At 45.6% G+C, this 144,179-nt stretch overlaps 1 protein-coding gene across 1 annotated transcript in view; it reads right to left on the bottom strand.

Annotated features, from left to right (window-relative positions):
- The window catches only part of LOC146198799 (multiple C2 and transmembrane domain-containing protein 1-like), a 30,649-nt gene extending 21,383 nt beyond the window's left edge, over positions 1-9,266 (bottom strand). The window contains exons 1-6 of the mRNA XM_084591982.1: positions 8,694-9,266; positions 7,447-7,577; positions 5,329-5,521; positions 2,858-2,912; positions 1,620-1,761; positions 997-1,093 (exon numbers count right to left, since the gene is read on the bottom strand). Coding sequence (XP_084448108.1) covers positions 997-1,093; positions 1,620-1,761; positions 2,858-2,912; positions 5,329-5,521; positions 7,447-7,577; positions 8,694-9,266 — 1,191 coding nt within the window. The remainder of the gene's footprint in view (positions 1-996; positions 1,094-1,619; positions 1,762-2,857; positions 2,913-5,328; positions 5,522-7,446; positions 7,578-8,693) is intronic.
- Positions 9,267-144,179: the final 134,913 nt, after the last annotated feature.

Genomic DNA, 144,179 nt, shown 5'->3' with positions numbered 1-144,179 from the left:
ATAAAATATTAACTTAACTCTGAACAATAATCATGTGACCATGCTTTTAAGTATGGCCACAATAATTAGTCGGTCAATAGAGGTCGCATCCAACACGCAGGTTTTGAATGCAACATTGGCCTGGCGTCAAGTTCTAAAGAAATGCGAACGGAGCAACTGAAATACAAACAGAAGAATGATGCTATGCTAGAGTACAATATGGTTAGGCATTGCAATTATGGTATGAAGTCGTAGGTTTAGCGTCCCTCAAGTGTACATGGATTATGAGACACCATACTAGAGAGTTCTGAATTGACTTAGAGCACTTCATTTTTTTAGCCTGCACGGATATCCAACAGTGCTCGGACATTTTTTTACTGCAAGATTGTGTTGAAGGACAATTCTTGTATTGCAACATGGTGCCTTGTAGCATAAAATAGTGTTTGCAAATGAAGTTATAGACAAGATTCCAGAAGAAAATCTGGGAAGAAGCAGTGATTAAGGCTTGATATTCAGTCCAAATCTGGAGGTCGAGCTGGGGGGGACACGCATCGGAGCAGGCGTTTCTGCCGGACGGCATGTAGAGAGGGGCGCATCCACAGCAGATGTGCAGTTTAATACAGCGTGGTTGTAGGCCAGTTGGTGGGACATTGTAAGGAAGAAAACCACAGAAATTAAAGGACAGAGGCCCTGTGTTGTCGTCTTGCCTTTATGAAGCATCGCTTCCTTCCCAGCTGAAGCTGAATAAGGTCTCCGTATATATCACTTATGCCGAAGTTCAAATTTTCGCTATAAAACAAGTAAACAGTGGTAAGCATCATTCGTGAGTGCCAACCGCTCCTGCATACCGTCTTCTTTTTAGACAAGCCTTTGACTCGTTCGCATTCCATTTTAACCTTACAGTATGTGCGCATCCAGTAGAAGCACTACGAGTGACAGCGCCAGTTCTTTTCGAGACAGCAAGTGGCCCTTGGAGCCCTACTGCCAATGATGAGCAGACGCGGAGTTTCGACTCACCGATATAAGCGGAAAGGCCACAGTACCGAGGAATTCCTGCTTTGTGATGTCCGTGAGCACGGTCACTTGAAGCACGGCGTGGATGTCCACGACCTTCCTGCAGAGGCGAGAGAATAGGTCAAGAGCCCATAGGTGTTTACTGCTAGCGGAGGCCTGTATAGGTGATATTTGATGGTACCAGACTGAAAATACCAGATAAGGCGCTACGGGAGCGCAAGCGAATTTTTTTTTTTCCCTGACAGGAGATGCTAACGTCAAGGCTAACACATAACGTCTTGCCAGCATCAGAAAATGTAGCGACTCTATCTTCTCAATGCGTATTTACCCAGGGGCTCTGACCTGCACATCCGTACGTATGACGCCGAATAAACGAGCTTTTGTAATTACAGGGCTACATGATGATGTCACTATTTCAATTTTCGGAAGTGAAGAGCTGTGCTGAAGACTAGCCACAACATGCCTTACTTGAGGCCTACATCTAGGGGTTTGATGCTGACTGCCTCTTCGTTGAGCAGCACCGGTAAGCAGCCAACCCGCAGAAGCTAGCTTTCATTACAAAATGCCTTGCGTGATGATCACACTCCAACAGTTTCAAACTGCACTGGGTGGCGCCGTGAGCTTACATGCGATACATAGTGTTCCAGGTGGGGTTGACGGTCTTCGGGTCACCCCGGTTCCATAGCATCTTGGGCGCAAGCTCGACCACGCAGATGGCGTTCAGCTTTTCCTCGGTGTAGGGCGGTGCGATTGTGCTCGCTCCGTGAACTGGCATAGAAGAATAATGAGGAGAACGAAGTTCGGCGTTGCCACGTAACCGCAGTTCGTCCAGGCTCGCTTAAAGTTTCAGTAGCTATAAGGTTTCTTGTCATCCGCAGGACCTCATGGTCGTCAAAAGCGTAACATGACATCGTGCCATACATGGTAACCCAATGAGACTGCTTGGTATCCGGCTTATGTGTGGTGGATCCATCTTTTATCACCCGAAGCAGTTAGAGCACAGATGTTTTTGAAATTCGTCCAAATAGATTTGATTAATTTGCATGAATTGTTCGTTCGCTGCAAACTGAAAACTGTAGTTGGTGGCGCAGTGGTTACGACGCTCGACTACTGTTCCCAAGGACGCGAGATCGATTCCCAGCCTCGGCGGGAGCTTTTCAATCGAGGCGAAAAGCAAGGCGCCCGTGTGCTGTGCGATGTCAGTGCACGTTAAATAACTCCAGGTGGTCGAAACTTCCGGAGTCCTCCAATACGGCGTCTCTCATAGCCTGAGTCGCTTTGGGACGTTAAACCCCACAAACCAAACCGAACCAGATTCATGCATGATCTCCTCATACAACAGTCTTCATTTCATGATGTTTCTAGGCTCTATTTTGTTTCTTTTGTGAGAAACCTGTTCAGGAAAAGAAACTTAAGATTTTTATTTACAAACCCCCACAGTGGTGCGCTTCCAACCCTGTCACTTCTCCTGATTTCACTTAACTCCCATATCTGAATGTACAAGTTCAGCTCTTTACCTGTGACCGAATATGCTGTGGTAGATAGCTTGCTGTACAAATGCAAGTTCCATACTTTTCTCCTCTGACGAGGCGGTGGCTTCTTGCATTTCCATTACAAATAGCTCGAATAAATGCACATATTATTATATGTTTAATTGCTTGTGTTCAGGATGTTCTCTGTATTTTTTTAGAAGCTACGATGTGTTGCTGCGTAGATACAAAAACGTGCTTGCGGAAATCGTGCCACGTGTAAGAGGAGGAAAGCAAGCGGCAGGCGTGCTTTCAGAGCTGCGCTATCTGCGAGCGAGCGATCGATGTCACCCATCACTTGCTTGATAGGTGTTCACCCAACGCTTAATACGTACCTAGAACCAGAACTTCACCTATGTCTGGTAGCGCGCCTTTGAAGCTCCAGTGTTCCTGCAAATGTATGAGGAGAAAAAACGAGCACAAGGTAACTGTTTTACAAAAGCTGTCACATAGCAATGAGTGTTTTTTGCTTTTCATTCGACGTTCTCTTTCCTCTTTTACATGTGATACGCAGTTTCGATTAGTGCTTCAAGACAGCATACATCGCGCTGAACCGCTAAGAGACATTTTCGACACTGTTGGAATTTCCGGTTTACTGTAGGTATCTATCGCAGTTGTGAGATAATTATGGGTAAAAGGTATACCACTATATCAAATACATATCGAACCCGGATATATCGAATTATTGCTTTATTGTACTCCCAGAGCATCCTCTTGAAAATCCCGTAACTGCGCGCCGTACTCCTGCAAGGAGCGCTTCTCCTAATCCGCCCCCCATGATTACTTTTGGCGCTCGGAGCCGGGTTAGACTTGGGCACCTGTTGGCGGCGTAAATGCTGCAAAACCCATGTGATACTTGTTGGCACTGCCATCGGGAGAGGAAACCAGCCTTGTTGAACTAAAGCTCTTGCGTCGCCTACTTCGCTGCCCAAGGATACGAAGAAATCAGCTTTACCCTATTTTAACTGAATTGTAGTGTTGATAGTGTACCAGAACAGGACTAGACCCCTTACGATCAATGGTGGCTTTTCTCAAAACACCGTCGCAGCAGCTTTGATGTGAACCGCAACCTCTTGTGCCATGAGGCGCGAGCTCCGACAGTCCGATCAATCCGAATCAAATATTTGGAGTGCGCCCTCTCGCCTGCAGAGCGGCACGTGGAGGTGCTCCAAGTGCCTGCTACCCCCCCTCCACTTCTATTCGACGCCTGGCGCGAGGTGAGCCTCAGCGCGCGCGTGCTCCTCGCGGGTCGCCGCACTCACGGTTGCGACCGGTCGGCGCACATCGCCGCAGGAAGCGCGCCGCTAGTGTCGGCGCACCGTATTTCTGCTTCTGGGTTGCGTTGAAGCTCATCTGCTGGCATATTTTATGTATCGAATTATCAATATATTCAGCTATTTCGCTATGCCCTTCGAGTTTGATATATCTGAGATCGACTGTATTTCCGCGTCTAGTGCAGTCACAAAAGTGTTCAAGGAAGAGGGCGGTTTACGTCGTACAATCACGTAAATTTTCTGAACAGTTCACTGATACGCCGGTAGCGTCGTTAAATCAGAAGTTCCGTAATATTATCGGAACAAAAGAAGCTGCTTTCTTTCTCACCCACATATGACTGTGTGGCTCCACAATGAATTGAAACTGTAGAACAGGGAGTGAAATATACGGGTGCTTTCAAGTTTTTTAGAACCTAAATAAACCAACAAATTCCGACGAAATGTCGCGCAAGACAAGCGATGGGGTCGCCATGTTTTTTAAACGGAGATTAATGAGGATCATTCCTCGATGATGAGAGTCCTCCCAGTTAAGTAGAATCTAACACACGTCCTACTTACGCGCATTTTCTATGCACGAGATTACATGCTCTGCCGAAGCCACGCTTAACGTGTGTGCGTGCGTGCGTGCGTGTGTGTGTGTGTGTGCGTGTGCGCGTGCGCGTGCGTGCGTGACATATATGCTGGTGGACAGCTAGGCCAACTGCAGCGAACTAGAACTTGTACGGAGCTAAAAACCTCCGTACAAAGAGAATTTTCTATTAGTACGTCAGGAGGGAGCCCTATAAGTAAAATATGACATCTGTAATTGGAGCGAGTGTTTTGAAGAATCGCTCGCAAAAGCTATCGCGTTTCGAGCCGAAATTCGACAAAAGGCGACTGTTACTACGAGCCGGAAGAGACATAGAAAGAGGCACAATCGAACCCTCGGGTGCAGTAGTAGCATTTGGCGGCTTTCTGCTGCTTGTAAAAAGCGTTGTACTAGATATTTTGATAGACGACTCAGAACGATCGCCAATCGCTGACACGGGCTACAATTTTTTTTGGCCCCATGTTTTCTGTGCTTCAGAAGAGCATGCGACGCGTGCAATCCAGCAACCCGCGAGCGTTCGTGGTCCGGCGGCTGCGCACCGTTCAGCATGGTAATCTCGACGGAAATTATAAGAAACCTTCATTACTGTAACAAACCAAGGACCTCCAAGCCACATTTCAGTCTCCAATTCCTTCGTCTTATAAGAAACCTTCATTATTGTAACAAAACAAGGACCTCCAAGCCACATTTCGGTCTCCAATTCCTTCGTCTGCTAAAGATTTCAAAATTCTCGTAACCACATAACTGCTTCAAAAATCATCAAACCTCGTTACGATTAGTTTTATAAGAAACTGATAATAGCAGGTATTGTAGCCAAAGCAAAATTTCGTTGCATTTGGCCTTGAGAGTGATCGCAGAGATCCTAACGGCAGTCTGGGACAAATTTCGAGGGAACGACGGCTAAGTCGAAAAGCCGCTAGGCCGGTTCAGGTGGCCAACTCACATAGATGTCGGCTATGCGTTTCCGCAGGAGGGCCAGCGTCTGGCGGGAGGGGATTTCGGACACTTCGGCGTACTCCTGTCCTCCCACCCTCTCCAGGACCATGCGGAACTTGATGCTGCCGGCGTTGTCATCCAGATCTTGCTGAACCTCGTACGTGGAGTGGTACTGGTACTCGGCCAGGTTCATGTTGAACCTGCCAACCCGGTGCACTTGCGAATACATAAACATTCTCGAGACTAGCGTCCGGATTATTACTATTTGATATGTCAGATAATGCATCAGGAAAGCTGCAAGAATAGACAGGGCTAGAATAGTTTCTTTTCTTTAAGCACATGTATATTCTAAGAGTTGGACATTATTGGAAATAACGCGCAAAGTTCCGCGGTTATGCTACTATTTCTCCCTTTAATCGTTTCTTGCCCCTTTCCAACCTCAGTGTTTTAAGTCTCTACCACTAGATCTGAAAGTGCTCAAAAACAATATGCACCCCACGCAATCACTACCCCACCTCAACTTCATGGGAGACAATCGTTCTAGCCACATGAGTCGGCGAACAGCTTCAACTAAAAAGTAATTAAAAGAAAACTTCCTAAGTTTTAAAATCAATTTCTGAGAATTGGACGATATTCAAAGATTCAAACATATATTATATGACGGCCCCGCCGCTGCGGTGCAGTGGTAAGGGCAGTCGACTGCTGTGCTAAACCGGCCGCGGCGGCGACATTTTGGTGGAGGAGAAAAGCAAGGCGCCTGTGTGCTGTGCGATGTCAGTGCACGTTAAAGGACACCAGATGGTCGAAATTTCCTGAGCCCTCCACTAAGGCGTCTCGCATAGCCTGAGTCACTTTGGGAAGTTAAACCCTGTAAACCTAGTCATCAAACATATAACCTCTACATGCAAAACACGCGGAGTATATTTTGTCCTAAGATTTAAAATGCTAACACTTAGGATAAGGCCAATGTTTCCAAAATTGCAGACTTTTGCTACCTGTGCACATACGCTGCCGTGCGTCATATCAGGCCGCTAAATAACGCTTCGTGGGTTCCGCCTTCATAGGCGTGCACGGTTTTCTGACTTCAACCGTTTCCTCACTAGTAACGTAGAATTGCCGCTTGTGAGGTCACCCCTACTGCCTTTGGTCCGCTTTGTGCACTGCAGAGGTGCCGGGACGTGGACGCGGCTCTATTCGACAATCACGTAACTATTTTAAAGCTAACAAAAGACGGCATGTACTACCTGCAGTTTGCACACGTTGGACCCGTTTAAGGTTGTCCATTTCTTAAACATCTTGAGCTTTAAGATTTAATAGCTGATTTGACCACACAGGACACCTCTTAAGGCGCAATGTTCTCTCTAGAGCTTTTTCACCTTAGTCCGGTCCAGTCTTTCAAACCATTATTAGAAATCCAAGATCTCCGCCACTCTTTCTGCGCCGAAAACACGTTATGATACAGAGCGGGATTCTCTGACCAGGGCGAACGACGTTTAACCTGGCCATCATCACATCGCATCGCAGACGCCGCGGATATCCTTTTCACATTCGAAACTGCCCAAATGACACCGATTTTCACTCCCAGCCATAAACGTGGGGCGCTTGGCTAACCTCGCTGGAGTTGGATAAAAGGAATGCACTAGCCGAAAAGGCGACTGAGCGTCTTAATCTGAGTCTTAATTTACTACAAAGTAAACTTTTTTTGAGTGTCTTGCGGACCGTGATAAGCTCTAGGGGAAATACAGAAGACAGTCAAACTACGACGTCACGCCGGAAAGATTTAACCTTTGCCTTTAAAATAAAGCTGATCCTTTCTCTCTTTTCTGGTCGGACGTGTAAACAGGACGATATTGACTTGCGTATGATGTCTTTACCTGTACGGTGGATTGAATGGTTCTAACCATTCATTGAATGGAGAACCATAGCTGGAATGAATGGAGAACCATTCATTCCAGCTACAGAAAAGTTATGAGCAAGCAGCAATATAACGACGGTGTTTGTTCACTAGTGATATGAGGGAGGGCTGGTTTCAAACAGTGGGCTGGTGAAGCATCGATGCATTCACGTCATTTATAGCGCTGAATGCATGCACCACGAAATTCAGCATGTTATCGTCAAGTCCGACCTGCCAATGAAATCAGAGGTGGCCAGCGGGTGCTTGTCCATGACGAAGATCTGCAGGAAGAGGCTTTTGCCTGCCGGAACGAATATGTCGAAGGGCTCGTTCCAAACTGGGTCATTAGTGTCTTCGATGACCTGCGGAGATGTGAACGGGAGCAGGGCTATACACACATTCCAAGGTGTCGGTTGTGAAAAATTGCCGCGGACTACAATACGCGCGCAGGAACATGAGACTTTCTGAACTTTCTACAAGGTTTCTAAATGGTAGAGTGCGGCTAATAACTGTCATCGCTCGTCACACCTCAAATTAGAGTGCTTAGCATAGTTATTCTTGGTAGCAAACATTTGCAGCACCAGCAGGCCTTCCGCCTTGTGTTCTGTTAGAGTTTTGACGACGCAGTCCGATCGCAAAGCGCAGTTGATGTAAATCATTGTTACTGGCTGATACAATAAAGTATATTCGGGTGAATGCACTTAGAACAACCGAGCCTACATTGAAAATTCACCATGACTCGCTCCAGAGAAGCTGCGAACGTAACATGCTGCTTCAAGAATTGCATGTAGCTATATACCAAGCGGCTCTTTCGTGCAAACCCTCCAACGAACCAAAAGAAAACATGGAGTATTAATCTTAAAACACAAAATGCCTCCTGGCAGAAAGAAAATAATCGGGGTCCGGCGGCGTCGTCTGTCACAAAATTTGCTGTTTGGTCGATGGGGTGTGTTACCCCATGGGACCACGCGACATGCCTGAATCGGTAAGCGGGCTGGTAATTGGCAGGCGTGCTGGCCACAGTGCATGACCGAGCGCGGTGGCAGACACGTTTTTGGTTGGCAGCTGCGCTTTGTGGTGTGCAGATGCGTCTGCATAGCTCCACGAACAAGGGTGAAATGGAGCCGGTATCTACGCCGCGTGCATCAACCGTACTGCAAAATCGTTGCTAGTGGAGATAGCGACAACGGAATTATGTCGCTGAAGCTGGAATACCAGCAGTTACAGAGGCTCAGAGTATGCTGCGAGCAACAATGGCGAGGTGAAAAGGCAGTCCGAGAGGATTTCAGACTTCAATGTTGTCACGTTCGCAACGCGTTATGAAATGAAGTGTCCCCTAAATATTTAGGTGCGTGCAAGCGGATGAAAAAAAACCGCCGGGTTGGAGGCATTCTGTTGCTAGACTCGCGTCCTTACTTGCCTACGTTTGCACCAGCTCATTCAATTGGGAACCTCCATGATCTCGAGCAGCTGCTCACCTTGCTGGTGTACTTCTCTTTTCCTAGCTTGAAGGTCACATAAGGGTAGCACGTGTCCCTATCGTCTATGGGGTCCAGGTCGCGCGCTCTGAGCAGGAGGAACCTGACCACGGTGTCTTCGCGACAGGCGAACTGCTGCAATGGCGCGTCGCTCGCTTGCTGCGCTCCCGTGGGGCCGACAGACGGTTTTCTCGTTTTCTTTAGCACGGATCGCAGCGGCCATTTTGATTGAGACTTCGGAGGCGGAGGCGACATTGGCTTCAGCGGCGTTTGAGCAGCAGCAGCAGCAGCAGCAGCAGCAGTAGTTGGAATTGGCGGACTCCAGGCCTCGCCTTGCGTGGCTGGTATCTGCATGGTCTTCTGCGGCGGCTTGCTATTTTCCGGCAAGGGCGAAAGCAACGGCGACTGGTCGCCGTCCTCCACTTCAGGCTGGAAAGGTCGGAACGGTCTCAACAATGGCGGAACTCTGGGAACTGGGGGCACGGGAGGCACAGGGGGGATTGGAGGCTCGGGCATCTCGGGCCTCTGCAGGCTCTGAAGCCAGGCCTGAATGTTATTCTTCTTGGCCGACATTGGCGAGTCTACCGTTTCCTGCTGTCCTCAGGATGGTAGTCGTTAAGGATAGAAAACCTTCGCGGGCGTATTCTGCGCGAGCCCAGCGTGATACCCGTGTTCACGAGCTGGATCACCGTGGCGTTTCTTTTTCTTCATCTGCTTAGTCTTGAACTGTAATTTCATTCACTCTTGTTCAACAATTACTGGCGCTTCATGCGGCTCCCACAACTTTCTTGCAAATGGCCTGATGAGTGCTTGGATTATATAAACAAGTGCAAAGTTACTGAATTCCAGCTGGGACTCCAAAACAAGGCGCCTGTTTCAGGACACATTTTATGTAAGTCTTGGTGACAACACGCAGCTGCAAAATAAGACTGCCAAAGGTAAGCGCTCAGCGCACTTTGAACTGCTGAGAATAGAGTGAATAAAGCGGCTTTAATTGATTGATTGGAAGTGCAAAGCCCCTGCGTTGTTGAAATTCTTGTTTTTTGCCTGTTTTGTATGTGTGTGTGTGTGTGTGAAAAACTTTATTAAGTATATTTAAGGGAGTATATTTAAGCATGCATGAACCATCACCACCACCACAATCATAATCATCATCATCATCGTCATTGGCTAGGACCTTTCTGGTCCACCTGGTGAGAAGCCTCAGTACCAATCCAATCCAATCGAGTTCAGGATGTCCTAGAAAGACGAAGTGATTTGCGGACCAGCGCAGCTCACTTGACGATCGGCTAAGTATTGGGTTGCTGGTCCCGGTTTTGTCTTTCCCCTGTGCTTCTTTTGTTCTCTGTTGACTAACGCACGCGGTGACATTGTTAGTTTATGGTAATGTCGACGCAGTCCCCCGGCGAAGGGCGCTCCCCTTGGTCGGCTTCCCTCCTGACCGATGATCTGCCCTTGGAAGCTTTTCAGAGCTCCGGTGTCCGCAACATCCCTGTGGCACTCGTACCTAAGGATGGGGGCACCATTGAAATGAACATCCCAGGAGCTGTTCGAGCTGCCCTTCAGGAAATCACTTCCTTCTACGAAGGAATAGCCGAGGTGCGCCAATTTGGTCGCGGCGGGATTCTTTGCCGTTCACCAGACCTGTCGTGTATAAAGGACCTGCTAAAATGCTCTACTTTTGCCTCTCATCAGGTAAGCAGTTTTATCCCTTCACACCTGGCCTGCACAAAAGGTCTAGTCCGAGGTGTAGATTCCTTATTAAGCCCACAAGAAACCCTTGACCTTCTTTCCGCGGCAGGCGTTTTTGCGGTCTATCGCTGTAGCCGGGAGGTCAATAATGTTCGTGTGCCGACAGAATCGGTTATTGCTACATTTGCAGGCACAGTCTGTCCATCGGAGATTAAAGCGTGGCCTTTAATATTCAGAGTAGATCCCCTACCATCAAAGCCTCTGCAGTGCAACAGCTGCTGGCGTTATGGCCATACTGCAGGCGGTTGCAAATCCACTTTGCGGTGTTGCAAATGCGGAGATGCCCATAAAGCACACTTATGCCCTGATCAAATTGTCAAATGTTGTTTTTGCGGCGGACTTCACTCAGCAAATTCTTTGGAATGTCCTTCTAGAGCATGAAATGAAAATTCTGGAGATTATTGACCGCAAGCGTTGCTCGAGGCGTGAGGCAATTCAAGGAATTAAAGACAGAGCTCATCGGTATGCAGGTGTGTCAGCCCGTTCAGGAGCATCATTAGATTCCACGATGTCTAAAACCATAATAACTGCTGTGGAAGCAACCATCACCAAAATGGTGGATAGGATTGTGACAACAGTCACAGAATGCATATCCAATGCTCTGGCAGCTCACATTTCTCAGACTGTGCAAATTGCTATGGTTTCTCCTACGGCACCTGGGAATTCACTATCAGTGCAGCACTCATTAGCTGCAATGTCTTGTTCGCAAAATGAGTCTCTTTCCGCATCACCTATGCAAAATTCCCACAAGTCAGACGAGGCTCATGATGCAGATATGGGAGAGACAGATACGCGAATTATAAAACGCAGTGGATCCCCGTTGTCAAACCCGTCATCACCTCGCCCACAAGCAAAATCAAAAAAGCAACAGCTAGGCTCTAAACCAAAGGAAAACATTTTGGGGCAGGCTGTAGCTGCTGCCCGGATTACATAATCATAGGAAAGTTAAAAGTTCTTCAGTGGAACTGTAGATCTCTTCTTTCAGCTACTACAGATTTAGTTTATCTTTCTTTAAAACATAATCCAGTAATAATCGTTTTGCAAGAAACTTGGCTTACAACTGAAAAACATTTTCACTTACAAAATTATCGATCATTCCGACAAGATCGGCAGTCAAGAGGTGGTGGGTTACTAATTCTAGTTTCTTCAAAATTTTGTCATAGGGCTAAGATTTCTTTTCAATATTCTACTTTAGATTTTGAAATTCCAGGGTTCAGTCCGTTTACAATAGCGAATGTTTATTTCCCTCACGGTGTTCAGGACACCAGATCTCTAGACCACATACTAGTTAATTGTCAAAATTCGCTTATTTTGGCTGGAGATTTTAATTCGCACCATGTTTCGTGGGGTTACAAGACGGATCCCTGCGGCAAGCGTCCGTGTGATTGGCTTTCAGACAATAACCTTAACTGCATGAATTCTGGCTTACCAACTTTTGTACGTGCTCACAGTCAATCTGTAATAGATTTAACTTTTTCCAGCACTAGTGTTTGTATACTAAATTGGTCGACAATTGATGGTGGCACCTCTAGCGACCATATACCTATTGTTTTTGAGGTTAACTGCCGCTTAACTCCGCCGACATCTCAGTTGAGATCATACGTAAATTATAACCAGTTTCACTCATTTTTGAGTTCGTCTCTTGAGTCAGTGGTTGAGGCTACGGAAGAGTTCAAATCGCAAACATTATGCCAGGCTATTGCATCCTGTCGTAAGAAGTGTGAATTCTTAGTACGTGCATCTAAAGGCAATACATCAACAAAATGGTGGAATGCAGATTGTTCGCGCGAATATAGAAGAAGGCTGCATGGAAGAAGCTCCTTCACAACCAGTGCCCCAAAAATTAGCATGATTATAAATTTTTTGCAGCTACGTTTAAACACACAGTCGCACAAGCGAAATATAATTATGATACTATTTCAATTACCTTTCACAATCTAATAACCGACGTGCACTTTTCATGTTTTTAAAATCACGGAAAAAGATTCCTGTCTCAGAAAATTTACCTTCATGTGTTTCGACTCCTAAAGAAGCTCTTAAAACAGTAGAAAACATCGCTAAAGGTTTAGAAAAGCGTTTTTTGTCAACACTTCCCAAATCCCCTATGTTTGTAGGCCCAGTACATACGGTTAAGGATGTCCCTAAAATTACATTTTCTCAGCTTTCTTCGATTGTAATGACATTGCCAACTGCTGCGCCTGGCCCTGATGGAGTAACGTCAAAAATGTTAAAGATCCTCTTTGAGGTGTCTCCAAATTCCTTGTTAGAATTTGTAAATTATTCAATTATTCATTCTTGGATACCTGGTGACTGGAAACTAGCCAAAGTGATTCCTTTACGGAAACATAATGGTGGTGGCTACGCTTTGGACAATATCAGACCAATATCTTTAACATCAAACTTGGTAAAATTAATTGAAAGGGTCGTACTCAAACGGGTTACCGAGTTTGTCGAACAAAAACATATTCTTAGTCCCTGTCAAATTGGATTTCGAGCAAAATTTTCAATATGGAATGCACATACCGACCTTGAGAGTCGAATTCTTCTTGCGCGGCGCAAAAAAAATGCATGCTGCATTGGTGACTCTCGATATAGAGAAGGCTTATGATAGTGTAGAGCCCCGAATTTTATTGCACAGATTAGAATCTCTACGTTTTCCACAATACTTAATTGATTGGATATCTACATTTCTACAAAACAGACAATTTTACTGTTCATTGAATGGAGTGCATTCTGGCAAATATCAACAAACCAGAGGTGTCCCTCAAGGGGCAGTTCTCTCGCCCGTGCTCTTTAACATTTTAATGAGTTCAATTCCCACTCATCAGGAGGTTCGCACGTATGTCTATGCGGATGACATCGCATTCTTTACGGCTGCACCTGACATTCAATCCCTCAACAGGCGCCTGCAATCGTACCTAAGCTCCCTTCAAAATTGGTTATGTGACTTAAGATTTACATTAAACGTTAAAAAGTGCGCGTTCCTTGTTTTCCAAATTCAGGATCCGGTAAATCTTTCTCTAACATTTAAGCAGGAAATGATTCCTCAAGTTAAGTCTGAAATATCTAGGGGCGATTTACGATAACCATCTGGCATGGAGGGATCACATTGAACATGTTGCAGCGAAGGGGGCACGTGCTGTGGGTATGCTGCGCAGGTTAAGCAATCCAAGGTCTGGGATGCGGCGAGACGCACTTTTAATGATTTATGTTATGTATGTCCGCCCAATTATAGAATTTGGATCTGTGTTATTTTCTGGTTCACCTGCTTACAAAATTCGTCCGCTTGTCCTTTTAGAGCGGCAAGCGCTTAGATTATGCCTTGGGCTCCCCAAATTTGTGGCTAACATTGTATTATACCTTGAAGCCCGAATACCACCGTTGTTAACTAGATTACAATTCTTGACTGTCCAGACGTATCTAAAGATATATGAATCACAATTCCACCGCTCCATATCAATTTTTTGTTGCGAGCCAGACTCCTTTTTTGGAGTCGGATGGCCTCGGTTTCATACCCCGCAGGTAATTCTGGTGCAAAATCTGTTACAACCTTTGCACGTAGTCCTTTCTAGCATCCTTCCAACAAAAGTAAGTGCATCGTCGGTTCAAATTGTCTATGATGACATTTTCCCAAATAATGCAAAACACTTATCACCTCACATTTTAAATGGATATTAGAAGATCATTTACAAAGTCTTCCCGTTAGCATAACGATAGCAACGGATGCTTCTCAATTTAATGAAAAAGCCGGCGTTGGAATATACTGTCCGCTTTTAGATTGAGTTTTTTCAGTCCGTCTTCCGGATTTTACTCCAATTTTCCAGGCGGAGTTGCTGGCGGTGGTGCTTGCTCTGCGCAAACTAGACCCAACATACTCAACAGTGGCTGTAATTACAGATTCTCATTCCTTGTGCATGTCGCTTTCTTCGAATATGGATTCACCAATTTTAAACAGCTTTCTTTCATTGGTCCCCTCACAATTGAGCCTCATACATATAGTGTGGGTACCAGGACACAACAATGTGACAGCCAATGAGGTTGCTGACAGACTAGCTAAAAATTCTCTGAACGGCCCTGTATTGCCCATCCTCCTGGCAACAGCGTACATAACAGCATCACGATTTCAGCGGCGTGCCTTATTAAGCTTTATCATCGGATGACTACCTGCATCTCAAGTATTCCTGGAATAGGAAATCATGTCAATCAAGGCAGACTGAGGTCTCTCTAACCAGGCTACGCTGTCGTATTCCGCCCCTAAATTTCTATATGCACAGGTCTGGTTTGGCACTTTGTCCTGTCTGCGCATTCTGCGGGGAACCGGAAACAATAGATCATTTCTTGATATTTTGCCGCCGTTTTACCATGATGAGAAAACGGTATTTACAGAAGCCGTTACAACAGCTGAGTCTTAATTTGAGCAGCCAAATTTTATTATCGTTCGGTGCCACCACGCCTGGGTACAGCCACAGGCGTGTTTTTAACGCCTTTCAAAACTTCTTAATAGAAACAAAACGTCTACCTTGCTAATATGCTTTGAAGTTTTATTCTGTACATATAAATCTTACTATTCTCCTACTGCGTGCGTTAGTATTTACTCTTTTATATTTTGGTTTATCATATTTACATTTGCTTCTCTATTCCCTAGCATTTTTTTTAGTTTTGCGATGTAGTTGTACATCTCAAAATCTAATATCTCTGCACCCCAATTCTTGGCCGATCCCCCTGTGTGGGTATGTGCCATCACATTAGAGGAGAACAACAACAACAACAACAACCACAACAACAACAACAACAACAACAACAACAACAACAACAACAACAACAACAACAACAACAACAACAACAACAACAACAACAACAACAACAACAACAACAACAACAACAACAACAACAACAACAAAAGGCACCACTGAATGTTCCAGATTATTAATTCTTTTTTGGCATGCCCGGCAAAGCTAGTCCCTGGAGGTTTCCTAAGCTTTCACTTCACCAGGCTCACTGTGGCCCTTGATTGTCTCTGAAACGCAGAAAACGAACAATAAAATTAAACAGACGCAGAATAAACCAAGGCGTTGGGCTTTTCTGCAGGCTGGGTGACAGCTGTAGACCCAAGGATCATCTCTCCTTTTAGGTGACTGCAGCGCACACCTCAACATGGACCACATTGTTACGGGGCGGCAAGCCGATGAACATAAAGAACAGAGATGACGGCCGATGACTGTAAAATGAATTTATTATTTAATGAATCGCGGCTGGCCTAGCGCGAGCGCTCTTGCTCGCACCACTGCCCACTTCTTTCTCGTCCGTAACAATGCCCGGGGCCACAGAGCGATCTTCCAGATTCTGGTTTTTGGATTGGATTGGATTGGTACTGAGGCTTCCCGTTTTTACCAGGTGGAAGAGGAATTTTGTCGATGTCGATGAGATCTATGGCATGACGATGGGCGTGACTGGATGGTTGAATAAGAGAAGGAAGAAGGCAATGGCTTGCCGCGACGATGATACTCGGATGAAGCCTGGCCCAGGTCGCTTTTGGGTGCTAGTTCGCCAACATCCGAGGGCTGAGGTCCAGGCACGCACAGCATGGCATGGGCTGGGGAATGACCTCATATGTGGTTCGTCTTGGTTCGGTGGGGTCGTCTGCGGTCATCAGGTCAGTCGGGTCAGCCAGGTCTCTCGTAGTGGCCTGTGGTCGTGTGGGTGGCGGCTTAGGTCGATGGTGTCATTTGGTCTCCTTCGTCGTGCCTTATGGTCTGGGCGGGGGACGGGCTGGAGGAACGTCAAGATCTGCTCATGTTCGGCAGGCTGGGGAACAGTCAGGCGATGCGCTTCATGGAACCCGCTGCCGACGGCGCAAACAGACACAGGGTGCCGAGGTTTCGGGCCAGAATGACGAATGATGATGACGTATCCAGCGCCTCCAACCAAATGTTACGGGACGGCAAGCCGATGCACACAAAGAACAGAGAGAGGACATCCGATGACTGCGAGATGAATTTATTGAATCGCGGCGGGCCTAGCGCGAGCGCTCTTCTTCTTATTCTCCTTCATTATATTGTCACGTACACGGTGACTAAGGATACCGATGATAGCAGGGGGTAGTCCAGACAAAACAACACAGCAGCACAGACGCAAACGTGCAAGCGACACTTTGTCGTCCTCTTCAACTTCGTCCTCCTTTCACACCTCAGTCATGCGCCACCTGGCAACGCTAGGTGGCATTACTCCCTCCTTCCAAAAAAAAAATGAGAAGGGCTGGTAAAAATGGTGTGAAAAGCAAGAGAGTGGTCACAGCGGGTGGCCATACGCTATCGGTGGTAGTACTGCTTCAGTCGCACAATGTGCACAATGTCCGAGCTGTGCTTTGGACGTTTTGGTTGTGTGGCACCGTCTGGGATAACTTCATAACTGAGGTCACTCACACGGCGCAACACTTTGTACGGCCCGAAGTAGCGGGAAAGGAGTTTCTCTGACAAGCCTGGACGGCGAACTGGTGTCCATACCCAGACTTGGTCTCCAGGCTTGTAGTCAACCTGGCGGTGCCGGAGGTTGTAACGGTGCGCGTCAGTGGTCTGTTGCTGCCCAATGTGCACACGGGCGAGCTGGCGGGCTTCCTCAGCGCGGATGGCATATTGCTGGGCATCTGAGGATAGCAGGTGATCATCTGGGCACGGGAGCATGGAATCGAGCATGCTCTGAACTTCGCGTCCGTAAACAAGTCGAAATGGTGTGAAGCGCGTTGTCTCTTGTAAGGCTGTATTATACGCAAATGTGACGTACGGCAGCACCTCGTCCCAGGTCTTGTGCTGCACATCGACGTACATTGCCAACATGTCCGCAATTGTCTTATTCAATCTTTCTGTAAGGCCATTGCTTTGTGGATGGTACGCTGTGGTCTTGCGATGGGTCGTGCAACTCAGCTCAAATATGCGGTCGATCAGCTGTGAAGTGAAAGCTGTCCCTCTGTCGATAATGACGTAGGAAGGGGCGCCATGCCGCAAGACTATGTTGTGCATGAAAAACTCTGCTACTTCGGATGCTGGGGCATGAGGGATTGCCTTTGTCTCAGCGTATCGAGTCAGGTAGTCAGTAGCGACTACTATCCATTTGTTTCCGGCCTGCGACAAAGGGAAAGGGCCAAGGAGATCCATTCCAATTTGGTCGAACGGAATGCGGGGTACTTTAACAGGCTTGGGAAATTCGGCAGGCTTCTGGGGCGGTGTTTTAGGGCGCTGGCATTCGCGACAGCTTCGTACATAGCGTTTCACAGCTGCGGAAAGTCCTGGCCAGTAATACATGTTGCGCACTCGAGCAAGAGTCCGTGAGCAACCCAAATGACCAGACGTTGGTTCATCATGGCAAGCAAGTAGAATATCCTCACGGAGCTCGCATGGCACTACCAGAAGGTAAGTTCTGTCTTGGTCCTGGGAGTTTCTTTTATACAAGACGCCTTGCCGTATGCAGAAGGAACCAAGGTGCCGATATAGGTGTCGAGGCAGGGTCGTATCACGCCCTTCCAGATAATCGATGAGTGGAAGGATGTCTGGATCAGCTCTTTGTCGATCCCTGAGCTCAGATGCGCTGAGGGCTCCTAGAAAACCGCTATCGTCATCGGCTGTAGTATCGCCAGTGTCAACGGGTGCTCGTGACAGCGTGTCGGCGTCTTCGTGTTTGCGGCCGGACTTGTAAACGATGGTTATGTCAAACTCCTGAAGCCGTAAACTCCAGCGTGCAAGTCGTCCAGATGGGTCTCGCAGATTTGCCAGCCAGCAGAAACAATGATGGTCGGTGACGACTTTAAATGGCCGGCAGTAAAGATAGGGGCGAAACTTCATAGTAGCCCATACGACCGCCAGGCATTCCTTTTCTGAGGTGCAATAGTTCATTTCAGCACGAGAGAGAGTGCGGCTAGCATAGGCTATTACTCGCTCAAACCCGTCTTGATGCTGAACAAGGACCGCGCCAAGACCGATACTACTGGCGTCAGTGTGCACCTCAGTGTCAGCCGCTTCATCGAAGTGCGCCAGAACAGGGGATGTTTGAAGGCGCTCACGAAGCAAAGAGAAGGCCATCTGCTGCTCAGAGCTCCACACAAAGGAGGTGTCCTTCCTTGTAAGGCGCGTCAGAGGTTCTGCGATCTGAGAAAAGTCCGCAATGAAACGCCGATAATATGCGCACAGGCCGAGGAAGCGCTGAACAGCCTTCTTATTAGCTGGAACGGGAAATCGTGCGTCGGCAGCAGTCTTATCGGGATCCGGGCGCACCCCATCAGCGCTTACAACATGGCCGAGAAACTTGAGTTCTGTATACCCGAAGTGGCATTTCTGGGGCTTCAGCGTGAGATGAGCAGAACGGAGGGCTTCCAGGACAGCTCGAAGGCGTTCGAGGTGTTGATCAAATGTTTCGGAAAAAACAACTACGTCGTCCAAGTACACAAGACAGATCTGCCACTTGAGGCCAGTGAGGACGGTGTCCATCATCCTTTGGAATGTAGCTGGGGCAGAGCACAATCCAAATGGGAGTACTTTGAATTCATATAGGCCATCTGGAGTGACAAATGCGGTTTTTTTCTCGGTCTTTTTCGTCTACTTCGATTTGCCAATAGCCGCTTTTTAAATCAATAGATGAAAAATACTTCGCACGTCGCAATCTGTCCAGTGAGTCATCGATGCGCGGCAACGGGTATACATCTTTCTTTGTCACATTATTCAATTTCCGATAGTCGACGCAAAATCGAAGAGTGCCGTCTTTCTTTTTGACCAGGACTACTGGTGAAGACCACGGACTTTGTGAAGGCTGCACAACACCATCATCCAGCATCTCCTGAACCTGCGTCTGGATCACTTCTCGTTCTTTGGCAGACACACGATAAGGCTGCTGTCGTATTGGGCGAGCGTCGTCATAAGTAATGATGCGATGCTGTGTGATGGGCGTTTGACGAACCTTCGAGGAAGAAGAATATATTGCACATACCCACAGTGGGCCTACCCACGCCACTGCCCACTTCTTCCTCGTCCGTAACAATATATGAATACATATGAATATATGTATATGAATTCATAGGTCATTTACATGTGTAGGGGGAGTGGAAACAATCTTTGTTGTGTCAATACCGAAATCAGGTCAAACGTCAGTTCCTCTAATGGCCCTCCACTCTTTTTCTCTTACGCGTACTATCTGCAAGCTTTACGAACACATTCTAGCAGCTCGCTTGTCATGGAGGTTGGAATCATTGCTTGTTATCCAAAATCTCAAATCGGATTCTGTCTTCAAACTGGAACGGAAGTCGGCCTTGTAGTTTTCGCTGCTCACGTACTTAACCATTTTCCCCAGAGTCATTTGGTTCGTACTGTGATCGTTACAGACATCGCAAAGGCATATTACGTCTTTCACTCTGCAATTCTTGGCACCCTTCAGAATCTCGGTCTCCCGAATCGCTTCCTTCTCTCAATTCACTCCTTTTTAACAAACAAAACATTTAGTATTCGTGTGCATGGGAAGCCTTTTTGTCACTTTACCTTCAACCGTGAGGGGCCGAATGGCTCCGTCCTCGCCCTCACATTATTTAACGCGACTTTTATTCCTTTGTCCGAGCCCTAGAACACATGCCTTCTATAAGCGTTCTTACGTATGCCGACGACGTGACCTTGTGGTCCTGTCATCTAGATTGGTCTGTACAACAGTCGGCGCTCCGGCACGCGCTGTATGTTTTGACATCTCGACTCTCCGCTTTGGGTCTGTCCCTATCGTGGAATAAATTATGTTTCATTCGCATCGGAAAAAAATCTGGATTACGAATAGCAGCCCCTTTTATTCTTACGATAGTTAATTCTAACTCATCAAGTGGCAAGTGTTCGTGTTCTAGGTCTTCTTGTTCATACATCTGGGACTGGAACCCCTTGGCTAAACGCCACTCGTAAATCGGCTCACGCTACTCTTGGTCTGATTTGTCGTATAGCTATGCGCTCAGGAGGAGCGCGTTCGGATACTGCTCGTTAGCTCGTGCGCTCCATCCTTCAGCCGCGGATAGTTTACCAGGTACAGTATCAGCGCCTCCCCCGTCGACAATACCACTCTCTTGAAGCTATCAATCGTGAGGCTATGCGTGCTGTAACCTATCTCTCTCGTCATACACCCATACCCGTTCTTAAGAGTACGCTCTGCAAAAATACCCCTGTCATGTGCTCAAACATTGGATTCGAGGCCATGCTCACGATTTACATAATATCCCTGTGGATACAATGACACACCTTGCCACATCAGACATCCCACCACCTTCCCCTCTACCCTAGATACTCTCCTTCCTATGTTTCCGAGAAACACTTTGCGACAGCGAACACGCGCCCAAATTACTCCGTGTTTGTACCATCTCCCCCGTAATCTCACACGAGAGGAGTAGGTATCTGTGAGCCGGATTCGGGCAGGAGCGGCTCTTACCCCTTCTGTGCGTCATCGGTGGCGTGACGAACGCTTTCAAGTGACCAACAAGTGCCTGCATTGTGGTGCTTCACCGGCGATGTGAAGCATCTGTTGTGGACCTGCCCAGCTACGGCATCCGTGAGACAATGCTACCTGCAGTGGAACCTTGACTGTGCCTACAGGAAGTGGACGCTAGACAATAAGTTTATCGGTAACTTATGGTATTACTTAAGACAGACCTGTTTACGCTTTTTCTTCTAACTTTCTCCTACTACCCGCTCCCTTTTCACTATGCCTGGTGGCAAACTTCTAAAAAAAAAAAAAAAGCTCTCTTCCCGGTGTGCCTGCATACAGCGATATCTTGATCACTCATCATCGGGAAATTCGCATATCCGGTTTATTCGAACTGACGATCTCTCACTGGCCAGCAGGTGAACGTACTGAGGCCTTCTATTACGCTCTACTCTGCCAGAGACAGGACGTCAACGTCGTTTACTTCAATGAAAACCCCCTGCGATTCTTGTCGCAGGAAATAAAAACTGAATGGCGTTGCTGGATGCCTTTGTTTAACGGTTTCGTTGTGCTAATATTTATCTAGACTTGCACATTTTGAAGAAGCTTTTTGAACCTGACGTAAAGTTATAGATCCAACGCGGCCCTGCAGCGCCCGCCCTCACAAATACTTCATCTCTAGAAATACCATAGAGCGGGTCTACGCTTATTTAAATACTTGCAAGGGGAATATTTCCTTCTAGAAGCTTGCACTTGCGGCGATGTCTTCCATGTAGAGTCATTGAGAATCAGTGTCTTCGCGTATAGTGGGGTGTAGCTTTCACTTCTTCAAGATAGCGAAGTCTGGAATACTGTTTTGTTTTTCCACATAAAGTTTTTACATCTCCCTTAATATACTCCTGCCTGTTCAGTGGCGATCAAAATAAATGTGAGCAACACGGTGCCTACGCACTCCACTGTGAATTTATTTTTTATCGTGCTCGCTAAGAGCGGCCAGGATGCCTAGGCTGCGATGTGAATTCTGGAGAGCACGCAATGCTATTACAATTGTGGTTAGGTGTTTAAAATTGCTCTCAAATGTAAACAAAACTCACTCGACGTTGTTTATTTGTATTTGTCACAACGTGCATATATCCATGCATTGGAAAGGTTCTGTGAACAACAAACCTAACTCTATTCGCTTTGCTGCGGTGGCTTAGTGGTTAGGATGCTCGACAACTGAGGCGCGGGATCGGAACTCAATCATGGTTGTGGCAGCCTCATTTGGACGGATGTGAAACACACGGCGCCCTGCGATGTCAGTGAACGCTAAAGAACACTGGGTGGTCAACATTACCTGAGCCCGAAACAAAGGCGTCCCCCCCCTGCAACTATTCGCTTTGGTACGGTAACCTCCATAGGCCAAAGCAAACCAATTCCATCGCCGCCTCTTTTATTCTCTTTATGATGATGATCATGTTGATCACGGCTATATGCGCACTGTATCCCCCTTCCCACTTGCAACCCTAAATGGCACCATAATCTTCGTCAGCCTAACTGTGTCCACTGTAGTACAAGCGCCTCAGCCGTATCACCCCCTGCGTGCTACGCTTGCCTTCTGGAATTCAAATTGTTGGAGAGAACACGGTGAATGGAAACCGCTGAGGGCACAGGGAAGGGACATTGGGCACCGCTTCCCTTCCAAGTACCTTGGAGTAGGGCCGAAACAATCGCACTACGGCTAAATGCGCTTCTCTAGTAGCCCTAGTGCAGTCGGGGCGGGGGAATATAACTTGGGGGACGGGAAACCCCAAAGTGGCCCAGAAGCCTGCCTCTGGTAGCGGAGGCCCGGTGAACGTGATGTGGTTTGAGAATGCGCTTGAAGGCTGAAGGCCGTACATTTCGGCTAAGGCGAGTGCTCGCCCTCTGCGGAGGCCCAGAAGGGAGCTCGATTCGATCAGGATCATTCGAGAAAGCCCACGCTGCCCCGATCTATTCAACTCCCATAACTCCTACCCTACATCCCACTCCCCTTTCCCAAGTCCCATCCCGCCCTTCTACTTCCCAGGGGGAAATTACGGGGAATATTCCCGGGCCCGCTTTCCGGCTGTGGGCCGCTATGCAGAATTCCCCACGTTTTTTTTGGAGCCTTCGGGTTCTTTCGCCTACTGGTGCAAAACACAGACCAAGCCTGTCCTTCGAGACCAAATCCTTTATGTTCGATTAGATTGAGTCTGTTATACCTAGTGGCACGGGCAGAGGCATATTATTCCACTTTACTTTGGTCGCCTCACCATATTTGATGATGAAGTTTTCCTTAGGGACCATCGGTTATCTTGTCTTCTTAATACATCAGCTAGCCATTTCTCTGTCTTGATTTCTACCCAGCCACTGATTTAGTGGAGCCAACCGCTGTTCAGCAAGCCTGCGAGATCTACGAGGGAGCGGAGCTTGTCTACACGACGTCCACATCGTGACTGTCGATGCGTCATACTGCAACAGTGCCCGGTGAACAATTTGCTGTTTGTTTGACTCTCTCTGTATTGTTAAGCGCTGTAAAGCCTCTGTGTTTATTAAAAGCCTCTTTAGGCATGCTTCGCGTTGCCATTCTGTGAACCTCTTGCCCGTGCATTCTTATTAGTGTGAATTTCTCTATCGTCTCTTGCTGCGCATAAAGTTTTTTCGTTTGTTAATTCTGACTTCGACTCTTACTTTGGCTTGAACCGGCTTTTTCCTTAGCCGCAAAGTTGCCATCACATGGCTACTGGCAAGATACAACTGCTATGTAATTTTGTTTTTAGGGATACCGGTAATCTACTTATAACGATCTCGTATTATCTATCAGGTGCAGTCTACCCTACTTTATTTTATTGGATCCAGGGTCACCAGCTACTCTCCTGACCAACGTAGACACGTAATCCAACAACTTCGAATGCTTCGCTGGCAGTTGCAAATAGTTCTGGCTTTTCGAGACTGCTGAACGCTATTTTATATTTCTGTATTTTAATATTCAGAGCAACCGTTCTGCTAAGTTCTTTATCATGCTTTGCAGTTCGTTATCTGAATTACTTATTGATCCGGTGAGATTTGCAAATAGAAGATTTCTGAAGTGTTCATTAGCTTTTAACCTCAACTTTCTTATCTCGTCCTTCGAAAGTTCTGTAAACAAGTGATGAAATAAACTAGAGAGTGGCATATACCTGGCTGATTCCTCTGCCTTTTTCCTTTTGTATCTGCGAAAAAAACGTGTGAAAGTAGTGCTTTGCAAGTCCTGGCAACCAGACCATCCAATTGTAAATTGAAAAAAGAAAATCTGAACATTGTTTTCTATTGTACGTGCGATCAGCTACAGTAAAAAACTCGATTCGCGATGTGTAATAAAGCTTATAAGCCTCTGAGGAAAATTTACCTAGCTCATTGAAGAGATGGGTGGAAATTTTGCCGCACAGTTCATTGGCGATTTTGTGAGAGTTATATATGTTAACGCATGTTGGGTATGATGTAATCATTTTCCAAGATCTAATTCTATTTTTATGCCCTTCGTCGCAATTAATTCGTTTTATCCGTTTCTTGCGTTTCGAATACTCCACTAGGGATGGAGCTGTTTAAATGTTGCTGAACTGAGTGTATCTGAGAAATGCCAGAAAAGCACATTGGGGAATAGCTTCTGGATCCAGACAGCGGCATTATCACAACCTAAGAAGCAGGCTCATTTTTCATTTCCGTTTTACCGGATTCGAAAAAGAGCAAGTCGGTGTACTCTCAAGGCTACTCTACTCCTAGTGGCGACCAAAATTCGCTGAAGATGCACGCGACCGCCTCGGCCTATACAGCGCACGTGCTCTGTACAGTCATGCAAATACGTATGCGCTTCGGCCTGGAGCTGACGCAGCAAAATATTCCGGAGGGCTCCTATCCGTCCCATGCGTAGCGATGTTTTAGAGGAAACAAGTTTCCGGGGCACTGACGCGCAACCAGTCCCGACACGACACGCTCGCGATCAGTATACTTCTAGCGTGGTATGGTGATGCGATCTGTGTGGCACTGGATACATACAGCACAAGTTCATATTTACTCTACCATCTCCAATACCTTCAGTACGACTGCAACTTGTCATCCGTACAGATGCCTCCTCTGCGTTTTGATTTATTCGATGTACATTTGTTTTTGTATCCGAAAATGCCGCTTCAGGGAAATGCGACGAAAAATGGAGAGAGACGTTTGAGCACGGTAACGCTATTTCGGCGCGGACAAGAAGTAGGGAGGGGAAAGAAAAGACGATAAACGATGGTATCACTGGCCGTGTCGTGAAGCTCACTTTGGTTGCTCGAGATGGGCCGACATCCTTGCAAACTGCGCTGCAGGATAGCTCGCACCGGCTGCAACGATGTCGTATCGTTACGAATCACGTCACATTTTCGCGCCAGTTCGTACATGGTGCAGGCGCGATTCTGAGGGTTCTGAGTAGGTACTTACATGCGCCCACGGTAGGCTGAATATACTGGAGGGATGACAGGAAATGAGCGGCAACCAATTAGTCTGCTCTCTCGTGATTCGTGTCTGTACAGCTTGCAGCCTCAGAAGTTAGCTTTCGCTGCAGTGAGCGTTTATCCTCCATAGGTCCCCCCCCCCCCCCCCCCCTTTTTTTTTTTTTTTCAATTTTGATCAGAGTTTGGTTAACAGGGTGCTAAGGAGCCTTTACTCGTCTAGCACTTAATGCTGCATAGTGGTCACGGTAGAACTGATGGGAGCGAGTGCGATGGTGGTAAATTGATGTCATTTGCAAGCTTATTTTTATTTCAAGTAGCTCGGGAACAAGCGGGTATATGACACCAAGCCTATATAGGAGAGTGAAACTCAAATGAGGGCTTCTGGAGTGCCCGAAAAAAAAAAAAAAACAGGAAAAGAAGATACGATCTTTGCGGCTTGGAGGGTTGGTCCTAAATTGCCTTGTATGGCAGTGCTACGAAGAGCTAATTTCGAGGTCAGATTAGGTAGAACTGCGCATATGTTAAAACTTCGTGACGAACTCGTTCTTGGTCAACGACGATGGCAACGTCGTGTGCTCCAAGCAGCTTATTTCCTCGAGAGTGTTAATGAGCAACGAGCGACAAGTAAGAAATTGATGTGTGGCCTCTGCTAGCGCCGTCTTGCAAGCTGGGATGCAGGCGTTCGTCGCACTCTATGGAGATGATTAGAAATCAGTGACATCGACGAAGAAAGCGCTTGTACAACAAGTAAAGCACATGACCTGAAGTTAAGCAAAACCCAAGGATAGTCAATTTGTCATGCTGCACCGAGTAAACGAAGCTGGAAACGTTTGCCCGTATACTGGTTTTACAATATCAAGAATCTCACGTATAAACTGGCATCCTTCCTAACCTGCGATCTTAATAACAAAAAAAAAAAAAACACGAAGTTTTCATTATAAAAACGACTGATGCGCCTAAAGGATGCGTGATTGAATCCCGGAAGCGGGGGCCACTTTTCGATGAAGGTTTGGTTTTGTTGGGTTTTAACGTACCGAAGCGACTCAGGCTATGAGAGACGCCGTAGTGGAGGACTCCGGAAATTTCGACCACCTGGGGCGCTTTAACGCGCACTGACATCGCACAGCACACGGGCGCCTTGCTTTTCGCCTCCATCGAAAAACGGCCGCCGAGGCCGGGTATCCGTCTCGGCTGCGGGAGGTGGTTCGTTCGAAATCCGCCGCCGGACACCCACCGGTAAAAATGGGTACAAGCGTCCCCCGGCCTGGCGCCCGGCTCTCACAGGGGTGTGCGCTTCGAAGAGGCTACGCAAACCCCGCTCCTTCAGGGGCAAAATAGTTTCGAACACTTCAGCCTGCAAGGGTGGTTCGAATTACCGTGTTTCACGGGGTTCAAAACTGAAAACGAGGCATGTCCTGCACACGCGGAAACTCAGAAAAGCCTTGAAATTTCAAGTGCGAAACGCTCTAAACCAGCATGTCGAAAGACGTAAAGGTTCACTGTCACTGATGAAGTTCACTTCTCAGAGAATAACTGCAGTCCTGGGCAAGTCCGGATTTCCGGCTATCTGACTGCGAGGAATGTAATGGTAATGCGGTAATGGTGCGAACACTCCCAGGCACCCTTAGAGTGAATGGGGTAGCCGTCCTGGTCTCAAAGGAGATGCCTTCGACTTGCATGGGGCAAGCTCAGCCGGAGGTCAACTGCCTGTAGTGACAGAAGGGGGTGGTCGTTTGGGGCCCAGAGGCGAAAAAAAAAAAAGAAAAAAGAACCCGCGTGCTTTCCGATGTCAGTGCGCGTTAAAGCCCTCCACTATGGAGTCTCTCATAGCCCGAGTCGCTTTGGGACGTTATACCTCACAAACCAACCCAAACTAGACCAAACCCCACCAAACCACACCAAACCACACCAAACCAAACCAAAGCAAACTAAAGCAAAGAAAACCAAACCAAACCAAACCAAACCAAACCAAACCAAAATCTTTAATACTGTAAAATATACACTACCCTCATTTGGTATGGGGTAAAAACTAACACGAACATTATCAAGCTTTTCACAATGCAGAAAAAGGCAGTTCGAATATTCATGAATGTTTCATATTAAAGCCACACAAACCACATCTTTAAATAACTTAAAGAAATTTACAAAACAGCTACATTAAGTATTACAAGGCAGGTATTAAAAGAAATAACAATATTCTTGGCGGAAACGCAAATTTATCGCCTAAGATATGCACGCGCGACACTCGCCATCTTCAACAAAGGGAAATTCCGAGCCTGCGCACTAATTATGGTCAATAATGCTGATGTATTCTCTCCCGTTTTCCTGGAATGAACTAGCTTTTTGTAATTTATCAGGTGTATGAAACATCTATTACGCATTACTCTCATATGGGTACGTGTGCTTATTGTATCTTGCCATGTACACGGGACCACAAACTTCGTCAAGCCCATCTTGAAGTTTTTTTGTCTGCAGTCCCTCAACGCCATTGGTGTTAAAAATAAAATGATTGATTGATTGTTAATGCCGTCCGATTCTTAGCCGATAAAACTACGCTTTTTAGTGTTCCTTGTGGTGATAAGTTTTACTGACCACGCCCTTCTTTAAATATGGGCATAAATTTGTAATAGTCGGCCTGCACGTGGAGGAATCGAGAACAAAGGAATCGCCGTTCTTCTCCGCGCACAATTTCCTCGGGGTAATGACTGGTGCCTCGAACCTATTTGTAAGCAGCGGTGGGGAAGAATGTATTTAGACTACTTTCATTTGTGAAGCAACTGTGTGGTATTGTAAAATAATCTTGTGCACATTTTGACGTTGATTGCATAATCTTCAGATGCGCAGCATAACCTTGCTTTTAAAGTTTGCCACGAGCTCATACCAAGTAGCTGAATGTCATAGAAAACAAATGGTGTATGGTTTTGATAATGATTCTGGAGAAACTATGGAATGCTGTTAAATATATGGTTATGCAGTCTTACTTTGAAGGTTTCCTTGCGCTCGTACTCAGTAGTTAGAATTTTCATAGGAAAGCAAAGTGCTGTTTTTGATAATACATTAAAAAAAAAAACACAAGCGTCCCGACGAAAGATCTACGGGCGTAAAGGAAAAGAGCCAGATCTCTAGCTAGCAGCGTACAAAGCAAGCAAATGCCGCACCGTGTCTGTCGCTTCCAAATAACAATTGGTGAGATGCCTCAGCTGGCTTTCTCCACCGTCATTTAAAACTTGCGTCCCATTCTGTAAAACTTAATACATGTTTGAATAATGCACCCACACTATGGGACCAAAATAAGTCATCCATTTCTAACAACCCTTGATCCAAACATAACCGAGTGCCGGGTTTAATTAATCCAGCTATACTTGTTATACAAGGGTATGTAACCTGACATCTGAGTCTGCTTTAATTCTTGGACGCAAATTTCAATACTTTGTCTACTGCACTGTCTTAGCAACGTGAGCTCCATTTCTTAGAGTTTAAGGGGATCCCCTGGAACAGCAAGTCAGGCAAGATGAAATGATGTCATGAAGACATCGTCCACGGGTCCCTGTAGCCACTCCAGAGTGAGAGTTGGAGCGCGCCAGCAGGCAAGGTACACGCTTCCCTTTATGATTCCTTGCGCGAAGGAACAGTTTGAAAAATTAGGGCGCTTAAGTTTCACCTTACAAAGCGTAGACGCGATAGTCAGCGCACTCACTGCCTCACTTGCACTGCCTCACTCGTACCCCTCGGTATCCCGCCTTCGCTTCAGCCGGCAAGCTGCCACATATCATTTTCCGCGTTCTCGGCGTTCGTCTTACTAAGTAACCTTGGCAGTCAAGCACCACCATAACGTGGAGACCCATCCTCAAACGAAGCCCCCACACTATTACACGCATAGGGTAAAATGCAGGACGACGTTGTCACACTAGTACGAGCCACATGTTTCATTACAAACATTCAAACACAGCAAAAAGGCACTTAAGGCTCTTTATCAGCTCCCGTTGATGTATGCTCCAAGACATTAATTAGGATTAGAACAACCAATTTTCTGATGAGAGAACATTTTTTTTTACTCATGGGTGGCGTGGAGCCTGTAATCAAAAGTGTCTACACGAACTGTGAATCACCAGTTGCATGGCTAATTAATATAACCGCTGATTAAAGGGCAGCTGAAGTGGTTTTAGAATTCAAACGAATTGAACGGGTCGAATCTGTGAATGCTGCTGGTAAATCATGCCAAGTTGTTTTGAGCTAAAATTTAAATTGACGCCGTAATCGTTGCATAAAATGTTTTCAGCGTTCAGGGTTCTCCGCTACACATGATACGGACAAGGCACACAAGTGATGACGTCATCCGCGGAGGTGATGCATTTACAATGCATAAAAACTTACACATAGGAAGAAAACCAATGCAAACTAAGGTAAAGGTTGTGAGGCGTTGTTTGGTGGCATCGGGCGACTCACAAATAGAATTGGACGAAAGCAGTTGAAGTTTGAAACTTCCCCCAAAATGACGTCGTGGTCAAATTTGTCCTCTCGCTTTGCTGCTGTGAGGAGAAGCCTAAAAATAGTCGTGATTTTAATAGTCGTTAAATGATATCTTTAAATGGAAGCGCAAAACCACTTCGGAAGCTTAACTACAAGTCTCATATTTGTACTAATGCGTGCATCTCGTGAACTTCTCAGGAAAATGTTTCGGTTTCTCTTTTAGGACATATGTAAATAACAGCAATAATTATTTAGTCGGTAAAACGTTTCAATTATTGCTTAATTAATTGAAGTAGCTGTGGACAAAGCGTGTCCTTAGAAAATTCTACGAGAACGTGTCCGTAACAAGAACCAGGTAGTTTGACCAAATGTGGTATCTAATCTAATTCGAGTATGACCAACTCGGTGATGACCTCCAAATTTTGATGGGGCACCCCCAAATTTGAACTTCTGAATCACGAAACTTTAGCCTCGTCAGAATTTAACCAAAATTGATGTCGAATTTAATTCGAATATGGCCAGTGCAGTAGTAACCTTCAAATAAGGATGGATCGCCCCTAAATTTGGCCTTTCTAGACCTCCGAAATTTGACCAATAGAATCGCTAACTAAGAAACGGTACTAAGCAACGAAACGCAGAACTCATAACTAGGCACGGAACTCGCAATGCTCTCGCACTTCCGCACGTAAGCATACGTAGTGCATCCCTGCATTTTTTTATCATTCATAAATATTCAGCTCTGTCATCCTTCCATTACACTGGACGTTGTTACTAGCCATCGTACCGATTGTCCTGTAGACCTCTTAGCAATCCAGTGTGATGGAAGGATGACAGAGCTGAATAGTTATGGACGTTGTTACTTACTAGCCATGGTGCCGATTTTCCTGTAGATCTCTTAGTAATAATTTGTCTGTGCCGTACGCTGGAGCATCTAGATGGACGCCCATTGCTTGAAATTAAGATTCTAGGACCCTGGCCACGACGATCGTCTGCGATGAAGGCCTCCCAGGCACTGCTCTGCTTTATGAAAAGCACAGGCCCAATCAAAAGACTATGAGTTCGCTGTTATGTTAAGTGATATGACTCTGACGTGATGTGATGTGGCATATCTGTGACGTGACTGTACTAACTTCACCCATCCCTATCTAACAACTTTTATATCCACTCACCCCCTTCCCCCAGTGCAGGGTAGCAAACCGGTTGCTTTTACGGGTTAACCTCCCTGCCTTTCCTCCTCATCTTCTTCCTCCTCCTCCTAGCAATCATACAGAGTAGGCTAGACTGGTATTTTCTTGCCACTGAGTCATGCTACCCTCCAGGCCTCGGTGACTTCATGAAACGTCACAGGCATGCAATTCTGTCATGTTCGGTGCTATCTAGCGTATCCTTAAGTAGCTGTCGAGTCATTGTACCACTATGAGTGAGTAGTGCACCACCTACTGAGCCCCGTAAAAGCTGTAAGTACGCAATAAAGCTTCTAAATCCGAGGCATCTGAGATGTACTCTAAGATAAAAAAAGAATGAATAAAACAATTATGCGCAGTTGCCAGCATTATTTGTTTTTTAGCTAAGAAAAGTTATCGCAGAATAGTTTAATATGTCAGTAAATCGATCTATAAAATTGCAATAGATAAGCTTATCTAAGTTCCAGAAGCAAGAATGCACTGTGCAGTTAGCCGCTCGCTGAGCATTGATAAGCCTAACCGGTTTCGCATCGAAGCCGCAGCAGTCGGTGCTCTCCATCTAACCCCTCTTACAAAACAGCTAATCCGGTTACCTGCATTGTGTATATAAAATAATCGCGTAAAACTAATGTACAGATGGTGTCCGCGAGGCCTTCGGCAGCGAAGCGAGCAATGTAGGTCAGTGATCGCTGCCAGTGAGCAGCAAATTAGGTTTTCTACACCGCATGACAGTGGTGTGGCATTGAGGAGACCGATGGCTGCCCCCGAGCAGACCGTACGTTCACCTCGTCACGCGATCGCAGCCAGCAGGTGTCCAAGGACACGCAGCCGTTCCTCCTGCGCAAGAAAAGTGATCGAAGAGTGCTTTAAGGAGATGCAGTTCTTGGAGTGGCGCGAAATCTAGGTCGATCCAACGAATGACCGGCGAATTCGGTGTCCCGTATAAAATAGGCATTTCATATACTTTTACATATGATCTTCAAAGGGATAACGTGTGTGTTAGATGGAGCCAATAATTCGAAACACGCGAGTATGATGCATGCAATATCAACTCTATGGATTTAAAGTGCTTAAAAAATCCTCGGAGTTGCCCTTTAACAAAAGAACTTGTGACCACGACAAAGATGGAAAGGTTCGCGCTCGTACACTCTTAATCTGGTTCCAAATAATCGTTAAAAAGTTCCAGTTATAAGTGGAACTTCCACTTATTTAAGTGGAAGCTCCACCTTTAACTGGAATTTTTTTGGCACGCATGTAGAACCAGACTAACAGTGTACACGTCTGGTCCTTTCACTTTAAGTGCCTTGCCTTGGACTTTTTTTTTCTCCTCTGTGCGGCTTGTGTCGACAAGCGGCTATGCCAAAGCGAGGAAGGTCGCCCTAACAGCTATAGCTCTGATAGACAGAGAGTGAAGTGGGTAATCCTGACAGACACACTTGGGCAACGAACTTGTATCTAGGTTCGGCCCACGAATACAGCTTGTGTACCCGCGAAATTTCAATACCAAAGAACATTGCACTGTCCACGCCTGCCTCTCAGCCAAGCCTCGTATTAGTCGTAGCGTGTGATCTACACCGCCTACCGTCGAGTCTAGGTTAAAATGAGCGCCGTTGAAGAACGCGTTTCATTGTAATTCCGCAAATAAAGCGGCGCGGTATGACGCGCACATACGCACTTCGAAGTCTACGCGCTCAGAATTTCAAAGCAAGGTCAGACGGACCGGCATCTGCTTTGCAAATGCAATTCACACGATGCGATACGCCTCCAAGCTCCAGGTTGTGATGGGTTTACCGATCGACCGACCAGGTGGTTCATAGACTCGGCGGCCTGCTCCAACTCTGCCCAAGCAGGCTCCGCCCTGTTCTCGGCCACCGTACAGCGATGCACAATGCGTACGCAAGTTGGTGTTGTTGTTGGACAGAAAGAAGAGAAAGCCAAAAGAAAGGGAAACGAAAACAGGTGCCGCTCAAGCACGTTGCGATGTATACTGTTTCCATTCGAAAGTTCGCGCCAGTCTGATCGATGGAGCCCAGGTCTCGTGTGGGGGATCGAAAGAGGCACTATACGCTAGTCTATGAATGCAAGGAATCGTTTCTACAGCCTGGTCCTTGCTTCGTGTGCCATCAATAACCTCCCCCGATGGCATCGAAAGCGTTTCTTGCGCTTCATTCGTAGCAGGGCTTCGTAGAAGCAGAAGGGAACGCGAAATGACCTCGGCAGAACTATCCCATGCCGTTGCTCGCGCGACAACAAAATCACAACTATACGTGATCCGTGCCGCTGTTTACTGTTTGGTATACATAACCCTAACTAATCTGGGCTCGCTTTTCCCGTTGATTTACTTTCTGCCGTGGAAAGGCTGCCCTGCAATACCGTTATCTTCCCCAAACAGGCTGCCCGGCACTGAGACAATGGAAACATCGTGGTAGGCGTAGTAGAACTAGGCAGATCGACCGGGATGGGATATTTTTGTCGACTAGCGCTCGGTGATGACACTGGTAAGAAGAGCTTTGTTGATCGACGCGCTTTGTCGCAAACCTTTGGAGAAGAAAATGATTTTGCCCCCTTTCTTTAAGGAAAACACGGCGAAAGGGAAAGGAGAGATGTTTAACTACCAGCCATTTTCTTTTCTGACCAATCAGCAAGGAACAGAAAAGAGAAAAAGCGATGAGAAATTGCTCCAGTGTATGATTTTAGGACAAGGTTTATATTACTGGGATCAGTTCAGTTCAGTCGTTCAGTCGTGTCCGACTCTTCGTGACCCTATGGACCATGTCACGCCACGCTTTCCGGTCTCTCACTATCTTCCTAACATCACATGACTTCATCTGCAGTGCTTCGAGGATGTCATCTAACTATCGCGTTCGCTGCCTACCTCTTCTCCGGCGACCCTCAACCTTTCCCAACATCAAATCTTTCTCCAGCGACTCCTCTGTTCTCATCAGATGCCAAAGTATCTGAGCTTTAACGTTAGAATTTGACCCTCCAATGAGCAGTCAGGGTTTATGGTCGACAATATCGACTGATTTGATCTTCTGGTTATTAAACTTAAACGAGCCATCAAGGAAGGAATGGAATGAAATATTTTCCTAACACTCAGCTTTGCGATATGTGGTCTTAACATACTTCCTTAGCTCACGCGAAATTTGATTTTCAAAATCCGCAAGTGGGTGAAAGAGTGCATTTAGTGAAGTTGAGTAACAAATGACAGGATGTTTGATTTCTTTCTTTCTTTCTTTCTTTCTTTCTTTCTTTCTTTCTTTCTTTCTTTCTTTCTTTCTTTCTTTCTTTCTTTCTTTCTTTCTTTCTTTCTTTCTTTCTTTCTTTCTTTCTTTCTTTCTTTCTTTCTTTCTTTCTTTCTTTCTTTCTTTCTTTCTTTCTTTCTTTCTTTCTTTCTTTCTTTCTTTCTTTCTTTCTTTCTTTCTTTCTTTCTTTCTTTCTTTCTTTCTTTCTTTCTTTCTTTCAAATGTCACTGCCTGTCTGCTCTTAGTTGCTACGTGGCCGCAAATGGAAGCAGTAATCATGCTCGGCCTCTCGTGTGCGGGGCCTAATTCTCTGCGCAAAAGCCGATGCGCTAGTTCTCTTGCCACGGAACTAATGGGCACAAGCAGCTTTGGAATCTCATCATTGTGGCAAGCACGGTGCGGAGGCGGAAAGTCATTTGCAAACGTATGACCCGCCCACAGTGGTCTCTGTAGGCGTTTGGAGCATTACTTAACAACCTCATGCTTCGATGGCGCGGATGAGGAGATCTGCTACCCCGGGAGCAGTTCATTGTTGCTATGGGGTCTTCGACGAGTAAACGAACCAGACCGGGCGTTTTTTCCCACGCCTGCGTTTTCACGAAAGGCCAGTCGTCACGCTACCGCGACATCGCACTCAAGGCGCGAGGTAATATGCAACACAACATAGGGAACAACGTTGTCTACAACTGGCTTCTGCACCTAGTATCTGTGCTCTAACTGTGTATTTAACTATTGTAGGTGGAGAGACTTACGTTACGTACTGAGTCGTTAGCAGCCGTGTGTCATATGTGGGCAGTATTGCGAACCCTCAGCGCTTTGTTTTCTGTTATTTATATATATTGTGAAGAGGGAGAAGTACGTGCGGAAAATTTCAGTCAGTGGCATTGTTATCGCTGCTCGTGTTGGACCTGACTGTGTTCGCTGTCGCTGTGCTGATCTTCCCAGTCCGAGTGCCATCAAATAAACCCCCATCTTACAATATAGTTGTATATGAAGGTGTGAAGTAAAGTATAGCGCTAGGTGCTGCGCAGAGGAAGTGAAGTACCATTCTAAGAGACACGGTGGTTTTTGGTGACAATACTTGCGCTCTGCCATAAAATCTTGAGAACCGCACTGCACTCAAGAATGTTAAGACTCTTAATATGTCGACCTCTCACTGCATCTTCTAACTAATCTACTTAAAGTCTTATTTAATTCATTCGCGTTTTTTTTTTTAGTTTTATTGGCATTGTTATTGACTGCGCTTGAAGAAGAGATTTTTCGAAATAATCACTGATCAGCTGACAATTGGCCTTTGGCTTGATGATTTTCTTCACCCTCTCACGCCACTTGCTGCCTTTCACTGACGACCGCCTTGAAAAAACGAAGTGCCTTCTTGTGACTATACTTGATGTCAAGGGTTGGAGGAAGTTCCGGTTTAACGACAATGCGCATACATACGATTAAAAAACAACTAAATTTCTGTAACTGGCTTGAGTTTTTTTTTTTTTTTTTGCCTAGCGCTGAAAGGCGGTCATAACGTTGGAAGAGCGATATGCAGCCAGAGAAATTCCTGACGTGAGCCCCCCCTCATCGTCTTTTTTCTCCTATTCCGCCCCTTCCCGCCAGTCCTCCATTGTCATTTTGCCGAACAAGGGAAAATAAAGCTGTTCAAAAGCTGCCGGGCGCCCTGGTGAACTATTCCTTTGGGCAAAGACGGCCATCAGGTGGATGGAGCCCAGACATGACTCTGAGGCGGCGTCTTCGCTCTAGCGTTACGACGGAGGAAAATAGAAAAAGATGCATCAAACAGCAAAATAGTAACGAAAGATGCATGAAATTTTCTGCAGCTGTCAGTGCCTTTCTTTGTTGTTTTCCTTGTGCTGTCGTTATGGATGAAGCAGCCATCGTCACGGGAATGACGACAGGCGTCGGTTATGTGCCGACGTTCAGCAGAGGCGTGTGTAGCGAGGGGCTGCTCAACGATCCCTGCAGGCTTAACTCGAACGGTGATCTCTTGTAGCTGCTCAGACGCTTTCTCGTAACGCTGCGCCTGCTCCTAAAGTCGAGAAAGGGGACCACAGTGCACGGCTGAAAAAGCCGCTAAGCCGCGTGGTCGGTGAAAGATGCTGCTTTGATGGAGAGACCTGAGTGGTAAAAAAAGAAAAAAAAACTACAGATTGGCTACCTTTTACGGCGTTTTCAAGCTTTTGTTCTTGAAAGAAAAATCAGCACAGAAGTAGGAAATAGTCGGCTTCTGAAGTATAGCATCTCAAGGCTTAAAGGGTCGAATAACAGTTTCTCCGCTCCCATAAAACCAAGAAAATTTTCGAAGCTTCTGTATTGCTTCAAAAATATATTTCCGTTGTAATTGTAGCAGTAGGTTCGCCGTTATGGAAAATATACAACGTTTCGAAAACATGGCTGTTGAGAGCATATGTGTGTACAGAGCTCATATAAATTTATCCTGCCATCAGTGGGTTTCGAATCCAGGCAGAGGTAGAGAGAGTAGCTTTGATAGCTACTGCGCCGTCCTTGTAGCCGGTTTCCCCACGTGATAATTAAGCTGCCAGTCTTTCACGCTGAACTTCGGATGTCGTCGTAATCATCTCCGCTGGCAGAGTTGCACCAAGGGCCTTAATTAGGCTTTCTTTATCCCTACAAAAGCCTAAAAGACTCGTTAAATACAAAGCGAATCATTGCAACACACACACACACACACACACACACACACACACACACACACACACACACACACACACACACACACACACACACACACACACACACACACACACACACACACACACACACACACACACACACACACACACACACACACACACACACACACACACACACACACACACACACACACACACACACACACACACACACACACACACACACACACACACACACACACACACACACACACACACACACACACACACACACACACACACACACACACACACACACACACACACACACACACACACACACACACACACACACACACACACACACACACACACACACAATCTCTCACTTTTTTAGTCGACAACAGACCCCATGACTAAGAAACAAGCCAAACATCTTACACTTCCCTTTCTGTTTGATTTTTGATTATATGCCATCCCTGTGTCACCTCTAGTGCATCAAGTTCACAGCCCGGCGCAGACGCAATTTCAGGTAGGACTGCGAGTGCAGTGACCGCGCACATGGGTACCAACGCAGCAGTTACCTGCGAGGCCCCCTGGGTGGAGCGATCTACGTCACTGGCGCTGTGTTATTGGGCGAGGCGGCCTGCATGGTGACATTTGTGGGCGTTGTAACGGACCGACGCTATTTGGAGGGAGAGCTCCCATTCTGCAACTACAACATTCCCCCTAAAATGAAAAATAAGAAGTTAATTAGTGTATTAGTTTAGTAAACTAATTAAAGCAGTTTGGCCCTTACCTGGTGTCCGCCGTTGCCCCCAATATAGCCACATAGCTAAAATTAACAGAAAGCCAGTTACCTTCGCCTTAAAATTTTGGACCTAAAGAAAAAAAAAAAGCCCGACATGCAGCCTTTTAAACCGAGAGCACAAAGCGGCTTTCACTCTCTTTAATTTTTTTTTTCTGCAAGTTCCATTTGTTCCCAGAACCGGTCCTATGTCAAGAAAGATGTGAAGTTTAAACAGAATAAAATCCGCGAAATGACTAGGGATGTGAGGCCAGCTGACTGCAATATCAGGGGGGAAAGGGGGGGGGGGGGGGGGATAAAGGTTGTATCAATGCTGAGCGAGCACCCAGGATCTCAGGAGTATTCGATGTCGATATGACTCTTCATATCGATATCGAATACTCTTGAGATTCACTAAAGCTTTTCGCTCACTAATTCGCATCGGGGAGGATTCAGGACGTTCTGTCTCTTGCGCAATACGTATAACATACACTGTAAATGACTTGATTCAAGCCATGGTCTAATTTCCAACTTCTATAGTGATGACAGATTTCGCGTGAAATTGACTAAAGTAGCGGTAACGGGTGCATCACTTTAACTTCACGAAATATTCCTAATTTACGATTCACTCTATTTCGCAAAATATTGAGCTTAAGAAAAGTAACGCGGTTACAGTAAAGCAAAAATCACGAGTGTTTGAAGCGTCTGCTTCCAGCCGCTCGCTGTTATGAGAATGCATTCATGGCTCACATACGCATGCTTGCAGCATGCAAATACATGTAAGCGTGACGTGGAAGCAGAATCGCTTCTGAGACACAAAGAAGGGATGATATTGCATACGCATTGCAGCGTTGCAGAACGCCTTCCTTGTGCCGCGGAGGCGTCGCAAAGCCCACGGGCCTGGTCTACATTAAGCGCACGTCTCGGAAGTATTGGCTAATGCTTGCCTCGGGAGGAAACTCGATGAACATATACTGCTATTGCCCAATCAGTTTGTACGTTAGCTCTCTGAACAGTGCGCAGACGTCGGCAGCTAGCTGTTCTCTCTCCTCCTCCCAAGACACCGTGTATAGCGGGGGAACGTATAAACGTATAAGGATCGTATTAGCTCGGAATGCATTATTTTCTCGCACTCTGCCATACAGTTGCGTTGCTTTTTACGTTTTTGCTGACACAGCTCCTTCGACAGCTCCGGTGCGTGGGCGTTTCGATCGTATCCCTCATATTCCGATGAAAGCTTTGCGGGGGAGCATCTATCTGTTCACCGCATAAGACTGGCTGGATTATCTTGCCTTCCGCCGCCTAGACGATGTTGAGAATAGGTCCTTTTGCATGGCGAAATGCAAACGGGTCAGAAGAGAAGCAATACTCTACGCAATGAACGAGAACCTCTACCACAAATTTCTGATGCGTGGGCTTGATTGGCGAATGACGACCGGGCTTTTATCTTGGAGAAATACTTTATTCGCGTTACTCTGAGCTCGAGGGACAAACAGAACTAGCCTAGATGTTATCACTTATTTAAACATGTGCTAGCGATAAGCTCCGCGGAATGATATTTAACGCAATAGCATAAGGGTCCCAGGTTGCAGAACAGGTGGCGTCGTCGTTGTTGGCTGTGCGCGAAAAATTCTGTTTGGTCGACTGATTAATGACGTTACAGCCACGTGACCTCGCACGGAAATTTACAAATCCCCACAGCACTCGCGTTAAACGTGACGTCAAGCGTTGCAATAAAGTTATTAAAGCAAGTATGGCATGCCATGTGAATAATAAGTCGCCGCTTTTATCAAATGTTTTAACTGCATAAATAAATTAATTTCGTTCGAAGAAATAATTTCAGGGTCTCGGCGGGAGTCCAACGTATTGCTCTTGGTCTGGGAGCCAGACGCGTAACCGATTAGGCCGCGCAAGGAACGCCTCTACGGCTTGGGAGCAAGCGGAGATTTATATGTATGTCGGGTGGTCTATCATATAAATATGTATCTTAAAACTGTATGCCAGTGACTGTGCGTGACATTTGAGAGGACCACAGGCCGCAATTGCGTAATAATTTTAAGGCGTAGCTTCAGTATTCCCCTAATTGATTTTTTAAATTATAGGCGGCGTTTCTCGGGACTAACTCTAACCGCCTTCTAACGATTACAGGTGTGCTGGCTGCGCAACAGCAGATCAAATGGTGAAAATACGATTTAGATGGGCGTGCACATACTGGTAGATGGGCGTGTACATACTGGACATATTTAGAACCCTGGAGATTGCCGCTAAAAAGCTTATAGAGCCTCTTTTATAAATTGAAACGCGTAGTTCTCAAGCTTCGCTACCTACGGCGGGCACAAAGTTCAATCACGAAGGGGCGGTAACAGAAAGGTGAGGAAGCGGGAGAAGAACCAAGAAGAAAAAAAGGAAATACTACTTCCTCTACTTTGCTTGGTAAGAAGCGTTTAAGCGAGAAAAATAGAAACAAGCTACGCACACGTTTTTTTTTCTTTCATAAACACATAAATGGCGCTACGGTGGAGCAATTGCCTGCAGAATAAGCAAGAATAATCCCACCTGTAGCACACAACAACTCAACTCAGCTCAACTCAATTTCGGAGGATGTATACTGACAATATATCCGGTCGCTGAACAAACTTTCCTTGATTTATCTGCATGCCATGGCTGTCTTGCCCCCTGCTGGGCCTAGAGGTGTTCGATCTGCATGAGGAGTGCTCCTTCCCTTCCTCGCTTCCTTGTCACTGGCGGGAAGAGTCTTGCCATCGCTTCGCTAAAGATGATCGACGACTCGCAATATGCGAAATGAATATTCATTACCGCTCCCCGAACTTCTTACTTAGCGGGCACCGCGGCATCTTATACACACCACTGCCACTGCGGGTGCGGGGATATACTCCTGTCGTTCACTCACAGGGGAGTCGCCGGGGAATTGAAGGACAAAGAGGGGGAGGGTGGAGGGGCAATACTTGCGCGGTTTGGAGTCGAGTGTGCACTATTTTTGGCTGCATATTGACGACTACAGCTCCCCCAGTGCCGTGACGGACAACAGCGCTAAACTCTCCGTGAAAACACTCGAAGCCAAGCACTTTCGATCTGGTTCGCTAACACGCGCACCCGTAAAGGCATTAATCCCGTCGCATTAATGGGCTGCAGCCTCACGAAATGTCGAGCCTAAACTGGGGCGAATAACGTGTCGCCGGCGGGCATTGGAAAGGAAAAACAGTGGTCCGGGTGGCGGCTAAACAATCCCCACGAAAATTAGGAAGGAACACGACTGGTTCGCCAGATTTACTCAATAAAATTTGGGCTCTTTATATTTGTGCCTGACTTTAAACGTAATAATGCGAGAATATTCAGAATTTCGGAATTCGAATTGAACATGTGTGTCATTCAGTTCATTAACGGAATCAAGAAACTGATACTCAAGAATTATCGAATTTATTTGCATCGATCGAACATTGGGTAAATTATCCGAAGATCTGGTTCAAAGTGTCAGCAAGAAAGTAAAAAAAAAAAAAAAAAAAAAGCACCCTTCTGGCTTTGCTGTCTCTCACGTGGACCAATTACATTCAAACGCTGCAAAGCTCTGATCTGATGTGAAATTCTGTAAGGGACCTCTCCTTCATATCAGCCGTGACAAGAACAAGGTGGTCGACCACCTGCTTCGAGCAATCACAACTCGAAAGCGCGCGATTCTGTGATGATCCTTCGATAATATGCTGCTAGATACCGATACATTGAATTAATACATTGAAACCAAGCGTGATTCAAGGGTAAGAACGGTTCCTATGAGAAGCTTTTCAGCGCTGTAAAGCTATTCGCGACTGCATATCGTAACTTCAACTGAAGTTTGTGGGGATATTTTGCTGGCGAACCCTCCAGAAATATTAACAAGGAAAGTCGAAGTGAAATCCGCCTTATTTGATGTTTTATAGCGCAGTTCATAGCTTCGCTTAGTGGCCTTATGCATTACTGCAACTCTACCAATTGTCAGGAACTAACGTATTCGCGTCACCCGAGAAATGGTTTGGTACCGCTTGTGAGCTCAGGATAACAGTGAATAGAAAGAGCAGGGACGGTTGTAGAACAGCACGTCTTCTGATTTCTGGCTTCTGTCTGATGGCTCGACGATTGGTGCAACAAACTCGCGTGCATCATTGCCAGCAAAGACAGCAGAATTGTCACAGCAGCAAGGCCTAAACACTAACGAAGAAAGCGTGCTAGCTGAGATGCGATGGAAGATGCTGCCTTCCTTTTTTATTTTTTTCTTGAACTTAACACTGTCAAATATTAGCCCAGCCTAACTTAACTTCTGTCGTATGAGAGTCTTCCAATTGGTGTCGTTTCAGTGACTCGGCAGGAGAACTTGGGAACTTGACAGGTCCGTTTAATGAAACCAAGAATATAAACCCCGCAAACGTTTAGATCAGAAGTGTAAAATTGAACGAAAGAAGAAAGAAAATATTTTCGGTCGCGAGTGGTACCACAATTTCTTTGCGCGCGAAAACAACCAGAACAGGCCGCTTGTCAAGCCTGTTCTGAAATTCTCATTTCCACACACTGAGAAGCTAGCTATTTCGTCGCTTCTTCCACAGACTCCAATAAAGGAGGCGCCGCCATGACTAAACTTTGAAGTTGGAAGTATGCGTTCGCTAGCAAGGTCGAAATATTTCTTAGGTCCCGCGAAATCGGAGACAGCAGCTCTCTGGGGCTGTGATTGAATGCCGACTCGAGGGAGAGAGAAGGGAGAAAGGAAGGCTTCGAAAGCGCTTCGAATGACGCTGAGCGGAAAACGCCGACGTATGATTGTGCTTGTCGAGACGGCGATCCGGGCTTCCTGCAGCTTGCGTTAACAAATTTTCCAGACCGGAAATTGGGAGTTGCGGAGCTTCAACGCGACCAGGCCCATCGTCAGCGCCTAATCTGAAGGACCCCTGTCAGCAGCTCGGGTGAACGGAGAAGCGCCGCAGCTGTTGCCATGGAAGGACCTTCCTCAGCGGAGCTCGTCCCCACCTGCCATAATTGCGAGGATACCCGTAAAGACACCAAGAAAAACAAAAACAAAACAGTCTTAGTCTTCTACAAGAAAGAAGATCCGCGTTTGATTTCTTTAGCGCAAACGTTTTTTGTTCGTTCGTTTTCAGGTGTAAGGTAGTCCCAGTATAAAAGGGAACACATAATCCCTATTCAATCAACGCTCACTCTCGAGGAACGAGATGAAAGCGCATTCTTTCCTTCCCTTTTGAACAGTTCTCCTCTGACCGGTAATTCATAAAAAAAATTTTCAATTTCAGCGCAGAAGTAACAACAGAATTCCTTCTAGCGCACAAATTGTTTCTTGTTATATAGGAGCTACCTGCATCTGCGCTGCTTTTTCTTTCGTTCATTTAATTCACTTCGTCACTTTCGTCGCGGTACGTTACAGTAGTTCACATAAAGCGTACGCTTTCCTCCTCTTTCCTTCGTAACCTCCTCCTCCCTTTCGGCCCATGATCAAACTGTACAACACATTATTTACGGCATTTCTTCGGTGTAGTCTCCCTGTACTGGGGAACTGCAGGAAAGTAACCATGCAACATCTACTAAGTGTTTCAGGTCAGGCTTTCCGGACGTGCCTATAATTGCCAAAATCCACGTTTTCCTCCTCTTTCCTTCGTAACCACCTCCTCTCTTTCGGCCCATGATCGAACTGTACAACACATTATTTACGGCATTTCTTCGGTGTAGTCTCCCTGTCCTAGGGAACTGCAGGAAAGTAAACATGCAACATCTACCACGTATTTCAGGTCAGGCTTTCCGGACGTGCCTATGATTGCCAAAATCCACCTCTACATCCGCAATAATTTAGTCGCACCGGAGCATATAATAATATTCTTTATAACAGATAACAGTTGACGCCTTGAAAGCGCATATATTCTGTCCGCTCTTCGATTTCCTCTCACAGCCTTGTCTGTCTTCCGACTTCCAGGCCGTGCATACATCATTCGCTAAGACCATTGATGACCATCGTCATTTTCTGTCACCCTAGATTACAATGGCCTCTTGGCCGTTCTCTCCATAATGGAATCGTCGTCACCACCTTCTTGTGATCATTTTCATACCAAGCATCAAGAAGAAGGCGCTTGAATTAGAACAGATCCCTTTGGAATATTTGAACCAAATGCACGGGCACCTGTTGAACGTCTAAAACGATTGCTCGGTAAATCCCAACAGTTCTTCAGGCTCTGTGGTAATCCCCGCGCGGACCACAGTACAAAGAGTAAGGACATCTCACAAGACGTCATCGACGGGTGCAGAAATTACCGCTATTCACGCCGCCATTTATTACATACAATTCATGAAAGTCCTCAGGAAGAATCTATTTTCACCGGCGCAAAAGGAGCTTTTCACAGTTTGGAAACGTCGTGGCTCCACGAGCAACTGGTTGCGGAAATGCACCATTAATTAAGGGAACTAGATTATCTGCCAATACCTAATTGGTTACGACGGCATCAGAGAGAACCACCGAGAGTACCAGGCTGCATGAACTGCCCACCGCGAGGCCGTTTGTGTGTCCATCCTCATTTCGAGAGCAGATGAAGCGTATATACTTCTCACACTGACGAGGGAGTTCACGGTTGCCTCGTGGAATTGCTGCCAGTTTTTTTTTTCTTTTTTTTTTTTTTAACCGACGCCTACAATCAATCGACTCTGACCTGATGCTTCGACATCCACCCGGCCCTACCACGACGTGAAGAAACTTTGTTTTGTAACTTGTTGCTAGGTGTTACGTTCACAAAACTACAAGTCCTTTGTTTTCGGCATGTCTGATTAACCTGCGTGGGATATCACCGGCAGTGGGGAAGCTTAGTGAATGTTCCGAATGCAGTGCGGTAAGACGTCTTGCTCGGCACTCCCCCGTTTCCTGAAAGTGTCGGACCTGCACGACAGACTGCTACTTTCAAGTCCGCTTTTCGCCAAATCACTCCCTTTTTGCCTTCACCTTTACATCCCTTCATCCCTTTTCCTCCATTGCAGGGTTAGAAATCGGGTGGTTTCGTAGAAACGAAAAATGCCGTTTGCGGCGGACACCCCCATTGCGCCCTGAGGGAAAGGATGAGGTAAAGGGCGAAAGGAGGAAGTGAGGAGGAGGAGGCATCGTAGCGGAGCGTTGCGATCTAATTTAGACCGTCAAACCATGCGTTATCGTTCTGACCGAGGCAACGAGGGTGCTCGCCGCAGTGGCTGAGTGCTTAGCGCTTTCGGCATCTGTGCCTGGCCGGGGCAGGCATGTTTCAAAGGAGGCGAAGCAAAAAGACGTCAGTGAGCCTCAGACGATTGAACTTTTATTCAGCAGCCCTCCAATAAGGTGCCCATTTTATTTTTCTCACTGCCTCTTTCATCCTTTTCCTCACGACGCAGTTGAGAAGTCAGTCGAGAAGGGAGACATTTAGCGTGCTCTTGTTTTCACTAAAAGCCAACTTTCGCTTTCACTTTTCAGCGGTGTTGCCTAAACGGATTATTCGTGAAAAGCCACGTTTCAAGAAAGTGATGCTTGCATCTTATCTAAGGTTTCAGCCTGGATACTAAGCAGTTTGAGGGCATTGTAAGCCCTGCGATATCTAGTAGTCGCGCATACTCAAAAGACGGGATGTAGAGAAGGAATTCGAGGCTGTTATCATACCATGTACTGTATTATCTTTGCCCTTACCAGAGTACCAGGAGCCCTACTCCACATGCTTCGCCGTGCAACCTGAAAAAGCGCCAGAAAAAACATTTATCATATCGAAATCCCGCACTGTAGTTTTAGGTTCTAGCAGCCATACGGGAGCCATTGCTTAGCGGACGTTGACAAATAGACCCCGTTTGCGTTAACGCTGTGAGTATTCACCATGATTAGAGTACCTTAAGGTAATTAGTGAAAAACTAAATAATTTGGGCAACCATTGTAAAGTAATCAGCACCGCGCGTAAAAAATGGAAAGGCAGCATAGGTCACACGAAGTTCATCGAGCATAAACATTGCTTTGCTTTCCTTTGCAAGACTAAGCAATAGGGTGCAATAGGGTAGTTATAATGTGCTCATGAGTAACTAACGCACGATATACGGTACTGTGTAAAATATATGAATGTTAGTGAATTGCACTAATTATTATAGCTGATGACTAATTGAACTATCAGACTCTATTCGCTCGACAGTGTATAGCTATCCAATGATATGCTGCACTATATACATTGGAATACCCAGTTGCGATAAAATTGTTACTAATTACTAACTATCAGATTATATCTGCTCTCCTTAATATACCTAGCTAATGATGTACACACAATACACTAATTGTATTTTACATACTTAATTATAGTTAACTATGTTATGTACTTGCGCTCAACACTATCAATGGTATATACTTCATATACAACACACTTGGTTTAGCCGACCGTTACAGAGACTAAGTCCGATTTGAACTCTATCGGGATTAAAGGTCAAAGCAGGACAGGCAGTCGATTTCCGAGTTTGTGCCCCTCCAATAGTAATGCTTATGCTCTGAAATATTACGCTAACGCTGACATCGAACCATAGATCTTTGAGCGTAAAAATACCTCAAACCTGCAAGGTACGAGGGGTGATCAGTAATGTTCAAAAAGCTGCTGTCTTTTTAGGTCTTTTAGGCCAAGCACAAATTTAATACCAAGTCTTCAGCTGGCATCTTTGGTCCGCGTCAGTGAATTTATAAGAGGGTTTTTCTTAACAATTTCCAGCTTGAGTACCGGAGCTTGATGAAGTTTTTGCCGAAAAGAGGAGGTTCTGCCTAAGAAATTCGCATTGAATGCTGAATCTGTATGGAAGTGAATGTTCTTGATATGCTAAAGTAACTCGTTGGTTCAAAGTTCAAAGTCTGCGGCCTTGCGGGCCTGCAAGACGGCTCATGGTCAAAACAGCCGAACATACCGTGAGTAGTGCAACAGCAGCCTTCTTAACAGAATCTCATGACATATCTAATAATCACCGAAAGAACCTGTAACAAAATAACCAACCGAGAAAGAGCATAAAAAACAGACATTGAAGAAACCCAAAGAAAGAAGAGCACGCGCGTGAAAGACGGTACATAACTTACAGATAGCTGACCTGGAAGGCGAGCTCGGAATACATATTTATTGATGCATCGCTAACACAATGATTCGCTTTTTTTGTGGATGTGAAAAGCCTCCAGCAAAACTCAGGCTTTTGTGCACGATCGTCTGCCCAAAATCTTTGCTTCCTTAAAGCGAGGCTCGCACTTGTACGCCAGAACATGCGAAACCAAATTCGCGAACTTATGTTTTTGCTCTGTGTTTAGGGCATGCTGCCGTTACCCTGCTGTCATGTGCGCATGCAATAAGTAGCCCTATACATTGTTAACTGCTGCTGGAAATAAAATCAGTTGTTAGTAGCGTTCAGCGTTCATGCGTGTGGTCTCTTTCCTCTGTCCTCGTCTTTTTTTGTGCTACCTTTTTATTCTAAGAATGTGCCATTAACTAGCCCAGCAACAAGTTTTATTGAAGCATCTATACATAAGTAGCACCTCACCAGTTTTCTGGCATCAGTCAAATCAGCTTGGTTCGCTTTATTTACGCATTCGGGTTAAGGTTCCGAATCGACTCAGGCTATCAGGGAGGCCGCAGTGGAGGGCTCTGAAAATTTTATCTTCCTGGTGTTCCTTAATGTGCACTAGCATCGTTCAGTACACAAGCGCCTTGCTTTCTGCCCCCATCGAAAATCAGCCGTAACGACCTGGCTCAAGAAAAGCTATTTAAATGGCAGAAAAGTGAACCTTCTGCATCAAAAGAATTTTTTTTTTAAATATTTGCAGCGGGTTTCCCTGAAGCACCCTGCATACTGCAGTTTGTGACGTGTATTAGGATGCCCCGCTGTCTTCTTGTCGCCGACAACGCAATAAAACTTGAAAAGGGACGCCAAACCGTGCATCTCTCCAGAGTTTGCAATATGACCCGTAAATTCTCAAACTCTCGCGCTTGCAATAACATCGGGAAGAGGAACCTCCCAGGCAGTGTCCCCGTTTCGATGCGCGGCCTGTTTTCTACAGGACTGCGGATAAAGAGCGGGTGCATTATGGTTGCCGGTGAACCACATTCCTTCGGTTCGGATGCTGCCGTTCCCTGCGTGTGCGGAAGGAGGAGGTAAACGGAGATGAATGGGGCGATTTCGCGAGTTGCGCGTGAACGCTAGACCGCTGTGGAGACATTGCTGCTTTTATTTCATTCTATATTATTTTTTTTTTCCGAAGAAAGCGCGACGCTTGCTTTTTGCGGAGTTCTCCACCATGCACTGCCGGTGATTTTGCGCCTTGAGGGTAGTATATTACGTTCTGGTAACGTGCATGCAATGCGCGGTCGTGCGTAAAGCGACGGCGTGAAATGTCGATACCGTGGAGAAGAGCCCGTTTTCAGGGGAGCTTGGTATCATCTTAGTTTTATTTTCTCTGATGAACATTACAAAGGCGTGATTTCCACAGTGGCGTCGAAGCGTTATAACGCGAAGCGGCGTGCTGCAACATACGCATTTCAACTTTTCTTTTTTTTTTTTTTTTTTTTTTTTTTTTTGTTGTTGTGCGTATCGCCTAGTGACGATGTCAAAAGTGGAGTGTGGATGGTTTCTTGATCTCGCGACTTCCTGTAACGGACACTTTGTTGAAACCTTTTTAGATGCCCCGGACCTCGAAGACCCCGGTGTCAACGAACGTGAAGAAGGGAAGGGTGACGCTGATACCGTCGGAAAGTTCAGTTATAAAATCTCACTTGAAAGCTCGGCGAGGACCGCGTGCCATTTGATCGTCGTTTCTGAAGCCCCCAGAAGGGGAAGTAATGTACAGTCCGTGGTTACGATCCATTTTTTTCCATGTTGTCCTGATGTTGTTAGATTTAAGATTTATAGCTGTGATGATAAACATTCCTGCCGACTCCGTGGGCTTTGCGCAAGGAGAACTCTCGCGCAGTTCCTCTCTCGGCGCCCTTAATGAAGTGCAGAATGTCTGCTTTCCTGGCGCCGCGGTGATGATGGATGCGTACATGGAAAGGCTCCAGTGCCTGGCGCCATAGCTGTAATAGTCAGCAGGAATATGAGCGCTCTCTTTGCTCAGGACTGCCTAAAAATAAGTCCAGATTATTAGGCGCTAGCGCAATCTAGATTGTTTCTATTTAAACCTGCTTTTTACAAGTGGAGTTCCGGAAACCGGGTACCTGCAAGTCACCGAGTAAATGGAAGAGCAGAAACAGGGTGAAGGTTTAGTGAACAGAGACATGACTGCCACTCGTGATAGAGTAAGAACAAGTTAAGTAAGCCCGTTATACTGCATAGAGTACGTCGGCAAGGATCCGTATAAATTGGTTCCTTCTAAAAGTATACATGAAGGTCACTTGATGGAACACTCATGGCTGCATGCTGGTTGGAGCTAAAAAACATTTTTTTTTTTGCTGTTCCTAACTTGGCTGGCGTTAGCTCTCCTTTCTTTTTTGTGACCAATTATTGGGTGTCGAGTACCATTCAAGCCTTGTATGTCACTGAAATTTATTCATACATTTGCTTTGTTACTTAGCATAAAGAAATGAGCAAAATGAGAGAGGTTATATAAGCGGCAAGCTTTTAGTTGTACCGATCGTATTATGCAATTTCTCTACTGGGCCACCTGTAGATATCACACGCGGAAACAGCATGTGAGTTTTGCAAAGAGGTAGCCATCAATTGTTTTTTAAATGGTGGAAAGAATGTAGTCTTTTAGAATGAAAATAGAGAGGGGGAGGCGGTTAGGGTTGGCTTTGCAAGCAGACAAGGTAAATTAAGACACACAGGTATTGTTCAAACATTGTTGCGCTTATGAAAATCTTGGACACAGAACAGAAAACGACATGAAACACTGGAGCCCATAGTGTCAAATGAAATTTTATTGCAGTTCAGTTCAGTTCAGTCGTTCAGTCGTGTCCGACTCTTCGTGACCCTATGGACCATGTCACGCCACGCTTTCCGTTCTCTCACTATCTTCCTAACATCACATAACTTCATCTGCAGTGCCTCGAGGATGCCATCTAACCATCGCGTTCGCTGCCTACCCCTTCTCCGGCGACCCGCAACCCTTCCCAACATCAATTCCTTCTCCAGCGACTCCTCTCTTCTCATCAGATGGCCAAAGTAGCTGAGCTTTAACTTTAAAATTTTTGCAGTATACACACATATATGTAAACTTCGGATGTCGAAACTTACCAAAAAATGATCAAAATCAGTAATGATGTTGTAGAATCTCTGGTCGCACATGTAACATTTGACACAAAATATCGTTTTCATTTTTTTACTTTTTCAACAATTCTTGCTCTTTCTTGGATAGCATCACTGTAGGGTCGCTTACAAATAACCCTTTTTTCCAGATTTGATGCAGTAAGGCTCCCATAGCTCCCTGTTTAGCCTGTCCCTGGATTTCAGCAGAACTACAGTCTCATGGAAATAGGGTGTGCGATCTTTGCATCTTGCGCAGTGTGGCGCCTGATTTACAGTTGCATTAGTTTGGCCACAGTTGCGCCTATGTGCTCTGAGTCTTTTGTTGAGAAATCGGCCCGTTTGCTTCACATATGCTCGACTACATGAGTGCGGAATTTTACAGCCGACTGTTTGCAGCACTCGACTAACCTTGTTTTGTGCCCGAAGTCACAAGACGTCTCTGCTACAGGCTTGCGATCCTCATTTACTTTCGCACACATTCCGTTTAATTTTCTTCGAGCGGTTCGGTCCCCTTGTCATTAGGGGCACCCCGCAGGGATCAGTTCTTTCCCCTTTTTTAATTAACATAACACTTATCCCAATGGCTCAAAAACTGTGGCAGATCACAAACCTCTCACAGTCTATATATGCAGATAATATCGTCCTGTGGACCACCACAGGGAATATCGGAAGCATGGAAGAAATTCTTCAGGAGGGGGCGCACATGGTGTCGAGACGCGCAGCCTCAATAGGTCTTATATGTTCCTCCACTAAATCCGAGCTCCTGATACTCTACCCAAGCCCGCGGAGGTACCACCACCCCCTATGCTCATCACCATAGATGGCCAGCCAGTACCACAGGTTCACAAACTTCGAATACTAGGTTTGTTTATGCAAGACAACGGCCTCAACACGAATGCACTATCCAGACTAACTAGCACAACACATCAGATCACCCGCCTTATCAAACGTATAGCTAACAAGTACCGTGGAATGCGCAAACATGACGTTCGACGCCTATTACAAGCATTTATCATAAAACCGCGTTCTCTACTGGCTGCCGTACTTATATCTAAAAAAAAAAAAAAAACAGACAAGGTGGATGTTCTAATCAGACAGGCGTATAATGCAGCCCTCGGATTACCGAAACGCACCCAAAACTCTCGACTCTTATGCATGGGAGTTCACAACACCCTCAGTGAACTGGTGGAAGCCCACCGCATCGCCCAACTAGGACGGCTCTTAACTATCACAACTGGTCGTCACATTCTCTCCTCTCTTCAACTTAGGCCGTTAGGTGCCCATCCAGTAAAACTTATGCTATTTCAAGGACAGTCCGCGATCACCTCACGGTTCACCCAGTTTCTAAAAGCATGCAGCGCCTTCATAACCATGCCAGATGGGAGGCGAGAGCACGTGCCCTACACAGAGCACGTGCGAACGAACTCGACACGGTTTACGTGGATGCCGCAGAATATCCATACCGCTCAACCTGTGATATGCACGGTATCCAACCACTTCGAACACATCACATCAGGCTCTTTCATTGCCCGAACATCCGTAGAAGCGGAATAATGCGCTATAGCCATCACTATAGTCTATTCTACTGCCACCCTTATCCTCAGTTGTTTTAAAACTGCCATACAAAATTTCTCCCGAGGCCAGATACATACTGCCTCTCACAATATCCTAACTGCCAACTTTCAACCACCGCGACCCATAGAACTTGCCTGAGTACCAGCCCATTCGGGCAACCCCGGTAACGAAGCGGCCCATTCTGCTGCTCGAGCATACGTCGACCGAGGGTCTATCATTGCCCGGACATCCGTAGAAGCAGAAAAATGCGTTATAGCCATCTCGATAGTCTATTCCACTGCCACCCTTATCCTCAGTGATTTTAAAACTGCCATACAAAATTTCTCCCGAGGCCAGATACATTCTGCCTTTCACAAAAACCTAACTGCCAACTTTCAACCACCGCGACCCATAGAACTTGTCTGGGTACCAGCCAATTCGGGCAACCCCGGTAACGAAGCGGCCCATTCTGCTGCTCGAGCATACTTCGACCGAGCAACAGTTACCGAGGACCTAGGCAGCGCCAGAGATCGGCTGAAGGCTTAACCGAAGCTAAAGCACAGCCAATTTTTATATTGTTCATTAATAATCTGCCTGTTGTACTAAATTATGCGAAGTGTGTACTATACGCGAATGATACAACCATTTATGATTCTCTCAGATTCACTGCCGCACTTCAGCATATGCTTAATATACAAAAATAACGAGGTACAAAAAATTCAAGAGCACTGCAGAATCTGCATTGAAGTAACGCGAAAGCACGGATGCTGCTGTTGGTTGCTTCTGGTTGCTTCTAGTTGCTTAATACACTTCTTGTTTTCCCATTTTAGTGTTTGTGTTTGGTACTTTCAAATTGCGCGCCAATCCCTTCCTATGCCCTTTTCCGGCTCTACTTCTGGTTGCGTGACGTCACATCATCTACCTCACATTAATTTACTTCTTGTTTATCCATTTCAGTCTTTGGTACTTTTAAATTGGGCGCCAATCCCTTCGAAGCTATGCCCTTTTTTTCGGCTCTACTTCCGGTTTCGCGACGTCACATCCTTGACGTCATATCCACTATGGCATCCTTTTCTCTCTTTCTGCTTTTACTCCTACCTTCCTCCCTTCGCTTACGTGCGGTTCAAGTGCCCACAGAACAAGTGTGGCAGATACAGCACCTATCCTTTCCTGTGAACCAGTTATTCTAATTGATTACCTAACTGGCTTATTAGCCTAATATTTTTTTCAGCAACAACATTACGATACGATTGAAACCACTCATTAACCTCTTCCCCTTCTCAATTACTCACAACTGCTGCGGACACGATTTTGCGGACACGTTCTACGGATACGGTCTGCGGACAGAAATCTGTGAACATAGCGAAATAATGCTTTCGCATTAATAAATCCCCCCAAATACTTTCATGCTATTTCACTTTTCTTACACTTTCATAAATGTTTTGCCATCACGGACTATTGATAGATATGGACTGCCTATTTCAGAATGTTTAATGTTTTTGAGCGCAATTCTCGACGTGCATTTAAAGTTTCATCGAGGTGCTCAATCGGTCATGCATAAAGTTTTGTTCGGCATTTACATCATAATCAAAACCCGTGAATATTTTCAATCTCACACAATACGTTCGTTATATTATGCCTACATCCATAGGTATCTGTATTGCGGGGAAAATACATATTACACACATATTCAAAGACTTCGCCTTCAGAAACAAGCAATCAGGCTCATTGCATTTAGTTCAGTCCAATTTTCTGTCACTGTATAACAGCTTGAACATTCTTCCACTTCAATATTTAAACAGCCTAAAGTTGTCCACGATTATGCATAAACTAATCAATCATAACGCTCATATTGATAGAATTACCAACGGGCTTGTAGATATTAATCCTGCCAGGTTTCAACAGTCTAACAATTTCCTTCAATCGTAATAATCTCCAGTGTAATAATTACGCAATTTTCAATACCTCCTTTGCCGGGATATCCTACTTGAATTCTTTGCGTTCAGAATATAAAGCATCGTATACTGTTCACTCATTCCATTTCCGCATGAAAGTATATTTAATAGACATGTTACATACTCAATATACTTGAACGGTTATAGTCCATTTTTGAAAGTGCTATTTTGTTTGTTCTATGCACTCAAGTTGATTTTCAGCATACTTTTTTTTTCATTAATGTATTTTTCCTAGCGCTGTTTGTTCTGTAGGTTGTACTCTTATTCTAATTAGATCCTACACTGCATCGCGTTTCTTGCGTTTTTCCTCCACTTGCTCTATTCTAGGAGGTACTCTCGACAGTCTTGTACTACGGGACCTCCTGTAGAAATTTCGCTGTATATAATTATATGTATGTATGTATGAAATAAACTTGAAACTTGAAGCAAAAACGGCCGTGACCGATCCTGAGAAAAACGAGAAAAGGCGCAATCGAATGCGACTTGACACGAATTCCCATAAGAAACACTGCTGGCACGAGGCTGTCAGTGCGACAAGACCCGTGGGGAGAGGAGACAGTGGATCGGTGTTGTGCCAGGGTGTGTACGAAGTCAAACGACGCTGTCCACTCAAATTAGCAACGCTGCACGCAACGACCCCGCTGTCCGCAGCCAGGCTCGTGTAAACGAGAGGAAACGTGCGCGCGTGCCTGACTTGACGTGAGTGCCGGACGCCAGTTGGGAGAAGGCCTACCCGAGTAATTGTTTCGCACAGGTGAAATAAATGAGGGGCGTCTGCATCTCAAGGCAAGACGAGGAGGCACACGTCTGAAGTAAGGGGGTCCTTCTCCCATTTAGCATTGCGATAGGGTTCGACGCGATACGACGTGTTCGTCGCTATTATCATCATCACTAAAACAATTATCATCATCATTACTTTTCTAATTACGTTCACTGCAGGACAAACTCTCCTCGAGTCGGTCCCCAATTAGACTATTGGTATAATAAATGTGGGAGTTGATGACCAATGATCGAAATTATCCGGAGCCGTACACTACGTTGTCCATCATAGCCGGAGTCAGATTGGGACGTTCAGCCTCATAAACCAAACCAAACCAAACCAAACAAAATCATTTTTCATTCTGATGATGATTATTCAGTAGGTCTTAACAAAGTTCACTGAACTGACGGCTTTTTTAGCTGCAGCAGCAGCACGCCATTATACGGGAGAGTGCTCGTGGATGAATTTATAGCTCTCTGAAGCCCCGATCACACGGGAACTTAATGCAGTTGCGCTGAGTAACGACGCCGTCGTCTTTTAGCTACTTGAAGTGCTTTCCTCACACCAGCCGCGATGGCTCAGGGGCTAGGACACTCGGCTACTGAACCAGAAATTTAGGTTTCGAACCCGGTCGCCGGGCAAAATGCTTTCGTGTGCTCAGCGACATTAATGCACTCCTAGGTCAAAGCTGATCTAAATTAAAGACAATCGCGGATATATTGAATTATTGCTTATATCGAATTCTCAGAATATTTCTCTGAAAACTATATGCAAAAGTATGGCAGTTGTGTTCGCATTTATCGAATTATCATTCAGGGCAGCATTCGATTAATCGAACAGTGCGCCATTCCCCTGCATAGGGAGCTTTTCATTACAGCGTCTCCACGATCAAATTTTGCATGCGGGGCAGGGTCCGCAGCACATTTTTGGGCATCTGCCTGCAGTGCTAACGCTGTAAAATGCTTGTAGAGGGGAACGCGGAGTCAGAATTAAAGTGGTCTTTTATCTGGCGTGTCCTGTATTTAACGCGATGCTTCTCGTGCGGTAAGGACGGATTTCGGTGCACTGGTTGTCGGGCGGAGAAGCCAACCTAGCTGGCCGAAGGCTTGTGGCGGCGCTTGCATGGCCTGCTCCAGTGCTACAGAAACGAAGAAATCAACTTTACCGCATTCGAACGAGTCATTATGGCTTTTAAAGCGTGTGAGTAGCAGAGCTAGACCTCTTATGATCAGCGGTGGCTTTGCGCAAAGCACTGCACGCAGCAGCTTTGATGTGAACCCCAGCCCCATTGACGCTCGTGCGACGCGACGCGGCGCGAAATGCGAATTTTCTTTCATTTCCATCTTCCTTCCATAATGGTGCGGTTGACGTGTCCGAGAAATGACGCAGTTACTGTGCCTCTGCCTTCCTCAGAATCAATAGATAACCTGAGTTTTCCCGCTGCGCATGACACCACCAGCAGCCTCATGCTCCGTCCGCTAGCTCTAGTTGGCTGAAGCTGGTTATAGATGGCGGAGTAGGCATCTCTACGTAGCGAGCGCCACTGTGACAGCTTCTCATTGGGTACCCTCACTTGCGAAATGAAAAAAAAAAAAAAAAACTTCCTGGAGATGATTCTTGTCGAGTTGTAAACCGGCATTTCCGTGGGATAAAAGTTGTTTGGTGCGGAAAGCGGCGAACGGAAAATGCTTTGCGCTGGATCAGAACTTCTCGCTCGGAAAATTTGGTGACTATTTATTTTTACTTCACGGGACGAAACACACAAAAAGCATAGACATAAAAACGACTGGGATGGGTGCTTACCACGAACTCATTTATTGAAGCGTACGGACGGTGACTTTGTAAGCGACCATCACCACGTGGCAACAAAGCAGTCGCGAAATGGCAAACGGCTAAAAAGTTTTTTCCCTTTTTTTGAACGAACTGAATTATAGCAACCAATGATGTACAGTGTACGTGATCCAGTGCGTGCAGAAGTAGTAGACGACCACGCCTGACAATAAACGACAGGGCGGAGGTAGAAGAAATACGGGGTCAAAAAGAACTGATGGGTTTAGTGACAAGCTTTACACGGGAAAGCGATCTTCAAACCAGAATTGCAGAACGGGTTTTTTTTTTTTTTTTTTTTGTACTCGGCTGATATCCTGACCTCAGATGTTTTTTTATAAAGTTTGCTTAGTGTCAAACAAGAGACCCTAAGCTGCCGCGTTCATTTTTATTCAGGGTGTCTACAGGAACCCCTGTCTCCATTTCAGAGTGGTAGCGGTACTAAACGCAAAATTAAAACACCATTCCATGCCTGTGTTTGACCTTCATTTAACCTCGGTCAGCGCAATGAGTACACTCGTCGTTTGACGCGGTGTGATCTCGATAATCCTAGCAGATACAGTTGAGCGAACGTTGGATCAAGATATGGGTTTGATGAAACATGCGCGGAAGACGATCTAATATCGACAGCGACGTAACACAGCTGTTTGCTATGACTAGGCAATTGATTGATTGATTGATAGATTGATTGATTGGTTCACAGGCAAACCGACTTTCTTCCTTATGCTTTCAGCCTTTAAAATGCACTGCTCGAATTTGCTGCCATTGCTGAAACGTTTTAAATTGTGTCCCGCTGACGTTGGCGTGAACGGAGAAGATATGGGTAGACAAAAGCTAAATTCAGGGCACACTTTGACGAAAGTGCGCAGAGGCGAAAGCCCATTGCGTAACTGTGACGTCATTGCACGTGCGCAGTTGTGGTGGCCACTATGTGTCGGTTGAGGTTTGCGCAAGAAGACATTGTGCATGCGCAGTGCGTGCGTTTAAGATGCCTCAAAGCTACTAATTAACTAATTGTAATTGATTGATAAACTAACCACATTTAACAAATAACTAATTACTACTAATTGTCAAATTAACCTTGATCTATTAACTAATTATTATTTACTAATTATTGAATTATCGAAACTAATGTACATAACCTAATACAACATCATTGGTTGATTAACTATCAGTACTGAAACCATTCTAATCGTTTTGAAAATGATGTTTCTTGAAGAAGAAATATGTGTGAAAATAAAAATAGTTATCTGTAATTGTACATACATGTCTTGCTCGAATTCTTTGCCTCAATCTATCGAAAAGGTGAAGAAGCTGATGAGCTGCGCCCGAATTTCGCATTAGGACGTAACGCAATCACTGGCAATTTTTTTTTTTTTAGTTATGGTGCGTCAATACGACGCAGCAACCAAAATACGCCACAAAGGGAACAAGCGGAAGGCTGGGCACAATTCCATGCGCGTTCAAGCAGCAAAGGCCTGCCCGCTAACATTCAGAGCTAAATTTCCAAGCGACGCACTGAGACGCCGTTCGAGCAGCGCACGCCACCGCTTGCCGCGAAGGAACGTCCCCGGGAGAAGCGCTGACGTAGGACTGCCCGACCATCCGAGAAGTCTCTCGAACTTCGTAGTCTAAGTGAGGGGCTTTAGCGAAGATACCGCTTAACCCCCGCCTTCCATACGCGAACCCATCGTAGTCTGTAAGGTTCCACCGAGTTTACAAGAGCAAAAGAGGGACTCCTTTAAAGAAAACAAAAAAGAACGATCTCTTTGATTTAAGTACAAAATTGTTATTTTGTTCTCGCTTTTTACTCAGTAGTTTCAATATTTATAACCAACTTGGCAGATGGCCTTCCAAGAGAATCGTTTTGGATGATGTCGCTGGCAATACACTCCCGAGTAAAGCGACCATGTGATGGGCCTTCGTACGCCTCAGGGCATTAACGTCCTCTGCTTAAACAAGTGAAAAAAAAAAAAAATTTAGCTGCCTTCAGCGCGACATCTTAGTAGCGACAAGCAGTCACACCTGCTTACTGGGGACCTGCTGCCTCCGCAACGAATTCGGTGTCACTTTGCAGTTGGCGGATCGAGTGTCGTGCCGTAGACTCGTTATTTAATCAACGCTGCATACCTAAGCAATGATGAGAACCTGCATGCTATAACTTCAGGCATAGTAACCAGCATAATGAACGGGCTCTCCTGGCTTCTCTATTAAAGCCTGTTTTCCGCGCTATTCATGACAGGCTTAACTTCCACTATCATCACAGTGCAGAGGAAAGCTGGGCCGTTGATATTAAACCATGCATAACAGAAGCACAATTACGGTTTCAACGGTCAGTGTCACCGAGAAAGCGTAGTAGATTGTGCGCAGTTAATCCCATATAGTATGCATTGACAGCGAGGAAACCGGATGGCGCCCAGCTATCTGCTTATGGCAATTGACTTTGGCGTCATGGCGCTCTGCGACGCCGCCGGAGCAGCGCCCGAATATGAGTGAAGGCCACGGGGTAATCTGCCAACTAAAGTGGAAGCGTGCCAAATGCAATTCACATTGTACGCGCGCATTAGAATGCCGCCAACGCAACAAACACAGAAAGCCCTTACTGAAACAGTGGGGCTTAAAGCAAACTCTGCCTTCTTTGACAAAACTAACTAGGCTGCATGCATGGTTTGTTTGTGAATTCTGCAGCGGGAAACTTATGACGTCGCTGAAGCCTTACTTTATAAGGCAAGGCAAGAAGAACCTTTGACACCACCTTCCAAAAGTTTGTATAAGCATTTACAGACTCCCCAATGCTTCCACTATATAAATGAAAAGTGAATTATAGTATTCCATGGTTACATCAGATAATGACGGCATGTTATACATTAAGTATGCCTACGACGTGAATTGCCACGCCTCCAAAAGGTATAATGATAATCAAGGCGATGACGGCTGGTAAAGAGCAGACACAGTGTTGTCCAATGTTGTTGAATTCCTTTCGCACTAACAAGTCAGAGCTGCAGTATTATTTTACATTCCGTGTAACCTCATAGTTACCAAAAGTGTTTTTCTTCGTTTTGGTAAAGTTCCGTTTGCGAATGTATTTTCTGTCGTGTATTCGTTTTGTAATGATTCTTCGGGTCCGCGATTTTTCTGAATAAAGGGGAGAAACAAACTGAACTCTAAAGGCTTGGCCATTGAGGCACTGCATTGAATTTCATCACAACGTGGCACTATAGACGTGGTCGAATAGCAGTCTCATTAGCTGACCCACAGTAATGCTATATGCGTGTGTACGTATGGGGTGGAATGAAAAGAAAATTACGGGCCGGAATGTGGATAAATCCATGCCGGAACATTTATTAATGCTGCTTTCTTAATTAAATCATCCAGAATAGGGAAACGAAACAAGAGGGAAGAATTTGCTCGCAGAAAACGAGATAATGCGAATGCCTGTTTTTCTGTAGGTCGCCCGCTGTAGGCAGGCTATTTATTAGATAGGTATGTTCTATGTACCACATCGCTCGGGACGCCGGTGCCACAATTTTCGTTGCGCGATGTCATACCAGACACACTCTCCAACCCAGTGCCAACGAGAAGTAGGCTTTGTCTCTCTTGCTCCGCGCGATATTTCACTGACAGCCGCAATTTGCCCCGGCTTCATATAACAGGCTATAGTAGCCGGCTCGGGGACCCTTGAAAGAAACCTGACTACAGGTTTGAGTAAACGCGAACAGCAGCAGCAGCAGCAGCAGTTCCAGAACAAAGGGGCAGCAGTCGCCCAACTGCCACATTATACTCGGCCTTAATTAAGTTGTTACCGTGTGTGGGAGGCGGAGAACCTGGTTCGGGTCAAGAGTAAGCAGTCTGCACCTATGACAGAGGCTAGGGATGGTACAGTGTTATTTTGGCATCACTAGGGAACGTGAGAAGCAGCTTTGCTGTATGTTTCGCAGGCCTAACTCGTCAGTTGGTGTTCGCTTTTCGTTTGGCCTGTTTTTTCAAGATTGTAGCAGACGTCGTCATCTCTGCCCAAGCATGGACGTCAGCAGCCCAACACAACAACAATAAAAATACGCACAAATACTGGGGCTTTGTTTTCTTAAAGAACAACTTATACAAAAATACAAAAGTATGCGCGGAATGAAAACGCGGTGTTATACGCCCTAGCTCGTCTGCTCTTAAGGCGAATCTTCTTGAGCGTTCCTCTAATTTTTAAGGCCCCTGTTCAAAGCTTCTAAAGTTGATTCGGAAGTATACCGAGATGTGGGTAAACCACTATGTGTGCCGGAGCTGAGCGTGTTGTAGCCAGCTTTTAAATAAGCGGATGACAGCATGCATATATATCTTTATACCGTGGCGCTTTTAGATGAGTGTGGATGCCTATACAATCCGCCACAGGCTCGCTACTAGTAATCTGATTCTATATATATATATATATATATATATATATATATATATATATATATATATATATATATATATATACATACATAATTTGACGGCTTCCCCTTTTCAGTCGAAGTGATTTTCTGCATGCAGAAGTAAATATTTTCTGATGCACGCGATACTGAAGGTTTGTACTCTTCTATTTATAGCACCTGGGCAGCCCATACGATCTCTGGCATGTGACGGCATAATCGATGAAAGTATCGAGGAAATTTACGTCAATACATGGCTCCCGCGTTCCTTTTCAAAACAAGAAGACAAAGGTCAAACACCACGTTTTTATTGAATACCAGAGAGCTCTATGCAGGCTTGTAGTGCACCGACCAACTGCATGCATTCTTCCTGCACGTGAGTTGATCATGCAAGATTTGAAAATGTGAGTCTGCGTGAGCAGAGTTATTGGAGTGCAGCGAGCAATATATGACTTTGGCAGTGCGGATCAAAAATTTGAATCTGAAAAAAAAAAAAAAAAGTTCTTTGGCGTCGACGTCTCATGCTGCCGCTCTTCAGAGTCAATTTTGCCGACCTGATATATATATATTTTTTAAATTTCCGTTGGTAGCCCCTAATCTCATAGATCGCAGCAAAGAAATTCGCTGCTGGGTCGGCCTGAGAACCGAAACAGTCATTGATCCATGGACCACACGGACACGCCCTGTGTCGTGCGAACGCCGACAACAAAGCATCATGCTCAAAAGGTCATGCGAACGATGACAGCGGGTACAACAATGTAGATGGGTTTCGTTGTAAGAATTGAAACTATAAGTACAGTGCATGCAGTGAAAAACAAACCTTTTTATCGCCTTCTTTTGAGTCGATGAAGTGGAACGGATAACTGTAGCTGCTTCCCTTATCAGCCCATGCGCTCATCAACTCTAAGGACTACACGACCCACGTAAGCTTGGACCAAGTGGTCGTCCAGAGCACGGGCACGGGAGGTTGCATGCTACTAGTCAACGTGTAAACGACGTTATTGGTAAACAGGTGAAGGCGGATTGATTGATTGATTGATTGATTGATTGATTAAAACTTTAATTTTCACCGATTTAGGAGGCCCCCTACTCCCCGCTCCTGGCACGCAGGCCTGAGGAACGGGGGCTGGAACCTCCGCGACTAAGGACTGGTGAATATACATTGGTTATTCGCGGCCTCAGCCGCCAGGCGGACGGCTTTCTGCTGGTCAGCGGGGACGTCGCTTCGCAGCAGGGTTACCCAAGCTTCTCTACTTTTAATGCTGTCCTTAGCGCCTGGAGACTTAGGGCATTCCCAAAGCATATGATCGAGGGTCCCCCTCGCTTCGCAGGCTTTACATTTATCATTTTTTTAACTCATCTATCTGGGTGTGAAACAACCAGACAGGGTTCGGGAAATTTCCTGCTTGTAATCGCCGCCAGGCTATGGCCTCTTTATTATTTAAGCTAGGATCCGGTGGCGGCATCAGACCTCTTCCTAATCTATAATTTTCGATTATTTCTTTATAGCTCTGCAAACGGACGTGTGTGCTGGGACCCAAATTAGGGTGATTTTGCGATCGATTTTAGCTGCAGCTTTTAGAATTCAAGCGGCTTCTTGCGAGACCCTGCCTTTTCCGGTATTCCAGAGAGCAGTTTTACTGTCGCTAAAGATCAATCTAGCCTTCAGGTGAAGGCGGTAGTTTGCAGTGACGACACACTTCTTCCGACGCTATTTCTCAAGAGAAAGGGTCCTTTACAAGTACCACAATCGAGAGCGGCTTTTTGACCCTGCCTCCTCCCCCCCTTCCACCTACACAAAAACGAATGTCCAGGGTGGTTGTTCAAAAAGATTACAGACCAGAAAATGACCCTTTTGTTGAATTCGGATTGGAAGAAACGCAAAGCAAAAGTACATTTAATTGGGGAGGGGTCCCGTCCAGGTCTTCATTTGCCGGTACTCTTTCGGGTAATTTACTTTGTCACCCGTAATTGATCAGTGATCCTTCTATTTATGCTTCTGTTGTCTGCTTCAACGCTTGGCTGAACCATAGTAGGCGTCATACATAGAAAGTATGTATGTATGTATGTATGTATGTATGTATGTATGTATGTATGTATGTATGTATGTATGTATGTATGTATGTATGTATGTATGTATGTATGTATGTATGTATGTATGTATGTATGTATGTATGTATGTATGTATGTATGTATGTATGTATGTATGTATGTATGTATGTATGTATGTATGTATGTATGTATGTATGTATGTATGTATGTATGTATGCACGCACGCACGCACGCACGCACGCACGCACGCACGCATGTATGTATGTATGTATGTATGTATGTATGTATGTATGTATGTATGTATGTATGTATGTATGTATGTATGTATGTATGTATGTATGTATGTATGTATGTATGTATGTATGTATGTATGTATGTATGTATGTATGTATGTATGTATGTATGTATGTATGTATGTATGTATGTAATATTGCGCATATTTGTGCCACGTCATTTTGAGAGATAATTGTCTCCAAAAGTACGCGCTATAGGCAACCTGCGCTGGGGTTTGCCGTGTGGATTGCAACGCTGCAACAGACAACCTAGTAATAGAAGCCATGAATGCTTTTGGTGCTCTTGTGCTTTTTTCACGCCAAATCCTCCAGGTTATAGACGTGATCGATCGCATTATGTCGGAAGTCACACGTTACGTGCGTCAGCTAACTCGGCTACGTCTTGCACAACTAGGCAACGAACATTGTCAGTTAAACGCTCGCCTGTGATGGTTTCGGGCGCGGGTGGACGTTTGTAGTGGCCCAGGTGGCTAACGGCAGTGGTTCTAGCACGCTAGTAATACAAACCACATTAGGCGATTTCGCCGATGTATTTCTTGTCTTTGACCACTGGTATGTGGTTTTTGGTAGGCATTTGCAAGTTAGGAAACCAAAAGAAAACAAGATAAACTGCAATAAAACGCTTAAGGGTGTCGAGTAGGTTTCGAAGCCGCGGTCGCTTTGGTCACTGTGTCACTGTGGTCACCGTGTTGGAGTGCCCCTGAGGTCACTGTGTTAGACCAACACGACTTCTTCGCAGCTGAAAACCGGTATCCCCCCTCTTTAACTACCAGTCTCTCGCGCTATCCTTTGCACGTTGTTGTTTTCATCACCAGAACGCAGCGCTATCGAATTGCTTTCATAAGGTGTGGTTAAGCTGCCCCAGAAGCTTACAGTACATTACCACTAAGGTCTCCACTAACCGATTTCTCAGATATTTGTCCGAAGAGACAAAGCAAGCTTGACCTTGAAAGCTAAGCCTTGCACCTATGTGAAATGCGAAGTGCTTGCGTGCATAATTTATATTTGGCCTAACTATGCTAAATCCCCCATCATTGTTTTAGTTGTCCAGTGGATTGACTCCAGGGCCTCCTGGGTAGTGCAGGTAACTCACGCCGTTCATTCAGTGGAGACCTCGAAGACGTACCAAGAAGATAGCTTTTAATTTAGTGAACCGAAGCAAAAAGCCGTTCTTCGGGGCGTTTATAGCAGGGTCAATGATGAAGCATCACTCCCGCTACGACTCGAAGAACGGAAGTACTCAAAGCGAGAGACTTTACGCCCAACGTGTGTCGAGACTCGCATAACTAAGAACGGACCTGTTATGAAAGCTGAATTTCAGCTTCTGGAAGCAAATGAATAATGGATGACGGCACCGTTCCGTGGTATTGGTTTATTATTCCGAGTAGATGATCCCGTTAGCTGAAGACTGGTATTGCGACTGGAAGTGACGAAGGGCCGAAAACAATCTAAGTTTTTCTCCCAGCGGCTTTCCGGCTCTAAAAGAATTCTGCTCAACGTCAACGTGCAAGAAGAGAACAGCAGCGTTCGCGTCCTACTTTTTCACCTTAAAATGGGCACGTGGGAAAGGAAATGCGCAGCGCATTTACAGTGCGCAGTCAGGAAGTTTTGCAACTTGGACTAAATTGTACTAAACCAAACTTAGCATTCTATAGAAGCACTGAAACTATCGCGGTTGAAGTGGCGTATTCTAACCGTCGGCCATCTGTCTCTGTCACAAAGTTTTCATTCGACGCGGACGTTAAGGCAGACCGGAACTGATCACGGGATCTGGTTTTGTATGCGGCGTCACAGCACAGACGTCGCTTTTGGTGATGTTTCAGCACTCAGGCTCTGAACGTTTTGACCGAACGAGGGTAACGCTTTCGTTGGAGCACGCAGCGGCCTGAACAAACTTGGCTTTAGTTTTTTCCTCCACGTGTGGTTATGCGTTGTCCGGGATATTTACTCAGCGCTGACTGTAATACTGAAGCTCACACGCACAAAAAGAAAAAAAAAGAAACAAACTCGCCACACTCTTCTGATTACCCTTCACCTGACCGGCCGCATTTACACATATATAGTTCAGCCGCTCGAGGTCACCTTCCTGTTTTTTTTTTCTGTGTGTATGCGTGGAGAAGTGGTAAGGGGACGTACAATTTAGTATTCTATTTCAATGTTTACTTTTTGACCTGTGGTTATAAAAATGAGAAGGGTTCAACGCTGATGAACCGAATGTGTGGCGAAAGCATTAGCTGCGAGTGATCGAGCGTTCTTCTTCTTCTTCTTCTTCTTCTTCTTCTTCTTCTTCTTCTTCTTCTTCTTCTTCTTCTTCTTCTTCTTCTTCTTCTTCTTCTTCTTCTTCTTCTTCTTCTTCTTCTTCTTCTTCTTCTTCTTCTTCTTCTTCTTCTTCTTCTTCTTCTTCTTCTTCTTCTTCTTCTTCTTCTTCTTCTTCTTCTTCTTCTTCTCTTCTTCTTCTTCTTCTTCTTCTTCTTCTTCTTCTTCTTCTTCTTCTTCTTCTTCTTCTTCTTCTTCTTCTTCTTCTTCTTCTTCTTCTTCTTCTTCTTCTTCTTCTTCTTCTTCTTCTTCTTCTTCTTCTTCTTCTTCTTCTTCTTCTTCTTCTTCTTCTTCTTCTTCTTCTTCTTCTTCTTCTTCTTCTTCTTCTCTTCTTCTTCTTCTTCTTCTTCTTCTTCTTCTTCTTCTTCTTCTTCTTCTTCTTCTTCTTCTTCTTCTTCTTGTAGCTACGCCTCTTCACGACGTACTGCGGCCACCCGAAGTCTTGCTTTGGCTGTCGCAGTCGCAACAAAATTCAGTACGAGAGATAGAACGAAGGGCGGTGTGCATGTATTGCTAAGCTCTTGCTCGTGCGTCCGAAAAGAAGAGATGGAGGGATTATGAGGAATGCGTAAACAACTACCGATTGTAAACCTGTTATTTGCGAATAATATAATTGCAGGTGCATATTTAAACCAAGTCAGTGATTCTCTACAAGCTGATGCAGTCCGGAATTCAATCATCCCCGTATTGGGCATCCCTAATACAAGTCAATGAACAAAAGCTTTGCCTCGATGGAACATCATTTCTCTGGCTGTGCGCTGATGGCAAGCTGAATCATAATTCTAGTGAACCACTATCTCTGTTAATTAAACATTTAAAGGGGTACATGAATAAACCGTTATCATTGGAAAAAAGGTAGTCGTTCCCGCAGTGATCACAAATTAGTTGTGCTTTAATGGCGGAAGCTTGTTTTGCCTGCTACATTATTCCCCTATCACGCCTTATCAGTGTAAGGTGCTACATTATTGGGGACGCTTAAGCTCATCCTTTAAGAGTATGACGCGAGAGCGTAAGCTACCAGCCCACATATAAATGAGAAGGGTTCAGTGTGGCTGAACCGAATAGGGAGCGACAGCATTAGCTGCCGGTGACCGAGCGTTCTTACTCGCGGCTGTTCAAGGTCTAACGTGGCCCTTCCCATAACGAGGCGACGGGCCGAAACCTGGCGCAGTATTTTCATCGCAATAAAAACTGAAAACCCTCAGCTTAACCTAGGTTAAAAGGGATAGTGGTTATGATAGTAAGGCGCTGTAGTGGGTAGCTGGGATTAGTGAACAATAAATGCAACGGCAACTGTCCCGCCTATGAAAGTAGCGAAAAAGATAAATGGCATTCATCACACTACCGCATTCCTCTAGAAGCCTCAGCGCCTTCTTCAATGCCTCGGGGTAGCTTAGCTACGAATACCTCGTACCTTTCAGTTCGTAATACTTCAGAGGACTTTACCAGGACGAATCTTTCCTATGATTCGTGCGATCCGCAGCAATGTCTGACGCTCGTCACGAAAAACGTGGGCTTAGAAACGACGAATGTTCCACGCCGTCTACAAGGGCTCAATTTTTGACCCGAAGTTCCGGTAATAATCTTTTTCGAGCCCCTCATTGTACAGGCGACTGGAACTGGAATTGGCAACACGACTAAGCTCTCTTCATCACTGTTTTGCCCTGGGGCCGCGGGGGAAATTTGACGGCTTTTTTCTTATGTTTCAAAGAGCAGATTTTATCTACTTATAAACCCAGATCGCAGATATGCAGTAAAAACAGCATTTGTGACTAGGCTCATGTCCAAGCATCGCCTTCGCGACACGACCGCTGAATGCTTTTTCGTCCGAAAAGCCGGGAGCATATCAAAAGTAGGCCGGGGCATTCGTCACGTCCAGCGCTTGGCGGTGGCCATAGCTTGAACTTCCTTATGCTCTCCCGGGTGCCGGCTCAGGTTCTACCCGTTCGCTGCTGCACCGCAGTTGCTTTTGTTCGAGCTGTGACAGATTTCCTGTGCTTGCTGCGATGTGTCAATGTCAGCGGAGACGCATATATTGTGCGTTCTGCTTTTCTTTTGCCGACTTTTTCTCGGATGAAACAGTTCGGGTTTGCTCCTGTTTTTTTTTTTCGAGTTGTTTCCCAGTGACACTCCGGTTGTATATATCAAAGCCTTTTGTCTCCGGATTGGCGAACTTTCTTTCTCTTTCTCTTTGTTAATCCTTTTATCGCCGGTCGCTATGTGAAACCAGAGTTTAACCACGCAAACAGAGTTTAATAACCATCAAGTGAGTTATAAGTGCGGTTCCTAAGGCCCCCAGTATTCTGCCGGTGGAAATCGTAACCGTCTTTCTCTTCCTTCGTCGCGCGTGTAGTGTGACAAAGCCACACCAAGACGGCATGTGGAAGTCAAAAGCTCCACCGACGAAGACTTTCTCTCTGGACAAATCGGCAACAGTTGGATGATTATTTTAACACTGCGTTCTTTCGTACCAAATACATCCCCACGGGGCTCCCCGAAGCTGCTCATGGGGCGCTTGACTCGCTACTACTCAATATCACTGCCACTTATGTAGGGCAGGAAATACAGTGGACATTGAAGGGGTTGTAATCATTTGCAATGTAATTTCCGCATTGTCGAAATTACGAGTTCCGGGATACTACAGTGGCGGAGTACCCAGCTCAATAAGCTTACGGCGTGTAGGAGGATGCAACAGTGCTTTATGCACAGATCTCTTTAGACGAGTTCTGAGTGCCAGCGTAGTCGTACGGAAATTTTGTAACGTTCAAGGCTGATAACCACAAACGCGAGCGACGAGCAGTGCAGTTGTGCGAAGTGTTTTGCCTCTGTACTCTGCCTCGTCGCTTGGTTGTGCAGCCACAGAAAGTTTCTCCCCTTGCGCGGAAGTACACACTCGGTTAGCGAAAGACCCCGCGGCACACGCTTCTGGTAGTTTGGTTTATGTACTTCTCCCCGTATTTGCTTTTCCAAACGCAACCACCTGACCATCGCCAAGGCTGCGGAATAGTCACAGAAAAAAATGAACCTTTACTCAGGTTCGGGGCGGAACTGCAGAATAAAGAAAGGGAACCATCTTTTTGTCCGTAAAAGGCCGAACGACACTTGGAGCGAGCTATGTGCGGACGCACTGCTATAGACAAGGTGCAGCCGGCCGGGTATGGACGCTCGATCAACAATTCCGCTGCATTTCGCTGGAGAGGATGGAGCATAATCACTCCCGGCGCAAATGTTCACGGGCATTGTTTGAAGTTTATTCATTATTTCAATGCAGGAGAAAGGGGAAACAAACCAACAGGAAAAGGCGTAGTAGCCTGACAAGGGCTTTTGCTTCATCGAGCAGCGCTTATGCACATGAAAAGGAAACAGTTCCACTCTCTCTCTCTCTCTCTCTCTCTCACACACACACACACACACACACACACACACACACACACACACACACACACACACACACACACACACACACACACACACACACACACACACACACACACACACACACACACACACACACACACACACACACACACACACACACACACACACACACACACACACACACACACACACACACACACACACACACACACACACACACACACACACACACACACACACACACACACACACACACACACACACACACACACACACACACACACACACACACACACACACACACACACACACACACACACACACACACACACACACACACACACACACACACACACACACACACACACACACACACACACACACACACACACACACACACACACACACACACACACACACACACACACACACACACACACACACACACACACACACACACACACACACACACACACACACACACACACACACACACACACACACACACACACACACACACACACACACACACACACACACACACACACACACACACACACACACACACACACACACACACACACACACACACACACACACACACACACACACACACACACACACACAAACGCGCGCGCGCGCACGTGTGAACCCATATACACAGACATCTTCCAGGTCTGTGGTACACCTCAAAAGACCAGGTAGCATCAGGAATGAGATTGTCAGCGTTTAATAAGCTCGAATACCACAAAGCAAGGAGAGGAAAACGATGACAGTGCTTTCAGGATAGACATGGAAGAACTCCAGGAAATGTATTCGTTAAGGATGCGGCCAAATGCAAGGGCACATTGTCATCATCGCTGTAGAAGCAGATAACGAACAGAAAATGATATCAGAAATAAACATTAAAAGTATCAAAGCGGAGGAAACCGAGGAATTAGCGAGAGTGCCAACCATAGCGAATTTATAAGTGCTCAGACTGTTATCACAATTTCGTAAGGTGCCTCCGAGAATCGGGAGCCTCTTCGCGAGCTACTGGCTAAGTGCGCAAAACAGTGCAGATCATTCAGCAGGAAAACGGAGCGAATTCAACAACGGCAGCAGCATCTGCATCACACAGTTGGCAAACTTTTCTAAACGCTCTGTTTGTGTTCTGGCGCAGCTTGAAGGAACTGTTTAGAGCTGAAATGGTGCGGTCTCCGCCACGCGCCGTGTGATCGAAGTGCAGTGTTTACCGTAGCTTCGACGCGACTCCACGGTGCCAAAGAGAAAGACAAATACTTGAGCAGCAATTCGATTAGCAAGTGGCGCGCCTGGGCTGTCGCCGTGGTTAGGGGCCAGGGACCGGGGACGCAGGGCACAGGTTAGGGCTTGTCAAGTCCCACTCTTTGACTCCTGAAGGCGTGCCTAAGATACAAGGCGCTCTAATTATATGCAGGAACAGTAAAGCAAATGGCGTCGCTACCACTGAACTTTTCGGCGCTGCAGAGGGTGAATGGACGCGGAAGAGAGGGTGGCTGTTCAGATAGCTAATGAGAGAAAGGGAAATTTTTCTAGTTTACTTCTGAGAGAGGAGGAGACACACGCGTCCCTAAAGTAGTGATTGTTCGAGGTAGATGTTGCCGCATGAAAAGAAAACACTTTCTTGCTATCGAACCCTGGTTAGGGTCTGCAAAAGTTTTATGGTAAGGGTGATACTACCACACAGTGGTATTTAAAGGAATCTACGATAAGAAAACCGATATATTTGGACATAAATAGCATAGCTGTCTTTACTGTAGTTCCCATCTTTTTATGTTCGCTGCAGGTCGTCTCGTATGACCCAGACTTGTTCTTCCGCCACTTCGTGTAAGACAAGAAATCAACCATTACATTTTTTTTTCGCAACAAAAATCACACTGTGGTATAGGAGGTTCGCACTGACAGCCGGATTGGTTACTTTCGCTATTTGAACCACAGCATCTTCAGTCGAAACTCGCCTGCTTGGGTTCTTAAAACAAAACAAAATTTAGTTTTGCTAGAACGTCGAATAACTTGAATTTATACTGCATAGAAACTGTTTTCGAATTCAGCCATGGTTGATTACACACAAGGGACAAATATTACCCCTTTCTGACTGCGCGCAAAATGACTATGCTTTTTTACTTGGCCAAATTCCGTTTTTTTTTTCTTTTCTGTAATGCCCGGTGACTGAAGCTGGCATAAAGGGATTTTCTTCTGACCTCCACCGTTTCACACCATTCCCATGAGCCCCCTTTGCCATAAGCGGCAAGGCGCGAATTCTCCAGTAATAAGTGTCACTCTGATCTCATAAATTTTGGGTCGTTCCGCTCAACCGCGACCCCGTGTCCGTGAAAAAAAGGTCCTGTATGCGGAACACCTTTTAGAGTCGATAAAAGGGCAACCTAAATGGTTTCTTTGCTCCATCGCTGCCCCGTGTTCACGCTCGAATGATGATGACGTTTCTCACCGGCTCGTTTTTCAACGCGCCTACGTGGCGACGAAGCAGTCTGAACTTAGCTTGGTCCCAGCTATCGTGAAATCCGATCATTCGCTCTTTTTCGACGCTGACCAAGGACGGAGCAAAAGCGCGCGGCTTTTCAGGATATGCCTGATGTATATGGAAAAACTTCGGTAAAGATCTGGACCGCTCCAGGGTGGTTGTTACATCTTGATATTTTTTTGGGGCATTTTTCGTACCACGCACATGAATCATACCAGCTCGCCAAATATAGTGGGCTGGCGTATTGATCATGCATCATTGACGAATACCTGATTTGTTTACAAGCTGCATGCTGGTGCCCAATTCCTCCGCCACAGTATGGCTGTCAAGCAGAAAAAGGACGTGTGCGTCAGCACTGTGTCGATAATGCTCGGCGAAAAAAAGAACTTGGTATCCTGCAGGTTGCGTAGGGTTACGGAAAACACTTAGCGTGCGATGTCGTGTGTTTTGTTTTTCGCTTTTATTTGGCGTGATTTTTAAAGTGTAGTAACCCATGACTTCATTTGTTTAATGCTTCATATCCTGACCATGAAAGCCCATATACAGCTCAGTCCAGCTTTTTCGTCGTTTTCGTGGGTTGTTTAGCATTTAGACACGTGTTTCCTCGTAGCATATGCCTTACTGGTGTTTTTTATTGCTAGGTTTATGTTGTTTTATCTGTTCTAAAAACGGCACATGTCACATGACGTTTTGACTTCGGCTGAGTCACATTATACAAAAGATTGCATAAATGAGCTTTCTCTTTCGATAAAGTTCAGTTGAAAATTGACGCCGTGTTCGTTTTTTTTTCCTACTCATCGCATGTCCGCGACCTGTCTTAATGGGTGAATTACCCGTTTACCGCTTAAAGAAAGCGCCTTTCGTCATGACCACCAGTTTGCTGTCCGTCGCGTGCTAGAGGATGTGTAAACAGTTCTCCCCTCCTTGAGGGGGGGGGGGGGGGGGGGGGCACCCTTCCTTACGTACTATGTCGCGCTTTCATTCGTTCAACATGCTTGACCGAGTGGCCAGAATCTGGGCCCTCCTGAATAACCAACACGAGTCGGTGAAAATTTTCAAAGGTATCGAGGCTGACGCAACAAACAGTACTGTGTGCTCCGTTATTTCCTTCAACGATCTCCACCCAGCGAAGCCACAAGGCACAGAAGCGTCGTTTGAGAAATGACTTTAGAAGCCGTTAACGGCAGGCTATACGTCACAGGCGGCCACCTCTGGGGTCAGTTCGGGAGGGCCCGTAGGCAGGTGCAGGGCAAGGAGGAATGAGCGGTGGGGCGTAAACTTGGTTCTCTTTATCCCGTTTGGGGAAATGACTAACGACCGCCAACCGTCATCTTTTCCGGTAAAGGCTGCGAAGATAGTTGCAGAGGGCGTCGTTAATCATCCAGGAGGGCCGTTTTTCAGCGGCGACCTTTCTCGAGGCTCGCGGGTAGATAGACGAAGCTTTGGATGGCCTTTGAATTGGCGACGTATCTTTAAGCCACATCAAAAGGGGCAAGTACATTCGGCTTCTTTTATCGCAGACTATGAGACGATCCTCCGTGGTTCTATAAGGTGCTACCACGTCTTTCGAGCTGTTCCTTTCGTGTGTGGTCGCTAATTTGTTACTTAAATGTCTAAAGTGTTAACAAGAGTGATGGATCGTTTAACGTTCTGGATATTATCACGCTTTCTTTCGATGTTACAGGCTTCCTCCATCGTAAACTGACTACAAGAAATTGTTCGAGCTGTTGAGCGTCAGGTAAGATTAAATAATAAATGAATTTAATTCCAATTCATGCATAACTCCATAATTGTGCAGGATTGCGGAAAACCACGACGATAAGTGTATGAAGGGAATGAAATAAGTGAAAAAGAAAGAGACGTAAATAAAACATGAAACACTGCGCAGCGCTTGTTTAATTTAACCGTCATTTTGCGTTACGCGTATTATGAATTTCAGATAAAGAATGGCCATGTGACTTCGCTATTTAGGTGTGATGATTTTCTCCATTACCGTGCGGAAGGGGGAAAGATTGATCCTCTCCTTTTTTCAGATTTTCGGGTGTTATCATTTTTTTTTGCATCAAAAAACAAAAGATGGTGGTTCCTAAAAATACCTTGCTCTGAACCTCTCCTTCAGGCGAAGGCATCTTTTCTGCAGTCCCAAAGCCACTTAGGTAGCGCTGGCCCTACCACTTACCACCTGCGTGATCGCTCGTTCCCTCAGTGCAGCAAGCGAAAACTTGGCTACGCTCGACAATGCGAAATGACAGGCTGCATGTCCTTCGTACGATGAGCGCGAAACGAGAGCCATTCAGCTGCTATTCAAGGAAGGCTTAATGACTGCACTTAAATGTTGCGGAACACACTGTATTGTGCTCTGATCATATACGTATTCATGGCAATCGTCAACCTGCAAGCATTGTGACTGACCATTGTTGTTCTCGAATGCGATTGAGCCTTCTGCACTTTGCGTACAAAGTTTAATACTTCATTCTTTAATAAAATCCTACCTGTCTTTAGTAATCTCGGCACTACTTTGCGTTTCTAATTTTAACTTGATGTACAGACTATAGATCGGATGGAATGCCTTTTTACGCGATGTATATACAGCTCGTTTGAAACCCAAATAAAAAAATAAGGAAAAAATCTGCCGGAGAAAAGGCGTACGTCATTTCGTAACAAAATTGTGACGTAACCGTTTGCTGCGCAGCGTTCAAAGTGACGTCATACCATTTCGATTCTAACTGAGCATACATGATCTAGTCAAGTTGGAGGCTAGTTTATGACAGGGATTCGAACCCGCGACGTATGTGCCAGAAATAAGTGTATTGGTCCGCGGAGAAGTGAGACATCGCGCCTGAATTAATTTCCCCAAATGTCAATTTAAACAAACGATGAGAAATGTATTCGTGAAATGAAAATTCGGTACTAAAGACGATTGGGGCCTACTCCTAAGATGAAGCTTGAGTGTCCCCTTAATTTTTGGTGGCAGCTGGCCACCGTTTCCATCTTTACAAACAAAGGGTATATCCTCTAACAGAACAAGTTTTGAGCACGCCCTTAATTACTGCGAAGCAGGAAGCAGTGAAATTTATTCGTTTAGTAAGGCTGAAAGGCAACAATATTCAGAATGTCATCATAATCAAGGTAAAATTATAACTGGCGCTCGTTTTGCTCGTATATACTGCACAAAGAAAAGCAGCTTGAGCTTTGAAGTATTCTTTCGAAGCTGCGCAGACATGAGTATTTGAATTGCTTTTGAAATGTCTACAATGGAAAGTTTTTTTCTGACACGTTATCCTGTAATTACGAAGGAATGCGCCTTGAGAGTACATATGACCTAAAGCTGTTAGTCTCAAAGATAAAATTTCGGAAAGCGTAGGCTGGCCTGCAGTGCGAGGTTCCCGGTAAATCAAGGCCTGCTGACGACGAACGCCGGTATATGTGAGAAGCAAAAATCTGGATATTTCTTTAAAAAAGGATCAAGTGAAAAAAAAAAACAAAGAAACAAAACAAATCTCGCTCCCTCTTTCTCTTCCTCTCTCTCCTCTGTTTTTTTTTTTTTTTAGCTGGCAACTGCGAAAGACAGGTTGAAAACGTAGAAAACACAATTTTCACTGACTGTAAACTACACAAGTCAAATTGGGCTGTGCCCTAAATGGTTTCGCTAGATTTCCTTTTATTTCCTCCCTAATTGAACAGTGCTCAGAATTTATGTTTTGAGCTTACAGCAAACGTGAATTAGGCGTATAAGCGCTTATGTCTGGCTTTACTTCCGGAAAAAGCGAACCTGAATGGTACGCACCATAGACGAATCGATAATCCCGTGAGCGGCAAGCATTTGCATGCCTCTATTGCTTCGCCGAGACTGAACCTCACTACCAAAATTAATTTTCTTACAGGCGCCTAATTAGGATTTATTGGGAGCTACAGGCGCCTTATTACTGACGCGCCAAGATAACGAGAGGATTGAAACGTGGTAGAGCAAACGGTAAAGCGTTCGTAGGAAAAACCAGACAGCATAACCGGCGCCTTCGATCCAGCAACCAGCTTCTGCAGCCAAGCACAAGGGAGAAAGTACCGTGTTTTTCGGAATGTTTACGTGTTCAAGATTTACATGACGCGTACTATTTCGATGCGCGGACGACATAAGCTTTTTAGGCTTCAAATTGACTCATGGCCGCGAATGTGAGGTGAATGCTACTCTCATTGCAACGAAGATTTAACGAATATGCTTAGTTGTCGATTTTGTTACCATCGCGAGGCGGACTGGTTGTAAGCTTGCTTGGTTGCAGTCGCTGAGGTTATAATTTTAAAGAGCACTTCTCAAACAGCTTGTAATCACCATGATAACATAGCTTGTGGCTGACAATCGATCGGCGCCTTACTCTCACAACGCATGTGTGTACCCTCCGTCCGCTGATGTAGCGATAGCAACCGTGTTGAGTTGCTGGCCTTTTCATCGGACAGTTTGTAGAGCTATTCGCTCAGCTCGGTTTCAGATGCTATCGGATTGTAAACCACATCCCCTTTTGGAGCTAAGGCACTGTATATTTTTCTGCAGATGGTCTCTGCGCGCAATGTAACACATATATTTTCTTTGAGCCAAAATTCAGTCCGGTGCACTGTAGACCACGTGCGAAATATATGTCGGAAATTACGGTCGCCAAATGATGCTTAGTTTTTGTTTTTATTGTTGTTGTTGCTGGTAGTTTTCGCTACAAGGACGCATACATGGTCGATAGATTTGAAACTTTGACTTTAGAAAGAAGGAGGGAATGCAGTGTGCACATGTAATAAGAAAAGAAATAAAACCCGGAAGAAACTTTGCAGTTGTAAGGTCATTACCGAAGAGTAACCGCAACAATATATTGGGATGAAAATGACCGCCTATTTAAAGTGCGTTGCAGTGGTGAAAACCGACAGTAACGGAAAGTGAAAGTTTCCAAGCTGGTAATTTTCGTCAGATAGTTCTGGTTAGAGATCGTTAGTTAAGCGATCAGGGGACGTAACAAAATTTAGGGAGCGCTGGCCTTATCTGAACAAACTCTTTTAATGAAGCACGTTATCGTTTTTGTCGAAGGGTATTCGCGCGGTCGCTGGTTTTGCTATTTTTTCGTCAACGCCTACATTAACGCGTACGGTCGACAGCAGAGAGCGTAGATAAACACCGTTTGTTGAATGCGGTTGCGGGAATATGGGAAACAAGATCCGCATGCCTATATTTGATTATTTATTCAATAAAGCTGCGGAAAATATTGACCATCGGGCCCATAGCGCAGAAATAGGCAGAGCGCAAGAACAAAGAGGACGATCGGACGAAGCACTGATTGAATACTGTTGCCGAAAAGCAAATGCAGTATTGACGCAAAGCTTTGTAATGATTGTTTGCTAATGTACGAATACGCCTGCACGCGTCACCATCATTTTCTGACCTCAGAGGGTGAGAACAGCTTTATCAGAAATTAATGAGCTTCAAACAGAGCGCGGCCTGGTAATTCTGTTTTTCGACGTTCGTCGGATGCACTCGTTGGCACCGTTGCCTCCGAGCTGTTTATTTTTGCGTGGGTTAACGTCATCGCAATAAACAGCCTATTTCAGTTCCAGCCAATCAAAGCAGGAAAAAAAAACAAAACAAACCAAAAGAAACAAATAAATTGAAACTACGTTGGCCCTAACCCACAGTAAACAGCAGGCAGAGTTATTTTATTATGTTTCTGGCATTTTCGCAAGCGCGCTGGACGCTATGAAATCTATGTCTATACTGACGGAACAGATTTTCACCGCCACGGTAATTTTCGGGGCACCGCTACATTACCGACGCGACATCGAGCCTCAACACGAACACCGCACGCGCCGCGACACAGCCATAAAGGCGCGGATAACTAATGAGCTCGAGTTTACACTAAGGCCGTAGCTGCAAACCGAGCCCACTGATTAATACTACCAGCGACCTTTAATGGTGAACACGACGTGGCGTCACGAGGGCGGCGCGTTAGTTTTGGCTGGTAATGAACACACGCGCGCTGGGGTTAAATGACGCCCGCGCGTGGTAGCACCGCCAGGACACGCATGCGTGATTGCCGCGCTTATCGCAGGGTCCGACGGCAGTGCCAGTGGAATGCCAGAGTAACCACATCACTGAAAAGTCGGAGAAGGCGCGTGTTCTCCGGCGATAAACTCCGGCCCGCAACCTTCCCGGCGACTCTGTTTCAGAAACGCACAGGGATCAATATTTCCGGGATCTTATTCTTGAACTTATTTCCAATTGCGCCTGCTGTGCAGAGATTTTTCTTTGATGACTTTTTCATGGGGCTTTATACGCTGTTATAAGTGGTTCCCTCGGCTGAAGTGTGCGCGAACTTTGCGTAGGACGTCCTACTGGGAGCTTATTATCGGAAATTGGTTTGTGAAACTGCAACGGGCGAATGGAAAAGCTTGCCTGGCGCAGTGCATTCTCATTGAACTGCCCACTTTAATCGGTGCTTTGCACTTGAGGAAATATTTGCAGGTACGAAAATTCTGCATCGTCAAGGATGTAAGGCTTTTCGATAGTTAACAGAAACACATTATGCTTAAAAAGCCGGGTGTGTAAGCCAACCATCAATCTGTCTCTGTAAGCCAGTGCACTTTTATTTAAACTGCACGGAGACACGGACCTTTGTTACTTCTTGTCTCGCTATCGTTCGGCAGGAGTGTATAATTTGTGCTTCATCTTTAGCTCGTACTTATTCCTTTTGTCTATAAAGATTTGTCACAATTGAGGCCTTGTTCCATCGAAGTTGTCCATGTGGTGTGCTTTTTTATTAGATTACTTTACTTCTTCGAATCTAGCCCTCTATAAATGTTTATGTGATAGATAATTAACAGCAAGGGGGATGAAATACAACCCTGCGTTTATCCTTCACAAACATGGGCGCTCCTTAGGGTGGAAAATAAAGTAAGAAATATGGCGCTCCGCTCGCCCCGACTTGCCCCTATTGACTGAATGCATTTGAGCCTCACTGTAGAAGCAGACTGCCTTTGCCACTCAGGTATTGACAATGATCTCACTGGTTTATGCCTCCCGATGCTATGCCTGCCTTTGTAATTAAACAACTTCCGTTCTCAGTTTGCAAGGAATCGATGTCGTTAACAAATGAAAGTCCCATTCATTATCGGTGCAGCGAATGCGAGAAATTTCAGAATAGAATAGCATAGGATAAACTTTATTGCTCTACTTTACATATATTATTGTCGACAGAGCTCTTCCATCTTCTTTTCGTCGATGGCTTGGATCCGCCTCAGAGGGTTGGCGCTCCTATTCCAGGGCACCACTGAATTTTGCTGCTCGCTGGGCATGGATGACCAGTCATCATTGGAGGATTAGGTTGCCGCAGGAGAGCATACTCTACCACTGTTCTGCACTCGGATTTTATAGTTTGTGGAAAGCTTCCCAAGTGATGTGATATAGGGTGGGTATAGCACCGCACCATGGACAAACGTCCCTGTATTGATTCAGGAACATTTTGCTTAAGATGTACAAATTAGGGAAGGTTCCAGTTTGCCGTTTCCGCCAGTAGACTGCTCCCTGTTGATTTAAGACGTTGTGGGGAGGAGCGTATTTTATTCTCGTCCCTTTATAATAATTTAGGATATTAGAATACGTCGGGATTATCCTCATGAGGATATCCGGGTACGTGTTGTGAAGCGTTAGGTTCGTGTGCTCGCGAGCTACTTCGTCGGCCTTTTGGTTACCCTCAATCTCGGTGTGTCCCTGTATCCAGAAAATGGCATGTGTTATTGGTTCTCTAGGTAGGCTTGCGCGAAGAAAAATTTGGAGCGCTTTGTGACTTATTCTACTGTTGGTGAAGTTACCTCTCTCGAATCTGTGAAAATTGTCAAGGGTTTGTTTGCCCGGTAGCCCTCCGCTGCCGCTAGAGCAACAGCCATTTCTTCTCCTTCGGTTACCGTGCAGTCCCGTACCAGCGGTAGCGATTTCCTTGAGGTCCAAGCCTATCACTGTCGCTACGGCTTTGTATGTATCTCTTCGCGTTGTTTTGTATGGGTAAAGCAGGGCGTATGTGTACACCGTGTTCTCTTTTGTTGCTAAGAATTTTTCTACATATTTTTCTCGGGCTTCCCGCCTGACCGCGTGTAGGTTTGGATCCATGTTTTTGGACAGCGAGCTCACCTTAAAGGTGCTGCGAAAAAGGTCGGTTATGCTCGCCGTTCTCTGTTCTTGCTCGTTAACTTCCCGATATACCAGTCTTTTGAGGAGTGATTGGCCAGTGGTGGTCTGCTGGAGTCTCGCTTTTTGCGTTTCCAGTTGCACTTCTTTGAGTTCCTCGAAGAAATTGTGTACTCCGAGGGCTAGCAGCTTCTCCGTCCATGTGTTGGTTGGGAGAGGAAGAGCTGTCTTGTATGGATTTCTTACGATAGTGTAGGCTTGTCCCCTTCCCCCTTTGATGTTGTTTTAGCACGGAAGGGAGTACGTGAGGCTTTTGACCAGCTTGATCGTGTCTGCATCCCTCATGCCACTTCTCTGCGACACTCGGGTAACATCCTGCCCACTTGCGTGGTTGCTTGTTTGAGGAGGCCGATTGTGGGGGCGCATCTTTGCTTGTTTTGTGCCAACATTCCGAGAATCCTATTCTTTTCACTTTCCGGTACTTTTTGCCCTTCGAGAGTAACGTTGGGGCTCTCTTCCGTCCGTTTTCCTCGTCTGACTCGCAGGAGCTCAGACAACTTTTGTTTCTCGATCTTTCCTTTGCTTGACAACCCTGAGCAACAAGAGTGTACAAGGGTGCCATGCCACAAGCGACATGACATTCTGCTAACCTCCTTGTTTCAATCATAGCACTGACTATGCACGTTGACGTTTGCAGGACGTTTCATGACAGTAGTGATCGGAAATGTCTGGATACATTTGCATGATTTGGAGGGTATTGCTTAAAAAAGTGTATTTATTAGTCTAGGCGAGTCTTCAGGACTGGACTGGAATATATAAGGCTGCATCGGCATTTTAATTCTCAAGCAGCACAAGCATTGGCTTGTGATCAAACGCAATTGTTATCACCCCCCGTTTCGTGTTTCATTTGATTTCAGTGCTGATGAAAGGGGATAGAGAGGATTCGGTGTTCGAATTCTAATTGGGATGCTTGTCCGGTACCGCCAAGTGCGGTAAGCCGGCGCCGCGATGTTTACGCAGTCTCATTTGTACGGTTCTAATCCTGCTATCGGTGCATTGAATATTACTGACAAAATAAATAAAAACTTCAGTGTTTACAAAACGCTTTTTACATTTTAATGCAATGCTCACCAAGCTATTGCTCTTTCTGGCTGTTTGTTGTGGCCGCGAAATTGAAACTTTTTCAACAGGCATCTGCTTTACATGCATCGCCTTTCTTCGGCACTCATTCTCGTCGGTACAAACCAAGTGATTAAGGACGGGCGAGGATTAACAGTGTATTCCAGTAAAAACACCGACGGGCGCCGAAATGAAAACAACAAACAATAAAAAGTTTTTTTTTTCCTCTCTCAGCATAATTGTTAACGACTGCCAGCGTTACAAAGCAGATATGAAATTAAAGTATGGAAGAGGAGTAGAAGCAGATGGCGTTAGGCTCCGTCATGAACTTATATGCAAGTTTTACTTATATTGTTACGTAGTGGTGACGAGGTCGACGACACAAATGAAGGGGGTCGATGATTGCACTAAAGAAACTCTTTATTTGGGCTGACTTGCGCCCGCAAAAGAACTAAGCAACTCGGCGGCGGCGATAGAAACAAACGTGCTCGTCGATCGTCGAACAAAGAATGCCCGTCACACTCGTCAACGCTCAATTTAAAGGCTGCACAGAACAATCTAGATAACGTCGCAAACAGCTATCAGCACGGTCTGGAACATTGTGGAAATACACCCGAGTGGCCGGACCTTCGAGACAGATCTCGGTGCATCTTGCGCTACAATGAAACTGATGAGTGTGACTCGCGACATCGAGCATTAACAAACAAAGATTACGGAACTGATACGCGGTCCAGAATCAGAGTGATAAGCCTGCATGCCGGCGGCTGTTAAAAAACAACAAATATAATTTTGAAGGTTTCGCGGCATTACTCCTTCTTTAAAATAAAAACATCGCCTCGATGTTCCAAAACAAAGCAACTTAAACATAAACACTGCGAAGTTTGAACGCCACATATTCTTTAACGCGCGTAATAAGGCTTCAGTCGTACAACATGTACAATTTCTGGGCGTGCGCGTCGCCGTTGTGATGCTGACGTTCCGTAGAGAATGACTTCATAGTCCAGTGGTCCGACGCGGCGAATGATTTTGTACGGCCCAAAGTATCGACGCAACAACTTTTCACTAAGTCCGCGACGGCGAATTGGTGTCCAAACCCACACTTGGTCTCCTGGATTGTACTCTGCGTGGCGCCGGCGTAAGTTGTATCGTCGGCTGTCGGTGCGCTGTTGGTCTTTAATACGCAGCCGTGCGAGTCGCCGGGCTTCCTCTGCACGCTGCAGGTAGGCGGCGACGTCGAGGTTGTCCTCGTTGGTTACGTGCGGTAGCATTGCGTCGAGCGTTGTCGTGGGCTCCCTACCGTACACAAGCTTGAACGGGGTCGCTCTGGTCGTCTCCTGGACTGCCGTGTTATACGCGAAGATCACGTACGGCAAAATGGCGTCCCAGGTCTTGTGTTCAGCGTCGACGTACATAGCGATCATGTCCGCGATCGTTTTGTTCAGGCGCTCCGTAAGGCCATTGGTCTGGGGATGGTACGCAGTTGTTCGTCGATGGCTTGTGTGGCTGTATTCCAGGATGGCTTGCGTCAACTCTGCTGTAAACGCCGTTCCCCTGTCCGTGATGAGCACTTCTGGGGCGCCGTGTCGCAAGAGAATTTGTTCGACAAAAAATTTGGCGACTTCTGCCGCGGTACCATTTGGTAGTGCTCTTGCTTCGGCGTAACGGGTAAGGTAGTCAGTGGCCACGATGATCCACTTGTTACCCATAGTCAAAGATGGAAAGGGGCCGAGGAGATCCATCCCAATTTGTTGAAAGGGCAGGATTGGGGGCGGAATCGGGTTTAGTAGTCCTGCTGGTCTGATCGGCGGCGTCTTGCGTCGTTGGCACTCACGACACGTCTTCACGTAGTGGGCAACTTCGGCAGGCAGTCGCGGCCAGTAATACTTCTGGATTCGACGCAACGTGCGCGCAAATCCGAGGTGGCCTGCTGTGGGCTCATCATGCAACGCCTGCAGAATTTCTTGCCGAATGTTTTTAGGCACTACGAGAAGCTGCGCGGTCTTGTTGGGTGCGAAGTTCTTCACGAGGAGGCCATTGCTTAACATGAAGGATGATAAATGTCGCCTGAACACACCAGGAGGGGAAGCGGTCTTTCCTTCCAAGTAATCGGTTAGCGCTTTCAGCTCAGGGTCTGATCGCTGTTGTTCTGCGAAACTGCTGGCGCTTACCGGTTCCAAAAAGGCGTCGTCGTCATCGTCCTTCGGGGGAGCGTCGACGGGAGCGCGGGATAAGCAGTCTGCGTCGAAATGCTTCCGGCCCGACTTATAGACTACAGTCATATCAAATTCTTGAAGTCGTAGGCTCCATCTGGCAAGGCGGCCGGAAGGATCTTTCAAATTAGCCAGCCAGCAGAGCGCGTGATGGTCGCTTACCACCTTGAATAGTCGGCCGTATAGGTATGGACGAAACTTGGAAGTGGCCCAGATGATTGCAAGGCACTCCTTCTCGGTCGTCGAGTAATTGACTTCGGCTTTTGTGAGGGACCTGCTAGCGTAGGCGATTACTTTCTCCTGTCCGGCACTCTTCTGGACGAGAACGGCTCCTAGGCCCACACTGCTCGCGTCGGTGTGAATTTCGGTCTCGGCGTTTTCATCAACGTGGCGAAGTACAGGAGGGCATTGCAGGCGGCGCTTGAGTTCGTCGAAGGCTTCTCCTTGCGGCGCTTCCCATTTAAAAGGTACGTCAGCCTTTGTAAGCTGCGTCAACGGTTCGGCGATCCGCGAAAAGTTTCTGACAAATCGTCGATAATAAGCGCAGAGCCCAAGGAATCGGCGCACAGCTTTCTTGTCGGCAGGCGGTAGGAATTGTGCGATTGCAGCTGTTTTCTCCGGGTCTGGGCGAATACCGTCCTTGCTAACGATGTGACCTAGCAACCGGAGTTCTTCGTAGGCGAAGTGACACTTCTCTGCTTTTAGCGTTAGTCCCGATGACTTGATGGCTTCACTGTCTGTAGTCGTTTTAGGTGGTCTTCAAAGTTTGACGAGAAGACAACAACGTCGTCCAAATATACCAAACAAGTTTGCCACTTCAAGCCTGCCAGGACTGTGTCCATTACTCGTTGAAACATGGCTGGTGCAGAGCAGAGGCCAAATGGCATCACCTTGAACTCATAAAGGCCGTCCGGTGTTATGAATGCGGTCTTCTCGCGATCTCTTTCGTCGACCTCAATTTGCCTATATCCGCTCTTCAGGTCCATCGATGAGAAGTACCTTGCATTGCAGAGCCGGTCGAGAGTGTCCTCGACGCGGGGAGCGGGCAGACATCCTTCTTCGTTACGCTATTCAAGCGGCGGTAATCAACGCAGAAGCGAAGTGTGCTGTCTTTCTTCTTGACCAAAATGACTGGTGCCGCCCAGGGGCTGTTCGATGGCTGGATTACGTCATCACGCAGCATTTCCTCAACTTGATCGCGAATGGCCTGCCGTTCTCGCGGCGATACACGATAAGGGCTTTGGCGCAGAGGTCGGTCGTGATCGTCCGTTATAATGCGGTGCTTGGCCAGTGGTGTTGGTCGTACCTTCGATGATGACGAGAAGCACTCCCTGTAGTTTCGAAGAAGACTGCGAATCTGGGTTTTCCTGCTGTGGGTCAATACTGGGTTGATGTCAAATGTGGGCTGACGGGATTGGTCCGGTGCGTCTTCCAGTAGTTGGTCGTGGAGGGCGAATACGTCTTTGAGGTCCGCTAATTCGTCGAGAAAAGCGATGGTCGTGCCCTTGTTGAGATGCCGGTATTCTTCAGTGAAGTTTGTTACCAGCACCTGAGCTTGTCCTCTCCGGAATTTCGCGATGCCTCTTGCGATGCCGATACCTCGTTCCAAGAGCAATTGGATATTTCCTTCGACGATGCCTTCAGCGGTTTCGATGTCTGTGCTACCTACGCTGACGGCGATGCTTGATCGGGGCGGCACGGTCAATTCTCCATCGAGGACGTTTAGAGGGATGTGTTGCATCGACGTCGTCGTAGCAGGAATGGCTTTGTCTGCAGAGAGCTTGATAAGCTTAGATCGCAGGTCGATGATAGCGCTATGTTCATTTAGGAAGTCCATGCCTAAAATCACGTCGCGGGAGCACTGCTGCAAGACCACAAAGCTGGTGGGGTAAGTACGCCCATTTACGGTTATTCTTGCAGTGCATCGTCGCGATGGAATAATCAGGTTGCCACCTGAGGTGCGAATCAGCGGGCCATCCCAAGCGGTGGTAACTTTTCTGAGCTCCGGTGTCTACTAGGGCAGTGACTCTGCGACCGTCGATATCAACTTCAAGGTCACTTGTTCGCGTCCTCGCATTGCACGTGGGCCTTAGTGTCCGATCTCGGCTCCGTCGTTTCTTCAGGTCATGGCCGGGGCATACCGTTGTTACTTCGCTGGGCGGCGGTGTCTGCTTGCACTGTGGTCGTGTTGTTATCGATGTCGTCGTGTGGAGCGGCGATGTAATAGTTGCGCCGTCGTTAGTGGTCGTCGGCGGCGGAGGATCTTAGTCTTTTCGCCGTTGAGCAACCTCACCTCCAAAGGTTGCTGCCTTTAGTTTCCCCTGCGTGGGCTTGTGGACCTTCCGCGTATACTCTCATCATAATTACGGCCTGGCTACGCAAATCGGGCCCTGTACGGCGATGGAGATCTGAACCGACGGCTTGGTGGCGCAATCTCACCGCTACGCAGATAGCTTTCAATTTCTTGCGGTCGTTGACCTGGGCGAGGTCGTGGAGCGTCGACTGCAAATCCGCGAAGACCGATTCGTCGGTACGGGCAGTGCCGCAGAATGCGACCGGCCTGACCGTAGTGGAAGCATAATGGCCGGTTGTTTGCAGTCCTCCAGGCGTCGCACTTCCTGGGGTTTGGGGGTCGTTGGTAGGCTTGGCGGGCGGGGGCCAGGGGGCGGTTTTCAGGAACAGGACGGTAGCGGCGAGGGCTCGGAAAGTCATCACGTCGGGGCGCAGGGCGACGTAATGCACCAGCGTAGTTCATTGCTGTTGCCTCTTGTGCTGGAATAGTCACAGCCGTCGCTTGAGGAACGCCCAGCGCCTGCTGGACTTCTTCACGGACGACGTCCGCGAGCGTCGCCACCTGGGGTTGTTGCGATGATGGCATCAATCGGCGGAGCTCCTCTCGCACGATCTTCCAGATGAGGTCCCGAAGGTTCTCTCCGCTTGCAGATGCGCTGGGGTAGTGGGTTGAGCAGTCCGGCTGAAGTGGTCGCTCGTAGTGGCGCATCCGGTTGTCCAACGTCTTCTCGATAGTAGACGCCTCTGTTTCAAATTCCGCCACTGTTTTTGGCGGATTTCGGACAAGACTTGCGAAAAGCGATTCTTTAACGCCTCGCATTAAATATTTGACTCTCTCATCTTCGGTCATGTTAGGGTCGGCGCGGCGAAAGAGACGCTTCATCTCCTCAACGTATGCCAGGACAGGCTCGTTAGGAAGTTGAAGTCGTGATTGGAGGAGGGCCTGAGCTTTTTCTTTTCGGACAGAACTTGTAAAGGCCATCAAGAACTGTGCTTTGAAAATCTCCCAATACTTGAAAGAAGTCTCGTGATTTTCAAACCAAATTCTGGCATGTCCTTGAAGAATAAAGTAGACCTGCCTGAGTTTCGCGGCGTCGTTCCAGCCGTTGAATACTGCCACACGGTCGAAAAGGTCCATCCAATCTACCGCATCTTCATCCGGTAGTCCATGGAAGCAAGGGGGCTCACGGGGTTGGACGAAAACAACCGGTGCTGTAGGCTGGGCCATTGTCAGCGTCGATGCCTTCCGAGATCGAATGGGGTCAGGCAGCAGACCGTGTTCGGGTTGTAGGCCTTGAAGTCGGCGGCTGGCTCGGTGACCTGTAGGCTGGTCTTCCAGGGCGACAGGAACACGGCTTGGGTCTTCGCTTGAAGGTTTAAAGGCAGCACCTCCACCAGATGTCACGTAGTGGTGACGAGGTCGACGACACAAATGAAGGGGGTCGATGATTGCACTAAAGAAACTATTTGGGCTGACTTGCGCCCGCAAAAGAACTAAGCAACTCGACGGCGGTGATAGAAACAAACGTGCTCGTCGATCGTCGAACAAAGAATGCCCGTCACACTCGTCAACGCTCAATGTAAAGGCTGCACAGAACAATCTAGATAACGTCGCAAACAGCTATCAGCACGGTCTGGAACATTGTGGAAAGACACCCGAGTGGCCGGAACCTTCGAGACAGATCTCGGTGCATCTTGCGCTACAATGAAACTGATAAAGGTGTGACTAGCGACATCGAGCATTAACAAACAAAGATTACGGAACTGATACGCGGTCCAGAATCACAGTGATAAGCCTGTATGCCGGCGGCTGTTAAAAAAACAACAAATATAGTTTTGAAGATTTGCGGCAATATCATTTTTTTATGGCGCAAAAGCAACTGCGGCTATGGTGCGCCAAGTTAGTTTTAGTGGCGTCACTATTCGGTACTTTGTACAGGGTCGTCCACTCTTAGGGTGAACACGCGAGCACGCGACTGCTTTCACCATAAGATCAGTGCATCCGACCCGACTGCGCATAGGAGGAAAACGACTGCCCTTGAGAAGCACCACCCGTGTTGTATGCAACGGTGCTTGGAATAAGGCGATCACATCCTACCGTCTTCACTCTGAGAGGGATCGACACTACAACACCCAGGCATTGTTCTTTCTTGTCATCGCGCTTGGTTGCACTTACTTTCTCTTTTACGCCACGGGCACTGTCGCCGAGTATGGAGAGAGCATCTTAGAAGATCATTGTTTTATGGTATCGTTCATCGTGGCAGAGAGATAAAGGACAGCACTAAGTTTATATTTAAGCACGAAACGCTATTCGCTCCCATTCGGGCCAAACTCTGGCGGACATCGTTCGGATACTGCGATGAACCAGATTCCGTACTGAAGGCCAACACGAAGTCTAATAAAGTCGAATCCCAGAGTGCCGTTTAGAAATAGTGTATACATGTGGTATGGAGCAGAAAAGTTTTGCCAATCTATATTCCTAAGTGAGATCTGAAGTCAAGCTCTCTCAAACAAAGCAGCTTCATTTCGTGATGTCCAATACCATTCGGTCATCGCAGCAGCTTTTGGTCTCACCGCTGAATGAAAAAAAAAAAAGAGCAGTGTTTACCCCCTGCTACGCGATGCACAAGGCACACAACAGGCCGCTGTTGCTTCGCATTGTTTTCTTTGCTTTTGCCTTTTTTCTTTCAGCGGGAGCGTTAGCAACCCGTGTCAAAAACGGCTGTCCCTCAGCGTTGGCGGAGTCGCCTTTAAGCACTCATACGCACTGTGACCGTCCGCCCGTTACATCCAAAGGCTGGAAGAAGAGAAGAGTACCGCTGGGGGGGGGGGGGGGGGCGTGTTAATAACAACATGGTAGTTGCCACCCCGATGACAACAGTGAGTTGTTAGGTAAATGGTACACACTATTCGCTCCTCGGCAGTAAGTGGCGGCATCGAAACGCATGCGAGGCTGTGCATAGCAACCGTGACGTCACATTCACCAATAGACGGAACGAGTACGCCCTGCGACGGCGCTCCTTCTCCAGATGCGTCGTAACAGTCGAGTTAGTCGGATGGCTCCCAAGCGGCCCAATAATTGCTCACTAAGCGGTTCGGATCAGCGCCGGAAGGCGGATTCCCCCGACACCGAACGGCGAAAGATCAATGAGCAAATGCGTCAACGGCGGCTCCAGGCTTCTCCTAGAACTAAGGCGAGAGATACGGAACGAAAGCGTTTGCGACGGCGCAATGCTTCGCCTGGGACGAAAGCAAGGGAGGCAGAAAGGAAGCGCCAACAGTGACTAATTGGCAGTCATAGGCAGTCGAAGTGGCGCGGTAAAGGCCTAGTGCATTCTAAGATGGTAAAGTGCCCCCATAGTTTTTTTGGGGGGAATCAGCAGCATGCCTCTGGCAGACTTTCAGTGCGAGACAATTAGTAACCCCATGACTTATAACACCGGTGACATTGGCGTCGAGGGTTTGAACCATCTCAAGCTCAAAAATTAGTTTGGTTTCGCTTTGGGTAACCCTAGTTGGATTGCGAAAAAAACAAAACAAAAACGGCGGAAGCTTCTTTTGCCTGCTACATTATTCCCCTATCACGCCCTATCAGTGTAAAGTGCTACATTATTGGGGACACTTAAGCCCATCCTTTAAGGGTATGAGGCGAGAGCGTAAGCTACCACCCCACATATAAAGTCTCGCTTTCATGCCTGCGTGTCGTAGGGGTAACGAGAATACAAATGGTTCTGGCAGGCTGATTCTGATATAACCCTCCCATATGAAAGGAGCGACCCGAGTTGGCAGCTCCTGCCCGTGGCAAATAAGGGTAACGTGAAGTTAAATGTCATAGCAGGCTGATTTGATATATACTTATCGAGCCTTAGGGCAGCTTGGTATCTTGTTCTGCTATCCTTTCACGAAGGTGTGATGCCGCATAAGATGTGGTTGGTCGATGGAGATCACTAGGTTTGTTGTCGCTCAGCTGAACAAAATTTCATGGAGGAAGATCTGGCGATGGCGGCGGCAATGTGGTGTGCGTTGTAGAATAGGCCCGGAGTGCTTGCGGTGAGAGCAAAAGGGTCGGCTTAAGGCTAATAGCATCACGGCGTTGCTGCACCAGCTTTTTAATGTGTTGAACTGAGCGTTCTTTTGTAGTGCCATGCTAGTGTGATTAGGGGGAGACAAGTGATGGTTCTCATACCCTCTCTATGTGCTGCTTCCAGACGATCCCATAGCGCTCATGTCAAGTGCTGAAACTGTGCTTGATAAATGAGGCGCGGCTGCAGAACCATTGTCACCAAATGTCGTGCGACGTGGAAGCGAGCGCCACCGGATTTAGTAGCAATACTTATGAGGAGGACCGCCTCCTTTTTAGCTTTTTTATGTCTTTTGTTCGTTTAGCTAAAATTTTGGAACTTGCGTCTAGTGCGCACGAGGAATTTGTTAATCAGAATAATCTGTAGTGTAAAAACAGTCATAGTGCACCTTTCACTGTACGAAACCAGCAAAAAGCAGTGCAAAAGTATTAGCGCGTCTGTAGCAAACTTTTACTGTTTCCTTTTTCACTTTTATTCTTCATCAGGAAAAGGTTTTCAACCGGGGCTTGTTTCTCTTCGGCATATTGCATCCATGACTGTGAAAGGGACTGACTGTGCAGCTTCTACTATCCTGAAAACCATGCTCAGCAGCTATCAGCCGATAGAAATGGATATGTGTTAATCAGTAGACTATCCATTAACACGGTAGCGTGCTAATCTTCGTCGTTATAGCCACTGGCATGCATCGCATGCTGGCGCGCCCGAAGACGAAGCTGGCTGCTCGCTTGGTGGATGTCTATTTCTGACGTTCCGCTGCAAGTTCATCCTGAGCAGCTAGATCCATCTGGGCTTTTTGAATAAACGCACCCCTACAATACAGGTGTATAATACTGGTTAATCACTCAAAGTAAAAAAAAAACAAAAACAAAAGGGCAGTATTCTTGTAAAAAATGTATTCTTAATAGTTTATGTGCACTTGACTGAAACTGAACTTGAACCACCCAATATAACGTAAGCTAAATGGGTGCTTCTGCATCAATATTCATTTTTTAATTCTTTCTGGTTTTTCTTGCGGAAGGAACTTCCTTTCACGCCGTGTCACGTAAATAGCGATAACAACAACGAGAAGCAAAGAATTTAAAGTGCCCTCCGCGGTTAAAGTGTGGCATCTCTGTTTTCTTCCTTTTTCATGTATTTGATACTGGATACCTAAGAAGAGGCCACGACACTCTATTTTTGGTTCTCGACAAACTTCCAATGCCAGATGCCACATACTGGGCTGAGATGATTTGTATTGTTACGACATTAAAGACATTAATTTAATTCATTTGTGATTTCACTGATGCATCCAATCTAGATCACAAAGCTCTAAAAACAGGTCTGTGTGAAAGTGCTGCGCTTAAAGCGAGCTTCCTAATGTAGATAACCATATGCCTTTGGCATCCTGAATACCATTTTATACCAGCGAGCATTACTCCGAAAATTCTCTGCTTAAATACTTTAAAGAAAGGATCTGAAACACTGCTCAGAAGAGTATTTAACAGCGCTATTAGATGCCAAGGTAACTTTTTAATGAACTAATATTTACTCCAAAACAACCCCCGTTCTGAGAGAAGTAAGATATTTACTCATTTGAACACCTTAAATACATCTCAGTACTACAGCGTAAAATAGATACTCCTTTTCTGAGGAGTAAATAACCACATTTTCTATAGTGAGTTAGGTCGTGGGCCATTTACTCCTTATTGTGTGATTTTCACTTTACAATGATATTTAAACTCATGTGAGTAGTCAACGTCTTCGTCTGAATTTAGACCTCAGGTTTGTGGGCTCTATAATTTCGATATTCGATTCATAAACGATTATTAAAGTAATCATGAGTAATTTAATCAATCACAATGATGAAGACTATTGGGACCGAAAAAAAAGAGTATCAAGATTTGTAAGCCACCTTACGCTGATGAGAAAGATCCTTCGCATGGCAAGCACCATGGCTACTGCCCTGAGGGATGAGTGAGGAAGAATAGCGCCGAGCGTTCACCACAATTAGCGGTTAAGAGGCGGAGAGTAGAACGGTCGCTAATTGCGCCATAGTGATACGCAGGCTCAATCAGTGGCTTTATATTGCCGGGAAGGGTGGGTCCCACAACTTCGTTAGGAATCGCATCGTGAAATGTCTCCATATCGCTTAGGAGTTCATATATCTTCGCAGATTGCGTACTGTCTGTGTGGCGTCGTATAATTATCCCGCCACTCGAGCCGCCATTACGGCCTAATTTTCTCCCACTGTAACCACTGAGCCGTCAAATTGACGTGATCTTGCCGTCTAGTAATATACATTTCCTTACAGTGCAGCCCGTACGAAAGGAACACACGCGCACACGCCCCTTCCGAAGGGGCTTGTGCGCGCAGTTGCAGTGGCGTCTTTGCACTAAGTGCCGCTAATGCCCTGAGTAAAAGAAATCGATACCACATCTTTGAGATTCACTCTGCATAATGCGAGGGGTGCTGGATACAACTTGTCTTCTGAGGTGAACATTTTCATATATTATGGACATTTCCATTTTCCAAAGGCAAGTCGTTTTGAACACATTCTGTTGCTATCGTGAGATAGTGTCGCAACAATCAGTAAAACCGCAGATCTTTCCGCAGATGCTTTAAAGCAATAGCTGATGCAAGCTTGTTCGGCCGAAAAGCCGTCGGTGTATTACTCGGCACCGTGTGCCTGAAATGATGAGGGGCTGCGTATAAAAATTGCATCGTAGTAATTTATGGTTCTAGTGATCGATGATAGATTTGTGTGTGATATGCGATGTCGAGTTAATGAAATCATTATAATTAGTCGATTAATTAAGGAAATGAAAAAAAGGAAATAGGGGACTGATTGTCAAAATGCTTGAATGAAAAGCCAATGCTTGATAATGCTAATTAAGAAAAATTGGAGTACGTAATTGATCAACTAATTAATTTAAATAACGAAAAAAATGAAAATGTGTTCAAATGTGTCGAGAATGGAAAGCCAATGTTTGCTGATGATAAATATTGGTGTATGAAATTAAAAAAAAAGGAAAAAATAAGATTAAAATGTGCAAAAAATCGTCCGTGTGTGTGAAACACTATCGTGTCATACTCTTAACGGCGGCGCTAAAGTGTCCTCCTATTTTTTTGTTTTCTTGCTGTTTACAGTAAAAAATGGCCGCCCATGGGATTTCTATGACAGTTTGGACTATTCCGTGCTAATGCAAGAAAAACATTAAAAGCAAGATTCTGGCACGCCTAACAAGAATAGACCATTTCTATCAATATTTCTTGACAGTGTCTTAAATTTCGCACTGTTACCTTCCAGATAAAGCAGGAGTTGATTATTTCTTCGGCGATGAAATTTAGAGGTTTTGCATTGAAGCAAAAGTTCCGAAGTCCTTTTTGCTGAATACACTGAGCGCATATACATGAATACATATTTTGGCATAGTCTCCACTGGAGGGGATACGAATACACCGCGGATGTGTCTACAACTTTTATTTGAACGGGACGTTTTTCTGTACCAATATTTTATTAAGAGGTTGCAGCCTAACTGTCAAATCCTACTGAACGCTCCTGGCGTTAAGCGGGCCGTTTTAGCGCAACAGTCTCTAAGCAGCGGGAGTAAGGCTTTTCCTCAGTGCTTTGATTCAAGTATTCAATACTGCCAAATGCCAATTCCCTGACGTGTGGGTTTGCTAAATTGTGCTGGTTTTAATACCACACGAAGTAGCTTCAAGTAGAAAGTTTGCATCGAAAGAATTAACCGAGTTTGTGGGGGATCCAAAGACAGTCAAGTGCAAAGTTTATATCCAGAGCGTAAAGGGATATTTAATTTCATCTAACACGAAGGATGAGCGAGCTCCTCGCATTGAGGACGTTACCCTAGCTCGCATAGCACTCGAAGGAAGGCGATAGGATATGGGCGTGCACAGACCTCTTCATTAGAAAACAGGGGAGGGGGTAGAGGGGAAGGTTCATGATGGCGTCCCAACGTCTCCTGCTCGACAGGATACAAAAACGAAGCGGCGATTTGCTTTGGCGGTTTGATTTGGGGTGTGTGAGACAGTGATTGAGCAACGTGTACTATGAGCTGTGTACTGTTTGTGAATTCTGTGCTTGATTATTACTGTGAAAAGTACATATGCAAAACTTTCTTAATATGATTACGTAAATATAAGAGTGGATAGATGTCCAGTTTTTTATGCAGAAATGGGGAGTGAGCATTTGTTTCATGTTTAGAACTTGTGCACGTTAGACTTCTGTGCCAACAAACGAATTTTCAGTCTCTTTTGCCATATTTTATATGTGTTTTGCTTCTGGGGCCAGGATGAGAGTGTATATGAGCTACAGAATTTCCTTTCTCTTTGAAATTCTCAAAGGTATGTAATGATGTTCTGAATAGGATTAAAATTACATGTTCTGTGTTGAGCTCTACACTTTTGGCAAAGGCTGCACCTACATGTGCGCGTGTGTACTTGTGCATTGGCTTTGTTGCGGCCCGTGAACGAGCATGCAAATAAGGGTGCTCGTTCAATAAACGGCAGTCGGTTTTTCGTCATTGTCAGACTAGACTGAGCCCCGGCTCCCTTCGTCACGGCCGCCGCGGCCGATAAAACTTGTCACCTGCATTTTTCACAAGAAGAGAGCTACTTTTCATGCATTTTCTGCCCCCTCTCGGCTAGTGTGCGACTGCGATGCTTCTTGCGCTTAATAGGAGATATGTACGGTGTTGTTTATGTTCGCTTGCTGCGGTGGTCGCGGTAGAGCAAGCTCCGTTTCGTAGTTGCTATCGAAAAAATGCTGCCGATAAAAAAAAGAACCCGTTAGGTTGGTCTTTAAGGTTATGCGACTCGTATTCATATTCTTCGCTGCTAAGCATCTTCGGAAGCGCATATCGTATATCGTTTTCCCGTACCGCACTATTTCTACACATTTCCGTAAAACAGTACCGTTTCACCTCCTTCTCTTTCGCTGGTCCGACAGGCGCGTAGGACAGATTCGAGCACAAATGCTCCTGGAACAAGCGACTACGAAAGCGCTTTTATTAGCGCTTCTCTCACGTAGAATGTAGAGCGTACGTAGTTATAGCTCGAAAAGGCACGCGCCGTAGCAGGCGGGCGGACAGGCGGGCTGGGCGCGTACGCAGGGAGACACATGACTTCACAGCTTCCGAGGAGGAGAGGATTCAGGCGCCGCCTCCTTGTGCACCAGCTCAAAGGAAAAATTAGTAAAAAAAAAAAGGTTCATTCCTCTGGACTTGTGCAAGAAACAATGAGATTATAGCCAACTTATAACCGCCAGCTTCCATTGCAGTACAAAAAGTAGGTAATGTAAAATTTATTGTAGTATCTCTCTAGCCAAGCCCCTTAACGTGCCCCGCCGCCAAGGGATATTAACGTCTGATACAAAGGTACTGGAGAGTTCAATTCCCATCTCACTCGCCAATCATGCAGGGTGCGTCGATAGCATTGTTACTGTAGAGACGCAGTGCTATCGACGAGGCACCCCATCTCCTACCTCAAAGGTGCGCCTAGAGCGGGTAGTTAGGCGAAGTCACGAGGTCCCGGTACGTCACACATAGCGCCGACAAATCAGTGCTCGTCCATGTATGTACAGGCGCGGACATAGGTAAACGGAGCACGCTTTTCCGTTCAAATTAAATTTACGCATTCTGTACTGCACCACGACAGCCAGTTTCATTTAGGCAACGCGTGAAAAAGTTTGGAAGTTAATAACGTGCTCCGTTTACTTAAATCCGCAGGATACCTGCGAACTACCCTTCGCCGGAGGTATCCCAGTCGAAAAAAAAAAAAAGAAACTACAGAACCGTGTCAATAAATACCAAAAAATAATCTATAGTTCTGTCGTAAACGTCAAATTTTTCTGTACTTGTGTAGTTTTTCTGTAGTATATTTCTGTTGTCTGTAGTTCTGCAGCACTTTTCTGTTGTAACTACAGAAATTTCTGATTTTACTACAGAACTTTCTGTTGTCACAACAAATTTCCCGTCAGAAACCGCACAGAAATTTTGTCGCAACAACAGAAACTTTTCTGTAGTTTTTTTTTCCGATTGGGATACGCTTATGATTATTTCACTTACAATGCCGACAACGCTGGCTTTCTCAAGAACGGGCCTTTATTGCTATTGCGTTAGTAATGATATTAGATGTGACTTAACAAGGTATTCATCTGGCAGATTACCTAACTTCGAAAGCATTGTTGTTTGGCTGATCTAGCGTCTTCATATAGAATGCTTATTGTATGGAACCAAATACCTGTTAGGGGTGAAATGCTGTCTTTTTCGTTTCTTGGATGCGTTTTACTGAAGAGCTGGCAGCGAATTCTTAATTCTAATTGCTTTTGTTCTTCCTCGATGTCTACTACCAGTTGGAGTGTGAGAGACGACCTCAAAGTAAGCGTTCTCGTATATTTTGTGAAGTTTTCTCAAGTAGCTTGTCACTGATGTTTCAGTTCCCAAATTGTATGCAGCGGGAAGTTTTTGAAGATCGTTCAAGTAACCTCGAAAAACATCACCGGGTGGTTATTTCCACTGACGGAACCGGTGACTTACCACCAGGATATTTTTTTTTTGGTGCTGGGAATTCAGCATCCAGTGTGACGTCAGTGTCTTTGAAGGGGTTTTCGTCAGCACTTGAAGGGACGCTTGCTCAAGGGTTTATGGGTTGCGCCGAGGCAGTGGTTCACATGGTAGCCTTCGGCATCGAGGGATTAAGAAGTATTTTTTTTTTGCGACGCTCGAGCTGTAACTCGCTTCTTCCAACCACTTAAAGAAAGTTCAGGAAGATCAGCTTCCACTGTTGCTAAGGTAATGCAAGTTCGCCTGGCGGAGAGGTACGATGGGGACCGCGGGAATGCTCCGACCGACATGATTCCGAAAGTATGGTTCTCGGAACACGAAACTATTGGCGAATTCGAGTGGGAGAGCAGGCGCACTCGAGAGCACTTCGAAAATGCTCTCAGACAAGCGGGTGCCCTCCAGTGGTAGAGGAGTAGAATTACTGGCTTCGAATGGTAGATTGAGGAGGGCTTTTCCTCTGCTGAGAGCACCCGAGTGCACTCCAGGCTGCTCCCTCGTCTAAAGCGAGTGTAGAGGAAGTCACATGACATAAAGCGTCATATCCGCGCCATCCTTTTTTTTTTCTTGAGTCGACGACGCTCAGAATGGCGGCTGTAAAGCGTCGGAGCTCGGCGGGCAGAAAGCATTGCTCAGGTGCTGTATGCATGTTTGAGAGTCGATGCTGGCGTCGAAAGGGCCAAAAGAAGCAGATCGCCGCTCTGTGAGAACAAAGGTAAACAAAACAAGCGGTTCTACACGGAGCGTTGGCCTCTCCTCGGGTTGCAACTGCCGCCACTGCGAACAGGCGGAGAATTACAGTGAACTAGTTCACTGTAGGAGAATGCTGGGGAGAGAAGTATACGGTCACATGATGGTCACATGATCGTGACGCGCTGCTCTCGACAAGCAGAGTGTTGCCGTGGGAGGACATTTACACCCTCGTTTGGCGGGCTCCTGTACTGCTCTGTATTGCTCGGCGCCTCTGCTCTCGTCCCCCCCATCGAATGTGCCATATGCCTGAGTTGTCGTCGCCATTATGTGGTGTCCGGTATCCGGATGAAGGGAACGATCAGGCACTGACTGCAGCTCAAGCTTTAGCCGACGAGGTTTAGGCCGAGGCTGTAAATGGCGTCGAGCCGAATGAAGAGGTTCCTTTTGGGTGGGATGTGGAACAGTACAGCAGCGGGGGTTTCAGTGCGGGTCATTTTGTCCAGAAAGTATCTGGCGATCTTTATCTCTTTTACGAATTAGTTGTCTGGGTAGTCCGATATCTTGACGGAGGAAAGAAAGAGACGCAGACAGCAGCTCAGGGTAGGCTGTTTATTTCCAACTGTTTGTGTGGGCATGTGGGTTCGATAGAAGTGAGAAAAGTACTGATGATGATAGCAGAGATCATAGGAAAAACGAAAATGCAACTTGTGTGGGATACAACACTGAAGCTTCGCTTCAAGTGTAGACGTGATAGTTCCTTTTTAAATTGGTTTATAGGGAAGGAGAGGCGCTGTATCTGTCGAATTTCTTGATGGATTCCTGAACCACACCTTAAGGGCAGGGATATCGCTTCAACTACAGCCCTCCAAGCCGACAACAGCCGACAATTTATCTTCCACGTTCCGAACAGTCCCGACAAAATCCGACAACAACCGAGACGAAACGGGGGCATGGCGAAGGATTATCCACCGGTGGAGCTGTAGGCACTCTCGCACGCTCTCGCGTAAAATGCATCCTATTCTCTTAGAGACGGATTTTAAAGTCAAGATCTCGGGATAAACATTTCAAGCACGACAGAAAAAAGAACACAATAAGGGAGGTTCATTTCAAACGAACAAAAGGATGGAGGCCATGTTGTTTGCTTAGCGGCACACAAAAGGCACTGTTCGTGCTCTTTGTTCTGTGTCCCTGCTCTGGCTTTCCTGGCAGTTTTCGTCTTGAGCTTTTAAGTAACAAGAGATGCATAGAAGGCAGCTTTTGCCTCTGCCAAACCACATAGGAGATGCTGAAGACAGTAATCATTCTTAAGATAATACTTAATAATAGCAAACACTAATTGGAAGAAAAGGTAGAAAAAATACAAATTCAGCAAGAACAAAAATGTAATTTAAGACGTAAGCCCAAATAAATAGGAAGGAACAAAAAAAAAAAAGCAAAGCTAACAAGAAAAAAAGCGTTTTATCCAGAATATCTTAGTGATTTGGCCAAGAATCGAAATTCTCTATCAGAAAAGCAGACGGAAGTCTGACTTATGCACTTATCTCCACTGATGCGCATGTGGAAGGCTTCTATAATCTCGCACACAAGTTAAGCTTTAGTTGTGAGTTAGCACTCGTCTTTGTTTTCCTCTCTTGTCTTTGTGTCCACACGCAAACTTTTCAGCACAAATATGTAAACAGGAAGAATCGTGTTGCAGAATAAAAAAGCGACTGGAAAGGAAAATCGGGAAGGACTTATGATGAGGGCGCCCCGCAGTCAAGCGAAAGAGCCTGCTGTCATGGCCAGAGTTCGGGAAAACTGATTCGTCTCGTCTTGAATAACACGCGCCGCATAAAGTGTCTTTTTTTTCGTACGCTAATGTTTTATCTTTTGAGTTCTCGTGTAATGTCTTTGTTCCGTACTTCATTATTTTCGTGCATGTATTTTTTTTTCGTGTTCTGGCTTCTGTCGTCTCCTTGCAGTGCCTTTCCTCTTGTTCTTTGTCTGCGCTTGTACATTATTTTAGGTCGTGCCCGTGTTTTCATTCGTATTTCCGCCCGTTCCTTTTCCTGAAAGGCCAGGTGGGGAAAGAAATGAACAAGCTTTTAATTATTTTGCTTGTACTACTTAAATCAATGAACATATGAAGTCGTCAGCAGGCAAGCCATTTCTATGAATCAATCTGAATGTTATCCTGCTGCGTTTGAGATTGTGGGCCGCGTGGCAGCTGTGCGACGGCAGTCGTATTTCGATCGGAAGCAGAACCTTTGCCAATGCACGGACCGTTCGCTAGCCATTCAGGAGCTGCAGCTGGGCACGAAATTACGCGAGGCCGTCTCCTATCGTGGCTTTATTAGCTTATTTAACTTCGCGTCAAAATTTTTTCCATAACTGGGCTTTCATGTAGGACCCAATTATTCTGTAAAGTAGGAAAAGATACTGGCTTTAAGTTGTCTTTCAGGTTTACCGGGGGGGGGGGGGGGGGGGTCACACTAATTGTTTTTTAATCGCAGGGATGAATGTTGATAGAAATGAAAAACTTTGTATATAGGGGCCGCATTTCTCGGAACCGCCATAAGGTAAAAGTATATGTCTCAACTATGAAAATTTGATGTCAAGCTTTGGAGGCTAGCCATCGTGAAACAACGTGAATTTCAGATCATTTTGTGCGGATCGATTTGAAGGCCCCAGCTTACCGGTCCAGTGCGGCCTCGACGCATATCGCGGTTGAAGTCACTCGTTAAGAAATGAAGCGCTAAAACTTTCATACTCGGAGGTACAAGGTCTAGTAGATGCTTCAACTTTGCTGACTTCGGCGCCAGGCTGGGTAATGAATGCCGGGCAGCACAGACATGAAGCGTCGAAATGGTTGAGCCAGAGTTGCTTGATCGTTGTGAAGATGGGGAAGGGTGGCAGTACTCTGGCAGACGCCAGCAAGTTTCGCTACTGTGACGTGAGCTTTGGGGTTGGCAGCTTGAGTGAAAGGTAATTATCGGACACAGCTTGTGTGAGGAAATTTTTTCGTGGAATTTATGACGTCTCAACTTCAGAGTGGGAAAAGGGTACCACAAGTTTAAATTATATCTGCTTGCAGCGTTTGTAAAAATAAAGTATGATTGTCGTCATTTTCGTTCGCGGGTGCTCTTGAAGCCAGATTTGCCATTATCGCGACCTTTTTAGTGAATGTGCTTGTATAAAGGGAGGTAGAAGAGGGATTAAGCGTCTACGTGGTAGTGATTTCATCTAGTTCAGAAGACAATCTCGGTCTGTCCCTTGTACCGTATTTGGCACTTGCTATACTCGACCATGTATGTACACAACACTTAACACCAATAATTCAATAAGCGTTAATGGTGTAAAAAAGGGGGTATCGTCTAGCGCACTCCCTTATAGGGTCATGACATTCTCTCTAGCGATGAATATTTACCTAGAGAGAATGTCATATCCCAGAAGGGAGTAGGCTAGAAGACAAGCTACCCCCTTTATATCCCCTTATGGGTTTATTCGTGTGTAGAGTGTATGTTGTTGGTGCCTCAATGCAGGCTTCAACGAATGCAGTGCTTGAAATCAGTGAGTGCTTTGACACCGGAATATATATAAGAAACCATTATCATCGAACGAAGTGATCGACTCTATAAAATTATCCCATTGGTTCCGTAATAATAGATATGAAGTAGGCAGACACGTGCAAGCAACACCAGTCACCGGTGTTGCTTGCACGTGTCTGCATACTTGACGTCGATTATTTCATCACGCCAGGCAAACTGCAGGATTTAGTTTACCGACCGTAAAGCGAACTAAATAGCTTTGGAAATTTTTAGGTCTTCTGAACGTAACCGACGGAACAAACGGGATAATTTTATAGAGACGGTCGCTCCGTTCGATGATATTATTGGTTTTTTAAATTTTATGTTCCGGAATGTCTTTACGAATGTTAATATAAATTTTGAGGGGTGTTAATTTTAGAATCCCGATCGGCGTTCCTGGACACCTCATTGTGACTAATTTATTCCAACTTTCTAAAGACATCATCAATTTATTCAGTCATTTATTCTACAATACTACCAGTCTTTCACGCTTTCAGAGGAGGCGTGTAGAAAGTACAAAGTGCGTATAATAATAAGCGCATGTCATCAACAGAAAACGGATAGCGTTAGTGTTTGAGAACAACCCGCATGCGGTTAGAATTTTCCGCAAAATCTCCCGGACGTGAACAGCTTCATTGGAATCTTAAGGCTTGGGAGTAAGGAATGGCAGTTTTTCTGTCGAGGCAGCTATAGCATGGTTTCTTGCAGACAATGATGATACATACCCTCTTCAAATAAAATTAAAACGTCTCTGAAGGTAATGTTATTGGGCGAGTAGGTATGCATGAATGATGTGCTTGGATACAGAATGTAAAATGAGGTTGTGGGGTATAACGTCCCAAAGCGATTTAGGGTACGAGAGGCGCTGTGCGATAGAGTTAAGTTAAAAACACGCGTGGGAAGGTAGTTGATACCATACAAGAATGAGCATCGTCCCCAACTATCGACTTGACGAGACGCATCGACTGCTCGCAACTCTCACCACTGGGCCATTTAAGTTATGCGGAATGCTGCTTCATCTTTGCCTGTAATACTGTCATGCAATAAAATGAGATGTCCCTGTAATGCTGCCTGCGGTACGTTGTCATGGTGTCTCAGGTTTATATCACAATAACGTTTATGGGCATGTATTGTACCAGCGCTAGGTATAAACATCTCACCAACGCCTCCGAGTTCGTGTTTAGAGAACATTCGTGAACATAAATTTGCAACATATAACTGTCAAGGCTAATATAGTGCACTGTACAGAAAACGTTCTTTTATATTGGATACTGCTGCTTCTCGTGAGCCCATGCTGTAGAGATAACCCCATTTGAACAGTGTGCAAATAAAAAAAAAACAAAAAAAAAAAAAACAAAGATGCAGCTGTATTTTGAGCCGACACTTTTTTTCGCGTGCGTGTATGCAATGTAAATAGAGGATAATAAAGCAACATGTGAATAGGGTTCGCAAAGACGCCTTTTTGAAAATTAGCCCGCGCTTTTGTCGAACGAATTAAGAAGTAAACGGACCAACGGCTTATAAGGCAACCAGGGCGGCTGCCGCTAACTCGTTCCGCGTGCTCACGCTGAGTGTACTCCGAGTGACGCCGTGCTTTACCCTCATTCTTGCGCGGGTGCTTGTAGTGCTTGATAAATTTCTAGTGCAACATTCAGTCGCTCGGAAACCTTGACTCTGGTGCTGACGCGTTTCGGCAAAGGGAATCGTGCATCACCGTTATTCGTTGGCGCTATCACGCAGCAGCGAACGGGCGCATGACATCAAGCCCCGGCGCAGTGGAAGAACGAAGGCCCGTTCTGTTCATTTTTTGCGATGTCATATTCGCCTCATGTTGCATATTAGTGACTTTCGCCTGCATCCACCGCTGCTGAGTTTTATCAGGACAGCACAATACCTCGCAACGATGCCCGCCGTGGCGCGCGCTTTTTCATTATGGAGAAGTTAATTATGGAGGCGACGAGGTTTGCTGTGGGCACTGCTTCTCTGTCGAAATTGCTTTTTGGTTATCGTCTCTGGAAGTGGGTTTATTATTCACAAGATCGAGTCCTCTGAAAAGTGGTTTAATTTGCTATTACGATATGTAGTCGGTTATGAATTTTCTTTGCAGGTGTTTTGTAAGGAAGAGATGATTGGGAAAACGAATCGGAAGACATTAGAAACATTGCCGAGTGCTTATTCACGGAATCAAGTAACAATGGCGTTCAGCCACTTGAAATGGTCCTCAATAGAATGAAAAGTTGTGAAGACAGCAACGACTTGGCCGACCCGACTTTGCGTGGAGTTAAATACAGCGCTGCACTGCCATAAACTCCGGAAATACCGGGCAGCGCTTTCGACTCTTCCTTCACCAGAGGTGGGCAACCTCATGAGGTTTCGACCTCATGAGGTCGACCTCAACCTCAAAATGACCTCAACCTCACGGAGTGAGGTGAGGTTGAGGTGAGGTCGGTGACAGCTCGAAATTTTTTGAGTGAGGTCACGAAATTGGACCTCAACCTCACGCGTGAGTTTGAGGTTGAGTGAGGTCGTCATTGTGTGAGGTCGAAATTGTGAGGTCCAGGCTTTTTGCTGTTGCCGCGGATTTCTTCGAAGAGCGCCCCTTTCGACGCGGAGCTCGAGCGTACTGCCGCGGTGTGCCCGCCGGCTCTCGGTGTTTGGTTACCCCCCGTTCGGACGACCGGATGCCGTAGCCGCTGCCCCAGCTTTCGGCATTCCACCGTAATGTCCGCAGCCCGAGGACGCTTCCCTCTGGTCTTCTTGGAAGGAGATATTTTTTTTTTTTGTTTACTTCACGAACTCCCCATGCTCCCCGCCCGCCACCCCCGTTTCCTCTGACTTGTTTTTGCCGATGCTTGCCGCCGGCTCAAACACCCAGGAGCGCGCAAAGCACATAACTCACGTTGACCCGCGGTGCTTTTGTCGGATGCCGCAAAGAAACAAGCTAACTAAAAAGTGAGGCAAACTGTCTTTGCGCAGACGGCGCGGAGCAGAACTGTTTGTCGTGTGCATGCCCGTTTCCAGGCGCTAACGTCACGGCTGCTGCCTTACATTCGATAAAGGACCCCGCTGTACATTACACGGAAACTTAACAGAAAATGGTGCAGCGAAATTGTTAGAGGACGTGATACTAACAAATAAAAAAAAAAGGAAAACATGAACAAACCAGGAAAACAGGCACAATACCATCTGAGCATTTTATCGAAGTCCTCCCTTTCTAATTGTACGCCATCGTTCTATATTCCGGTCCTGTAAATTTATATTCTTGTATTCTCCAAAACAACCTCTCTTTGGTCTTGTGCTGCTTGTTCCTTCTAACAGATTCACAGGTGGCCCCGAACAACTGCAATGGGATGAAGGTGCTAGCGTTCCGTATATAACCAATATAGCGGTAAAACATGCAAGAGGATGAAACGGACGGCACATCTTATAAGACGCAGTGGTATACAGGAAAGAAGCCTGCACATGTTAACTATTTGCCGAGATAGAAGAGACAAAAAAAAATATATGGGGCTTGCATACAGTGAAGCCCATTAAAAAAAAAAATGATTTCGCTCCGCTGAGGCCCCTTGTTTCTCTCTCAAATTCTAGTGAAATCAAGCAATGCAGGAGAAAGGAGGAGAATAAGGGATTCTTAACTTCATAATATCAGGTTTCTCTTGAAATCTCTTATTCAGGCGCAGAAAACAAAAAAGAGATAAAACGTTCTCCTACATGTTTTTGTGAGCTAGAAAGTATTGAGATGGTTTCCGGCTCGACATTTTGGTGTCTAGACGGACGAATTGGTCAAGCGAACTGAGTGTGTCTCTTTTGTGCTCCCGTCTGCTCCAGACGGACAAATCAATCGGATGAAAATTTTTGTGGCCAGATGTCGGAATAATTTCTTCAGACATTTGTCTCTTTCTTTAAAAATCAATTTAGATATACGTGAATGAGGCCAATTACATGCTAGCACTGAGGAATGCAGTACTAAGTCGATGTCTCAAACCTTCTATACGCTCTGGGAAGCGCAGTTCTCTTCTGTGTTTAGTGTGCGACATTTGTTATTACTTTCGTCAACATGGTATTTCTTCATATATATTTTCTTGTATGTCAATTAAGTTCGTACACTGCCGAAAAGAGAACAGGCTTCTTCCCTCACATTTGGCTCTTTCTTTGGCATCTATTCAGAGGCCCATAGCACAACCCTCCTTTCCACTTACCGGCGCGGTCATTTGGTTTTTTTTCTTTTTGCAAGTATTGAAAAGCGCGATGCAGTCTCTGGAAGCGGAGCTGACACACATCCTTTGGTGTGTATTGGTGACAGTTCAGCATTCACTGCATGAGCAAAACCAGATGCCATGGAGACGGACTGCGAAGGGAGGAGCGCGTGCACAGCAGGGAGCGCGGTCCCTCCGGGCTGCTTGCTGGCCTCCTTTCTGTTGGCCTTTCTTTATTTTACGTTTATGTGCTGTAACTATACGACACTAACGGGGAAACGGTTTCTCTAGATTCACGTACGGTGCATGCGGCGAAGCAGCTTCGGAGACACCGCCGTGCAATTTATTAGTTTAGTCTTTAAAGAAAAACAGGTGAATACTAGAAAGAAGCTCGTCTCAGAATTGTTGGCGAAATGGCATCCAGTATTAAGTTAAGACGTACAAGTATTTATATCATGTTCTTTTTTCTTCTTCTTCTTTTTTTTTTTTTAAGGCGGGTACGAGTTGGACATTTTGCACCGGCTAAATTTGACGGGCGAGCCAATGTTCGCGACAGCAAAGTGGTTCACATATAACCCTTTTTCCTAGCAATTCCGACCCTTGTAATTTTTTAATGTAAGCGTGGTGTTCGAAGAAGCAATTCCGCCAATTCTTGCAATACGCCACGGGATCACAGAATTATAAACAAACGTCCAGGAGTGGCTGGTTGGGACCTCATACGATAAACAGCATTCCTCTTAGAAATTTTCTGACGGTTTATTCGGCGTTGGCCGAGTTTTATGATTAATTGGTGTTTTGCTGTCTTTTCCTCTTTTGTTTGTTTTGTTGGCGATTTAGTCTTCATAAGTCGTTTCATGAGTGGCTATTATGAAAAATTTGTGCCCGTTAATATGACATCCGTTAATATGGAGGACCCGAATTATGGACAGTTTTCTGGGGCGAAGATTTTTCAATGTATTTATGCCTCGTTAATATAGAAACTCGCTCTCTGAACAATGGACAGGGGATGAATGCACACAGCCTATTCGGCCCATGTATTTTTATCGCGTTAATATGGACATCGTTTGAAAAAATCAGGGGAGTCTGAACGCAAGTTAAAGAAGGGTGCGCAGGCCGGGAACCTATGCGACAGCCGATACGGTCGGATGCCTGAACGAGTCCTGTAGAGTTGGAAAGAACCAAAGCGGGCGTGTCGTCGTTTTAGGAGGGGGGGGGGGGGGGCGCAAGAGCGGAAAGCAAGGGAGGAGGCGGAGGATAAAATGAGGGTGGATGGCAGGGATCGTACACAGCAAACCGAGGGTCAGCTAACTAAGAAAGACCCCAAAAGGAGGGAACCGGGAGATTTCTGGGTGCAGCGGCAGCGCCGCAACTAAAGGCCGCAGTCGGGAAAATAGCAACATGTGGTCGCAATAAATTCTGCTGAACGTGAACAGAAGAGAGGCCGGTAAAAGCGTAAGAAAGAAATAATAAGAAGAAAGACAAGCGCCAAAATTGGGGGTGGGAACTGAAGTTTTTCTATCCCAGAACACAAAGTGTGTTCCATGAAGCCGTTAACGCTTTTCGGTCAGGGTTAAGACACACTCACGAAGTAGAGCGACGAAAGAAAGGCGACGAGCACGCAACCAGGACCGGGCGTCCCATCCTGGAGGCCCTTCCTTCTCATGCTCCTGGTTTTCGTCACTGTTGGGCTGCCGAACTGCCCCATTTTTGCACCCCGGGAGGTCCGCATGTCGGCTTCGCCTTGAGTCAACGATGCGGCCTTGACAAGGTCTGAGCTCTTCGTAGTCGTCGTTCTAAACTGTACTTCAGCTTGCAGTGTTTGTTTCATAGGAACGCATACAAACGGCACTGGAAAGGGCTGTTTGATAGCCCTCTGTATAGTAGCCTGCCAACTTGACTCCCTCGCTTCCTTACGGAAACAGTACAAGGCAAGAAAGAGAATCAGAAGAACGGAAAGTCAGGGAGGTTAACTAGGGAAAAAGAGTGCAAAGAAGCAGGAGCCTGTAACTTTCAACTTTAGTCTGATTTTTGGCATGGCGGGAGTTAAACGCAAAAGAATGGAGCTGAACTTAGGCGGCAAGCGGGAAATCTGAATACAAGCGGCAAAAGCCATCTCAGTCAATGCAAGCCATGAAAGACTGCACCCAAGTTCAACTATAGCCTCAGCCTCGCCAGGTCGACGGTATACCATCTATATATACTACAGGACTCCGATAAATGACTCAACGTCGGCATCGCAGCGAAAGCCACAGTCCGACAGCGCCAAGCACAGTTCGAAGAAATGGATTCAGCCTTGTTAATGTGGTTCGGGAATGTGCACGCGAATGGTGCTGTCGTGAGCGACGAAATGCTTCAAAAGAAGGCTCGCTGCCTCGGCAACATTATGAGTGCTTCTTCTCCTCCGTCTTGATAGGTTTTACCTGTGATGACTTACGGAATTTTTGTTCAGTAAAACAGTGGGATGTTTACTGAGAAATATTATTCTACGCTCTGTCTAGGCGTTACTGACTTCAGCTACTCAAGAGGATGGCTGACAAGGTTTAAGAACAGACATGACGTTTCGGGTCGACGGATCTATGGAGAAGAGGGTAGCGTCGACATCTCGGCTGTGTTTATATACCCAAATTAATGAAAACAGCAGCCATTAATTATACATTTTTTCTCAATTATATACTTTTCGTTTTTATTTATGAGTCGTTATTATGGATGACTCGCTTTATGGACAGCTTTGGTCGGAAACCAAAGCGTCCGTACTAACGAGGCACGAATGTATTCCTATTTTTTCCTAATTTAATGTATTCTGTCACAAAACAATGTACAGTGTATTAAAAAAAAGCTCGGCAATCATCAATTTTTTTTTCGAATTAAGAAAAAGAGCAAGAATGGAAGCTTGGGCGAGTTGGTGACGGCTTTCTTGCCTCATAGCGCTAAACAGACAGGGACACAGCCAGACATACTGGACAGGCGATAAAAAAAAGCGCCCGTCCCGTGTGTCTCGCTGTGTCCCTGTCTGTTTAGCGCTATGTGGCAAGAAAAGAAAAAGAGCATATCGTCATTGTTGTCGTCGTCACTAGGGTCAACAGCATTTGTATTTTCAGTTTATAGTAAGAACTGGTTTGTTTTATTTATAATACGAATCTTATTCACGTGGGTCAGATGGGATAAACTCTTTGTATTGCGTTATGGGCCTATGCGTAGTAACGTTGTACCCATATAGGCCTTAGATTGAAACCGGCCACAAAAGGGTAGGCGAGGAGGGGGAGAGGATTGCCACTTTAGTGCAGAGTTGGACATGTAGTGTCCGGAGTTTTTCTGCTTTTATCCGGGATATTAATTGTTGTATAAAATTAGGAGTAAAATACAGCCTTCGTACGACAAAATTCTGGCTAGCCTATATACCCTAGGATTACCGAGAAATGTATATTAGCTTTAAGTTGCGGTTTAATTTAATGATTTTTTTTTTGAGGTCGAGCGCCCGACCTCAACCTCACATTTTGAGTTTGAGGTGAGGTTGAGTGAGGTCGCCAATGGTCACCTGAAAAGTGAGGTGAGGTCGCCTGGGGGACCTCAACCTCAATTGATGAGGTTGAGGTTGAGTGAGGTCGCCAAATATTTTTTGAGTTTGAGGTGAGGTCGAGGTTTTTGAGGTCAAATGCCCACCTCTGTCCTTCACAGCATGCTATAGCCGATATGCTCTGCCACCGCAAAGAGGTCTTGAGGCAAGCGTTGTTTCCAGCATTCTCCAAATGCTTTCAATTGGGTTGAAATCAGCCCTGTTAAGAGGCCATGACAGCTGAGGCACGGCGTAGCGTTCCAGAAGGGTGCTCACAGCGCGTGGTTTGTTCAAGGGGCCACAGTCATGGTGGAACAGGTAGCGGCCACCCTGGAAGACCCTTTTAACTGAGTACAGAATCAGGTGCTCAGTCGGTAAGTTCTTCACAGTACCTCACCACGGTGAATGGGCCTTCAATTCGCACGAGTAAGCACAGGCCGTTCAGATTGAAGGCGCCCCAGACACTAACCGAGCAACGGCCGCTACTGAGCACACTGTGTGTGTGTGTGTAGTCGGTGATATACCTAAAAATATAAGACAGCAAACATTACATGCATCAAATGCGTAGAGAGATATCGCTTCGGTGCAGGAACAAAATAAATGGAGATTGAAATTGCACAAAAGTAGAGAATTCATTCATTATTACAGCGAATTCATTATTACATTATTAGAGAATTCAACCCATACTGATATGGCGTACGCACAGATCAAACACTTGGATTCCAGTAGTGCTCCTATGGGAAGCCAAGCGGACACGGTAAGGGAAAGAACAGGACTGCATTGCATTCTTAAGGCTTGCGTTGCAAACCGTCCTTGTGTTTCAGTAATGACATGTTAACTGAATTTCAGCAGCGATCTCGCGATTTCTGTTAGCTATAAGGATGTCAGATCATACCTGGTGCCTAACGGATTTTCATGCTGTCGATCCCATCGTGTTCCATTAATCCCTGGAAATCCCTTCCCTCCACTCCTCCACTCGCGCTCTCCTCTGAAAACGGCAGTGTGGCATCCAGCCTACTAATGAAAATCCGTTAAGCGGCTTACTGCTGCTTATAGAAATCTCAGCCTGCCGCGGTGGCGCAGTGATTACGGCGCTCGATACTGTACCTAAGGATGCGGGATCGAATTCCGGCCTCGGCGGCCGCTTTTCGATAGCGGCAAGAAGCAAGGAGCCCGTGTGCTGTGCGATATCAATGCAAGTTATAGAACCTTAGGTGGTCGTATTTTCCGAAGTCCTCCACTACGGCGCCTCTCATTAGCCTGAGTTGCCTTGGGACGCTAAGCCCCACAAATCAAATAACCAGAAACCTCAGGACGTGCTGTTGCGTTTCTGGTCGAGTCGACGAACGAAGAGCAAGCGGAGACTCTGAAGCTTGGAAGGATAGCGTTTATTCAATCTCGACAGTCTAACAGGAAACAGCGGCGCAGTGTCCTGCCATGGCTGTTATATTGTTCACGATATCAGGCTTTTTTACACACGTCATCATGAGCAAGAAAACGAAACCGTACGTGCCGCGCGGCAGAGGGTGTTATCAGTGGAACGTAACAGTGGGCACGCGTTATATTCGGACACTGTGAGGAAGGTGAACGACAGTCGTGTGAATGTGTGGCTATGCGAAAGAACGCAAAATCCTTAAAATGGACTAAACTTTGTTTTGCGCTGTTTTTGCTGTGCTTCAGAAGCGCATGCGTCGCGCGCGCTTTTGCGCACTCGGGCGCATTGCTGCCCCTCACGGCTAGAGAGCACTCCGGTGTCGTAACTGCGGCATAAATTATGAAACAGCACCACTGTAAGAAATGTAGGGCCTCTAAGCCTCGTTCCAGCCACCGGAATTATGTTGTCCACAGTCCGCAGTCCATTCATCGACAACAGGCACGACTTGAGTACAGTTCTCGAGTGCTTGTTCGTACATCGTACCCAGTGAGTTGCCCAACTGCATACCAGGTCATCAGATGCATTCGTCTGCTACACAATTTTTTAAGCGCTTGGAAGAACGAAACTGCTTTGATAAGAAGCACAAAACCTCGTTACATTTAATTTTAAGACTCGTTAATCATATTAACAGGGACAGTAGGCAATGTAAAATTTTGCTGCAAATTGCCTTGCGATCAGCTGATTAGTTCACGAAACGTGATACATTCAGCGCTCTGTGTTTACGGAAAAAGATAAAACCTTCTTTTTTTGTTGTGTTGACAATCCCGTCATGTTTGCAAGGTCATAACAGTTGTTACAGAAAATTAATGGATAGCCGAAAGGCGATGCCATCTCTGTTTCTCTTCATAACCCACACATCGCTGACGTAAGGCATGATTCTTTCAGCAAAACGAAACAGCTCAGTATTTTGCTTTTTCTGTTTGAACTGAACAAGCACATTATTTTTCACTTTGCCTACCAGAGAAAAGGTACGACGGCGTAAAAGCTCATCAACTCCTAAATCTTGTCCTAGGGCCAGAATACGTACCGAGGTTGATTGAAAACCAGTCTCAAACCACTCAGAATGTTCCGATCTTATTGGTTGGCCCTGATCGATAAACTGAGCGACCAATAGGAGCGGAGCATTGCGAACGTTTTAAGGCTGGTTTTTCATTGAGAGGTAATCTCGCCACTGGCCACGTCTCTGCCACAACTATGGTTGGCGTACGCCAGGTAAATTTACTTGACATAGGTGAAAAGATGCACTTGTACGATTGAGGTCTCGGATGAGAGCTGAGTAGCCGTATAGATTTGTGGTGTGACTAAGAGGGAGGAGGAATGCTTCGGTGTAGATTGTCGCCTTTGCTCAGACAGTTCGCAAATATAACATGACTGCTGTCTGACGTTCGCTTATAACCGAACGCCAGTCGCAGCGGTTCAATAGGAAGGCGCGTTGTCAGAAAGGGTGCAGAGCTTCGGGAGAAAGGACGTGATTATTATTTAGTTTCCCCTCTTGGGGAAGGAAATGATGAAATACCGAAAAAAAAAAAAGGACAGAATGAGGATTGGAGCTAATGGCACCAGAGTTCAGTTAGCTGCACACGATGTCCAAAACATAATACGCACTCCCAAGAACAGAACCCTGTGTACTAGGAGTCTGTTAGTTGTGGCTAGTGCGCGGGTCGCTATTGTTTTGGCAAGCAAGAAACGGAGAAGCAGAATTTACCTCCGTGGCGGACTTCATAAAAAATAATGAAAACAAAAGCGCCTCGCTTCAAGTTTTAAGGAGGCTTAGAAAAGGAACAGCTAGCTTTCCTGCTTGATGCTTCCTGCGTCGAGGAAACAAAGACAGAAAATGAAGTACAGAAGAGTGGCTGCCTCTCTTTATGCCCGTGCACAGCGTTTAGGGAACTTTGTTGGAAGAGCCAGCAGGAAGGTTCTTGAGAGTCTCACCAGCCCAGCTTCTACTCGCGCATCCATTTGCAGGGTATTGTTACCCGAGGTCAAGATATGGACAGAACTGAAATCTTCGGCTGCGATGAATGCGCCCCTTTTGAATTATATCCGTGCACAAAACCGGATGAGAGGCTGGACACACGTCAGCGTTCTTCGCGGGCGGTGCTTAAAATATGGCAAGAGTAACTCGCTATTACAATTATTATTTAGATTTGACCCAACGAAGGCGGAAAGAAAGGTTTCATCTGTTTCCTAGGAGTGCAACATCGACTCCTTCCTTTAAGATGCATGGTTGTATTAAAAGAACGGAATGGATCCACAGCGCGACGCCCTTCACTGTGGAGGAGCTTGTGGCGCTAGCTAATTATTCGCTTTGAGAAACAGTCATTAACTTAATAATCGTGGTATAAAACGTCATTACTTGAACTGTTTCGCGAATGAGTAATAGAAATATTTGAAGTAATAGAAATATTTTAAACACGCCACGCCATGCTATTGCAATGCCATTTTGGAGAGTAGGCGAAAGTGTGAGCAATCAGGCAATGAAAAGAGACAAAAAGGTAAGGTTGTAAAGTACTTCAACGGAGTAGGACGTGTGAAATCTTTTTCGCACAGATGAAGTTAGATGGAGACGATTAGGAGGAATACACATTGCCACGGTGGTTGCGGTATGCACGCGAGGCGATCGGCTGCTGCGATAGGTACGACGCTCGCTACACGCTTCCCTTGAAGAATTTCTGACTTCGAATCTGTTCCGACGTTTTTGTTCTTTTTTGTCCGAGGCTCATATGTGAACAAGCCAAAGCATTCATGGTTGGGTGTGACAGTGTGAAGTAGTTCTTGTGCACTGATATTATTCGGGATACAACATGGTTAGAGGATGGTATGAGGACTATTTGAATGACCCGCGCCAGGACACGTGTGCTGTGACATCAAGATCTCGTCGGCCAATCAGGCGCCAGGAACAAGAAAAATCGTTGCTCGGCTCAACAATCGTATGAATGTCTTTGTACTTCTACTTCGAGGCTGAAATCCAGGAAGCTCGGATGCCAAGGGGTGCAGCCGCTTGCGACTCGCTTCTTTAACGTATTCCCGCGCGCAGTTCACGTTTCTTTTTTCTAGAAACATGTTATTCAGGTTGCTCAATATTTTTTTTTTTTTTTTTGAATCGCTCTTTTTGAGTAGGGGAATGTTTGCTTCCAAACTCAATTTACGATAACCAGCCAATTTGCAGTCAATCCGCCAAGTGCAACTTTGCTGGCAAACTAAGTCGCCCACGCTTACGGTGAGTTCGAAACGCCCTTCGCGCAGAGTGGACTGCAAATCCGGATAAGGCGGCCAGCGATGCTCCACTGCAGCTGAAAAGCTCATTTCATTTGCGCCGCATGAGTCACCGTGGCTCCGGATTTAAACATGTCCTCGCCGCTTGTCGGCGACTGGCGGTTTGTAAGTAACGCGGGACACAGTGCAAAAACTCCAGATTGCTTCTGTTCCTCTAGAGTACGTTGCGGCGCGAGCATTGCTATCAAGTGGCAGAAAATTTTCCCAACTAAATACTGCACAGATGAGAGTAAGCGCATGCTTCTGTTTTGGTTTGGTTTGGTTTGTGGGGTTTAACGTCCCAAAGCGACTCAGGCTATGGAGACGCCGTAGTGGAGGGCTCCGGAACTTTAGACCACCTGGGGTTCTTTGACGTGCACTGACATCAAAGAACCCCAGGTGGTCGAAATTTCTGTTTTGAGGTGACGGTTGGCTATTTAGTTAGTTAGCCATAGGGGTCTTTATGGGCGCAAAAACAACTGTGGCTATGATGCGCCAAACACAAGGCTAGATGTATTATGTGGTCTTTGAGGGAACAAAAGGTATATGAAAGAAGACAAAGTAGCAGTAGCAATAGAAGTGAAGACTATTATTCAATTCAATTCAATTCAATTTATTTGCCATCCTGGTACAAATGATGGCGGGAGCCCGGGGTAAAAGCTGCCGTTTGACAGCTTGACAGAGCCACGGGCCTCCACTTTAGAGGTCAAGCATAGCGATCTTAGAAATAATAATTGCGCAATAAAATGAATACCGTGTTGTAGTTGTAGCACGGATGCACCAAGGCGGCATACATTGTCGCTGTAAGTGGGCTCTACAGACGTCAGAGAGGCCGCCACGCTTGGCAGAGGAAACACGGAGGAAACCTGAATGTTTTTCTAATGCGCTCGAGACACCTTCTCTACAGTCATAGTCAATAAATTTCGTTTTACTACTGTTTTCTTCAGAACGTGTCATTAAAGCAATGACATAGGCCGGCTAAGTATTCCTTTATATGATGCATTTGAGCGAATAAGGGTGTTACTTACATTTTCACAAACTTTTCATACTGTGGAGTAGATGCTGTAGCGACAAGAAATAATCAATTGTGTTTGTTGCCTTTGCAAAATAGGCCAATGCTTTAGGCGATACTTTGGCATAAACTTCCGCAGGTAATAGTCGCTGAAAGCTAACTTACAGAGATGCAAGCTTCGTTTGTACAAGAGCACGCAGAGGGGACGATGTATGTTCAAGGAGCCGGCAGTGACTAGCGACATGGGAATTCAATGAAAAACCTTCAAGGCAAAAGAATCGAGGCGGTAAATATTTCAGGGTTCACGGTCCCCTGTTTGAGAACAGATTCCTTATCTTTCTCGAGTTAAAGATTAGTCCCCTCAGACATTGAATGTAACCAGTCGGGTTGATCTTAAAGCTTACAGAGCGCACTCGCACGTCACTTGCCGAGAGCGGCTTTGCTACCCCATTCGTTATATCAAGCGGAGATTCAGAATTTTACAAGGGCGAATCATATTTGCCCTTTAGCCGTCTCCAATTTCTTTTTAAACCTGCTTTTAAAACCGTCTTGACGGCTTTTTGTGGGGACTGCGTCTGATAATCCTCGTTACAGGAAGAGAATGCAGCTTTGAACAGAAGACGCTGTTTTATGAAATGACGGCTAACGATTTGGGCCTGAAATGACAAGAACGGGACCCAGACGCGCAGCTTGGTCCCTTTTTGCCGGCTTGATCCAGGTGTTCGCCAGGAGTATAAATAACTGTGCTTCATCCTTTCTTAATAGTCACGCGACAAGGATGCGGTACACGATACCACCAGATACAGAAGCTCATTGAACGCTTACGATACCCGTCGATATGAATTATCAGCTAGTCTGTGCATAGGGCAGCGCTAAGGTCTTACTCAGGCGCCGTGCTTTAAAGCAGTCACGGAAATTGTAGCTTACGACCTTTCTTCGCTTTCTCCGTACCCTCCTCTGTCCTCCGTAATCCTCCTCCTCGTAGCAATGTTGCGAACACTAATGCAAAAACAACAATAAGAAAATTGTTTCCAGAATTCGGAATTATCAGAATCATGCACTGCTAATGCCGATGGATAAATTAGTTCTGTTTTTATCCCCAACAATCTACAAATATGCCTAAATATATGGCCTTGACACAACAGTGAATAGGGAATGTATGCTTATGCTTTAAAAACTCTTCTTGCTCCTCACCTGCACACTTTTACACCCAATACAAGCGTCAATCATATCGCGCTCACATGTTAATGTTTCCTGGAGTGTTATGTGCCTCAAGGAAAGAATTGGGGGATTATTTCTCGACTCGGAGCTGGAGTGATGCATATAAGCTCAAAGCAGGGCACATAATGCCTAAGAATGCATAGTGCCGCGAACGATTGAAGTCCTTTCCTTTTGTTTTGTTGCTGCTTTTAACAGCCGCCAGCACGCGGCCTTATCACTGATTATAGCGCACGGAACAAGCTTGTTCATGCTCGTTGTCGCGAGACGCGGTTTTATCGCTTTTTTTGTTGGGCGAAATGCGCCGAGATGTTTGCCGAGTGATCGTAATGAAGCATAAGTACTTCCGTGTGGTTCCAGACTTTTCCAGACTCCTTTGGCCAGTTACCTGAAGTTGAAAAGAAGTTGAAAAGAGCAATTTCTATTCCAAGGAATGATTCAGAGTTTTGTCCCGCACTTGCTCTAAAAAATTGATGTGATTTGGTTTTTTGTGATTGGAACATTCCCGGTGATCGCCGCGTTAACTACAATCTGGCTAGTATACCTTTATCCCATATTTTTTGTCATTTTCTTACTATGCAAAATGACATACATCTCGAATAAAAATATGCTACTGTGAAAACATCGACGCTCAATCAGAGGAACGGCCGTTCAAAAGAATGTTGAAAGGCGACTAGTAGCAGTAGCAGTAGTGTTTGCAGTAGTCAGAAGCATTAGTTGACGAGGTAGCTGTAGTAGCTGTAGTAGTGGTAGCAGCAGTAGTATTAATAGTTGCAGGGTAGTAAGGGTAAAGAGTGATGGTAATAGCTGTAGTAGCTAGTGGGTTTAAATCACACATAGGCAACATAGGCCCTCGTGAATCAACTTCAAGGTGACAATGTAATCTATTTAGATGTCTATAGCACGTATTTACCTCATATAACGAATAAACTTTAGGACTTTGCAAAAAAAAAAAAAAAAAGAACGAGGCAGGGATGTCATCGAGACACGAGGTAGATATAATGCTCCGTTATTTTCTGACAGGACGTAATAATTCGGACACGGAATAGGAAATTGACGTGAAATATTAACTTTGCTAAACCGCGTTGGGGCGTACGTCTCTCGTAAATAGCTAAATCCTGGCCCGTGTCGCGTATAAAATAGCAATCGTTACACTTTCCTCAAGCGAGGACGATGGCAATTCTGGCTAGAGGCACGGAACTTGATTCACAGCTCATCACTTCAGAAAACGCGACAAATGAGAGCTGATTGCAGGGTAAGATGGCCAGGGCAAAAAAAAAAAAAAAATAGAGCTAGAACTCCCGAAAATGTAGCGAATAGAATTGTTCTCTCATACAATGCTCCAAGTGCACTGAAAGAGCGAGCAAACAAAAATTTCGAGTGCCGGGCGAACGCGATGCATATTACGCCGATCGTCACACATTTGCATAACGATTCATACGGAGACAATGTCCCGAATATCTGCGCAGCACTCTGTGTCCATAGCCAGGCAGAAAAAAAAAAAAAATAGAGAAATCATGCGTATTCTTTCTTCGTTAAACTTGGAGAACTGTCCAACAAGGGACGGCCCCCTTCTCTCCGTATTCTAACCGGCAGGGAAAAAAAGAACACACGTAAAAAGGACATTTCTGGGCACCCAGAAAGTGCTGTTAGGCACACTCAACTTCAAGGAAAAGATACGCCCCTGGGCTAGAAAATAAATAGGAAATCGCAATCGGGATGGCGCTACAAACGCTACCAGATATCTCGCTCTCCATTGAGAGTCGTTGTTCTTTCAAGCGCTAGCGCTTTCTAATGGATATATGTTGGCCCTATTCTCCCTGGCACAGGTGCGACCGAGATGGAAATGTACTCGACATGTGCACGCGAGCGTTTAGGGAAAAGGGAGGCGGAGATTCGGGGACGAAAGAAGGGAGGCGGGATGAGCTTCTTTCCGGTAGGCGTGGAGGAGTTTCTTACTTCCTATTTTTATGTTTCTTGCATTCCGGGCCGATCGCCGCAGCAAAAACATCTGAAAGGTTTCTGTCTGTGCTTTTTGAACGGACGAATCAAACGGGCTGGCACGACACGCTCGCGCAAAGATGAGAACAAAGTGAGGGGACAATAGAAAGGATTTATGCGGCGCATCCGAGGCACCTGGTTTCGCTTTCAAAGGTGCAGCGCACCTTTGAGCAGCCCCAGATAAAGTTGTAGCGAACTGTTTTGAAGCGCCTTTTTTTTTTTTTTTCTTCGCCGCTCGGGCCGGCGTTGGCAACACGCAGCCGCTTAAAGGGTGTGAAATGAAAGGTGAGTTCGCGGGTAAATAGGAACCGAAGTAAAGCAAGTACGAGAGAAAGTAAAACAAAGGGTAACAAAAATTCTGCGAAGAGAAAATATCAAATGAATATACAAAAAAAGAATCAAAATGCTTACACTATTGGGTACAAATGCTTTTTTGCTGCCAGTAATGTCGTTGAGAAGATGAGGCGTGCATTGAACCCGTAGCCCTTTTCGGTGCTTTAGTGTGGCGGTCTTTGTGCATTGTTTTTAATAACAATGTATCCTAACAGATATGTTAATGTTTATTGCTTCACCAGAAAGTTATGTGGTGATTGCTTTTTTCCCAATCACGGCATTTGAACATCTGTATGGGGATAGCTACAAGAGCATAAGGAAGGACAGGCCAACTACGCACCTTCTTGCCCGTGTGGCGCAAATCAGTCTATATATATGACTGTGTGTGTATATGGTTTGGTTTATACAGTTTAACGTCCAAAAGCAACTCAGGCTGTGAGAGACGCTGTAGAGGAGGGCTTCGAAAATTTCGACCAACTGGAGTTCTTCAAGGTGTACTCAAAACACACAGCACATGGGTGCCCTGCTTTTCGCCTTCATCAAAAAGCAGTCACCGCGGCCGCTATTCGATGCCGCATAATTGGGCACAGTAGTCGAACGCCCTAATCACTGCACCATCACGGCGGTGCAGCGGTGCAGCGGTGTGTGTGTGTGTGTGTGTGTGTGTGTGTGTGTGTGTGTGTGTGTGTGTGTGTGTGTGTGTGTGTGTGTGTGTGTGTGTGTGTGTGTGTGTGTGTGTGTGTGTGTGTGTGTGTGTGTGTGTGTGTGTGTGTGTGTGTGTGTGTGTGTGTGTGTGTGTGTGTGTGTGTGTGTGTGTGTGTGTGTGTGTGTGTGTGTGTGTGTGTGTGTGTGTGTGTGTGTGTGTGTGTGCTGGTATGATGGTATGACGTCTCACAGCCAGGTCACGCTAAAGGTCAAGCGTGGCTGCCCCGTCCGCGAATTTTGAAGGGCTGAGGGGGTAGCTAAAGTAGTATTGCTTCGCAATAAAAAAAGAGTAATTCTCGCTGCGCGCTCAGATCATAAAGGAACACTAACTTGTCATATACCTATAATAGATAGCATCTATTAAATAAGTTTTGCCTCCTGACTCCGCGTTTAGAATGCGATGAGTTCAGGATTTCTCTTCAAAGGAAGTTGGAAGGCGAACAGTTAGACATTTGGGCTTGTTCACCCAATAAGCAGCTTCATGAGTTCAATGTTACGCCTGTGTGTTCGTTTGTTGCTTATGGCACTACCATCACCAAGTGAGGCATGTAGCGGCGCGCGTGGTGGGTCACGGTGGAACAAAAGTGGATTATATTGGACTACGCTGCACTAGTGTGCATTACTACGGATTTCGGTTTCGGTAGATTGCATAGAATTAGCGGATGAATCTTATAGGTTAGGAGTGGATTACGCCGGAGCTAGCTTGATTAGAGTGGAATAAGGTAAACTAGGTCAGGATACTGTGGATTGAGGTGAATAAAGCTTGGATTCCACAAGTTTAGATTAGATGTAGTTGGATTACGACTAAATAAGATTGGTTAGTTTGTTCTAGGGTCGATTAAGGGTAGATTGGGCTCGATTAGGTTGGAATCAGGTAGATTAAGTGTATAAATTTTGATTCGTGTGAATTGTGCTGAATTAAGGGTATCTTGGGCTGTAGTCTTGTTGCTTAAGGGCGAATGAAGCTGAATTGAATGGATTACAGTGCATTAGGGGGGGGGGGGGGATTAGATATTTACAAATGCTTTCGCTTTTAGAGCACTTAAGTATTCTTAAGATCCGTGCTTTACCTTTAGTCCGACTCGCTATCTCGCTCCTAAATTTTCGTTTTATTCTCTTCATTGTCTACAAAAGACTCCAGTTCAGAAGCGACAGTGCACCGCAAGGAGCACTTCCACGGTTTTGCTATGCGGGCAGCCGAGGGAACAAAGTAACGAACTAAGAACCACCACGCGCGGACGGAGTCGCAGTGATAAGGGTGATGTGGAGGACGCTAGCAGGACTCGCAAGGTTCGATGCCACAGTCGAAAAAACAAATTTCTGCTCACCGCCCACTGAGAGGCCGACCAGAGGCGCGGCAAAACAGACGTGCAGCGCAAGACGAAGGCCTGGCGCCAATGAGAGTTACCAAAATGACGTCACTTGAAGGGGGGGACCTTCAACTTCCGCATGTGCCGTCTCGGATGAAGATCGTGCTACGAGGGTCGCGCCGGAGCGAGAGCGCGGGAAACGTCAACATGAAGCAGCAGAAGCCATCGCCGCCTGGCTACCAGCTTATTCTATGGTTTAATTATTATAGAGGAAATCGCCTAGTTCAGCCAAGGTTTTCACTACCACTTTCCTCCCTACCCTCATGGTAGGTGATGTCTCTACCGAGCAAGGGGACATTTATTGATTTTGTTTATTTCCTCAAAGGAAGTTTTCCTTTAATTTTTAGCATCCATAAGCGGCTGTGCTGTGGTCTCCGCCATCCTCAGAAGATGAATGATGACGTCAAAAGTCATAGAGACCTTCGCGTTACGATCTGCGAGGGCCGTTAATTTTGCATAATTACCAGGACTAGACGGGACTGCTTCCCTGGCATTCTGTGATTGGGAATATTCCTCTTTTGCCAATAGTATAGCATTCATTTAGCGTTGACGATATATATATATATATATATATATATATATATATATATATATATATATATATATATATATATATATATATATATATATATATATATATATATATATATATATATATATATATATATATATATATATATATATATATATATATACACGCCACAGCATGGAGTGAATACTGTGCCGCTATAAAGAAGTGCAATAAAGAGAGATATGATACTCCCTTTTTACTTTTTTGTAGGATAATTTGTGTTTAATGTGCACGCTAAAAGGCACAGCTTAAATGTCTGGGGCTTTTACTGCTCGGGTCGGTTAGCTTCGATCGCTGCGTGCAGTGACGGTTATGTTCAGTGTTCGTGGTCGCATTCGAGGACACGTCTTCTCTAATTTTAGAAAACCAAACAAGCAAGAAAAATGAGCTGCAGCGCCGCAGCAGTTTGCTGTGGAGGCTAACCGTAGTTGATGGGTCCCCAAGTACCGCTTTGTCACCCGGTTGTGATTCGTTAGTGACAAAATATTTCCTGTCGGTTCGCGGTGTATCGATGTCTACTCCAAGTACCGAAATCCCTGACGTCGAGAAAGCGCGGATAGCGAGAAAAGAACGTCGAACGCAGTTTTTTGGGATAAGGGTTCTTCTTTTTTTTTTTTGTGCGCTCAACAGATAACAAAATAATAATCATTTTTAAATGCTGTAATAGGAGCTGATGAAATTTTCGCCATTTCGCATGAGCCCAGTGAAGGCAAAAACAGACAAGCGCCGAGAATCTGTCGGCGGATCCCCAAGAGGCTGGATGAAAAATTTTTCAGGCGTTTCTCTCGACGAGAACGGGAGAGCGAACGGTTCTTTTGCTTTTAGGCTTATGCGAGAAGCAAGCTTCTCTGCCTTCCGTGACCGATGCAATTTCTCTTATAATTAATCTTGGGTCTCATGAGAGCACTAGTCTCAGCTTCTCGTAGTTGTAACTGACTGAAAAGAAGAAAATAGAAAGGAAATAAAGAAGCATATATGTAAGGTGAAAATCAGTGGCCGTGCTAAGAAATGAAAGCGACCGCACCTGTTCAACCAGTAATTAAGCCCAATTTATCTATTCAGTTATTATTACAGCGGAGGAGGCAGTTTAGTGTGCGATGATGAGTGGTGACAGTAAGCGGGAAAATTAAGTTCGTGCGCGAACTGTTTTTATGGGAACTTGAAAAATGTCCCGCCGGGGTGGTGCGGTGGTAAGACGCCCGACTACTGTGCCGGAGTTCCCGGGTTCGAACCCGACCGCGGCGGCTGCGTTTCGATGGAGGCGAAACGAAGAGGCGTCCGTGTGCTGTGCGATGTCAGCGCACGGTAAAGATCCCCAGGTGGTCGAAAATACTCCGTAGCCCTCCACTACGGCTCCCCTTTCTCTCTTTCCACTTTAACTCCCACCTTCCTCCCTTCCATTACGGCGCGGTTCAGGTGTCCACAGTAACACGTGTGACAGATATGCGCCTTTCCCTTCCTGTGAACCAATTCATACTATTATTATTATATTACTATAATAATAATAATAATAATAATAATAATAATAATAATAATAATAATAATAATAATAATAATAATAATAATAATAATAATAATAATAATAATAATAATAATAATAATAATAATAATAATAATAATAATAATAATAATTAACTTGAAAAATCGCGTCTGCCATCTCCGCGTAATACATGCACGCAAACATTTTTCCCCCAGCCGAGAATAAAAAACAAACTATTGTACCATGTCGAAAATGCCACAAAAATTTTCAGCTGATCTTTTGAAGCAAATGTCGTGTGCATTTTTAGTGCTTTTTCTTGTTCTGTAGTGATTCCACTGTAATTTTGTGCCGACAATAGCTCTGCAGCATATTTAACTGGTTCTGTTTTCAATGGTTTCTGGCTTCAGTGGTGGTGGCACAAAATTCTGTTCTTATTACAGATATTGCTGCAGTCACAACAAGTTCACAGCAAAAACCCGCACAGAAATTCTGACGTGACAGCAGAATCTATTTGTAGTTTTCTTCTACTGAGCACGGAGCTCTTTGCTTGCCAAATGCAAAATATTCTATATATGCTGACTCAGTGAAAATGCAGGTGCCTAGGCTACCAAAAATTCTTGATCGGGCCTGAGGGGCAACCGCGCGGGGTCTAAGCATATATGAGCATCTCCTCACAAGTAGTTTCGGTTTTGGGACGAAGTCTAGCGTCCTAGCCTTCCTCTATGTACTCGCTGTGAAACCCTATGAAACCCAATGTAAACTGCTGTGAAACGCGATGTACACGATCGTAGGTTCACGGCAGCACAGTCCTTATCAAACTATGCAAAAACACTACTGTTTCCTTTGAATACGAGAGCCTATATGAATAGGAGGCGATGTAGGTTCAAAATATTCATTGAGAAGATTACTAATGGGTGAATTTTAAACGAGAAGAACTTTGTGCAACTGCCTGCTTTATATGGCATGCTTGGGCCAACATCGTGTTTAGGAAATCGATGATTAATGGATAGTTTGCTGATTCCACGCCTATCTGATTATTTTTGCTCTTCGACTGCTGAATGCATTCTCTGTCACTGGGACCAGTTACACGGGCGGATGGCGGAAACGGATCAAACGGATCAAGGAACAGAAATATAATTGCGTAATAGAGGCCTGACGTTCCCTGCATGTCTTACATCACTGCATAGCCAACAAACCGCGTGTCGAGGGCGCGGTTATAAGCGCCGAGAAAATTCTGAGCGGAACAAGGCAAATAAATTCACAGGCCTCGCTTTGCTCATGCACACAGTTAGAAGCGTTTGCTTATATATTGTACCACTGACTAATATAATATAAAATGACACTGTTTAATCAGTTAAACCACAAGCAACAGTAATGACACATATTTTCTAGCTTGTATCTTGCGAAGCAGCGTGGCAAAATGACAATCGCTGGATTTGCTGACGTCGTCTCATGTTTCTGAAATTCGGCCGCTGTGTGGAATCGGTTCTTCACCGGTGTCACTGATTTAGGATTCTCCCCGAATCGTCGAGCCGACCTTTTACCTCTCTACCTTTTCGACAGCCTTTTTCAAGTACCACCACACATCGTTTGTTTTCTTGTGTTTATCCATTCCTTCACGCCCTAAAGGGCAGGGACGCACTTAATTATAATTCCGCAAGGTTGTGCGCCGCAATACTGGATGTATTCAGGCGGCAATTTTAGGCTGTGAATACTGGCAATACGGTAAACTATCTTGTCGCTCTGTTGCTAGCTTATGAAACACTTCGCAGTAGCGTGATGCTTGTACCGGCACCAAACAATGCACATGGAATATTTTTAAAAGTTTTTTTTTTTTAAGGGTAGATCGAGTCATCTAGTGCCAAATCTTAAGGAATAGAGAACCTCTAAGTTCCGCTATGGTACAGCAGTGGACTGACATACAAGCGCGTCGAAGAAAAGTAAATTCGGACGGCCTTCTTTTAGCTCCTTTTCACTGAGGAACTTGCGGCAAAATATAAAAGCAGGAGGATTCCCTCTATGTTGTCTACAATATGCTGATTGCAGCTTGAGGAGCTTAAGCCCCCGAACACCTATTGACCTCATGGAGCCGCCATAGTACCTTCATCCTGTAGCGGTCAATACTAACGCTTTGCATCGTTATTAGCATAATGGATTTTTGATTCCAATGCATTGTTCGCTTATTCATGGCGCGCGGTGCGTATGTGAAGGGTATTCGCGATGCCGTCATGCTAGGGTGGGCGGTGCGCGTAGTAAAGTTACGAAGACTAAAATTTACTTTTTGCAGAACTGCCGGGGACCGTGCTTGCTGAATATAGCAACACCAGCACGAAGGACCTCAGTGTATCGAATGTATCGCTCGGTTCGTTGCAGTTGCCGGTTTTTGGATCCGATGACGACGTCTCTTGCAAGTACGCTGACTATATGTATACGTGTATGAGGCTAGAGTGCAAGTTGGTCACGAGGGATGGGCTGTTCTATTAGACTTTAATGTGCCTCCTTACTGCTTGTTCCGTGCGCTCAGGTGCGCTGAAAGATTACCGACCAAACTTTAGCGTCTAATTTTATTTCTTATTTTTCTTTATTCTTAAAGAGACATTCAGCATTGTACAAACGATTAGTCTAGCAGCGTTTTCGTTCGCACATTCAAAGGCAAATTACACCAAGGCTGCTGATTTTGACACTTCTATTTCAGCGTTACTACCTAACAATGAGAAGATTATTCGGCTAGAATAACTACTATTTTTTTCCCGAGTCGGTTCTGAAATTGTTTCAATTACTGGCAATGATCAGACTACAGCAATACGAAACATCTTGAATTTGAATAAATATGAAAGCAAAAAAAAAAAAAGTGCGACAGTAGTGGAAACGTTTTCTCACTCCCCTTGCGAAGTTATGCCTCTTGAAACTATACAGTTTTTAAAGCTCTGCTCTTAAGCGCTTTCGGTGGTACAGTCGCGTCGCCATTGTGGTGGTGTAACTGAGCGAAAGAGATTCACGAGGCACTAGCCGGGGCGGTGTGTGTGTGTGTGGGGGGGGGGGGGGGGGTGTAATGAATCAAAGAGAATTCCTAAGAAATGAAAGAAGAAACACGAGCTCTGCGATCGTTGCTTGTGGCTCTTCTTTCTTTTCTGCTGATAAATTACGTTTGGCGCGTGATATAGGTAGTGAGCTTTGAGTGAGTAAACTTTAATAAATTGCGCTGGCACGAATTCTTACTCAAGGGAGAGGTGTAGTAGGGTCAGGGAGGTCACATTTTGGGGTCAATGCCTGCCTGTCGTGCGAAGTCCTAGAGAGACAGTAGAGTGGGTCGGGCACGAGAGTCGTCGTTGCTCGTTGTTGTCGAAGCACTGAATGTGGTGACGTAACCTGGAATGTTTGTTTTTCTGGTGTCATGGTAACCAGGACAGTCCCACAACATGTGTCGCACAGTTGGGCGGGCGTCTATGTTGCATTTTATGCATATAACTACGACAGCATGTTTGTCGGCGTATTGTTGCTCATCTTTGGCTCAGCTGCGAGGCTTTTAATTCGACATCCTTTTGGCAATAACATCCGCGCTGAGTACGTAGCCCGTGCGTGATCAATGTATGAAAACTTGGGCATCACGTGGAAGCCCAGGTGATAAGGTGTTGGGATTATTAGAAGTCTGCACCTCGAGGGCACACCGTCTTTCTTTCTGGCCGCGCTGACACATGCGATCGGGTCGGAGTTATCCGGCGCAGGCCGGCCCGAGTGTGGCGGAACGGGGCGGTCGTCGTCTACAATCTCGCTCGCCAACGCGTGCGCGACGTGCGCTTTAGTGTCCCGGTAACCAGTCCATTCTTACATAAGCCATGTTCTCGGGAGGGTACGTGGCTGCATGCTTTGATGGCTCCTAGTGTGGCGCCGATTCTACGTGTGTGCTTGCTTTGTAACAGTGCGTAAGCATCTCTCGAATATTTCGCCTCAGTATATTGCATAAACGCTTAAATAGCTGCGCTAAATCTTCGAATTAGGGAGTATCGTAGTCGTCTGTAGAATGTTTTCTTGGTGCAGACGATCAATTAAATCAGATAAAGTTTATGAGAAAATAGGCTCGTAACAGGTGTCCGGATGTTCTTGTCACACAGCATATATAATATTTGATAAAAGAAAACAAACAACACGATCGAATTGCTTCTTGAATATACATAAATAATGGAATTTGTAATATCTTACGCTGGGGGGAGGGAGGGGGGGGGGGGCTAGTATTGTGCTAAAGCGCTCCGGATCCATATCTATGGATTAGCTACGGGAATCGAACTGCATAAATTGATGCAGACGTGCTCTGGTCAGGTGTTGGATCCCTCAAGAGGCTCTATCAAGAAGGAGGCCCTTTGACGCACCCTTCATGAGGGCCGTCGGAAGCGTCTTGCAGGACCTTATAATTATCCTCTTATAAGCGCCCGCCATGCAATGTCCGCAAGAGGTACCATTGTCGCCTGATACCTCACGGCTTGGTGCGCGGCTATCATGGAACTACAGTGTTCAGAAGAAGACCAAGTTGGACCTTGAAAACTGTCCCATTGGTTTGCGGATGGCTATAGTTTGACCACAGGGGTGGCCTGATTACGGCAGCCGTCAGGTGTTCAAAAGGTAGTGGTTTCTATTTCCATTTGCAATCTCAGTGCCTCCAGATACCCACCGGTTTCCAGAAGATACGAGTTTATCTCCGTCCCTTTGCTCGGCTTTCTATGGAGTGAAACACTTGGAAAAATGTATCTGATTAACCTATTTATTTAACATATCGGAGATGCGTTCCGGGGTCGAGCAACTTAAATCCTCATTTTGCAGTAAAGCCGGTCCCTGCAGCTTGCCTTCTTGAAGTGCCTGTCCAAGATGTCGGTTGAAGGATAGATTTGGAGCAATAATTATTTGGTTTGGGCTAGTTGGTAGCAATTTTTTGAAAGCATAACTCAAATATAACATGGAGGAGACAGACACAGATGGGACAGGTGCTAACTTGCAACTTTATTTGAGAAAAAAAAAAAAACACTACGTTGAATATATAGGATTCGTTGCCACTATCAGTCGGTGAGCGTCCGCAAAGAATTCGAGCACAATCACGATAACAAAAGGTGGGAAAAGAAAACAAGAAATGCATGGGGCCGGGAGGGGGAAGGGGAGGGAGGGGGGGGGGGGGTTGCAGACAGAATCGAGACAAGCCCCTTGTCATTAAAATTGTCCCAAAAATAAAGACCCAATAGTTACCATGGGTAAAATGAAAAAAAAAAAAAAGAAGAAATAAAGATGAAGATGAACTGTAAAACAGAAAAATAACAGGAGCGTACAAGGTTCTTACGCTAAACAATCATAAGATGTAAACTATACTGAACAAAAAGAAAAAAGGGCGTTCTCTGACATCGCACAGTAGACGGACGCCTTGCGTTTCGCCTCCTTCGAAACGCAGCCGCTTCGCCGCGCCCAGGCTTCGGTCCAAGCTTGCGGGCTCAGGAGTAGAGCATTTAAACCCCTGAGCCATCTCAACGGGGAGTGGGAAGGTGTGAAGAGCCAGCTGCATTTTAAACGTGGTTTGGGAATATTTACAGTCTGAAGTTCAGCATGATTCAAATTTTCCACGCGTAATTTCTCGCTTCTCGGAGGAGCTGCTTCCGCTTATTCCCTTAAATCCATTCTCAGGGATGGCGGTTGAGTTGTCAGTCGCAGTTTTGAAACAAGGGTCATTGGTAGCTTGAATAGAGAGTTTGTACAGGAGGGGTCAAAAGTTCCCAGGCCACAGGGTCTGCTTCCGAGCAGTATAGTCAGGCAGCTACGTCGGCGCCAAATCTCAAAATACACGTGGAGGGTAGAAGAAGCAATATTCTAACCTCTGATATCATTTATAGCTTTAATGGGATCTCACGTGTCAGAATATGCTGACCAGAAGCAAAACCTGCGGCCTGGGAACTTTTGACCCCCCCTGTACATCGTTGGAATTTGTTAAAACTATGGACTAGTAGTTTATAGGTTAAGCGGGTACTTAATTTCCACTCCAGAAAACGACGTGATAGCAGCCCATCTCTGGTCCTCTGGGATACTTCTACACTAACAAATCGAACAAAACCACCCAGTTTATACAGCGAACGCCATTTAGGAAGAGAGGGCGCTGAAGTCACAAAGGAGCGTCCATTCGAACGCAGGTTCTACAGAGTGATATTGAAGTTTTGTGTTAACGGAATCAATTACTTTATAAAGTTCTACCCTTTCACATGCGTGGCGACCTTTAATTCTCAACACATGAGACGTTTCAATGACTCTCATGCCGCGCGCGGCATGAGAGTGATTTATGGGAGCCTTGAAGTTCCGTAGTATTCTAGTTCGCTATATTCCTGCGTGAAGTCATGAGCTGGAATTTCATGACCCTATCCAGCAATTTTCTCGCAACAACAACAACAACATTACATTACGTTTTCCAAGACACAGGACATTTTACACTGCCACGTAAAAAGATCACAGACGTCGTTCGCCTGCAAGTTGTTTAGTGTACGTGTTCATGACTTTGTGGTGCTGTTTATGTTCCTCCTGAGGCACATTTCAATATACTCAACAACAATTCTTCTCACCGACAAAATGAGCTTGAGCATTATAATCGAATGACGTCTGGTCGCCGTTGCAGTGGCAGAGAGACAACATACTGCGCCTGTGCCGATGCCGCTCTGTACAGCATTCAGGCAGCCACGCCTGCAATCAGAGGCGACCGGTCATACCATGTAGCTAAAAATATAATTTTTTATAAGGGGCTATGCACAGCATTAACAGATATCACTGTAGTACAAATCAATTGATGCAAAGCCAGCTGGCTTTTACTGCCAGTTGCCCGACGCTTGATTGGCTCTTTGAAAAACATTAGCGTAGGGCATAGATTAGCGGGGCGACTTGGACTATTCCTTAAATGCATAATTTTCCTACTGGTTTGCTTCAGCCAGCTGCTACTGCGCCTTCTGTAGTTTGCGCAACGAATCATAGGGCTCCATAAGTGACCACTTACCCCTTGAAATGTTAGCTGCTCATGAAGAAGCTGGCACTCACTTTTTGCCAATCCACCGAAGAATTAAACATGCCTCGTGGAGTTGCCTTAACTGCACTCTTATTTTGGTTCCACATAGGTTCCAGTTATAAGTGGAACTTTTCAAAAGTTCCGCTTATAAGTGAAATATAAGTGAAACCGAAACTTATGTGGGACTAGATTTAGAGTGTGTGGATTGAAATCCGAGCGTGCTCTGGATTCTGCTTCGTTATGGCATTGATGCACTTTATGAAGACACTGGGACGGAGACATGGTTAACATTCCGCTGTTATTGAGGAGACAAACGTGCAAAATATGCCTTGTGGGAACTCGCTAACTGGGAAAAAAAAAGAAAATGTGGCCCTTGTTTTTAAACGCGGATAGTGCCTCGATCCCTCACCACTGCCGCAGTAAGAGGAGTCACGTGATCCGTGGAGTCACGGTGCGTGACAGACGCTGTCGTAAGGAAAAAGTATTTGATCACACGAGGTTTAAATGATACCTCTATCAGTGCCAGAGTTCGCCAAGTTGCACACCATTTATATGAGACCTCAGGCAAGTGTCCGTGGTTCGAGTACATATTGAAGTAGTTGCAGGCAATCGTGTACAGGAATAATAATTATGTTCGCGGCTCTGTACGTGTTGAACATTAATCACGTACGAATTATGCAACCTGCAGTCGAACCACGAATGTGTCCCCAGCTGACAGAATTGTGCCGAATGTCGCATCTCGAGAAGCCACTCTGGATTCGCAATTAGTGTAAAAGGTCCCGACAGGATGCTGCTGGTGCCTTAACAACATTGGTGACTACAATCGTTCTTAATTTTAATAATAAACCGAGATTGACTGTCTTATGCGTGGTATAGTTCCAGAACTAAGCCGATGCAGCCTCACACTTTCTCAGTGAACTCATTATGCACACAAAGGGACAAACTGACCGGTGTGATTGCAGCTTGATGGGATCCGACGCCCAAAATGGCTTGAACATGTTCTGGTTTTTCAGGTTATGTCATTCACTGCCAATCATGAAATATGCTTGTGTTTACTTCTCATGGAATACGGCTTCTAATGCAACAACAACCCGGCATTGTCTCGTTAGGGAAGATAGACAAAATAGCGAAAAAGAAATTCAGTTCGAACGCGAAATTCTCAACAGCTGGTATTTTTGCTCGCAAGAATACAATATACAACAGTGCAATCAGGAGGCTAGAGTACCCGAAACTTTCTATTTCTCTTTGCTACAAGAAACTAAATTGGTCAGTTAGAAGGCTATAATACAGCCACAGTTAGAGTATGCGTCAATACTTCGGAATCACTATAGAGAAAAGGACATCAATAAGCTATAACCTGCATCAATAACCTGCAGTTTTCAAAACCTTCACCTAGAAGGAGCTGCCACTCTTTGAATGCATCGTCTATTTACGCACGCGCATGCAGACACTTTCATAGCTAAAATTTTCCCTAGCGTCACTGAGTGATAGAATTCTCCGCCCGTCGATGTACGCTCGTTGTTATTAGAACACTTTCCCAGCATTATTGGAGATCCCTGATTATGCTGTTCTATTGTTACGTTGTGTGGTTTTGTTTGTTCTGGCCGTTGAGCGTTTCAAATAGACCCCTTCTAAAGAAGAGGTAGAGTCGGGAATTAGAAGCAAAGTTAAAGTATTGCTCCTGACTCCTAATTCTGTTTTCCATTCTATATCGTAGTTTGCTGTTGGCAGTTGATTATGCTGTACTTTTGTCCCCACTCCCACGATAGCTTCAACTGGGCTGCAGTATATGCAAACAAACAAACAAACAAACAAACAAACAAACAAACAAACAAACAAACAAACAAACAAACAAACAAACAAACAAACAAACAAACAAACAAACAAACAAACAAACAAACAAACAAACAAACAAACAAACAAACAAACAAACAAACAAACAAACAAACAAACAAACAAACAAACAAACAAACAAACAAACAAACAAACAAACAAACAAACAAACAAACAAACAAACAAACAAACACTAATAATTAAATAAATAAATATGGGGCTTAAGTGTCGCCCAATTCCTTTTCAGCCCTGCCGTGGCAGCGCAGTGGTTAGGGCGTTCGACTACTGTGCCCAAGGATGCGGTATCGAATCCCGGTTTCGGTGGCCGCTTCAGTGCACGTTAAAAAAAACCCCACGTGGTCAAAATTTCCGGAGCCCTCCACTACGGCGTCTCTCAAAGTTTCAGTCGCTTTGAGACGTTCGACCCCATAGACCAAACAACACTAATTTATTTTTACAGAAACTACCATTGCAGCTCGTTTACTATATTGAAGCTTTCTTATGCATCTTCCTCTTCTACCGACCCGGCGGTGCGGATTGAGCACTTTTATTTTTCTGTACTTTTCATGTACACTCTAACATCCCCCCTCTTCCATTCTCAATTCTCTGTGACGCACAGCATACCATATGTATGAGGAGTGTTTGGCTTTGTAATACACGAAAACTCGTCTCTTATCCGTAGTGGAGTCTGAAACAAGTAAGAAAAGACGTGGTCAGCTCAAGGGTACATTGTCGATCATTTAGAAAAGAAGCCGCTCGCATAGAGGTAAGAAGCCGTCACCGAACCAAGCAAAAGAGACAAGGAAAAGGACGTTGAAAATGTCATGAAATACAGAGAAGTTCTACAGGCCCCTGCTGTCGTCAGATACCTTCTCCAGTTATTCTCGTGGCTGTCCTCAGCGTCCGCACACTTTAATGAGTCCAGCTCTTTCAACCATCGCCTTTCCTGGCGTCAAAACTGACGAACGCAATTACAGCCCCGAGTGTTTGGGAAACCAGGAGCGCACGTGTCTTGCATGTGTGAGAGAGTAGAGCGTCGTCTTTGCTCCACTCATTACAATATAATTAACAGCTAGGCAATCTCCCCCACTACACGACAGCCGAGACTTCGTTTCCAACCGCACAGCTCAGACGCGTTGTGGAAACTGCTTGCAGGTGGACCTGAATTTCGAAGGCTTCTAGACGCGCACTGCACGCTTATAAAAATCAACTGTTCAAACAATACAAACAATACACTTTATAAAGGCAAGCGGAGGCAGCCGCCACCCTTTGCAGGACATCGCACGTTACTTGTAAAGATCGTGGATTTCATTCATATATCGACAGTGCAGGGTCGTTTCACTGTCACACTAAAATAAATTCTTGACTTCGGTAGAGGCTATGAGGTATAGTGCATCACCTCGCCCGCGAACTTCAGCACCGGACACCTGAGATTTCCTGACCTTATCCACCCACGTGGGACGCTGCTCCTCACTTAAAAAAAAAAGAAAGAAAGAAACGAATCTTTATTATGACAACATTAGAGAAACTCCTAGTACATTTAGTGCTCCGGAAAAATCCCTATGTAAGCATGCTTCGAAGCGTACACCTGTGTACAGTTCTTACTCCTGCCCGACGTTACTGCCCTTACTCCTGCCCGACCGCAGCAGACACTCTCCCGTGAATCCCAATTGTCCTGAATCCCCCATGCTAATTTAGTGCACTGAACTTTTTTTCTGCCCAGTTGAAATTCAATCTATAAGTCAACGTTTATTTCCAAACAAAATATACAGAAATGTATGCTGGTCAATCTAAGCACACAGTGGTTGTAAGAAGACCAGACAGACGGTGTTGCATGTTTTAGAAAAAATATAACATTATAAATTCAGAACTCATCATCAAATACACCTACATGAGAAAGCATGCAAACAAACGCGAGCAAATTTCCCCTTCAGCAAAAAACAAAAAAAAACAAATAAAAAATAAACGTGACATGAAAACAGACATATTACTAGACAAAGTTAAGCACCACTTCCTTACATCTTTCAGCCTTCTAGTTCGGGATTTTGAACCACCGTGTTTTACTAATTTCATTAAACGACTGCGGAAAACAATACTTTGTTTTTCTTTCCATTGTTAGAAACGATTCGCTTTTAAACATATTTCTCAATTTTCCACAAGGAAACATCGTTTTTTTTTAGCAATACCTTAAAAGCATTTGAATAGTAATAGCGGGTCAGCAAAGTGTACTTAAATAGCTCGTGTACTGGAAGTATTCATAGAATGCAGTGTTTTTCCTGCGTATCTGCCTGTTCCCATTCTGTTTTATGGTTTTTGTTGTAGATGGTTGTTTTCGCTTTTAATACTTTTTAATTATCAGAACGTTTATCGTATAATGTTATACCATATTCAATTACTAATTTGGCTGACTTTTTCTTCAAATGCATGATGATATGACCTTTCCTTATTACTCTAGCAAATTATTGTAATCTGTCACAGCTTTCTTCAGTACTTTTGTTACGTCGATATTCAAGTCCCCTATGAATAAAGGCTGCTGCTCATTCATGTACTTCATTAACAAAGAATTTAGCTCTTCTAAAAACAGATTTGTTTGTTCATGTCTGGTGGTCTGTATATCACATATGTTGTGCACGTAACATCTTTCTTAGCGGCAAGAATGCCTTCTGAATAGTTAAATTCCGCCCTGATATATAACTAAGCCCCCCAGCTATCATTTATAAATATAATAACTCCTCCACGTTTTCGAGTTTTCCTGTATAACGCAATTTGAGAGTATCCAGTCAGCATGTACCTACTCAGTCTACTTGAATCTAAATTAACTTCAGTGATCATTGTTACTTAAATGTTGGCGAGCCTCATGTATAAATACGCTCACAAATGATCCCAGTTCTTATTTATGCTCCGCACATTTACGGGCATTAAGCCAAGGTCCGATTTTGCCTTGCTGTGATTCAGCCGTAGTACTGGAAACGTGGAGGTACTAAAGATTCGAATGAAGTCATCTAAGACATTTTTTCTAGGTGATTCATAATGAAATGTTAATCACATTCACGCCTTCCGCTTTCCGAGCCAGGATCTTTCCATTCTGTGTCCAGATAAACTTATACCCGAGTTGTTTGTCGAAATTTCCGCACTTCCAAAATAGTTCTTTTTGTGCTGTCGTGAAATTTTTGTTAACGAAAATGTTTTCACTTCGAAGAGTGCGTGTCTTTGTACGCCACATGTATCTTGTTTTCTACTTTGTAAAGTTCACAATTACAAGAGTGCTTTTGTTTTTCTGTGTCTTAAATCTGTGTACAGCTTCCGGCGAGTGTTTTTCATACATCAGGAGGTCAAGCTCGCTGCTGAGGTCCGCCAGGACCTGGTAAAGATCCTGATCCGCTGCTTCTGGCACACTACGTATTTCAATATTCTTCCGTTGTACTGCTCAACACTTACGATACTTTACCTGAGGTTAGCCATTTTTCTTTCTTTCTTTAATGTTCTGTACCGGTTCTTCCGAGGTTTTTCTGTAGGTAAACAGTTTCGCCCTGCTTATCGTTTACTCTTGACAGAAGCTCCTCAAGCTAAGCTGCTATAAAATAGTCGACCTTTCTATGACCCCTGTTGTGTTACTTTCTGTCTCTTATTCTGTCTCTGATGCTCCCTTGGACCACGAGCTGGAATAACAAGCGTTGTTCTTTCGTAGCTCGGGTCCGTGACGTCACCGCTGTAGTTTGCTGCCTCAGCAGCGACTTGGTCGCTTTCACCACGTTCTGACGGTGGTGCCGCGATATTCTTGGTCCACCGACGATCCCTAGCTCGGTCGACAGGCAGGTGAGCAGGGAAGCAGAGCGCAGGCAGTCAGACAGTGGGTGGTAGGCAGCAGGATAAGGCCTAAAAGCTAAGAATATTGCTATTATGTCCCTGATGCTCCACCGGACTGCCTTTAAAGTCGCATCATTTTTTACACCCTTTTCCCTCAACGTGGCGGGATCGGTTAGGCTCGGGATCAGCTGATGGACGAGTTGGCCTTGAGGACTGTGGCTCAATATATTCTTAACGCTTAATATTGTGCCTCATTAAATTTTTTCCCCATCCTCTTCCTCATTTCCCACTCGCTTATTGTGCTCAACGTCAAAAAACAAAAAACAAATAAATAATAATAACAGCTAAATTTTTTTCCTGCGATGAGATTTAAAAGAGGCATAGTTGTATTCAGCTAGGAGTCAGAACCGCGATGCTCCTGTTAAGGAGAGTAATTCGAGCGAATGAACCCTTGCTGCTCGATCATAGATTCACCTGAGGCCACGATAAGTAAATCCTACATTCCTTACATTGGTAAGGGCTACAATGTGTGTTTAGGTATTCCAACTCGGGACACACAAGTGAAATGCAGTTTGTGCGGGTGTCAGTCTTCTCGTAGATAACGGTGTTATAAATGAATTCGCCCGACGCCTTCATTCGGAATGTTAGGAAGGTTGCGTGGTATGTTATGACACATCACAGTACGGTATGGTGTTGCTTTGCCGTACTATTTCTTTTCTGAGTCAGAAAACACGTCTTTACAATAATGTTGATTGTTGAGGCCAGCTGACGTGTGCTTTCGCGGAAAATCTTCCTATATTTGTGACCAAGCAGAAAGGCTGATTAAGCACACATCGCAGTGCCAAAGATATATTCGAAACCCACGTGAAAGAGATGCAAGGCTTCATTTCCTCCCTCAATTAGCGTAGAGGGCATCTCCAAGCAACTGCATGCAGGCTGCCGACTCAGAGCAAGCCTGCAGTGTTAGCGCACCTATTTCGCATTTTCGTCTAAGCGCATTAAATTACCCGTAATTGTTTTTGGGCAGTACCGTTGAAAAACGTAGTCGCATGCATCGCCATAGGCAACATTAGCGAAATACGTAATTATGTATTTATCAGAGAATGCATTTCGCTGCTTCAGCAATCCTGTAAACTCTGCCCCATCGTCAGTGCTTAACAATATGAATTGTTTCAATTTACGCGAGCTTTTTCAACTCAGAAGCTCCTCTCCACGCTTTCAAGACGGATAGCACCGCTGAAATGGTCCTCCAACGCCTCAGAAAGGCGGTCGATTATATTCAAAGCTTTCGATAAATGGTTATTATTCCCATCGCGCACAATGGTCGGTGCGACTATTCCATTGTGTATACAGGTCAAAATGGAAACAATGAGGAAGGGGGCTCTCAGATAGGCTTCTAAAGCCGTACTCACTATTCTACCACAAGGTGGCGGCTGCAGGCAATCTTCTTTCGGGCGACATGGCCAGTACTGAAGCCCGCTCGCACAGTCCCGCCATTGATCAACGCGGGGGAGACGGAGGCGGGCATCTTAGGCCACCGCTGGTGCCACGTGCTTCATCTTAACGACAAGACGCGGCAAGGGACCAAGCGCAGTAAGACAAATTGCTCGAATCGCTCCCTCGCGGCTGCATTCGTGGGAAGGGCGACAAACTAGCGTGGCAAGAGACCACTCAGTCTTCTCTGACGTCGACTCCATCCCACAGATTGCAGAAGTATGTTAGAGGGGAACATGCTTACAATGCCATTAATATGCGAGGCAAACAAAATATTCCAACGAGAAAAAGAAGGAAACAAAATGATATAGAAGTTTTAACTGTTACCTTTGTCCCGTAGGTTTAACAGCGGCGGTACTAAAAGGCGCAACATGTTCTGCTGACGATGGAGCTGCGATGCACCCATAATATGCCTAGCTTGTAGCGGAGCAGTCGAGTTGTTTCTGGTCGGGGCCTGCGAGCCTGTCGCCGCGTGTATACTCGATCCTCGTGGAATTTGCATTCCACAGAGTGTGTCTTGCTACTTCGTCCGAAAACTCCCAGATAAGTGCCGACCAATGTCGCGTTAAGCCGAAGCTGGTCGCAGATATTGGGGATATATGCAAAAGTTATTTTGTGAATCCGGTCGGACAACTTTGCACAAGTTCGCCTTTTGCGTCTGTGCTGGCAGGCTTCTTTTTCGCAAAGTTTAGCGTTTTCTGCACTATATGCAAGGGAGCATCGTAGCAGTTTCTCGTTCTGGATCTCTCATGTTCAGATTGGTGCTCGTTCTTCAAGGGAAGTAAACGTTTCATATCACCGTTTAGATGTCGCCTCTGCTCCCAAATCATGTGACGCAGTCCTCTCATATTTAACGGCTCCGTTGTTGGATACGGTGGTAGAAGAAACGTTTTCACTTTAGAACAGCACATGGCTGGCTGGCTCAGCACTCGGGGATGAAGGCGTCAGGGTAAAGAGCAGAATCGTGATACTACACGCCATGAAATGCGTTTGTTAAGCATATTTTAGCTGTTACTGTAAAAAAAAAAAGAATAAAGCGTACAGTTGCTTTAGCTGTTGAAAGGTTTTCTCTTGGTTTCGCCCTGCCGAGATGTAATGATGCGTCAGTAATGGGGCGCTCTTGTTAGTTTTTCAAAATTTGCCCTCATCAAGCCCCGCCGCGGTGGTACAGTGGTAAGACGCCCTACTACTGTGCCGGAGTTCCCAGGCTCAAACCCGACCGTCGGCGGCTGCGTTTCGATGGAGGCGAAACGAAGAGGCGTCCGTGTGCTGTGCGATGTCATCGCACGTCAAAGATCCCCAAGTGGTCGAAATTACTCCGTAGGCCTCCACTTGGACTCTTCTTTCTCTCTATTCACTTTCACTCCCACCTTCCTCCGTTCCCTTAAGGTGCGGTTCAGGTGTCCACAGAAACAAGTGTGACAGATACTGCGCCTTTCTCTTCCTGTAAACCAATTATTATTATTATTATTATTATTATTATTATTATTATTATTATTATTATTATTATTATTATTATTATTATTATTATTATTATTATTATTATTATTGTCCTCATCAACGGAGCCTCGTCGACTTGTTTTGAGTCATAACTATGCGTTTGAAATTTTAAGAGCTTTTGAAAATTTTCTTTCCATGTCACTGTTGAGCCAAGTTGCCCTTCCACCATTGTAATAACATTATTGTCATATTATTGACTTATTAGCCATTAACACTGTTGCCGCTTTGCTGGTGCATGGATATAATGAGCCTTTGCAGCAATTGTCATGGAGGTGCAAGTATGTTTAGGCAATAAATGAGCACATGTGTCGTAATGCACGACATCCATTGTGTTGATTTGTTGCAACGTCGTCATCATTAAATTCAAGAACAGTTCTCATCTTTAAATTTGTCGCTAGAGTGAAGCAAGATGTTGGCCAACATAAGTCGCGGCCATCACCCCCTCCCCAAAAATACACCATAACACGAACCGCCACTATACCTTGTCCCCTTGCAACTTTGTATCCATAGGAGGAGGAAGATGAGGAGGTGAAAAGGCAGGGAGGTTAACCGGTAAAAGAAACCGGTTTGCTACCCTGCACTGGGAGAAAGGGGTGAGTGGATATAAAAGTTGTGGCTAAGGGAGGGATGGGTGAAGTCAATACAGTCACATCAAAGACATGCCATATTACATCACGTCACAGTCATATCACGTAACATAACAGCAAAATGATAGCCTTTCGATCAGACCTGTGCTTTTCATAAAGCGGAGCAGTGCCTGGGAGGCCTTCACCGCAGACGATCGCCGTGGCCAGGGACCTAGAGTCTTAATTTCAGTCAGTGGGCGTCCATCTAGACGCTTCAGCGCTCGGCATAGACACTGTCTTTTCTCACTGTATATGGGGCAAGAATGTGGCCTATATTCTCGTTGCACCCGCAGTTTGTACATGCAGGGCTATTTGTCATACCTATCACAAAAGAATAAGGGTTTGTGAATGCTACACCAATCCACAGGCGGCAGAGCAAAGTTTATTCACGTCGGGGTCCAGGTGGAAGCCGGAGCTTCAGGTCAGGGTCCAGGGATTTGAAGCGGCAATTCGCAAACTGGCCAGAATTCCACAAGGAGAGCGTGTGTTCCTGCGCAAGTGCGCGAAGGCGTAGAAGATTTGGCAAAGTACTGCCGAACCATTTACACAGTGACTAAGCGGCTTCTTATTGCGGTAGCATTACATGCTGCTGTGTGACCACTAAGCCGGGCTGTGTGTGCAGTGGCAGCGCCAGAGTTGGGCCGCTCAGGGAGAGGAGGACAGCATTCGCGGAGGGAAAGGATGAGGCGGTGCGATCACCGCTCGGAGAGAGAAAGGCAGCGGAGATGAGAATAAGGGGGAGTTGGCACCTCCAGCTTGACAGTCAGGCAAAAAATAAAATAAACCGCGCTTATAAAACCCTTGATAAGATAGGCAACACTATGCCACGCTGGGACTTTTAGACGGCTAGGTTGAAGCGGTAGTATACGTCTTTTTTTGGATGGTCCTTCACATATAGCTTTGGAATGAATATTTGTATGGTCCCTCACATATTGTTGTAGCTCCGGAATGAATGTTATTGATGTGTGAGATGATGTGTCAGGTGAGTAGGTGAGAAATAACTGCAGCAGAAATTGAAAGAGAACTTGGTTGAAGTGAGTAGGTAAGTGCATGCACGCGAGCGTGCATTCGGAAGGGAAGCTGCTGACGGGAGTCGTCGCCTTATGTGAAGATGGAGCACGTGTCGCCCGATGTAAGGTAGAAGAGGAATAGCGCCAGCGCCGGAAGGTGTTATGCCGGCGCCCCATTATACCAGTGAAGAACTGGGAAAGGATTAAGTGTCAGTTTGGCGGGAAAATATCGAGTAGCTTCTAAGAAACATGTCGCAATACTATTCTTTTCCTGAACATGTCGCGAAACTAAAACCCCAAGAAGCGGCGCCCAGATTTTGCGTTATTTACTATCGTAATCATGGGCTATATTTTTTTTTCATTGAAACCGCTTATTATTTGGCCCGTAAAAGCAATGTGTAAACAGTATGTCACTCGCAGTTTTCATATTCAGGGGTTGATAAGGTATGCCTTTACAATCATCCTATGCTACGACATACTTTCGTCATGTATATACAGTCTTGCATTTCCTCCTTTCTAACATAAAAAGTCTTCCTTTCTTCCTTTGTGGCTTAGTGTGTAGACAAGTCACCTCCGTATTTAGATACAGGCGAGATGGAAACAGTCCCTTTGCTCTGTATGTTTAAAGAACACCAAATGGCTTAGATCAATCTGTAGCCCTCCTTCACGGCCTCCGTTTGGAGCTTTCGAACTCTTAAACGATCAGTGAACACGGATTGAATGTGACCGACCTGTATCGCGAGTTAATCACAAAGGATCACATTCAGCAAAACTGGAGCTTTTATAAGAGAGAATTGACAAAACATATGTACAGGGGTATCCACTGGCCCCCGGTTTCCGGAAATGGATCCCAGAATTACGCGCTAGTCAATCACCTTACATGGCATATCCATTATTCTCTCCACTATGTTTTTACGCTAACATATTCACATATTCTCAGGGACTGCACTTCAACATCACTCACGTCAGAGCGACGGCAACCTTTTCTTTTAGTTAAAGTCTTCACGAGTTTCAGTTTACCGGTGGGAAGATTTTATTGCGATAGCAATACTACGCCAGGTTTCGGCCTGTCGCGTAGTCCGTGGCCGAAGTCACGAATGACCTTGAACAACCGAGAAGAAGATGAAGAAGCGAAGAAGTGAAGAAGAAGAAGAAGAAGAAGAAGAAGAAGAAGAAGAAGAAGAAGAAGAAGAAGAAGAAGAAGAAGAAGAAGAAGAAGAAGAAGAAGAAGAAGAAGAAGAAGAAGAACGTTGGGTCACCCGTAGCTAATTATTTCACTCCACATTCGGTTTAGCAGCGTTGAACCCTTCTCAGTGGAAGAAGCTTCCGCCGTTGCTTTCGCAATTCAACTAGGGTTAACCAGAGCTAAACCAAAACTATTTTTTAATTAAATTTTCTCAGCGATTAATGTGTCTTTTCTTGCCTGAGAATCATCAGCTCTACGCAAATAATAGCGCGGATTGCGTTGCTCATGGTCACTTAAACACCACGAACCTTGCTTGAGTTATCTTAAGACGGTCTTAAAATGTAGTCAGTTTTTTTCTCGACATATATAGTTGAGAAATTTGCAGGAGGTAGCCTTTAAAGGCATTCAGAATTAAAACACTATATGATGGAAGAGAGCGGAGACACGAGCGTGACGCTATCACGACTCTCTTCCGTATCGCTGGCGGCCTACTTTTTGTGGAGCTTAAGCATAAACAAGGCAGTCCGGATCAGTACTTTGCTGCTTTATCACAGTGGGACACTCGGAATAATAAAGTCTCATGAACTAACCCATCCCCGCCCACGCGGTTTCCTCGAAGGTTTGAACACTGCTCCGCTCAACGGAACACCAGAGGCTAGAATAAGATGCAGATTAAAGCAGAACGCTGGCATCTATGAAGGTGTTCGATAGGCGACGGATCCATGCGACGTGATTGATTACTGCCGAGGGCCCCACGATGGGCTGTTACTTTTCTTGTTCATCTTGTTCGCATCCGAACCTTCCTGGCCAGTCAGCGTCCGCTGGGTTCGATGAGTGAAAGCGTGGAAGCACGAAAGGCCGAGCCTCGTCAGGAAACCGCGGCAGGTGGAAGGGCACTCCAGCAGGCGAACTTAGACTTGCCCTATATTGCTGGGTTGAAGAGTACTCATGACAAAAAGACAAGTTCCATATAAAGCGCAGGTTTTATTATTTAAAAAGTCTGAAATGAATAACGCAGGTGTCACTACTAACGAACTTTCTCGCAAGAAAACTTCAGTGACGTAATGTTACTCAGACTTTCGTTTTGCGTTTACAGCAGGTTAGGCTACTTCGACGTGTCCTTCCTCCTGTCGGTGATTAAGTAGTTGTCTTTTGTGTTGACTTTACATGTTTCAACGAAATGTGGGGAAGAAATGTCGCCTGCTTACGTACATTTCGCTTCAGCAAGGAACACTTTTTTTTTAATCGACAAAACGACAAAAAGACAGCGTAATGAGACAGTCGCACAAGCGATCTGTACTGAAACAAAGCTTATTGGAGTAGTTCTCGTCCTTTTTTTTTTGATATTATAAGCGCTATGAGAGGTGGCGCTGATACGTCGTCTTTGTAGTTTACTGATACAAGAGCTGAATTTGGTTGATGAGCAGACTGACGCACGCTTTACTTCCGGTGGTGGTTTAGGCAGGCTGTAAGGATTGCTGCATTGGTTGCCAAAGGTGTCAGGTAGCAGGGCAAAAGGAGACAATAAAATCCATCTTGCACAAGGCATAGACAGACTGCCAAGTGCTGTGAAATTTCAAGGCTACAAACTGTCATCACTGAACGAAAAGTTTGGGCATACTTTCAGTAGCATTTCAGTAACATATCCCATCCGTAAAGTTACCCGCCCCAAACACATCTCATTTTTATGGTCTCTTACTCAAGCTTACCACACGCAACGACCCGCTGAGTTGAAAGTAAACCTTGCCAAGGATGCTGAAGCAATGCACGTCGGTAAATAGTCTTTCTCCGAGAAGCACTTTAATCAGAGGTGAGAGCACCGCTCGTCGTGTTCAATGGGGCCTGCGCTCATTCCCTCCGACCCCAAACACGGCTCTTAGAGTAATGAAGCGTTGAAGTGTATCCTCTGCACTAGGAATTTCGTGCAGCAGCAGATCAGGGCTGGAGTCATTACGACATAACCATCAAGAAATTGGAAGCTCGGTCTGTGAGTGAAATGGTTATCCTTCCGACAGCCTTCACCTCTTCGATGTTCGGAAGGATATCTGGTACTAGTTCGCGGCTTTTGAGGGTTCGTAAGCCGTACGAGACCGTTATACGAGTCTGTCCGGGCCTGGTAGTAGTAAGCTATATATTTATTTTGGTTAGTGCTTGTGTCTGAGCTGCACGCAATCACGGCGAGGTAGAACGCCTTTGTTCCTTGTCCTCGCTTTAGTTAAAGAATGCGCGGCTCCGCGACATGGTGGTACTGTGTTTTGGCGGAGTTGTCTTGTGTAATGAGTTTCGCACGGCAGAGATCGAGTACGTGGCTCAATCGCAAGACATGACCACTTTTTCAGAGTGCAGCCTTTTCTTTTTCCCGCGAAGGAATTTCGCACTCTTCTTGTCAGGCTCACCGAAGGCCTGCACGTGTGTCCAAAGGGGAAGCACCACAGAGAAGAGATTGATAGAGACGGAATGACCAGAAACCCTCCTAAAATGGTATCTTTTCTTCATCACATTGTGTTCTCGTGCCGCTCACTTTTTAAAAACAAAATCCTCTCATCCGTTCAGCTTTCTTAATGTATGTATTTCATGGGCCCTGCTGTAGTGGTGTAGTGATTAGGGCGCTTAACTTCTGTCCCCAAAGATGCGGGATCGAATCCGAGCCGCGGAGGCGGCTTTTCGATGGAGGCGGAAAGCAAGACGCCCGTGGGCTTTGCGACGTCAGTGCACGTTAAGAACCCCAGGTGGCCGATATTTTCGAAGCCCTCCACTACGGTGTCTCTCAAAGCCAGAGTTGCTTCGAGACGTTAAACCCCCTACAAAAAAGTGTTTCATGGATTTGCGCTAGTATATTTGCTGAAGGTATAAACCTGTAAACCATTCTATCTCTGTATAGAAAGCATCTTTGGGACTGAAGAGGGTAACTCCGAAATAATTGACCTGTATTTATCCTTTCAGACCAGACCAGAAGACGAAAAGTGGTCAGGTTTCTTCACTTCGCTCTAATGCCGCAATCCGGCAACAACAAGCCACGCAAATGTGTAATTCTAGCGGTAATTTCACCCCATTCCTTACCATCGATCAACGCAGTCATTAGCATGGGCACGACTGCTGCGGACTGTTTAACTGTTTACAGTGTTGTCAAGGCAACAACCTGGCTCCTCAAGCTTAAGAGGGCTGTATTGGAAGAACGCTTTGCAGACGACGCGTGACGAGCAAGCCCATTAGCCGTGGCGAGCCCTCCTGCGAGATACTGTGAGCAGAAATCCATTTAGGCTTGCCTAGTGAAGCTAGACAGGCTTGGCAAAACTTAACCGGAAAAGCACAAAGGAAACAAGAGGGAGTTTTAACAGGTGTTACGCAGGAACCTAAGCAGATAGAACTCTTTGAGGCGCAAATAAGCGTTTAATTGCCCGCCAACGCTCGGCGACTGAAAAGAAATCTAAGGGGAATAATTTATAGCATTTCATTAATTCCGGATTCCGTGTGCAAAACTGTGCAGCGGCGAGGTGCCGGAGATTTCACGCTGCTCTCCTATAGCGCATTCATTTGAATGCTGTCTGGCTCATTCGTATTCAGTGCCATCATTTCAGAGTGTACCTTCTAGGATCATTGAAAAGAGCCGGGACGATGGAGGCACGTGCATAAGTTGACCAGTAATCATTACTAAAGAAAGACGAAATAGAATTTTCTTTGTGTTCAATCAGCTTTCAGGATTTGTGGTTGTGGATCTGCAGAGCGGGATCAGACTAGTTCATGAGTGTATTATGACTAGTTCATGAAGGCCCATAAAGTTCAGGCTAGTTCATGAGGGCCCATGAACGACTTCGCGTTGAAACAGATTGCTTGTCCAGGATTTCTAGCTATATGAGGCTTGCCATAGCTAACACTCGACTCGACGTGGCTACTGATAAAATTAGTTCATTATGAAATGGACGTGATGACAGTCACGTACACGATTTGTTACTGCATTCAGGCACTGGTGCGCTTTAACAAGAGCTTTCTCTGCTTCGTTTTTCTGCAAAAGTAAGAACTCTGGATCATGCCTCAATCTGTAAGACTTTCCTGTACAACTTACCGTAATATGCTCAGTAAGCACTGAAAATTCATTTACGCTAACCTATACTGCTGTACTTTTGCGGTTATAAATTGATCACAGCTAGTGCAAGAAAAGCTTCCAGGCTTCTTTGTTTTCCAGGTGAAAATGTGACGGCAGCTGCATAGAGCAAGCAGTGTTTCACGAAGATCTCACTGGGAGGAGATAAAAATGAAGGCACACACACACAAAAAGAAAAGAGCGGCAGCGAAGTAGATGCAATGCAGGCAAAGATGCCACAACAAATCAAGCACAATGGTGCGAAAGGCATCGTTTCTCAATACACATCAAGGAAAATGGTCTCTGCGAACAATTTGTGATGTCTGGAGAACACCAGGTTGGGGAAATGGAGGTCGTTTAGATGCTGTGCTCATCTCGCGGAATTCTCAAGCTGAGTTTTTGTATTTTTTATACTAAACGCAACTACGAGTTGGCGCTGAAGGGGTCACAAATCACCTTAGTTACAATTGCAGAGTGCAGGCATTTCTATGTTCGGTACGCGAAAGCAGCAGCAAGACCATCTCGATCCAAGCTATCTTTCTTTTACTTTTCCACTTCCCTTCGACTCACCCTTGCTCGGTAGAGCATTTTTTTTTTTACAGCGGCTAGTCACGAAGAAGGAGATCAGCGATACTGACATTCAATTATTAACTTTTTTTGTTCATTGAATTTCATTAGAAAAGTGCTAGCTCCTTGATTAATACTGGACGCCATTCTTCCACCCAATGAGTCTCCGTTACTCTCGCTCAAAACTTTTTATACATGACCTTTCCCAGGAAATGGGTAAGGAGCGTCGAGAGAACATATCTCAGACACCGTGTTCAGCGAATTCTGAAAGTGAGACAGCCAGAGCCATTACTCT

The sequence above is a fragment of the Amblyomma maculatum genome, chromosome 2 (genome assembly GCF_055883805.1).
Source record: "Amblyomma maculatum isolate TAMU_Amacu chromosome 2, ASM5588380v1, whole genome shotgun sequence".
In the NCBI taxonomy this organism is placed as follows: domain Eukaryota; kingdom Metazoa; phylum Arthropoda; class Arachnida; order Ixodida; family Ixodidae; genus Amblyomma; species Amblyomma maculatum.
Note: the sequence above shows the minus strand (reverse complement) of the source record. Positions and strands in the feature narration are given on the sequence as shown.